This window comes from Pezoporus wallicus, unplaced genomic scaffold (genome assembly GCF_028554395.1).
Source record: "Pezoporus wallicus isolate ANWC-B61680 ecotype Strahan unplaced genomic scaffold, APGP_CSIRO_Pwel_v1 scaffold_2146, whole genome shotgun sequence".
In the NCBI taxonomy this organism is placed as follows: Eukaryota; Metazoa; Chordata; class Aves; order Psittaciformes; family Psittacidae; genus Pezoporus; species Pezoporus wallicus.
This window is the reverse complement of record NW_026639769.1, coordinates 3,911,633-4,055,811: the sequence shown is the minus strand read 5'-3', so window position 1 is coordinate 4,055,811 and position 144,179 is coordinate 3,911,633. Positions and strand designations below refer to the sequence as shown.

The following is a 144,179-nucleotide window of genomic DNA, read 5'->3' as shown; positions in this document are numbered from 1 at the left end:
AGCCAAACCTGTGCCTCAAGGGAGCCCATTCCTCCTGCCTTGCACACTCCAGCCGGCTGAGTAACCAACCCCACAGGAATCAGGCACCAGGACATTGGTGGAGCTGCCAGGCATGCACCAGGGCTCACCAGCACCGCAGTGTGCAGGGCCCCTCCCCAGCACCCAAAAGCTGCAGAGAGCACGTCCCCACCAGAGCAAAGAGTGAATACCAGAGGCATGAATCCTGTACTAACAGCTCTGGGTTTGCAGAGCTTAATTAAAATGATAAAACGGCTGCAAGGCTGGGCAGGCTCACTGGCACGAGGCTGGCGGCAGCAGCAGGGCAATTGGATCGGCTGGTTTCTTGCCACCAATGGGTGCAAGCCAGGGAAGGTCCGCTCGTGCCTGCTTCTCTGCTGTTCATACTGCTCCTGCTGTCTTGAGAAGGAGCTCATCTCCCAGGAACAGAGAGGGATTCACTCACTATTCAGGTCCCAGCCTTGCTCAGAGCTTGGCTGAACAGCTATGATGGGTTTAGCCCTGTGTCTGTAAATGTGTCCACTCAGGCACTCACATACCTATTTGGAGGACCCACTGTGGTCTACAGCAAGGGACACTGTTGCCATTTTCGTCTTCACCTTGGGGATGGCCAGCTTTTGATGTTGCAGGTTCAGGCTCTTCCTGTGGAGGGTAAAGCATTTGAGGGATTTGCCTTTCTGCCAACCCTCACCACTGCAGTGACTGGAGGGATTCAGCCCATCTGCCCTTGGTTTAGAAAAGCTTCAAGATCCCTTTGACCAAACCTAACTGCTGCCCACACAGAGGTTCTACCTTTAAACACTGTGTCTCCAGTCCCCCTGCAGAGACCCCTTCCCTGCCCATGGCCTCCACAGCCTGGAGCAGTTTGAAGGCTGTGAACTTTGATGACTCTCCTGAAGTTTGATGGCCCTCCTACAACCCAGCTTAAACTCACAGCTAGCTGCATCCACAAGTATTTGTGTCCACACAAATTATCCTCAAAACAGTCCCAAGGACAAGAAACACCTCACAGATCTGACTGTGCATCATCACCAGGCAAAGGTGCTCCTCTTCCACCTTTCCCACAAGAACTCCACTCCCTTTTTCCCATACACACTCATTTGTGGGTTTAGGAAATCAGGAGTAAATGCTATAGGAATGCATGTTCATACAGCTGGAATATCTCTGTGAGCCCTTAGTGCCTCATCTCTTTGCTGTCTGTCTTACAGGACTAAATGTTATTAAAATGCAGGGGGTTTGCAAAGAGCTTGAATTCTTACAGATTTTGTATCTGGATCCTTTGATGTCCTTAAAACTTGACTACCATTCCAACACCTAGCAAAATGTCACAGGAACCACAAAAGCCACAGACACACAGGTTTTTTTTTTTCTCCTGGAGCTTGTTGGCTCTTACAGTGCCCTCACATACTCTCACTGCTCTTCCTCCTCAGGGGCATAGCTGAGCTGTTTCAAGGACAAATATTCCAATTATAGATAAAGCAGACAGCTCTCAGAGGCAGGTGCTAACATTTAGCTTATAGCTCTGATTTTTCCAGTTCCCCTTTCGAGGTTTCCAGGCGGCAGATGTAATCCCCCCCACTTCCCTTTCTGTCCACAGGTCTCACAGTGCTCTGAGCACACATTGCTGTCGCCTCCTGGTAAAGCAGGAAACATCTGAATGACACCTCTGCAACACAAGAGCAGGAATGGAGACACAACAGGCATGTGGAACACCCAGAGTTCACACAATAGCATGAGCAGCCACCAGCTGAAGTAAGGGTAGGATAGCAAAATTGGTGGCTGGGGAGAACAGCCAAGGGACTTGCTCTTTGTCCCCTGCTTGGCTGTTAGAGGACATTGCTGTGTCACCAGCCTCCACTCTCCCACAGATGAGATGGAATACTGCAGATATATCACTCATACTTAAGGACAGCAATAGGAGCTACATCAAGCACTGCTGCAGTGAATGTCCCATCACATGCAGGTAAACTACCATTTCTCAGTGTCAGAAGAGGGAAAATAAATATTGTATCAAAGACAACCAACCTGTATTTTTGGAGCAGAGAACCCTGAGGATTAGTTCCTCTGTAATAACTGCTCTTAGTTAATAGGCACCAGATAAAAGCCCCTATCACTCAGTAATATTCTGTTCTGACATATTTTTCAGCAAACTTTTTCCATAGCCAGGAATAACAGAGCATCAGAACTGAGTGGACAAAATATCAGACAGGGAACAGGCCATCAGGAGAGCCAGTCCCAGTTTTAATGCTATGACCTCAGGCGAATCACTTACCTGCCCCACTGTTTATCCTTCCCATGCTTTGCCTGCCTTGTCTGTCCAGACTACAAGTGCTTTGGGACAGACACCATTCCTCAAAATGTGTTTGCAACAATTTCCCTTGGAGGGCACTGAAGAACAAAATAAGTGCTTAGTATACCATAAAAATATTTAGTAAATAACAGACAATTGTGAATCACTGTCCTGTAACTCCATGTCTGGTTCTTGGTAAGTATTTTTATACACAACTAAGGGATCTAAGTACCTACACCCATCTTCAAAAGGAGGAACCTAAGGGGCTTGACTAATGTGGAGTTAAAAATGCAACGGCTGAGGCAGACAGACGTCTTGTTCAGCCTCTGAAGCACAGGCGCCTCTTGGATGAGGAACATGAAGAGGACAGCTGGGTGCAGTCTCTGACTTCAGCTGTCCCAGTATGTAGGGGCAACCAGAACTCCCTGAGCTGCCATTATCTCAATCCCTTGCATTGCTTCATTTTTTGATACTAAGAATTTACTGACCTCTTGGCATTAAAGTGTATGTTTATTTTCTTGTGTTTGTTTTGCCTTTGTTCTTTACTGACCTCTGTGTAGGACCTTGTCATTATGGTCTTGTTTAATGATTTAAGAAGGTTTGCTAGAGAGCAGCTATGAATCAGCTTTGGTCTGCAGTACACCATAAAAGCACCCAGCTGTGGGGACAGCTTCATTTGTAATCACATTGTAAGGGATGTGTCCCATTTCCCCTTCTTTTCTTCACCTGTTGATCAACCTAATTCATTCAACTATTTGCTGCTTTCTCTTAATTTCTCTACTGGATCATCTGCCTCCACAGAACCACAGAGGAGGTCGACTTGGTACAATCACACCAGGTTTGGTTCTCCTGACTCATGCAGAGGACAGCTCATGTTGCCAAGGATGTGTCTCCTTACCTCCAAGCCCATCCACCCTTGCACTGCTTTGACTGCTGATCTGACTTCTTGATAGTCCAGTGAAAAATCTTGGGCAATCCTGGCAAATGCACATCACAAGAAGTTGGATGAGGCCTGAGTGTGTTGGAAAGACTGCATGCACAGATGATCTGTGAGCTTTTCATGCCTAAGAGCCATTTCCATACCTGATAATATTGGTGGGTCTCTAATTCATGCTTTTGGTCTCTCTTTTGTTGGCTATTTCAGCAGTGCAAGTAAAACTTCTGGCAAGTGAGATAGTGGGAGGTGTTATAAAGCAGTGAGTTTGGCTGGTCTTGGTGAACATGAAGATCTGGTGAGATAAATGTGGCAGCTGAATCAGCCAGATGTTTAACCAGGTTCAGGGGATCATTTGAAGAGGTGAGATGAGGAACCAGTATGTTCTTTCTTTCATCAAAGAGCTTTGAATATATCCCTATAAGGGAGCAATTTTAAGCATTTACCTGTGATAATTTTGTCTGACCAATTAAACCTACCACCAGCTTTTGTGCCCTCCCCTAAGGGCTGCATTGAAATGAGGATGTCAGTGCAACTGCACCTGGCAGGAGGAGAAAAATCACTTCTACTTCTTAGAAGTACATGGAAACATATGATACAGTGAAAAATCTGGGGATATTTAGAAGGGGGCTGAGGCCAGGAGAAAGCAAGAGTTTCCTAGATCAGACCCATTCTTTGTCCTCCAGGTATCTATGCTGTCAAAGCCATGACCCAGGCCAGTCTGTAAGGGTGAATTTAAAAGACGAAAGTACTGCCTGTTTCAGGCCATTGCTATGTTACTCATCACCGACACAATCTGATTGATGGGGCTCTGCTTCTCTGTGATCCCCCTGCAAAAACCCTTTGCAGATGAAACCAGAGCTGGGGGCCATCAGGTACATTTTATTGTGCCAAAAATGACAGGGCTGTTTGTCCTGGGTCCCAGTGAATTCCTTCTGCTGCTTCTCCTTAAAAGGCATCACCCACCTGGCTTGATTATGAACATGAACTAAGCAGCCTCACACTCACCCTTGCATAGCAACTGCTGGATAGTGACAGATTTTAAGGGAATTGGCGGTTATCTGATACATAGTTGAGCAGCCATGTTCAAGGCTATAATTGATCCTTGCTCTCTTTTCTTTGCCACAAGCCCACCTGCTAACTGCAGCTCTTTCCATCAGGTTGTTCTCTAAAAAAAAAGAGAAGGGATTAATCTCGCAGTGTAGTTCAAATTACACAGGAGTTATTTGACAGACTAATATCTGTGCACTCAGCTAAAGAACTGACCTGGGAGTAAAAAAATCAAGCAAGGCTGTTCTCTCAATGTTTAAAACCTAGAGACTAGGCTTAACTGGTGACACTGGTATGGTGACTGGTGTAACAGACGACTCAGAGGGCAGATTTGCATTTTTTATTTTCATTTTCAAGGGGTTTTGTCATGTTGTGACATGTGCTCTGGGGTAATGCTGCTTACCTTAAACTGCTCCCCTTGGGTGAATTTAACAGCTAACAATTTGTATGTTATTCCAGCTGTAGGCAGAATGTGTGGCAGTGGGCTTTTTATTTGAAAAATAGTCACATTGGTGCAAATAAATGAGACTGGAATAACTCGTGTTGTAGATTATTTGCAGCTTGGGAAGTACATAAGGTTGAAAAAAACCCTCATTTATGAGCAGGTTGATAGAGAGGTTAAGACCTGAAACAGAGTCATTGGCCACGTCCTGTAGCTATGTTTGGTAATGTTTCCTAAATCATTCTTTCTATGGAGATAAAATCACTGCTTTCTTTTCTCCCTTTTCTGGTTTTATGATCACAGAATACATTAACATATATTCATTTTTTTGCACTTTCATAGTTTTGCATGTTTATGAACTCCAATGAATTTAGCACAAAGGCATTTGGAGACAGAAAGACATTGATTTACCAGCTTAGAGATGAGGAAAAAGACCAGGGGGTAAATAGCAGGGAGGGAGAAAGTTGCAGGAGGCAACTGAGAATAACAAGGGAGCTGGGGAGGATCCAAGATGCTTCATCAAACTAGTGCCTGGATCTGCTGGTCACCAGCAACATGATCCTGAACTTTGGTGTCCCTGCCAAGGGAAACTCTTTGCAGGCGAAAGAAACATGAAAGCATGACCTGGGCATCATAATTACTGATTGACTGCCAGTTCTGGCAATCCTTGATGTCAGGGCAGCACAACAGGCTTTGTCTTAGCATCTCAGTTAATACTCAAAAAGGGCAACAAGGCTGGAATAGTGATGACCCAAGTACTATCACAAGGACAGTGCTTTTAGGAGAAAAAGTGCTTCCTTTTGACAACCTTAGCAACAAGTTCACTGATAAAAGACCTGTTTGTTGGACAGAAGCTTGTAAACATTAAAACCTGACCTCAGCTATGATTATACAGGACACTGGTGCACTTAATATCACTGCAGTTCACAAAGAGTACAGAAGTAAATTACACCTCAGTTTGCAGAAGGGGCTGTGCATTCATATGCCCCTATAAGCCAGGGACATACCAATTTTCCACTGGGGTAATTTCCAATTGAATAAATTACTGCAAAAGTGAGAAGAAAGGAGGTTGCCCGCATTCAGTGCAATTGCACACTAATGCTGGGGCTCAGCTGGGGATCTGGTATCTGCAAGGTGGCCTTATACAGAGCACCACTCCCAAGGACACTTCTCCAAATTCTGAGGATTATTGCAGGTCAGATCTGCTCAGGATAAAGCAGAAAGGTGTGTTCCCTGAAATCCTGGCTTGAGTACCCTTATCAAACCACCTAGAGTCCTCATCTGCTTGGACCCTGCGGCAGGATGCACCAAACACAAATGGGGTTTCACCCCCTTGCAATAGGTATATGCAAATGTCTGTGCAAAAGGGGCGGTGGAGCCAGGCCGTGGAAGGAACAAAGTGACTGGACAGGTTTTAGGTTAGTAGAGCATCCCCATGGCACCAACATGCACATGGTGTTAGTAGCATTTATTCATTAGCCATCTTTTGTGAATTATTTGGGTTTTTCCTGTCATTCCCTCATTCTTTCCCCTCACCCTCAACTTTATTAAGCCACTTATGCATGTATGGTGAGATAGAAATTGAATAAGATGTTGGGAAAAAGGAATTAAAAAATTGAGGAAGGAAAATCAGCTGGGAAATTACATTTGATTTCTTAATCAAGAAAAATAAGGAGAAATGAAGAGATAGCAGGTGATAGTGTGAGGCTGAAAAGGAAGTGAAGACAGAGGTACTTAAATATTACATGAAGTTATACAGATATGCTTTTCTTTGAAAAAAGACAATACTGGTTTTTTATTCAAGTTTTAGATAATGTTTTGATCATTTTAGTACTTGGTATGGCTTTATTATTTTTTATAGCCAACACGCCAGGCTGGCAGATAAAATGTGTTTCTGCTCCATTTGTTGCCTTCCCCTGTTGTCACTGCAGCAGCGCAGCCTGTGGCAGCGTATCTGCTGCATTACAGAACACATCCACTCCACGGTCTATGACAAATTAACTCATATCTGCTTAAAGGTTGCTCTTGCTTAAGACATTCTCTTACCTTTCATAAAGTATAAAGCTACATCCTGGAGAACTTTAGAGAAATGATGTTGATAATTTTACTAAATCTGATTTTTTTTTTTTTTTTTTGCTTAAAATATCCTTTCTGCCCTAAGTTTGGAATTCATGTGAAAAGTTTTGGATTTTCCTAAATACAGTGTATCTTAAAAAAAATCTATTTTTCTGACAAGTGGAGACTTTTTGGTTTACTTTTTCTCCCTTTTAAATTATAGCTTGTCTTTGGTTTATTCTTCCTTTTGTCCTTTTAAGTCTAGTACTCTGCAGTTATTGGAAAGTCACAGATGACAGGACTTGTCACCTTCTTTCTTCACTGTCTTAGAGTTAGATGTCTAGTGAAAGCTAAGCTAAGCCTTTTGCCCCTTCCTAGAGAGCGTGGGATAAACTGCCAGCTGGGTGTCTCTCTGCCCACTGTAAAATGAGCCCAGAAGCCCAGCTCGAGTAAGTAGCTAACTCTCAAATGGCTAAAATTGCGTCAGATGGTTTGCACCCAGAGTGACTAGCAGAGAAATGAGACACGGGGATTGATTGTGAGAAAGCTGAAAAGCTGAAAAGAAAATGCAGCCCCAGATACTATAAAATCTATGTGACATTGAGTGACAAGTGAAGAATAAAGAGACTTGCAATGAAGAGTAGAAAGGGAAAAATAAGGAAGAAAATTGTCATTTCAAACATTTTAATAGATCAATAGCAATATTTTAAATTACAATCTTTTTCAATACAAAGCTCAGGTTTTCTTATATGTCTGTCTTCATTATTTTGGGGTTCATTTCTATTTTTTTCCTATCTCTGACATATATTGCTAAATAATAATAAACCCCCTGTATCTAGCGGGATAGATTCTAGCAGCACAAACAGCTTCCTCTATCTTTCTCTGCTTCTCTTTACCAGCTTCAGCTGTTATCCTCTGCCTTCACACAAGCTATGTGCTGCTTTTCCTAGTTCCAGATGGCCAGAGAAGACAGCCAACATAGCGTAGGCACTACAGGACATCTCCGTCAGCCTATAGAAGACACAATCCATTTTTCCCCTTCTCGGATCATCTTGTACATGTGTTCTGGCCATGCAGAGCACAGTGACATGGTGTAGCTGGTACTAGCCCTTATACAAGGGATTATATGGATAATCCTGTCAAACTGCTTATACCTGCCATCTCCTATCTTTGCAGCATGGAGCATGGCCTCATGTGTTTTCATCTTCCCACAGCTTCTTGCTAGAGTATGCAAGTCATAATCTCCATTTCAATCATTCTGGCTGTTGACAGCATGACCCTACTGTTACTGCAGAAAGTTTAAGCTGAAAAAAATAGGTAAAAAATATTAGTGTTGGAGGGTCATCATGCAGGGCCAAAGGGGATCCAGTCCAAAATGCTATCAGGCGTGGACACGGTCGGTTTGTGTCACTTAGTGTCCCAGAAAAGTCCCCTGTCTTGTTTTAGTGTTATGCCTTTGGGCCAGCCCCAGGCTTCCCATTGGGAAGAAAAACCTTGTGGCAGTTTCTGCCCATGCATCTCTAGCCTAGGATATGATTTTTTTAAGCCTTCTAAGTGATGGAAAACTCAAGGGAGAACCACTGATCTTTGCATGATCTTGCATAACAGGCAGGTCTATGCTCTGCAACACACAACAAAATCAATAGTACTGCAGATAAGTACCTGTACCACTGGCACTCCATGGTCCCTCTGGGCCTTAGTTGCTTACCTTACTTCTTTTTTTCCAGTAGCTCCTTAGGAGTCCAGGAGTCCATTACTCTGTCATGTAAGTAAGCACACCTAATGGCACCCATCAAGCGAACAAACAGCCTTTCAAGAGCAACCTCCATTTTCCAAGGTAACTTTATGGGCTTTCCACTGTTTGACTGGTTCCCATTTCTTTGTTTTCCTAAGGTTGTAGTAGATTTTCAGGATGTTGCACAATTTGAAAGGGTCACTGGATCAAAGGTTCAACTTGCAGATGCATATCCAAGTCTGGAAGGCTAGGTAGAAAACAGTCTCCCAGGGCCAAGATGGACATGATTTCATTCTGTGCCAACAATAGTCTCCTATCAGCATTATGACTTGTCATCTTTCATAGTACAATGAAGTTGGAAGCTGAAAGAAAAATAGGGAACTTACTTAGAAATTTGGTTATAGCTATTACTAGAAGTTGTACAGCTGTGTCAAACGTGTCTTACTTCCAATGTTCTAATATAATTTGTAATTTTTCTTGAAAAAGCAAGAGAAAATAATACAAATTAGGTTTTATTTTCCATTGTTCATTTCTAGCAGTTCTAGTAGCATCTGCAGAAAACCTGCTACCCACACAGAGAACCATATTGGAAGTATATATAAAAATATTTCAAGCCAACCCACAGTTTGTATTAGCATTACGATACATCTTACAGATACTAAGATTCGGCACACTGGGATAGCCCTTCCATAAGCATATGCTGAGAAGCAGTGCTTGTTCATAACTGGCAGCCACAGGGCCCAAGAGAGTCTAAGGGTGGATAAAGATTAAGAAGCAGTGTCTGAGCTGGAGTCAGACAGCATAAAGAGACCAAGTTTCCTACTCTCTTACATTGTTTGCCATATCGTGCTTTATCCACATCTTCCTCCCTTTGAAATGGATATAAACCCAAATACCAATGGACCCCTGCAAAGGATCCTGAGCCATTTCTGCTGGCTTGGCAACTTCTTTTGATGTACCAGTGAGAGCAGCACGTGACTGATTTGATTTGGAGCTAGCACGCAGTGCTGCCATGACTCTTCGTTTTGCTAACTCTTTTCTTTTTCCAAAGTCAAATATGGAAAAGCTGTGACAGCAGCATGAGCAAAAGGATATTGGAAATAATCCTCTTCATTCAGCCTGCATGCAAGATTTAGTGGTGCAGTAGCATTGCAAGGATGATTTCCACGCATCTGATAATACTGTGACACCCTATAATAAAACATATACCTTCTGTTTCATTTTATCCATTTAAGCCCTTTGAGCAACCAGCAGTTGTTGAGTTCCCCACTGCTACTATTAATAGCCGGGGCAGACCATGTCTGCCTACTTAGATTTATTACATTTTAACTAATCTTGATTGAAGTCTTTGTATGTATAGGGCCCAGAGCAGTCACTCACCAGGGTTACACACAACATACACACACATGTGCGCACAGAGATTTTTTCCTGAAACCTCACACAAAAAAGGAGAAAAACATTTATGTGAAAAACCAGGGGTTCATTACCTTTTTCCTAATGAAACCTGGACAACTAAACACAAGGATTACCTCTTTGACCATCATGGATTAATTCTGGACAATTTCGCCCATGAGAAAATTCCACTGAAGTCTATGGGAAGATTTCCCTGAGTAGGGAAACTTGCGCAGCTCCACAAGTTTTGCCTTTACTGAGCAGCCATGATTCAAAAGAGATCACATGCAGAAAGATAGAAAAGAAAATCCTCCCTGATAGTCTACATATTTTGCTGGATATTTTTGATAATAGACTTTCTTATGTTGAGGGATTTGTCAGTGTCATGTGAAAATCTGCTTAGGGGAAAACTGTGATGCACTTTCTTAGCTGCAAGATAAGCTCTAACAAGCCACATGCACATGTTGCAGAGAATAATGCAAAGGGCAGTGCTCTCCCCATGGCTGAAAGAAGGGGTTTGGAGGCTACCATGTCCCTATTTCCTTCCTTCGTCCCCCAGGACTGCATGACTAAGCTGGGTGCCTGGCTGAGAAAGGACTTCTGAAGACACTCTGAACACTTTGCTTTAAATGCAACAATTCAGTCCCTGTAAGCCAAAATATTTTGTTTATTTTTCATGTTCCAGTTTATATTACTGCAATAAAAAGTCAAGTCATGCTCATTTCCTAAATGATATGTCAACTTCAAACATTTCTCTGAGAAATGTCCAAAACCTAAAAATAAAATGAAATGAAATTAAAAAGAAATAAAATAAATAAATAGCATAACTTCCCATTCTGGGAAGGAGCAATGCCATTCTTAAATTCAACCCACCATGAGAGTTTCCAGGAGCTGATTTTGCCAATGAATGAGCTGCAGACCAGCAATACTCCCTAACTGCAGGCAACCAGCTCTGAGCTATGTAAACTTGGGAGCTCCTGCTCCAGGAGAAAAGACCCTTTAATACTTTAATAGTATTATTTAACCCTTTAATACTGCTCAAGATTCATTTGCTTGAAGCTTATTTTCCATGGATGCCTCCTGCAACTGATGCTGTGGGCAGTGGCAGCTGCTGTGGCACAGCACTGCATGGGAACAGAGAAGCAGTGTCCAGGGCAATGGAGGTATCCTAGAGCCATCTCCTGTTCCCCAGAAAAGCGAAAATTCAGCCAAGCAGGACTTCTTGCTGCACACCTCCAAGGTTTTTAAAGGCAAGATTCCCATCTAGCAGCCCCATGAAGTGCCCAAGATCAGATGGGTCTCAGCCATCAGCCTGGGCTCCATGGGAAGCCAATCAAAGCCCTGGTCTCCGAAGTCCCCAGTGGATATTTAGCAGCTGCACTGGCCTTTCACTCTGCTGTCCTCAAAGGACAAGTTTCATAAGGTCAACAGGCATGAGCATTTCTATGCTTTCCACACATTGAAGGCATTAGCTCCTCCTCATCGCTCCTGGGTTAGCAAATGCTCCTGTTCCAAGAACAGGAGTTTTAAAAGATTTGTTTCAAAGGTCCTGCATCTGGGTATAGTGGTGGTCCGAAGCTCAGGCAGGGCAGTGGGTTTGCCCTAGCTCAGAACATGCAGGAGTCTGGGCAAGACACGGTGGGTATGGGCAGAGAAACTGCACAATGCAGGGAGGGTACAGCAGCAGTGCCAGATACGTCAGGCTCCTGGAGCAAGCACAACATGGGAAATGCTATGTCTTCAGCACAGGTGGAGCTTCCTGACCATATATAAATCTCCTCCACCATTTGTGCACAGCAGGTCCAAAGTATCCAGGGTGCAGTCAATGTATTCACCACATGCTGCATGCACAGCTTGCTTTAAGATGACCAAGGCCAGCCTCTAGAATTTGGGGATGCTGTCAGAGAGCTGAGAGTCCCTGTGTGAGAGTGCACTTGAACTGCAGAGCTCTTCTCACCTATTTCTGGAAACCCTGTGAAGGAACCTGGCTATTGCCAAAGATTCTTCATTTGGGGAGGAGCAGCAAGAGTCTGATAAGAAACTGCTTTCTTGCCAGCAAAAATCCCACAGGGAATGATAACTAGGGAGGGGCTTGAGTAGTCTGAGGTTTGGCAATGGGATATGTTTCAGCAGGGACATTTTCACCTATTAAAGCCCTCCTATTGTCTAGGCCCAGGACAGAGGTGTCAAATTGTTTCCTCTTGCTTCTTTCCTCTGTCAGAATGAGACCTGGGGCTTTCCACTGGAAATGTGTTTTGGGTGCTGACAGCAGCCCTGATCCTTCACTGCACGGCTGGGGAATAGAGAGTGATGGTGGAGACCCGAGTGGTGCTCACATGGTTGTGAGGACTAGGCTGGATGGATCCAAGATGACTTCTCATCCTGTGCTGGGTGGCAACTTCCACTTTGAACTACTGTTTTGGCCTGCAAGCTAAGAGATGGACATTCATGCTGGTCTGTGATGACAGGTAGAAAATTCTTTCTGTACCTGATTGTGAAATGTGCCTTTGCCTTCCATCAGAGGAACAGCGTTTCATGTACTGCTGGTGGCTGGTAGCGTTTGTGCTTGAGAACGAAGTAAACGGGCATCAGTGTTAGGTGTGGAAAGGTGATGTGGACACTGCTCCAACACTTACATGGACACTTTAAAGAGCCAGTGATTCAGCAATTTCTGTCAGGAATAGCACAGTGTAATTGGCTTATGAAAATGGCAAATACCATACATAGCTAAAGGGACCTCTGCAAACCCACTTGAAGCATAAAAGTGTCAGCTGCAAGGGATGTGCCTCTAATGTTCTTTTTGGCAAAAAGAGGACATCATCCATCCCCTATCTACTTTTGCCATAATCATAGAATCATAGAATAGTTAGGGTTGGAAAGGACCTTAAGATCATCTAGTTCCAACCCCCCTGCCATGGGCAGGAACACCTCCCACTAAACCATGTCACTCAAGGCTCTGTCCAGCCTGGACTTGAACACTGCCAGGGATGGAGCATTCACAACTTTCCTGGGCAACCCATTCCAGTGCCTCACCACCCTCACAGTAAAGAACTTCTTCCTTATATCCAATCTAAACTTCCCCTGTTTAAGTTTTAACCCATTACCCCTTGTCCTATCACTACAGTCTCTAATGAAGAGTCCCTCTCCAGCATCCCTATAGGCCCCCTTCAGATACTGGAAGGCTGCTATGAGGTCTCCACGCAGCCTTCTCTTCTCCAGGCTGAACAGCCCCAACTTTCTCAGCCTGTCTTCATACGGGAGGTGCTGCAGTCCCCTGATCATCCTCATGATCCTTCTCTGGACTTGTTCCAACAGTTCCATGTCCTTTTTATGTTGAGGACACCAGAACTGCACACAATACTCCAGGTGAGGTCTCACAAGAGCCAAGTAGAGGGGCAGGATCACCTCCTTCAACCTGCTGGTCACGCTCCTTTTGATGCAGCCCAGGATACAGTTGGCTTTCTGGGCTGCAAGCGCACACTGAAGCCGCCTCATGTTCATTTTCTCATCCACCAACACCCCCAAGTCCTTCTCCACAGGGCTGCTCTGAATCTCTTCTCTGCCCAACCTGTAGCTGTGCCTGGGATTGCTCCAACCCAGGTGTAGGACCTTGCACTTGGCATGGTTAAACTTCATGAGGTTGGCATCAGCCCATCTCACAAGTGTGTCAAGGTCCCTCTGGATGGCATTCCTTCCCTCCAGCGTATCAACCGAACCACACAGCTTGGTGTCATCGGCCAAATGCTGAGGGCGCACTCAATCCCACTGTCCATGTCAGCGACAAAGATGTTGAACAAGATGGGTCCCAGCACTGATCCCTGAGGGACACCACTCGTTACTGGTCTCCAGCCGGACATTGAGACATTGACCACAACTCTTTGTTTGCGGCCATCCAGCCAGTTCTTTATCCACTGAGTGGTCCATCCATCAAATTGATGTCTCTCCAGTTTAGAGACAAGGATGTCGTGTGGGACAGTGTTGAATGCTTTGCACAAGTCCAGGTAGATGACATCAAATGCTCTACCCCTGTCCATCAGTTCTGTAGCCCCATCATAGAAGGCCACCAAATTGGTCAGGTAGTAGTAGTGCAGATCAAGAAATCATCACCTTCAGGAAGCCTAAACACTTTTATGAGCAATTTCATAAAAAGTTGTTTCTCTGAGCCCACATCCAGCAGAAGCTGAAACAAGAGATACAACACAGTGATGAATCTGTCCATCACCAGCAATGTGTTTGGGAAATTTTGTGTCTTTTTCTGTCTCACACACCTATTGCAAAACTGTATCTTATCAGTTCTTCTAAACAGTGTCCAGATTTCCTTTATGAATCATTTTTAATTTAAAGCCATGACTTTATAACTGTTAATGACATAATTTAGAAGACATTTTTACAGTTACAAGCAGCTTGATATACGTATATATTCCACTGAAAAAATAATTGAGCAGCAGACCAAAGCATGGAGATTAAAATGTTGGTTTAGGACTATTGATGCACAACAGAGAAGGAAGAAAGTCTTTGTGGGAGAAAGAGAGAAAGCTCAGGACTTGCTTTGGAGCAAAGGCTTAAGGCCACATCTCTGGTCACTGATGGAGATCCCAGGCTGCGGAGTGGTCTTTGTTGTTTTCAGCCACCTGGGAAACCCTCTGTTTTTCCCTGGGTGTGGAATTCTCTGAAAAAGGCCTTCATGACTGCAATCCATTCTCCCAGGGGTTTGCACTGAAGGTGTGAGCCCATGGAGCAATGCTGGTGAGGTTAGCCACTGCCACTGCAGCCTTCCCCAGTTAAATGACCTCAGCATGCTTTTGTCCCACATTAGAGAGATGTGCACAGGAGAGCAGAAAGGGAAGGTAAGAATAGCTGTGAGGGAGGGTAGAGACTAATACCTAAAATCTGGCAGCACCGAGCTCTGGTGGGAAGTGGTAGGAACTGAGGTGCAGATGCAGGTACAGATGCAGGTATGGATCCTGCAGATGCCATTGAGCAAAGGCTGTCCCAGTCCTGGAGAAAGCACATCAAGACCTGGCAGAAGTGTTTGTTTGAACCATGCTGCTTTGATGCTGCTGTGGCCAAAGTACACTAAAAAAAAATACCCGTTTAAAAGAAAATAAAGGATTTAATAGAGCATATCAATTATGTAATAACAACACTTACAAACCCTCTGCTCGCTGCTGGCCTCCGATGCCTTGCTTAGTTACAAGACATTACGGAGTCCATTTTGCCTTCTAAAAAGAAGGAAGACCCTTGTAGAGAGCAAACTGGGAGCTTCTTCTTGGCAGAAGCCAATACAATATGAAGCAATACCCCAATTGAAAACCCTTCTGTGAGCCATCAATTGGGTAAAGAGGGTATCTCGTTTGGCTTCTTCTCCCGGGAACCATTTCAAAGGAAGTCTTCATAGTGAAGCCAGAGCAAGCTCCCAGCATTGGCCCACTCCTTTTAAACATCACCTCTTTCCCCAGGCTTTGCAGCAGCCTTGGGTGGGCTCAGCTGAGCCTGGCATGACAGGAATTTCTTAATAAAATGGTCTGCATGCCTCCCTTGAGCCTCCTTGTGCTCACAGTCCCCCCGCCCCAGGGAGGCAGGAGGACTTTGTGAGGCTGCCATGGTCCAGGCAGACTTGAAGCAGCCCTACAGGCATGATTGATGGGCACTCTGGTGGTGGGAGCACCGAAAATAATCCTAACACATGTTTCCCAGTAGCACCTGGCAGCCAACCAGAAGACAGCACTTACATTTCCTAAATACTGGAAAAATTACTGTCACCACAGATGCCTCACTAAATATAGCCCGGTGAGGTGGCAGCCTGTGAAAGGCTGGAAAGGGGCAGCTACCCAGGATGTATGTAGAGCTCTGGTCCCATCTGAGCACTGGCTGTCATCCCTGGGCTCTGAGATCAACAGTGCTGCTTGCTGCACAGGCTCTGAAGTCCCAGAGCTGATGGGGAAGTGTCTCTCATGGAGTAGGTGTTGATAAAATATTGGAAACAGAAAATACAGAGCTACCTGAGCAAAGTAGGCTCTTACTATCTATGGGCAGAAGATATGATTTGAGTGTTCTAGCTGTGACTCTCTGGGAGGGTGTTTGCTCCCTTTGAGGCCAGGTGCTTGGGACCATGGAGTGAGTGGTCCTTTGTGGTGGCTGTGATCTGCCCATGTAGAGGGACTCAGGCAAGCCCATTCAGGTGGCATCTAGCTAAGAGCTTGCACACCAGCTTGCACACCTGGAATTTCCTGGCTTCTGTGAGTGATTTGCCAAGCAAAGTGCTACCCAGTGGAACACAGCTGGAGCAGTGGAACACAGCTGGAGCAGTGGAACACAGCTTTTAATTTTTAAAGAAGATGGAGATTATCCTCCTCGGTGTGCCCTTCTCCCCTTTGCCCTTCAGGCCTCACTTCAAGAATTAGTTTACCAGCAGAGTCCAGTGGTTCCTTGGGTGACGGCACTGCAAAGCATCAGTCCTATGAGCTTCTCTGTATTGTGTTACAGGGCGAGTCAAGGGGTAGAGCTGCCAGTGTTTGCTTTAGCAGCTTGCTGGGCCACCATATCCCCCAGATATGTGGCTCTGACACTGATATGTGAGTTTCATTTTCCCAAGCTGTCTTTCATAGGAGGGGAGTAAAGTTAAAGAGACCTCCCAGGTCACTCTTGAAATCTGGCCTCTGGGACAAGCCCCTGACAAGGTGTTTCGTGGTTCTGAGACTCAGCTGTATCACCCTAAAAGCCAGAATGTTAAATGATGTGCTTATAAGACAGAAGGGTTTGTTTGAAGAGATTTCATTTGCTCTTTGACCTGCTATCACCCACCAGCATGAAGTGTGCAAGGTCAGTTCTGGGAATGGCTGCTCAGCTGCAGGCACATACCTGAAGAGCCATTTCATGAATCCTACCAGGGCAGACCCAAAGAGAAGAAATAGGAATTTTGAGTAAGTGGTGTTTTTCTTTGCCACTTACTCCCACCATGGAACTCATGAGCCATGGGGAGTGATAAGCAAGGTGATGGAGAAGAGCCTTCAAATCATGGAGCACAGAAAGCCCATGGTAAGGAGGAGTTATTAGCCAAGAGATGAAAGCCTGGGTGAGGCTGCAGAGGAGGTGGTCACTGTAACATGACCAATCCAACTGGCAGGAGGAATGGAGCAAAGAAAGCACCACGGCCCTGCTTCTATCTGATTGTGACTCGGGTCCATAGCATGCTTGTTCTCCTATTACTTGCACTTGATAAAGCTCACTATCATGGCATCCTTGCTAGAGATGTGCCAGCAGTGTGCTAACGTCAGCAGCAGTCATGCTTCATCCTGCTGTGTGGAAAGACACACAGATAAGGCAAAAAACATTCACCCATTAAAAAGTCTTTTTCTGTTTTTTCACTCTAGGAAATTACAGGAATGTGTCTTGGGGAAGTGACAGGAACAGCCTTGCTAAGCATCAAGCCAATCTCCTAACAAGCATTGCCCAAGAATAGTCCTCCTATCAGGTAGATAAGGGCTAAACAGCAGATTTCCAACCTAGATGCTGTAGTCCAGGTTGGCCTCCTTGATACAGTCAGTGGTTATTTGACTGTTGAATGAAGAAGGTTACACCAGTATTAGATGCAACTGCTGGAGTGTTTGCTGGTGTATCAATCTTTGGGTGCTTTTACAACGTCTGCTGTTAGATGTTTGGCATCTAATTCTGCCATAATTTTCACTCTGTGTTGGACCTCAGTTCAATTTTAACAATGCAGAAGAAGCGTTGAATTTGGGTTTTTTTGGGAGATTTGTTTTTCTGGATTTGGCCTTGCCCTTTGATTCCGAGCTCTGTGAAGCTGCAAGTAACCTTTTTCCCAGCTCTTATTCATGAGCAGAATAAAAAAAAGACTAATGAACATAATAGAATAAAATGCCCATCCTGCAACGTTACTGTAAACTCTGGGCTATGTCCTTTCTGTATGTTTGCATAGTGCCTGCTAGCACAAGTCCAGGGTTCCTGGAGACCTACGGTCAGACAGGTACTTAACAAAGGAAGGGAACTGCAGACTTTCATTTCAAATCCATCGCGTACCATGCTGGCAGAGGGCAAATCTGGAAACTGTTATCTGCAACTGCCATCTTCTAGATGTAACTTCGCATACGCAGTTCTAGCCACTTTTTGGAAACTCTTGATTGTGCCCTTTTTGAAATGATTCAGGCTTCAGCCCATCAAGAGGAACAATTAATTTCTGAACCAGGGAGTGCGGGGTTTCAGACTTGCAGGTGTTCCCTCTAATAGGAGCTGTCATAGGAACAGTTCCTACAGCAGACTAGGTAAACAAACGGATATAGAACATAGTCCTCCATAGGACAGCTGGCGAGAAAAGCTGTAAGGGCAGAAGTGTCATTTAAACAAAAATATCTAATTTAGGATCTCCTGTACAGAACACAAGCCCTTATGAGTTGCCAGTGTTTGAGTGTATGGTTATGTCTGACTCATTTTTATCTCCACCATTATCTGTACAACCCAGAATGGAGCATGTGAATTTTTTGGTGCAATTCTTTGCAAAAAATGGGCAAACCCAATCTCAATACAGAGAAGCTCAGCTGCACCAGCGCTGCATGCATTTCTTGGTTTCCTTTTTGGCTGGCGCTTCCCTCCAGCCTGGCTGTCTGTTTCGACAGAGCCCTGCTCTCATGTTTCAATTGTAAGTGCTTTGGGATAGCAGGCGTTTTCTTCATGTGAGGCACTTGTGCAGAGCCCAAGCTGCTGGCCTTAATGCTCTGAAATTATATGTAATGGTCCTCTATGGCACTGTGGAAAGATTTAGGAGTTTTCTGTATTCATAAACCTACAAAGCTCTGTCTGTAGGTATGTATGAACGAAAGTGTGCGCACAGACGCATGGACAAACTGCGTGGTGTGGCTTTTTGTGACCCTTGGATGATGGTGTGAGAGTACATGAGAGGTGTGTGTGTGGGGGGATGACCAGCAGGCATGGGGCTGGATGCAGGGTCTGATGAACCACATCATCCCAGCTGGAGGAAGGGACACATCCTGCCCACAGTGACGTATCTTGGCTATGTTGGGGCTTGGCTGTGTGTCCATCCCTGGAGCATGGTATGATGCTCCTGTGCAGGCTCTTGGGAGACTTGCAGTGTAAGGCATGGGGATGTGGTATATGGAGTCAGCAACTCCTGATCCAGAATGAAAAGTGAAGCACTCAGGTGAGCCATGAGTGATGAAATTCAATCCCCTTCCCAGCATGTTGTACAGACAATCACACCCTCAGGGCCTCCTCCTACCTTCCTGTTTGCATCTCTCCATTCTTCATCTCATCTCTTACCAGTGTCCACCTCGCAGAGCTGGTTCTGTTTCATAGCCCTGTTCATGGCATGTGGTCGAGTGATAAGGAGAGAAAGGGGTCCTTCAGCCCACCTTTCTGGTTCCTCCCCGCCTCCTGCACAGCTTTCGTCAAGGCAATGGGAGCAAAACCAAATGTGTCTGACTCCAGGAAAATCATCTGAGCTTGACTCTATGAGATTTCATTACATCAAGTCTCATAATCTTCAAGGAGATTTCCCAGGGTTCCCCCTCACTTCAGCATGCTTTATGATGCTCTGAGGTGGTTTTGGAAGAGCAATGCTCCATGGCTGAGAATAAGGGCTCCTGCTCTCCATGCTTCATCTGCCCTCCAGTGTGATATTGGCTCCAGAGAGGCATTAGAGGGCATAAAGTAAAATCATCTTAACAAGGGCTCCCTTACTTTTTATACTTATCTTTAGGAAGGCCCATTGTGTGTCTTCCATTCCATTCAGATATTAGCAGAATTAACAGGCACCTCAGGAGCCATATTCATACACTTTTCTAATTGTTCCCTTCCCAGTGCCTTTTCTTCCTGCCAGGAGATGATAACGCTCCTTGCTTAGAGCCAGATTCCTCCAGCTCCCTGACTAATTTTCCTACAAATTTTGCAGCAAAAGCAGTTGGCTGGTAAACCTGCTCAACACTTAAATTGTACCTAGAGGGAAATAAATCTCCCTAGCTCCAGGTACCTCCATCTAGCTGATTACCATCTAGCCTGCTGTTGTCTCTTTAGAGTCAATGGCTTCAAGTGGGATTTATCTCATGCTAAAATAGATGCCAAAATCAATTACATCCATCCTTCTCTAGAAGGTGTTACATGTCTGTGAAGGGAGCTCTAATAAGACAACAGTGTTGTAAATGTCTAAAATACTGTGAGATGAATCCTGCTTTTGTGCCACAAACATTTTTCTCCAGAAACTAAAGTTGGCTAAAAGAAGACCTTAAGGAACTATAAAAAATTCACAGCTGCACTGAAAAAGCCATCAAAAAGCCTTGACTTCTTTCTAATTGCTCCAGGTGAGTAGTTCCTACTGCCTCCTAATCCCAAGCATCCTCTTGAATTTCCCAATCCCAATGGCAGCCTCCAAGAAATTTATATGAAAATTCTGTCTCAGCTTTCTGGGTGTATGTGCACAATTTGTTATCTTGTCTGTAACGAAGTGTCCCTTTCTGTATCTGAACTGCACGTTTAGATACTTTCCAGCTCTGTAGCTGTGATTTTAGGGCAGGCTGATGAGCTGTGAGGATGCTTTGCACACCCATGTCCACACCCAGACAATCATGGGCAAAAAGAGCTCTAAGTTCTCCTAACAGCCTCCAGGTGGGGAGAAGAAAAAGTTTACCCTTGGTTGTGAATCCTGCATTTTCACAGTTCTCAGTGTCTGTAAAAGCTTGTGGAGTCTTTAATTTAGTGGGACTTTGGCACATGACAAAAGGCAGCCACCTAGTGAACTTCCCTCCTGAATAAGGAAACACGAAACACCAGGGCCCTTTGAAAAGAGCATTAGTGTTTATTTTAGGTTTTGGGGGAGAAGTTATGCTCTTGCCGTGTGGTTGTTCAATGAACTGGAGACTCTGAGTCTGCAGATACACACATGCACAGACACACAACTGGTTTGCAAACTATCAATTACAGCACTAAAAAAGAAAGTTTGATATCTGCTGAAACACCCCACTGAAAGGGGAAAAAAAAAAAAAGAAAATAATGCAAGCACAGAACTGGCAAGAGAACTGTCCAGAAGTAATAAGTGAAGAAGTGAAGTTTTTAAGCTAAGTTTGAGGACTAGCTGCAACTTGCCACACAGGAAAAAACAGAAGACAAAAGCACCATTATGCTTTCTTAAAAATGTAAGGGTACAGCACACACATTCCCTGACAAGGTCATTAAACATCAGTTCAGAGACCCACAGCGGCATATACCCGGGTACAGTGGGTGTTTACTCTTTGATTCAGCGAGGTGCTGATATGCATAGGGGTTGCTGTTGCCTGAAGATTGGTTTTGGCCTTGTGTGTATCATAGCCACTTGGTTTGGTTAGTGCACAGAAATGCAGCTAAACCCACCCCTTCAGATATCTAATTTGTTTGGAATGACAGGCATGTCTTGACTAAAAATGAATTCTGCCAGGTGATATAACTTGTTTGAATTTGCAGGAATTTGCCATTTGGAAAAAGGAGAAAAGAAAAACATTTAATTAAGGGACAGAGTTAAAGGAGCTAATTTGATCTTTCAATGCAAAAAAATAAATTACAGGTTAAAAATGAAGATTATGTGCTCTGGGTGAAGCATGCTCCCTCCTTTTAGGTATGCTTTGATGAGGCTTCTGCTGCTGCTAGGAAATGCAGTGCATGTTTCTTTCAAAGTAACAGCAGCACTGACTTGTTTGTTATCCTGCTTCTGTCCCCATGCAGATGACCTGGCCATGCCAAGGATTTATCCAGGGAGCTTCCCTCTGCCTTTCAGCTCTTTGTACTGTGCAGCATGTAACCCACAAGGAAAGGCAAAGCTGGCTGCTGTGACCACGGAGAACAAACCTGCCTCTCCAGGGCTTTCCACCCCATGCACTGCCCCAGCTCAGCCTGACCCCTTTCACTGGGAAGCAGAGCCCATACATGCCTTCCCCTTCCCTGGAGCTGGGCAACCCCTTTTATCCACACCAAAACTCCATGGCACAGTCATAGAAGCAGAAATGGTGTTGTGGGGAGCAAGAGTTGAGCTGGCATGATGCCACTGGGGCCTGAGCTGGCCCAGGCATGGCCATGAGACCACTGCCCACAGCTTTGCTGTGCTGTGGAGAGCCCCAGGGAAGCCCTGAAAGAGCATCTGGGTTTGCCACATCCCTAGAGCCACCTTGGCTCCTGCCCAGGTGCAAAAGGAGCCTTTCAGATAGGCTTGACCTCAAGCCCACAAAAACCCAGGCAAATTTCCTGTTGACTCTAGCACTGCAGATCTTTAATAGTACCAAGGACATGTCCCAGCAGGAATGGCTTTTGGGCTTCCTCCTCCAAGGTGATGTTCGGGACTCCATCACTCCCACTGCCTCCCCTGGGACACCCAGCCCAAGAGTGCAATATAAGAAAGCTTTGGCCCTATGTCAGAGTGGTTTGAATGCAGACGTATTCAGACCCACTCTTCCCCTGGCCATGAGCAGATGGTCTAGACCACTAATACCACATTTTCTGGAAGCAGGTTCTCAGATGGAGTCACTTCCTGACAGAGCCCTTTGTCTTTTATCGGGAGAAGCATAATCAGAAAAGAACTAATTATTTAGTGGGGGGGATTCTTCTTTTCTTTAAATCTTTTCTCATTTCTTATGACTGTCCTTCCAGTTTATTACTCATCTGTGGCTTTTTTACAAGTTGTCTTTCAGGTGAGGCACAGTGAAGTGGTGTTACATTCCATACATGTAGGGGCTTAGCTGCAGTTTCATTGTGTATTCAACCCTATAATTAAAACTCAGATAGAAGACTTTATGCCTTTAAAGCAAAGAAATTCTAGGTTTCTTGGCAAAACATTTGGCTGAGTACATAGAGAGCACCTTAAGTACTTAAATGGTCTCTACGTGAAGAAACCTGATGCCAGAAATTATGTACCTTAAAGGCAGGCTGTTGGGAAAAAGCAAACAAACCAACGCTAAAGCGCTTGATGTCTCAAGGTGCATTCTTCCTGTGTATTATTTTTTTCTTGGAAGATGCTCTGTGAGAGGGATTATAGTCTCAAAAAACAACTTGTTACTGGCACCCAATTGCTATTAATGTGAGCCACATAAGGCATGGGGAGTCAGCAGAAACCACCCGGCTGGTTTTCAATAAATTATGAGGGACTCGACCACTGCCTTGAAGCAAATCAATACAGAGCTGCTGTGGCATGCCAACAGCCAGGAAACTCAATGGGAAGAAGCCAGTGTCTTTCTTAGGCATTACCACGTGTAGCTGCTGTGCCTGACCACTTCTACGGGGAGGCTGGAGAGAGGCACAGCAGCTGTGGTCATGGGATGAGGCACACAGCTGGTCAGGTTTTCAGGCGAGTGTGGGGTGTTGGCATGGGAGGGCTTTAACCATGAGGAAAGCCCTGTGGGGAAGAGGAGCAGAATGCCTCCTCCAGCCTGTAGCTCTGCAGAGGACACCCAAAGGCTGTGGCCCTTCCTGGAAAAGGGCTGGGGCAGCCGCAGGCAGGAGGAGATGCTCAGCTCTTGCCAGTGGTGTTTTCCCATCTGGGTGTGCACCCATCATTTTTCCCTGCCTCTCCTCTGTGTACTGCCTCGCAGCCTTCACTGCATCCCTCAGGACCTGTTGATGTATGAAATGGACCCACAGCTGGAAGAAAGGCTTCAGAGATGGTGGTTGCCAGAGCAGCCCTGCAACCCACTGCTCCATGGAGAGCACAGACCAGGTGGTCTTCTATGTTTTGTCTCCTGCTGGAAGGCAGCACAGACCAGTGCAGACTTCGAAGCGGGAAACTGCACGTAGAGAGAACACAGTCATTAAAATCAGGATAAGCAGCACAGGTCACATCTCTCCATGCAAATAGTATCACCTGTCTTTTGCAAAAGGGTTGTGCTTGTGCTCAGATGCTGGTGTGGTGCAACATGGGCTAGCAGTGTTAATAGCCACCTCAGTGGTAATGAGAAGTAGAAAGAATATTAATGCTAACAGTAATGGTGTACAAACCAGGAAGCTCTTTTTCCAACAGTCCATCTCAAAATACTTCAAAAAAGGATCAATAGCATTTTTTAATAGTTGGAGAAACAGTGGCACAGAGCAATGACCTTGTCACTGTCATCCAGCTGGCTGGCAGCAGAGCCAGCAGCACAATTAAATTTACAAACCGTGCTCTTCTTAGCCTAAAACAAACTCAGCTTTGCCATTCTGAGTTTTCACAGCACCATTCTAAAATTTGGCAGAGAAAGGCACATGTATCCTCCACTCACCTCCCCTGTGTTGTGGCCTATCAAAACTTTAATGAAATCGCAGAACCAGAGCAATAAAGATTTCTATCAATGGGGGACCTCCCACTGCACAAGGAATGTATTTAGTTTGACCTTCAAAAGTAAGCAATTTGCCAAAAGTCAGCCCAAGCTTTTTAGGGGTATCTGTGCTTCTTTCAAGGAGCTAGTCTGCGTATCAGATGAGCCAGAATCTTTTGGGATATGAAAATTACAACAGCTTCTTCTTCTTCTTTTTTTTTTTTTTTTTTGTTGTTGTTATTAAGCATCAGAGTAAATAGGTATAAGCCCTACACAGAGCATCTTGTTGGGGCATACACTGTATATGCTCCAGGGCGCAAATATTTTACCCACCCTCCCCTTTGATTTTTTTTTAATGGAATATGCAAATCGTGCATGTTTCAGCTGGGATTGTCTCTCTTTGATCTGACTGTTCTCCAGCTTGGAATTTCTTACAGTGGGGAGAAACTGAACCGAGGCATGCAGCTAAAAGGAATTTCACCCTGCACTTTCTCCAAACCCATCCAGGGCCAGCAAACTCACCACAAAGACCTTGGATGATGGCAACGGGTTTGCAATAAAGTCTCTACAATGGAAGGGCCAGAGAGCACCGTCCCAGGCCATTGCAAAGGATGAGCAGAAAGGCTGGGGTGCCTCCCACCGTGTGGGGAGTCACCTTCATAGCGAGGGTTATGTGAAAGAAGGTCATTATTTCCTCTGAAATGCCTGTCCTCAGCATGAGATGGTGGAAGCATCGACAGCTGGGTCCCATGAGTGTGATGGGTGCACGCTCATGTGCAGCAGGATGGAGACCAGCAGTGGATCTCCTGCCCGAGCAAAGACCCAGCCAGCCAGATCTCTGGCAGCACCCTCCCTTAGCGTCATCAGTTCGCTGCCTCTGTCCAGCACCTCTTGGCCCCTCAGGGTCTTAAAAGTAATGCAGGGTGTAAACCGCGCGCGGGGAGGGCTTCCAGGCGCCCTGCTCAGCAGAGCAGGAGCCGCTTCACCCGCGGGCGAGTCACAGGAAAGTGATTTTTGAGCGCACAGCCGGGGGAAGGCTGCTGTGAGAGCCACCCGCGCGCGGCCGGGAGCCCGGGCAGGCGCCGCCGGAGAGGTCAGCTGAAACAACAAGCGGTGCCTAGGCGACGCTGCCAAAACAGCTCGCGCCGGGGCTTGAATTACCGCCTCTGTGCAAACACCCCGCGTGGCTGCCGTGACCACCTCCCTTTCTCTGATGAAGCAGATAGGGCTGAAAGGAAAACAGAACAGGGAGGAAGAGCAACATATGGCGATACGTGTGGGTTTGCTGGACGAACGTGCTCCTGCTCCCGCTGGAACCAGGGGAAGTTCTGCCTTCAGCTCCAGTGACGGCACAAGCAGAGCTCGGGGCGCTGGAGGAGGGTTTTGGCACACAGGGAAATGAACTGCTCGCCAGGGGCGTAGCCGTTGCTGGGAAGACCTGTATTCCAGGCTGCGCTGCAGCAAACTAAGCACAATCTGGAGTTTACATGTATTTAGGGAGAATGATTTGAGTGGCATGGAGAAAATTGTAGTAATACTGGGGAAAAGAGAGAGAGAGGGTGTCCTTTCTGAATTTGGGAAGTATTCCTGTTTATTTCTGCTTGCCTGTGGGGGAGAGGGAAGCATAATGAATCACCCCAGCCACATAAAGAGCAGAACTAAGATTTTACCTGAGCAAGAAAAAAGCTTTTTCAAGGCTCATAAACGCTTATTGATTTCTCCTTTTCTATTTGTGTGTCTCTGCATTTCCAAGAGCACAAGTGGAAAGAAAACTTCCCTGAAAAAAAAACAGAACTCTATTAGAAAGATGTCTGACCCTTGCCCCTTTGACAGCAATGAAGCCGCTTGCCTCCAGCGATGGATTTGGTCCATCCTCTGCTGACAAAAGCAAACCATCCCACTGTGCAGAGCCCCTGGCCCGCAGCAGTGCCCTCCTATGCTCTCACCTGCATACATTTGCCTTTTGGGCAAGCCCAGGACACTGCCAGGGGTCAGCTGGGGGGTAGCCAAGAGTTTGGCCTGCAGTGTCTTGGGGCTTATCAATGAACTGTTGTTCAGCTTGGGATTCCTGAGCTTCTTAGTCACGTCTTTGCAGGTAACTATAAATCACCTTCTGCAGAACCTGGGGTTTTGCAATACCTGGCCGTTTGCAATTTTGCCTCTTCTGCAAATAACAGGAGAGGCCATTTTTGTTCTGCTTGAGACAGGCTTTCAGGTTATGGGCCCTGGGTTCATGAAGAATTAGGTGGGCTGATTCTGCTTCCTTACAAAAGTCATTATATTTCATTAAATGTAGCTAGGAACACATTAAGTTCCTCTGCACTCTTCTTTTTCCAGATAAGGAATAGTTGGGCTGGAAAATTGGCAAAAGCATCCACAAAGCCATCTCTAAGCAGGCTTGGGAAAAGATTGTGAAGGGATCACAAACCTGGTCAAGTTTACATCTCTGGTCACTGGTGGTGGCCTTTCCCCACAGGTGAGCTCAGTGTTTCCTGGTTGAAACCCTCCTGCTGTTGCTGTGAGGGTGATCAGCTGGGCAGAGGCAGGTGATGTCTGGGGTCCTCCTTCTCTCACCCCATCAAATCCCATCGACCTCTATGGGTGATGGAGTCCCAGAGGACAAACCCTGTGCCCACACTCTTCCCCTGTATTTCATGCAATGCAGTTTCATGGTGCAGCAGTTTGGGATGTACATGCACAGCTAAATGTGGGTCTCAGGGTAGTCTCATCTGATGGCTTAGGAGTGCTGTGCTCATGGCAGGGCCCTGCATGGGGCAAGTTGCCCTGCCACCACTCCCAAATGTGTTTTGGAAGCAAGGGGATATGCTGCCTGAGGAGCCAAAGCTGAGCTGTTTTGCACCAGCTGAGGTATTTCCCAGCCTCAGGTAACAGCAATGCCACCCAGACCTGGGCCAGGCTTGTAGCCCGTACATCACTGTATAGGATTGCACCACTTCTGTGGGGTTTGGATCTGGGGCAGTTGATGCAATGGCAAAGTTGTCCCAGTCCCTCAGCCCTGGGCTAATTAGGACAGAAACAAGTGAATAGCAGACTTCAACATTTGCTGCCTCATTTTTCACACAGGCTTCTTCCCTTTCTAGGTAGTTGGTAAAATAATGGGAAAACCCTATGCTATTGCAGCAAACCATCAGCATGGCTGTCATGTCTCTGACTCAGGTCAGCTCTGCCCATAAACGCAGCTGCTGCATCAGCTGCTGAGTCTGCTCAGGGTTGGGTTTATTTCTTTTATTATTATGAGGATAGATTTGACTTTTCCACTTTCCAGGTTCATTCACCCTCTCATTGGTGTCTTTCCTTCTCTCTGAGCTCCTTAATAATGTATGACAAGGAGCACAGGCTGCTTGCTCTGCCACAGCAGCAATAATGCAGCGAGTACCCGCTCCGTGCAGGGTCAGGTTTCTGCCACTCGGGAATTCGACAGATGGAAACGCTGGGATTCTTTCCATGGCCCTCCTGCCTCCCAGGCCCCCAGGATAGCAGAAGATTATCGGGGCATATCCCAGCACAGTCGCCAGCATGGGAGAGGGAGAGCCTACGGTGAGGGGAGAGGGGAGGGAGGGGTTGTAGAAGTCATTATTTCAGTGAAACTGTTGAAGCTGAGGCCTTTCCCTCTGCCTAGGAAGGCAGTCCATTTGTAATTGCATGGCTAATAGAATCAGTTTGGCTTCTTAAAACTGATTTTGTTTTCACTGTCATGACCCAACTAATTAAAAAATTCATAAACAAGGTCCCTTTGCCTCCACCCCCAAACTGATGCTGGTGTTGCCTCTCCTCTGTTTTCTCTGCACTGAGTTCTCTGTTCTAAGGGAGTCTGAAGCAGGTGCCCAGACACTAGTGTCTGCCCAGACTCCCTCACACAGCAGGGATGAGGCCCTGCTTACAAGCCCGAGTGCTTCTGCATGAACATCACACCACCACTCCCAAGCCACTGCTGCTTCTAGACTCATCTGGAGATGCAGAGACTGGCCCATATTAACAGGCCCTTCTCCTGTATGTGCAGGGGACTTTGCTTTCAGATCAGTCACATTTGTACCAGATGCCGCATAGGTTCCATCCTGGTACAGCAGAGGTAGGAAGAGAATTTTGGATGCTGATCTGATGGGTAGAGGGATATATATTTTATTTCCATTACCTCTGTTATCTGAGAGCTAGGGTGTTCATGTGTCAGAAGACAGGACAGTAAAAACAGGGTTAGGAAGAGAAAAAATGCACATAAGGTCACTGAAAAGTGGGGCAACCAAGAAGGTGTTGTAGCCAAAGCTAAAAAGGAACAACAAAGAAAGACAGATCATTTGAACAAGTTTGTGTTCAGAAAACAAAGCACCAGTGGTGGTTTTCTGTGTTATATGACTCTGTATCTCCATTATACTGAGAATCATGAATGAGAGCAACAGGGTACACAAGCCAAGGATTTCAGGATTAAGTGTCAACCTGTGCTACTGTGTAGGTAGGTGAGGCCATCCTGAAAGATGGGCTGGAATCCACACTCAGCCTTCAGCCCTGAGGCTGCCCCCATTACCTCTTACATTCGTTGGCATTGTAGTGTGATTGGTTTTGACTTTGGTCCCAATCCTTTATATATGAGAAAAACTTGGGCTGCTTTGTCTGCAGGAGTCATGTTTCCTTCCAAAAAATAACCTCACCAACCTTCCAGATTTCATCCCAGATTCAACGTCTGCTTGTTTCAGCAAGAGCCGTCTGTACTGTAATGAAAATATTCATCTTAGAGTATGAAACATTGCAAAAGTCAAAGCTGGTTATATTTTGCAGTTATGGCAGAGCTGTATCACAAAAGTGTCATTGTTGTCAGAAATGATTGCTGGAATCTAAAAGCATTAGTGCAGCAGATATTGTGTAGGCTTTGGGACCATTCGACTGCCTCTAGAGTTGCTTCCAATGAAGGACTTGTCAAACAGGAGCCCGTTATTTAATGCCATGCAGTACTGGTATGTATCTGGTATGCTCAGTTATGAGAAAATAAGCACAGTAAGAGCCAGTTGCCATGTCTGGGTGCGCTGGGTAAATGGCCTTCGATGGGCCATTGCGCTCTTCCTTCTGAATTGGCAACCGTCATTTCATCTCCTAACACTGCCTCAAACCGCAACAATGGGACTTAGTCATATCCATAGTGTAAGGCCATTGATTTTTGTCTTGTCCGGAACACACATGGTGCTCTGACTGCTGTGGGAGCAGAGCATGTGGGAGTGGAAATCACGATGCTCTTTGGTGCTCTGGAGGGCTGGTACAGCCCCAGCTCTCTATGGCTGGCAAAGCAGTGAGGAGAAAAAAGGGTATGTGATGAGGTTCCACATCCCCAGCTCCTGCTTGGGCAGCAGGGAGGACACAGCAGAGGCCTTTCACTGCGGCCACTGATGGACAGCTGGAGGTCAGGAAAATCACTGCAGGGCATGGAAGCCTCCCCTTGGCTCTGGGGAGGAGAGGAAGGGTATAACGTGAAACACCAGGAAGGAGTATCATTTGACTTTATCCCTTCAAGAGGCCACTCTGTGGTCTCTGTCAATCCTGGATGACAAGATATGTAGATGGAAGCCAGCATTTGCTCTGTGTCTCATTTTGCCCACTCCAACCACGTATGGAGACTTAAAGTGCCTTGAGAACAGGGACAGAGACAACTCCCATACCAAAATATTTCACTGCTGGCTGACACAATCCAGGCAAGAGACAAGGGGACTTAAGACAGCTCACGAAAAAAATGCCATTAGGCTTGCCTTTAAACCTTGCCTTCAGGCTTTTGGACTTAAAAATAACACACACCGTTGGCCATTTATGTTTAGCTCACTCAGAGCTTTCTTTCCTGAAGGAATGTGAGGATTAGATGGTCTTCTCTGCTTTTGTGGTGACTCCTCCAGCACCCTGCAAAGTGATCATGTTCTCCTCTCCTAAAGTCTCAGCTGGATTGGCAGCAGCAGTGCAACAGCAGATGCATGAATGAGATTCCAGCATGCTGTGTCCCATCCAGGCGGGACAGAGGGTACCACTGTGCAGGACAGGCTGCACAGCAGACTGGAGCAGGACCTTCAAGCCAAGCAAAGACTCCAAGAAAAACATGGGTAGCATTCATCTCCATTTTACAGGCAATGAAACCTACTGATTGCAATGCCCTGATTTCTCAGGGTCAGATCCAGCTGCCTTGCTGAAATTGGTGACAGGCTGCCAGCAGAGCTCAGTGTAGTGAAGTTACTGCAAATGACAATAGGAAGTAGCTGCAGAGGTTTGTTAAGTAAGAAAGTGTTAGAAAGATAGGTACTTGGCAAGATGCTACAAAATCATAGGAGCAGAGAGGTGTAACAATGCTCTGCAGTCGGAGCTAGGACTGGAGCCATGATAGAGGATGCTGGGGAGCTCAAAAACCTCAGTCTGCTCTCAGAGCTGAGTCTAAGCTCTCTGCAGTACATCAAAGTAGGGTGTGGGCTAAAAGCTACGGGTCCAGTGCTGGCTCCACCCCAGTTCTTCCACAGGACAGACACCTGAATCTGAAAGACACAGCCCCCGTCCTGTCTAGGCAGCAGCTTGCTCTTTGATTAGTGGTGAATACACATGTGCAGTCCCAAGGCACAGTCCCTCAGCCTGACAAGACAGAGCAACTGAATGCAATCTCCTCCTGCCCCACAGACAAGAGGCTGCACAAAATGGGCAGCTTTTCTCTGGGTATCCTGGGCAGGAGGAAGCACGTTACACAAGGGGCAGAACAAGGTCTCATACTCCACTGCTGAGTACCTTGGCTGCTGCTAGCACCTCCTCATCTCTCTGATGTGCAGCTTGGGGCCTGGAGAGATGCATTAGCCAGGACATCTTAAAGAAAGGAAAGTACTCAGATGTAGCTCAGATGTCAAATGCCATAGTGGAAAAGCGTTGGGTGGTGAAATAAAGATTGGCAAACCCTCTTGTGATGGCTGGTTTAAGAGATCAGACAATTTACAGTTAGCCTTTGGGCTAACTGTAAGAATGTGGAGCATCTAAAGAGACATGGGGGCTGGTGAAACAGCAAAGTGGTGGCTGATCATTCACACCAATTTAGTAATGTTGGAAATAATTTGAAAGGAATCAGTGGTGGAAAATGGAGAGTCAAAAAAAAAAAAAAATTGTATTTCTTGGCCCATGTGACTGAAAAAAATTTCCTTGTGAAAAATTTGACTCTCCAGCCAAATGAGAATGTGTAATTGTAATTCATCGGGAGAAGGAACTGCTGGTTGTCATCATTAGGGATAATATATTAGTACTGAATGTTCTGATGAGGGCCCTATGTGGTCAAGTAAACATGCCTGCAAGGCTTAGCTATAGTGTCTTCCTTTTAGAGAGCACCAATTACATCTAGAGAGACCTATTGCACCTTTAATTATGATAAAGTATCATTGCTATTCTTCTGACACTAGGGTTGCCTATCTGCTGAGTAGTGATAGAGATCAAGAGACTTGGTAGGTGGTTCATTAGTAAAATAGAAATCACTACCACCATATGAGTGTATTACTAATGTGTTTTGTTTCTACACACCTCACCTCCTGGGTCTGAGCTGCCCAATGACACACACAACTTTCTTTTCTTCTGACCTCCCAGCCAATATGCAGTTCCCAAGAGGAAAAACACAGAGATGTTCTACCACAATGACTTTCATGATGAAAGGAGGTAGCTCGCCCAGCAGGTCTCCACAGGACTGTGTGCTCCATGGAGATACATGAAAAAGCTTATGTTCAAACACTGGACCTTGGGACTACTGCAGAGGTATTTATTAGAGCATTTTCTCTGCTTGTGAGAGGAAGAGATCATCTCTAACTTATGGGTCCTTTGCAGAAACTAGCTCAAAGAACAGCTCTGTATTTATGCAGATTAACCCTCAATGGAGGAAAAGAGAACTTCAGAGTAATTTTTATGGTCACCTTTCTGATTTTCAGCCACAAAGATTTATCCAGTGGTACCTATTAAAATGTTTCTTGAGAGCCGTTGGGGTGGCATTGTTGAGGCAGGCCAGGAAGAGCTCAGAGAAGCAAACTGGCTCTCTTGACGCAAATGAGCCCTCTAGGATAGCTGGAAAGCTCTTTTTTGTGGTCTCTGCTAAACACCGTGGTCTAACGGGCCATTTTTTGCTCCTTTGTACTGACTGTACGTGCTGAATGCACACCCTGGCATGATGCTCTTTGTCCAGAGTACATGTTGGGCACTAATGTTAAATGAGTGCAGATGCACTGAGCTTGCAAAACCAAGAGGGTCAGAAAACACTTTCAGCTGTACACTGTCACACAGGTGGAGGCCTTTCTTGGGCTGCATTTGCCCTAGTTTTCCACAGGCAAGGCCCTGATGACTTCACTGCCGTATAAACAGGATAAGGAGCACATGGTAAGTGTCTATACACTTACAGTAGGACTTGGATATGCGATAATGGTGCAATATATCTGTTTCTAAAATCATGTATGTTTCTAAAGTCACGTATGAGAAACAGGATAAGGAGCACATGGTAAGTGTCTATACACTTACAGTAGGACTTGGATATGCGATAATGGTGCAATATATCTGTTTCTAAAATCATGTATGTTTCTAAAGTCACGTATGAGACTGGTAAGGCACAGTCCTGAGTGTGTCTGGGCTTTCTGTTTTAGTCTGCTGCTGGGACAGCTGCTAAGCTATAAAGCATCACAAAGCCGTTAGCTCACTTTAAAGAAAAGTGATAATTCCTCAATGGCTCGAGAAATCAGGCAGGCAAAACTTTGTGGGTGAGGTCCCAGTTCAGCAATTTCCATAGGGGTCAGCACATAGTCTACCCTAATATACCAATACCAGCCTGCAATGATGTGCGTACCATTGAGTATGAGCATTTTCCCAGCTCGGTGCCCATGCGAATGAACAATCCCACAGGAAAACATCACTGAGAGTTCCTCAGCCTTGTTTATCCTGAGACAGCAGGGACTGCACTGGCAAGGCTTGATCCAGTCTGACAGCCAGGCTCTTCTCTTGCAACCAAGCCAACAAAGCCCAGACCACACGTGCAAAGCTGCAGATAACTTCTCCAGGCACATTTCTGCTGGACAAGGTGGTCAGGCCAAGGTGGTGGGTGGCTAGCTCAGGGCATACTGGACCACCACACTGGAGCAGCCATATCATCATGGTGGAGCTGGGAAGGAAGAACATTTCCATTTCTGTGAGCCTTAGCTCCCTTCTGGCATCCTATTGCAAATTGCAGCTATGCAAATAGAGAAGTTTCTCTGCACTCTTAGTTGCTATTTGTCATATTTTCAGCATTGGTTCACATCCTGTTCTCTTTTCATTGTACATTCCCCTTTCCCTGTCCCTTCCAAGTGATACAGTGAGGATGCTCTGCCCTTCCAGGACATTTCCTTGGGAAATTTCTCTGCCCCAAGTCCCTGAGCCAGCCCTCTGCATGGGATGAGGGTACATATTGATGTTTATTTGCCACAGGGCAGCAGGGCTTGCAGCTTTGGTTTGCTCCTGCTTGTCTGCACATTCCCGCCAGGGATAATAGTATTGTCTCAAGGAGTGACAGGCGTAGGTATGGAATCAGGAAACTTGTTAGGTCATGCTGTAATCCCAGCAGGAACTCTTTTATCTGCTCATATCACGCAGAGCTACAGTGCAGCTTCCCTAACACAGTGGTCCCCTTGAGACCAGCCAGTGTGAAAGCTGCCAGCATGGGACCAGAGACACCAGCACAGCAGCCCTACCCAGAAATGGCTCAGGTCATCTTCCCTGCACTGACAGCCACATTCAGCTTCCTCAGGGATCCCATATAAGCATGGAGGGAAGAGTGCAGGGGGAAACCTATGCATTTATCACAGCTTTCCCTCCGGCTGGGTGCTGCTCCGAGGTTGGGGCAGCCTCTCCTTTGCAAGCATGCTGCGTGCAGTTGCTAGGCTGCACCTAGCTATGTTGTAAATGACAGTGAAGGGGGTTTCGAATCCTCATCAGCCTGTACAGGGAGCATAAGGACCTCCAGGAAGAATGCCTTGGCACTCTTTAGAGAGCACACATCAGTCAGAAGGTGATTGTGCTGCCTTATTCCTGCTACAGCCAGCTTTCTTGTGTTCATGTTATCTGCTTATGTGTGAGCTTTGAGAAGGCTAAGCCAAAGTTTTGGGTAGCTTGAGGGTTCCAAAGCATTCAGCATGGTGTTTGTCACCCCTCCAAAACCTGGCTGGGGTTTCCAGTCAGATTTCTCATCAGAAGTGAAGGCAAGCACCAGGTTTGCTCTGCACTGCTGCCCTTCACACAGAAGGAGGCCTGTTTCAGGCAGCAGCAACAAGGAGCAGCCAATTAACCCTGGCTTTATTTGAAAGAATTGCTGTGCAAAACAGATGCACGCTGGGGTGGTTAATGCATGCCCCACTCTACAGCAGGTTGTCTCCGGGTGCTCCTTGGATGGCTGGGGTTCGATGATGGTTTCTCTGAACCTCTCCTCTGGAGGGGTTTCTTCCACACGGAGGAGCTGAGAGGGTGAAAAATCTCACCCTGAGAGAGGCCCTGTGCGTCTTTTGTGCCCACTCCACGCACGTGTGATGTGATGAGGCAAGAAAATGAAACAGGAGTGGGGATTTCTAATGGCATTCGAGCAGAAGGAGGGACTGGTTTTTAGAGACTCTGGGTTTAGTCTTGTTTCTGCACTGCCTGTTCAAAGAGTGTTGAAGCCTATTAAAAATCTGGTGAGCTTAGCAGATGTATTTCTGTGTTTTGTCTAAGACCTTGCTCACCGTGGGAATACTGTGATAGCAAAAAATACAGGAGTGAGCCAGCACTTGCAAGCCTTAGGAAGCTTTGTGTTGGGTACAAGTGTTGGCAAATTGACTGTGGGCTCTCAGTGTCGCAACACCAATTCTCTCTTCCTCACTTGCCCTTGGGGCTGCTGTGGCTGACAGCATCTTTACCGACCTCCCCCAGATCCAAGAACAAACAGGGCTTTTCCATCATTGAAGACTGCAGTGATTTAGTGCAGAATAATCTACCAAAACAGGGGGAAACTGGACAAGACAGGGTCAGAGTGTCCTGGGAAGAGGCTGAAAACCTTAATGGTGAGCAGGGCCATTGAAACAGTACATATACAAGGTGTAAGCTTTAGGTTCAGCAAAGATAGCTGCTGAGTTCAGTTTTTGCCTGCAGGACTGAACCTAGTGTAATTAAAATATTGCAGAGGACTGGGCAAAGTCTGTTGTGGAAAGAAAAACACCATTGCTTGTTTGCTTCTCCCAGTACACTGCAAGGAGCATAGCAACTAAGCAGCATCTCCTGGGTTTGTTCTGCATTGCTAGAATCTACAGCTCCTTCCTATATATTATTTTACAATAAATCACAGCAGATATTCCCCTGATGGAAACTCTCTGTTTGTTCTTGGATTTAGGGGGAGTGGCACACTGGGAGCTGGCTGGGGCAGGATTGAATGTGTTTGCACATTCCCTCCCCTTATAGGATTGAATCCCTGTCAGCTTGGTGATGGATGCACTGCTGAGTGTGTATATCTGATAACCAGAATCATTAACTAAATTGTTGGAGGGTCAGGGGTTGGAGGGACAAACACTGTTCTTGCTCCCTATTTTACAAGGTTCCTTTGTGATGTAGGGTACAAGCCAAGTGGCGTAGACAGGGAAAGCCACCACAGTGCTCTGTAATCATGGCCAAGTCGCAGGGCGGGATGTGGCGAGCAAGGGACAAGCTGTTTGTGCAGGGACTGGGAGAAAATTGCGGGGCTTGGGTCACTCAGCCACCGGATCTGCCATATCTTTGGAAGTGAATGCAGGATTTCCCCATGCTCACAGCTTCGTCTGAGACTGGTGTTTGCATTTCATCTCTGCAGAAGGAGAAAGGGCACGGTGGTTGCACTGGATTCCCTCACCCATCTTCCTTGCTGCCTTCCTAATCCTCCTCCTCCTTCAGGAAAGGTCATTTATGGGACACAGCCTCTCTCCCTGCTCCGTCGGGGCCTCTCTGCAATTCCTAGCTGTCACACACACGCCCAGCAACTTTTCTGGAAAATTGCCCTCCATTTACTTGTGTCTGACGCACGAACACATGCGGCTCCTGGGGAGGCAGTCACTTTCCCAGGCAGATGTCTCCAGTGTTAAAAAAACCATCAGCTGCAGGCTGGGATGCTCCTATTCGTCCTGGAGGGCAAACTGCAGGGGAAAGGAAGGGATGTGCCCATCCCTAGCTCTTTATGGAGAGTCTGTTGCTTAAGATACTGTTGAACCAGATTCAATGCACCACTGAGGCATCTAAGAGGGTATTTAGGGACTTAAATTTGCCTGTGGGCACCAATATACACTTTGTGAACAAATGGCTGCGATCCCTGAAGAGGTATCAGGCTGCTGAAAAAGTGGGAAGAAGCAATTGGCTCATGTTTGGTCCTACAAGGGAACAGGATGAAATGGCAGCACAAGGTTCAGATGGGAGCAAAACCCCCAGGATGAAATTCCTGAGCAGAGATGTGCACTGCTCAGCGGCTTTGTGAAATACATTGGGAAAAGTGTAGAGGGAAAATGTGTGGTATTAAGTACATCCACTTCAGTGACCAAAAAACATTTACTCATTACTTTAGTGTCACAAAAACGCATTTCTGATATAGCTTATTTAGATAGCTGTCTGCAAATATTCAGGCATAAAGGGAAGGGGAGAGAAGGAGAGGGAAGGAAAAGGAAGGGAAGGGGAGGAAGAAAAGAAACGGAAAAGAAAGGAGAAAGGGGAAACGGGAAAGAGGAAATGGAAAATGGGAAATGGAAAACAGGAATAGAGAAAGAAAGGAGAAAGGAAAAAGGAGAAAGGACAAAAGGAAAAAGGAAAGGGCCATTTCCTAAAAAACCTGAAGCTTTCTGTGGGAACAGAGCTTTCAACCAAAAGTGACTTTGCAAGAAGTTGCACCAGCACTTTCCTGCCAAGGTCAAGATATTCCCTCATCCTATTCCAAGAGCCTTTTTTCTTATTTTCTGTTCTATTTTTTTTAATAACTTTTCATTAATTTTTAATGCATGCTCTATTACAGACATTGGTGCAGCTCAGAAAAGACTGAGCCTGGAATGAGGAGCATTGATTGTATTGACAGAGAATGTTCTTCTAACATCTGAAGTCCCGCTCATACCTCTGGAAGATTTCAGACAATTCTTTTTTTTTTATTAAATTTTGGTTTGGAACCCATATTTCAAACTCAGATGAGTTTCAAAATCACTTAAATTCCACCCCCAAAGTTGATTCTCATCCTGTGCAGTTTTACTCATTTCCCGCGCAGACCTGCAAAATGTGTCATTGCCATCGCCACTACCAGGCGTAGGGATGAGGAGCTGCAGAGCTGGCAGAAAGCCACTTGTGGGCTGCGGGAAATGGGAAAGCCTGTGAGAAAAACCAAACATCAGTTACCTCCAAATGTGGATGTTCTTTAATCAAAACCTGGAGGTATGAAATCAGGACATGAGATCTTGCCCTGATTCAAATATGTCAATGTCCACTTGACTTAGCTTCAGAATGACTGCAAAAAAAAAAATTATTGGGGAACATCTGTGAGATGCATGGAAGGCAGAGGGGTGCAGTGACCTTGTTATCATCCCCTGATGGGGTGGTGCTGCAGGTAGCACAGTCAGAATCTTTTCTGGTTTTAGTCCAAATAATGCCCCATGCTTTTTCGGGGGGGGGATGAGGAAATGGCTGGAGACAGACCCCAGGGAATATCCAGCTTCATGACACACTGTGGTGGTGAGCAGAAAGAAATGCTGAAAAGCAGAATATTCAGAGGTGCTTTTCTTCAGCTGCTCTTCTCATGACTCCACTCCCAGAGGTGTCAATAGGGCATCAGGAAGCCAACCCCAGCATGGTGACACAGCTGCAAGGAAGGAGACTCTCTGCAAAGGGGATAACAGCTGTAAGACCAGTGCAGGCCCACAGCTGAGATCAGATTAGAGGGGACCCAAATTCCTGGGTGGTGGAGGACTTGCCAAATGGGTTCTCTCACCTGCACCACCAAAATTTGGTGGCTTCTGCGTACATGGCAGCTGCACACCACAATGTTTGTGGAAAGTGATGCGGCATGGCCACAGCCCATGCCAGGGGCTGGTCCCACACCAGCAGCACTGAGCTGGGCTGCTGGGCATGCTCTGTGGTCAGAGGCAGGCAGAGCATCCCTCCTTCATGGCTGACTCCAGATCCAAACACAAGACTGGACCTAAGGAGCAAGCCTGGGAGCATCTCTCTGTATGGCCAGAAGCCAAGCACGTATTCTCAGAAGGTCTCATTGACTCTCCATCAAGTACCTCGGCTTCTGTATACATGGGAGAAAGGCAGAAGAAAGAAGCTGCACTAAAAACTGACCTCATACAGTTAAGATTTTTGCACATTTTCCTCTCCTATGACATTCTCCCTCTCGGGTGAGATTTACACAAATAGCCCTTTGGCTGGCTTACTTGACAGGAGATTCACAGCTGGATGGTGTCCCAGTCCCATTGCAGATGTGTGGGCTCCAAACCCTCTGCACTTGACTCTCTCTTTGGGAAACCACCTTGAGGTCACTTGAGAAATTTAGCACCTCGAGGTTTCAAAATTGCAGCTGACTCAGAGGTGTGCAGAAGCTGCTGCCATGAACTTGGCTTATGAGATGACTGCACACATAATTTCCGACACTAGAGCTGATTAATGCCACCAAGGCCATTGCTGGGGCATTTGCTGAATCACTGCACACCTCTGCCTGAGATGAGTCTTTTTTATTATTGATTAGTCATAACGAAGACAGGTTTCTCATCTCTGTAAGCCATGGGCTGCTCTGCAGTATCCAATTAGCTTTGCAGAAGAAGGCTGCTGGGTCTCCTGTCCAGATTAAAAGCAACAAATATTCAATGTTTCTTCTTCTGAAGACTGAATGACTCACAGCAAGGTAGTAGAAAGGTGTGAGTACTCCTCTGAGGAGACTTCATATTTGAAAGGTTAAATTATTTGATAGCCAAACAAACCTCATGATGTGACCCCTTTTACTGACACTATTGTGTGGATCAGTGGATGAAATGATAAATTGCACATCTCTTGAGTCAGCTGTCTGTGGGCAAATGATTCTTACATTGTCATCTGAGACACAACACTGCACAGAGGGCAAGAAAACACCTACTTCCAACCAAGCTAATAATTTCCAGCAGGGAATTTGGTGATCATGTGTGAGGTCAGTGTGAATTCATTAGAATTATTGACAATGGACATGGGTTTTTCTTGGCAGGTTATGGGTGGGGAGATTTGCTGGTTTTTTTTTTTTGTTTTGTTCCTTGTTGCAATTTCAGGTGCATTCTGATGGGAAATGAAGGCTGTGGCATATGTTTCTGTCCCTTGATGAACCAAATAAAACCACACAGGATCTGCACTGAGAGAGGAATTTTTATAGCAGGACAACTCAGTGGGGATCAGTAATTGTGCCTAGAGGATAGAAGGGGGGGGGGAGGGGATGAACTTAGTTATTTGGTCCCATGTGGAAAAATTAAAAGAGATAAAAACAAACAAAACAAAAAAAATACCCAAACCAAACCAACAAGAACAACAATGGTGATGCACTTAGTTTTGTTTCTTAGGCAGTCCTGCGTGTTCATATGAAATCACACTGTGCCAAAACTGGCAAGCCACAATTGTGATGGTCTACTGATAAAATAAGTATTACTGTGGCTCAAGGGAGAATTTGGTTACAGCTAGCTGCAGGACTACATCATGTCATTGATCCAGGATGTTAACATGTCACTGTTCCATGAAGTGAGCAAATTCCAGCAGGAAACTATGAAGTGAATCTTAATGGGGTGTGTAGACTCCGGGGTATGTTTCTGTTCTGTGATGAACTAAACCTAGCTCAGGGAGGAGCTGCAGCTGGAAAGCAACAGAAAGAAAATTCCAGAAGTGTGGCCCATGGTACAGATAGAATGTGATCTTTACCTGGTTTCTCACTTCCAAATCTGGAGGTGACACCATGTATTACCAAGGCCTGGACCCAGACAGAGGTCTCAGGAGCCTTTCTACCTCTAATTTTTCAGTTCTAACCAGGTACTAGCTGGCCAGTGAGCAAGTGAGGTTTCCTCCCTGTCCCTGGTGCAAACCACGGATGCCCCTGACTCTTCTTCATCTGGGGCAAAGCCAAAGACACAGTGAGGCGAGTGCAGCCCTTGGGCTTTGCCTTGGGATGGAGGGAAGGAGGAAGATAACCACTCAGTCTTCACACCACAGGTCAAACACAGAAGGGTGCATGGGAGGCTTCCTTTGGGTGCTGAACTAAAAAACACATTGTGGAAAGGAAACCTCTTTCTCCAATGAGCATCTCTGGGAGTCAAGGTCCTACCTCCTGTACTTCTTTCCCCAGCCTTCTCTCAGAGCTTTGAGGCCTAAAAGCAGTGCCATAACCTGGCATGAGTAGCTCAGATTTTTAGACAATGACTCTTTTTTTCTTCCAGTGTTTGGGTGCTGGTTTTGTTCTGCTCCTTCTTTTTAAGGGGTTTTGAAAACCCCTATGACTTGAGTCTGCTCCTCTTTCAGTGTTTAAGACAATACCTTCCTCAAGCATGTGATGCACTCAAAACACCACTGAGTGCTCCCCACAGCACTATCATCAGTCCTGCCCTGGCTGGTCAGGGATCCCATCTGGGATGCCAGCCCTCATGTCCAGTGTGATAGCAGGCCCTGAGCTGTTTTTCTACCCCTATGTTGTGTACCTTTATCAAGTCATGACATCTCTGAATGCTACTTGGGTATTTTGTGAGGCCTCACATCAATAATGGGCTGTTTTCTGTCTTTTAAAATCTGTTGTTTGTTCTTTATTCACTTCCTTCTGCTGATTCAATATGCTGCAGAAATGAGCCTTTGCATGGTGGCTCCTCTGAGATACTGGAGAAGCTGTGCAATTGGGCAAGGTGCGGCCATGTCCTCCACCTCCCACAGAAACTGTCAGTTCTGGCCACATATCATGGATGTGCTCTCTCTGGATCTGCTGCCGAGTGGATCATCTCAGCCATAGGGATGTCTTCAGTTAAACTCATGCCAAAGCAGCTGGTTTGGTCACTGATCCTTTATAGAGCCTGAGGAAAAAAATGAAACATCCTCAGTTTTGGAAATTGTTTGTGGGAGACCAGGCTTACGATGCGGAATGCCATAGATATATGGAACATATGTATCATGGACATAAGAGGCACAGCAGCAATATGAGGACAGAAGGACAGGGCAGGTGGGCAGACCTTACAGGCAGTCTCTTAAGAAGCTGAGTGTCTCTTTAAATTTAGCAAAGAGGACTGGGAAATGGACTGATATATATCCTTTGAAGGGATGAAAATATTCATTGCTACTGGGATCTTCAACATTACCAAAGGCATAGGTGGTTTGAGTTAAGGACAAGCATATTTGAACCAGAAGCAAAGCACATGACTAAACAACAATGGTAACCAGTGAATGAGAAATGAGTCACTCCATCTCCCGGTGTCTTCAGAGCAATGTGGCTTTAGTAAAACAGGCTGCTGAGCTTGAGCGACTGAGCTCAGTGATCTGCATAAACACAGATTTAGCAATTCCTTATGGCCATAAAAGCAATGACCCTGCTGGTTCTCACCATATATTTGTGGGAAAGGGCTGAATTTGGTAAACTCAGACATAAATGTCATGTGATGTATTCATACTAACCAGTGCAGTACTCTCCTTGTAGGAGAGCAGCCCTGTCCCTGCATAGCAGCACTCACTTATCAATGGGTGGCAGCAGGTCCGGGATGGGGGGCACTCCCCAGGAGGGCAGCTGGAGGCCATCCACAGCTGTCCTAGGGTAGCGGTGGTTCTGGCATCCCAGACCAGCTTCTCTGCTCCCAAGGAAGCTCAGAGGCAGGGAGGAAGGGTTTTACACACATGGAAAGGCACCTTTAAGAGGTCCAAGATCAGCAGCATCCTGCAGCGGCTGGGCAGGAGCCTAGCACAGAGGGGTGTGCTGTTTCTGAAGGTGTCAGATAAACAGCATCCACATTGCTGTGAGCAGATCTGATGATGGTCTGCTTCATCCAACATTCATGTAAATGCAATTTTCTGAACACCCAGAGCCTCTTAAGCTTTACCAGCCAACTGAGCAAGCCCTAGCCCTCTGATCCCCACAGTAACAAAAAAATCCCCAAACCAACAAAAAAAAAATAAAACCAAAACCAAATGGGTTATAACACTACAACAAATATAAGCTTCATAGCTCCCCAAATCCAGTTTGGTTCCAGAGTGTTGCTCTTGCAAGACAGAGGACAATTTCCAGCTTACACACAGTTTCCCGTGCAGAAACCCCTGGCACCAGCCCTTCTCCACAGGGCACACACATGGGTAACAAGTAAGGCTACCACAATCCCAAAGCTGAGCTTGGGCACTAGTTTTTTGTAAGACTCATGGTATTGGCCAAGACCCTTATGAAAGGATCTCAAGCATGGGTGGTAATGGGGGGAGAGGTGTGAAACCCATCAGGGAGAGTAACCAGAGCAGCAGAATCGCTATGGCAATGGAGATAAGGGGCAGCCCTCACACCAGCTGATGAGTGACATGTTTTCTAGCCCTGTCAATGCCTTGAAGTGTTTTCCTTCTAGACTCAAACTAGAAGTAGCACAGCTTAAAACAATTAGTGTCCCCTTGGAGAAAAAAAAAAAGGCCAAAAAAAAAAAAAGCAGCATTTTTTTCTTCTATTTTTAAGTCTTACTTCACTACAATAGCTCCAATATTTCACTCCTGACTCAAAGGCAAAGTCCAAGGGAGCAGGATATGCTGTAGGGTATCTCCCCTGCCACACTATTCATGTTATTTTCAAGTTCCTCTCTCCCGGGTTGATCTTGGCAGCAGATCACAGCGCCAGCACAGCACAATGTAAACCGGAGCCATTGTTACTCCATCTCCCGCTCTTCATCGCTGCAGCAGCATTTCCCCACATGCCTCCCAACAAATTGTTGCCATGTCCCGTCCCACTTCCCCCTGCCTCCAAAATCCATTAGGCTGCTGCAGTTCAGTTATTCATCTAGCCTCCTCAGGCTGCTGAACCTCAGGTAACCCACCTTGCTTCTCGTGGGTGCATGTTAACCTGGCCCCAGCAGCTGCAGAAGCAGGATGCTCAACCAGCAAAGCCAGCCCCATCCCTGCAGAAATCCCTACAGCCATGCTCTGCCCATGCTTTGCCCATGCTCTGCCCATGCTCTGCCCATGCTCTGCACAGGCTGGTGGTGGATGGGACCCAAGATGGGCTGGGAGCAGTGGTAAAAACAAAATCTGTGGGAGTTCACCGCCAGCTTCAGTGAAACATGATCAAGTCTTCTGTCACTTGGCAACCTGCTTTATCAACATGAACTTCTATCTCTCCCTGCTGCTGTTTTTCCAAGGGCTATTCATGGTTCAAAGCTGTAGACAATACTATTCCTTTCTTCACTCACTGCCACCTACTTATCTCTGGCAGAGTGTGACTCTGGAGAGAAGCAATTCGAGAGAGGAAATACATGGGAGATGGAAATAGCATGGAAGATACAATGACTTGACTTTCTTCTTTCTATCTTACTCAAGATTATGTTTCGTGACTGCATCCCCAAAGTCATTTGAGTTCCAAAAATTATGAAAGGAACAAAAAAGATTTTTCATGCACATTGCAGAAAATACGGAATGATTCTGTTAACTTCCATGGTGTGGGATTGGGAAACAGGGGTCAGTACTTGGCCCTTGGCTAAAACATGAATCATAGAATCACAGAATCAACTAGGTTGGAAAAGACCTTTAAGGCCATCAAGTCCAACCCTAACCCCAGGCCTGCCAAGACCACCACTAAACCATGTCACTGAGGGCCTCTTCTACACGGTTTGTGAACACTTCCAGGGACTGTGATTCCACCACTGTCCTCGGCAGCCTGTTCCAATGCCTGAGCACCCTCTCTGTGAAGAAATTTTTCCTAATATCCAATCTAAACCTCCCCTGGCACAGCTTGAGGCTGTAACCTCTTGTCCTGTCACTTGTTACTTGGGACAAGAGATGGACCTCCACCTCACTACAACCTCCTTTCCAGCAGTTGTAGAGAGCGATAAGGTCCTCCCTGAGCCTTCTCTTCTCCAGACTAAACAGCCCCAGTTTCCTCAGCCATTCCTCATCAGACTTGTTCTCCAGACCCTTCACCAGCTTTGTGGCCCTTTTCTGGACTCACTCCAGCACCTCAATGTCTTTCTTGCAGCGAGGGCCCCAGAACTGAACACAGCATTTGAGGTATGGCCTCACCCACGCTGAGTACAGGGGGATGATCACTGCCCTGGCCCTGATGGCTACCCTATTTCTGATGCAGACCAGGATGCTGTTGGCCTTCTTGGCTGCCTGGGCACAAGCTGGCTCATGTTGAGCCCAGGGTCAATCAGCAACCCCAAGTTCTTTTTTGCCAAGCAGCTTTCAACCATTCTACCCCAAGCCTGTAGCACTGCATGGGGTTGTTGTAACCCAAATGCAAGACCCAGCACTTTACCTTGTTGAATAAAGATAAAGAAAAGCAAAAGAAAGATGAAAAGAAAAAGAAACTTGTCAGCAAATATTAGCAACAGGTTTTTAACAGGTGGAAGAATTATTGTATCTATCTAGGACAAAAAAAAAACCAAAACAAAACAGGCACTCCTAAATCACCAGCACTGATTTAAACATGAGCTTTTAAATACAGTGTGAACAGCAAATAAGTTCTAATTGAGGAAAGCTTGTAAACAAACAACAGCTTTCATCTGCAGCACCACATGCAATAGAGGCTTTTGCTGGGGGCTGGACTGCACTGCCTCAGCCTGGGCCTGGGAATGGAGACAGGAACGGGCTCTAAATCTCTGTAATGAATTTCAAGGCAGAAGTAGAAGCATCCTGGAGCAATAAGGAATGGCAAACCTGGAATCACACTTCTCGGGGTATGAATGAGCAAAGGGAGCAGTGTCAGGTCAGCAACAGGCACACAAGAAGATCCCAGGGCTGCTCTGTCTCACCCAGGTACTGCAGAGAACCAGAACAAGGTCTGGAGGCAACCTTGGAGCAGATGAGTCACTTTTTAAACCACCTTTGAGAGATGTAATTTTCTTGAAAAGAGTGCCTTTTCCAGCACCCATGTGGGCATCTGATGCATGCCATGTTCACTCTGCATCTCCTGCGCGGGGTGAAGACCTGCCTGAGCATCCAATGTCTATTGAGCACCATGAAGACGTATCTGAGGAGCAATCTGGGAAAGTGGGAGTAGCTGAAAGGAGGGAATATGGCTGGAAGCAAGCAAGCAAGCCTCTGAAAGATAGCTGGGGCCATAGTCAGGAAAGAAAGTTCTGCTGCAACAAATCATGCAAAGTTAATGCTCAGCCTGTGATGCAAGAGCAGGGGAGATACAGCATGTCAGGAAATGTCTAAGGAGCGTAGATACAATCAGGCTAAAAACACACAGAGCATGCCAAGGAAGTAACCTTGAATGTCTGCTGGTATTTTTCTCTGGAAAGCAACAACAGGATATTACAGAGGGACAGAAACACGGACATGGTTGCCAGTGCTTACCAAGATACATTAATTACCTGCCCTGGAAATGAGCATGAAAGAGAAGTGTTTATACCGGGTTCTAGACCAGGGCTCCTTTAAAGGCAGGTGCCAGCTCCACTGGCAGCAGTGTCCTGCTGAACTGTAGCAGTCAGCTGGAGGTTTTGACAGTGGGATGGCTGCATTCAGTATTGCAGCTCAGCATTTCCACTGGGTCTATGGGGGACAGGCCAAGAAAAACACTTCCCTTGCATGAGAGATGCACTGTAGTGCCCGAGCTACACACGCATCAGGTATCTGCTGCTAGGAAAAAATAGTGCACCCTAATTAATTTCTTTTCCCAGAAGTTTTAATGACTCTCTGCTCCAAGAAATGAGCAGTCACTCACATGAGCTGAACCAGAAACTGGCAAATCAAAGCCACCCTTGTTTTGAAAACACTTTGCCCACAAAACCCAGTTTAGCACCAAACCCCACAGCAGGAGAAACACAAACCCAAGCAGAATATAGCACCCACAGCTCCCAGCCCAAGTACCCAAATTTAGGCATGTAGCTAGAGCAGCTTAACCCTGAGGATTGCTGGGACCCATATAGACCACCAGAGTCAATGGAAGCAGCAGGTGCTTGGAAACACTGCAAATCAAAGCACTCATTTAGGGCACTAAATATAGAGCAAAATCCAAACACCCAGGCTGGAAAATGCCGGCCATGTAGTCCCTCTTCTGCGTTTCACTGCAGGTCCTCTGCACCCAGGCTGCAGCCACATGATGCCATAGAATGTGCTGGGCCTCAGCTCCCACCACTGCTGCTCATTAACAGGCTTTTATCCATGGTGACACAGTGCAAAGTAGGTTCTCTTCCTCATGTTTTTAGAGGATATTGCTGCACTTAAGATAACCTCACTGGTTTATCAGTATTGAAAGTGATGTCAGCGGGCTGTCAGAACACCTCCCTGCTGACCTGCCATGTCTTGGGGGCCGTGTGCAAGGGCTGTCCCTGTGCCACCAAGAGGGGACCCCTCAATAGGTTGTGCTTAGCATCCAGGCAACCCAGCAGCCCACTGGGTCCAGGGAGCCAAGGTAGTACCTCACACTTCACAGCATCTCTCTTCAAGGAGCCAAAAAACTGTTTGCTATAATTTATAATTTGCTATAATTTTGTCATTTTATTAAAAAAAAAAAAAAGGAAGAATAAGAAAAATAGAGAGGAGAACATGCTGATCCACATTTACCTTTTAACTTGCCCAAGTGTTCAACTCCAACAATGCCTTATTTTACCTCCTGTTGAGAAGCTGCTGCACTTCCCACTTCCATCTTCTTTGCAGAAGCAGAGATTAGAAAATACTGCGGCAGTTGAACCTTCAGTGCCAGGGGAATTTCAGTCCCATGGAAGACAGGCCAGGTCAGAATTGTCACCTTGGTTGAATCAAGGGCTGGCTTGCACATCTCCTGTGCAGGCTGACTTAGGGTTTCAGCACCAAACAGCCCTTTAGCACAGCTCTTTAAACCACCTTGTTAAGTAACGCATGCAGGATTTTGAAGTGTAGCCCAGTCATGTAAACATACATCAGTGAAGGGACCACAAAGAGGGAAGGACTAGATAAGCCACGTGGCAAGAGAAGAAATATACAAACTGTCCCTGTATTTCTAATCCATAGAGAGGTCAGTTCCTGGGTCTGAATCTAACAAGAGACCTCACTTGGAGTATTGTGCACAATTCTGGTGTCCTCAACATAAAAAGGACATGGAACTGTTGGAACAAGTCCAGAGGAGGGCCACGAGGATGATCAGGGGGCTGGAGCACGTCCCGTGTGAAGACAGACTGAGAAAGTTGGGGCTGTTCAGCCTGGAGAAGAGAAGGCTGCGTGGAGACCTCATAGCAGCCTTCCAGTATCTGAAGGGGGCCTATAGGGATGCTGGGGAGGGACTCTTCATTAGGGACTGTAGTGACAGGACAAGGGGTAACGGGCTAAAACTTAAACAGGAGAAGTTTAGACTGGATATAAAGAGGAAACTCTTTACTTTAAGGGTGGTGAGGTACTGGAACGGGTTGCCCAAGGAGTTGTGAGTGCTCCATCCCTGGCAGTGTTCAAGGCCAGGTTGGACAAAGCCTTGGGTGACATGGTTAAGTGTGAGGTGTCCCTGCCCATGACAGGAAGGTTGGAACTGGATGATCTTAAGGTCCTTTCCAACCCTAGCTATTCTATGATTCCATGATAAAAGGAGCGACATCCCCTTTCTTCACAACAGTTATCATATTCTATTTCAAACCAATGTAACACTTAGAACTTTATATGAAACTGCAGGTCCTAAATATACAAAATGGTAATTTTTAGCCGTGTCTGAGTGATGTCGCTGCTTTTTCCACCACTGGCAGGTACCAGGACCTGGAAAAGCCCTGCCAGGCTATTTCGTCTCTTCCTAAAACCATGAGCTATCTGCAGCAGCTCTTAGATGTGGGCAAGCTTTTATTAACAGGCAGCCCAGTGATGATGAGGAGCTGCTGCTCTCTGCCAGGTAACAGTGTGGAGGATCCATCCAGGCTGCTCTCCTGTCTGGAGCAACCATGTGTCTGCCCAGGGCTGGGCACAGGACAACAGCCATCCCACCAGCCACCCAACCCTTCTTCCTTCTCTCTTTTGTTTCTTCAACAGCAAACCAGGAGTGTTGGTGGTGCAGCATGAACATGGCCACTGCGGCCTCACTTTGGAGAGCACAGGGCTGTGAATACACCACTTTGAGAAAGACTGTGCCAGATGTGACTTGCTGCACAGCTCTTCAGCAGCACAGAAATTGAGGGATGAACCGATGTGATAACTACCTAACCTTCATCTCTGGATCCTGCTGATGTTCCCTGAAACACAGTCCTCTTTCACACTCACTGATGCCCATGTTCTTTTTAGCCTCCTCTCTGCTGAGGAGGCTGTAGCATTAGTTTTTCCAGTAGCCTTCTCTACACAAGTTCTGGCCATTGACATACCTGCATATACACTACCCCCACAATGAATAGGATTGCAGTGCTCAGGCCCAGCATGGACCTCCTCACCCCACCTCCTGGTGCTGCTCCTTACAGACACTCATGGGCACAGTAAGCTTCTCCAGGGACCCCAACACCCCAAACTGCTTTGCAACCTCTCTCTAATGAGAACCAGGCACATGAAAAGCCAAGGCATGAAACAACTGCCTTCATTTCCCCACCAGCCTTGAAACCAGAAGGGGCCAAGAAGTGACCAACCCACCAGGACTGTCAGGAAAGGATCTGAACCAAACGGAGAACAGTGCTGGTTTTTGTGGGGTGCCCATGCATCAGATACTGTTCAGTTTGGTCATCCTGACTCAAAAGTGGCAGAGAATAATTTGGAAGAGCAGGAAGACCGGCTAGAGATGTGGAACAGCATCTCTGCAAGTGGAGACATTAGAGACTGGGATTCTGAACCCTAGGATTTAGGAAGTAGAGGAGTGTCTGCACTGTAAATCCTAAATGTGGTGGAGGTGGTAGAGAGGGAATAACTGCTTGCTGTATTTAAAAACACTCTGCAAAGGAATAGGTTCACAACGGAAGCACTTTTCCACCCAATGAAGACCTAAAGCGCAAAAAGATTATATGATGCCCTGGAGAGGCATCAGGAAGCCCCTAAATCACTAATTTATAGAAACTGGATGGCTACAAGGACAGCTAATGCCACAATTTGCTGCTTTCTTGCAGTTTCTGTAAGAGTCTTCCGCTGGCCACTGCACGGCACAGGATACTAGGTAGATGGGCCTTTGATCTGCATCAGTACAATTGGTGGCTGAATCAACTCCCACCCACAGGTAGGGCTTTGTTCATTAACAGGCAAGGTTATGCCCAGAATCATGGGCCAAGCCTTCAAAGGGCCTTATGTAGGCTGCTGCCACAGCAGTTTCCAAACCTGCTCCACAGCTCCCTGCTCAACCTTCTTTCATATGTAGCCTATCACACAGCAAATCTGCCACAGGGAGAAGTCCTCTCTAAGCCAAGCCTCCTTCAGATGGGTGGGAGAAAAGATAGAATAGCAGCTGAGAAAGATCTACAAGTTAACAAGTCCCTCCCTACCAACCAGGGCTGAAGGGTTTGCATTTGGTTGTTTTTTTTTGACAGAACACTTGAAAGCAATATTCTAGCTTGAGAACACATAGACCAGAAGACAGTGTGACTAATCAGTTTTGCATCCTTACAGGATTGTCACACATCTGCAAAGTGATTCTTCTGCCTTATCCACCACTGAAAAAGAAGATTCTTTATATCTCTGCTGTTATGAAGAGTAATATGGATGGAGTCTCACAAGAGCAGAGAGGGAGAACCACCTCCCTGGACCTGCTGGCCAAGCTTCTTCTGATGCAGCCCAGCATAGAGTTGGCTTTCTGGGCTGCAAGCACGCACTACCAGGTCATGTTGAACTTCTTCTCAACCAACACCCTCAAGTCCTTCTCCCTCAGGTCCTGCCCAATCCAGGTGCAGGACCTTGCCCCTGGCCTTGCTGAACTTCATGAGGTTCACATGAGTCCTGCTCTTGAGCCTGTGGAGGTTTCACTGGATGGCAACCCTTCCCCTCCAGTGTGTTGACCACACCACACAGCTTGGTATCATCGGGAAACTTGCTGAGGGTGCACTCAATTCCACTGTCCATGTCGCCAACAAAGATGTTAAACAGTGTTGGTCCCAATACCAACCCCTGAGGTACACACCACTAGCCACTGGTCTCTATTTGAACACTGAGCCATTGACCACATCTCTGAGTGCAACCATCTAGCCAATTCCATATCCACAAAATGGTCCATCCAACACAGAAGTATAACACCTCCCAAACACAGTCTATTTTTTTCCATGATTTTTTTGCCCGTCTAGGAAAAGTTGAAGCAGCTTTATTGCCAGGGGAAGAAACTAAACTATCTCCTATGAGTTTCTAAACACCTGGTCATTTTTCACCCAAGCTAGTTGATTTATATACACCTTTCATAAAGATACTTCAAGGTACTCTGAGGCGTATGTGCTCCATCTGCACAGCTGTAGGAACAGGTTATAGGTATGAACTATGGGACTTGTTACTGGCAGCAAGAATCACAATTGCAGTGTTTAAGTCTTTGGGAAATTGCATACCTTGTGCAAATCATGCTGATTCTCTACAAATAACCTGGATTGTTAACTTTGAGGCAGGAGCATTGGGTCTCTGTCCAACGAATTGGTAAGACTGACTTACCAGTGCTCGTAAGTGCTATGAACACACACACTTCTCTGTACAATCTGTTTTTTTTTTTGTGATTCAGAAGTAGTACATACAGTATAAAAAGGAGATTAATATAAACCACCCAGATTTTAGTAGTTTTTGCAGGGGAAAAGTTGACCCAATGAACCATGAAACTTAGCTATGCATGCAGGGGAAACAGAAAAAACCAAAACATCCTATTTAAGAATATTACTTAGGACATTAATTTATAAACACTTGATCACAAGCAGATGTTTACAGTCAAGTGCTTGAAGAGAGAGGTTTTTGCTCTTAGTCCATGTCCCTATCATGCTGAAAGAAATCACTTGAATACAGAGCAAAAGCAAAAATTTCCACATATTTGTATTGAAACATTGTGTGCATGAGAATGGGTGCTTAAAAGGGATGAACGTGGGAAAGATTTAGTCATATTTTATTCCCAAGGCAACCTTTTGTTCCTTTACTATTTTATAAGTCACCATCTGTGATGAAATAAAGACAAGAGGCTAGTTAGGAACCGCTTTGCAGCACTGAACAGAGCAAGTCTGAGATTTACTTATTTTTTCCTAAAGCAAGAGTAAGATTCCAACCAAGAGTAACTCAAACACCTACTTTACTGCTGAGAACAGAGAAAAAGCAAAGCCAACCTCCAACCCTCCTCACTCACTAGCAGCCCCCAAAGGTTACAGCTAGACTGTCTAATAGAAGGTATGAGAACTGCCTAGGACGGTTCACAAGCTACTCAAGCTTTTCTTCATATTCACCATTCCTCTGTTGCATCCAAAGGACTATGACAACCATCAGCACTTCTGAACAGCGAGACGGAGATACAGTGCATGACCAAATTAAACCTAAATTCCTGTACAATTTAATTCCACAATACCAGAATCCTTTATTGTCCAAGCTACCTCACAACTGGCATTGCAACTAGTGTCCTCTGCAGCTTTCAAGTCAGTGACTAAAATGCCTTTCAACTCTTAGGCTGTTCTTGAAGAAGTATGGGGCAGCAGCAAGCTTGCTCATACAGCAAAATAACTTCCATCCAAGCACTGCTTGGCCTCAAAAGGACCAATTACATGGTCTGCTGGAGAACAAGCCAGACAACAGCAAATAGTCAAAAGAACTGAGCTCACCAAGGGTTTCAGGTTAGCATCAGATCCTGAAAAGAACATCACAGAAAACAAATTTACCCGGAACCACTCTTTACTTAGAAAAATCTCAAAGAGGAGCCCATTCACTAATTTTCCTCATCATGTAGATTTCAAAAGACATTATTCTGAAAGTAACATATTGCTTAGCACATGTGCACCAGCAAGAACTTGACACATACAAGTTCAACATTCTGTGTAAGAATAAGTAAAATAGAAACAAAACTACTGAATAAGGTGATAGGGAGCAAGTGGAGAAGATATGCAATTAATTTAGGAGCAGCACAGAAATAAAATCTGCATTTAAAAGATCCAGGTTAAATAGAGCAAATTGAAGTTTACTTTTTGTTCACCCTCCTCTTTTATTAATCTTATTTCATATAATTCATTTATCTCAGTCTACATAACTTGCCCTTGGTCATCATATGAAGGTGGCATAAAATAATTCTCCATTTTGGCGGGCAAGCAGCACTACCACATTGAACACTTGCTCATGCTGGCTCTGTGAATCCCCAGGGGATCACGTCCTGACACGTTATCAGCCACAGGGGAATGCTCTGACCCTTTGTTTGGAGCAGAGGCGGATGACCACTGTTGTGATGCCACTACTTTACACAGCATTTCAGTAATGGGCAAGAAGCCAAACTAGTACCTTCAGGAGCAGTGGACGAGCTCACCGCTGCATGACAGAACAGCAACAGCCTCATTTTCAATGTATATAAAACCCCCTACTATTTCTCCCTTTGCTTACAGCAGTTACACCCACTACATTGATTTGCATTCACGTAAAACATCCAACAAGAAGCATTCTCTCAGCTATTTTAAGTACATTTTGAGTATTGGAAGTTGCTCTCTGGAGCAGGGACACACACGTAACTGCAGCCTCTGAGAATAGCAAACCTTACAAAAAGACATTGTTCAAACCTGTCACTCTCCTGAGCAGTTATAGCATTGCTCCCACTATTTCTGAGGAGCTAACAGCAGTCACTAAGTCTTTTTTCAAGGCACCATGGGGTTGATTTTAGGAAGTCACCAATGAAAAAAAAAAGTTGGTTCTTTATCCCATCTTTAGATTCCTGCTCCCCATCAGCCATTTTTCAAGGACAGGAGACACATTTGAAAAGTGAAAATCAAAGATAACAATAGAATTTGATTTTCAAGATACAGACATGCCAATACTCCAAGAAAAATAACAAGGTAACTGTATGATGACCGGAATAAAAGCTCTGCTAAGGTCTAGAATTCTACTTTGGAGGTTGACAGCTATTACAGAAAATTCCACTTTCATATTCCACATTACCCTATGTAAGATTTTACCTTTTACTACAGAGAATATTCTATACAAAAGCTATTGAAGTCACCGTAAGAAACAGGCATAGACCTACTGAACTGAAACATGACAAATAAAAGGCTGGAATGGCTGCAGAATAGAATAGAAAGGTATTACTTTAAAACCCAACTGAATTTGTCAAGAATACCTCACATCCCTGCATGCCTGAACTGCTCTCTTATCACCCAAGGAAGTAAGGCGATAGTGCTCCCACAAGCCTCTATTCAGCAGCTTTCAAAAAAGGCACATCATACACACAGTCAGTACCTGTCAGCTAAAACCAGTCTTTGTGCTTTTTAAAGAGGCAGCGCAGGGAGACTCCTGGGTCAGGTACTGGAGATATCCCACATGGGTCTAGAGACATGGACAATACCACGTCCTGTGCAGTCAGTGCTGCAGCAGTGGGCAGAGGACAACACTGCTAAGCTGGCTGGGGAAGTATTGGCACTTGTGTGCAGGCTATAAGGTTACAGGAAGTACCCTGTATTAAATCAGGACTGTCACTCGTCCTTCATTTAGCCTCATCACATCAGAACTCCAAGCGCTTAGAAAGCAAACACAATCTGAAGTATCTTACACACAATGAGGGAATCATTTTATTAGATTATGGAAGACAGCAGCATTACAGTACAAAAAGTTACAAGAGTAGCAGAAAAAAAAAAGAAGTGGTTTTGGTTTAAATACTCAGGATTATACTGGGGAACATGAGAAGGATAGTACCCTTTTCTAAACTAACTCCTAACCAGGTTATCAAAATAAGTTCTGAATATTTAGCACAAGTAAAAAAGTTACAACAAACACCATTATAAAATGCTTTTAATAAATAGTTTCTTTTCTGAAAGTTTTTTTAAGAACATGTCAAAAAATGTACTAAAACAGAAGATCCTGCAAAGCAAATCCTGCGTTCCTGTATAAAATAACTGATTTCAAAACATTCATGTTTACATTGTTCATGGGCCAGAGTTTATACTCTCAAACATCCGCTTCTCACACTGGTAGGGTAACTAGGTGTACGTAGTGTTATGTTTCTTCAGTAAGTAAAATAAACTTATAGTTTGCCCAGTTAATAGCAATAATAAAAGCCTTTAAAAAAAAAATAAAGCCCCAAGAACAAACGCATAAGCCTTCCGTGACAAATACCCCTCTCTAATGTGGTACACTCCCATCCTCTGAGCTTGCCAGCCTTTTTTCTTTAGAGCAAAAGATGAATAAAGCACAACAGAAACAAGATTGAGGAAAATATTGTTCCCTTCATTAGGCCTGTATTTAAACGCAAAAAAAGTAATACCACATGTAATTAACATATTCACAAAGAAAAACAATGCCTCGCTATGTTGGTACTGTACAGTAGATGCACCTGTTAGTGTTCTTGAGATGGACTGAACGTGGGGATAAACAAACATTTCTGGATCTATTTACACACAAGTGGTTATGCTCCTAAATACAAATGACCAACAGATTCCTAACATTGATTGTATTAACATCATTTTCTAATCTGGACATAATACCAAAAAAAGTCTTATAAACTGCCATAAAGCCTCCTTTTTCTGCAACATAAATTAAAAGGAATGACATGTAAAAAAAAGACCAAAATATTTAAGTTATTAAATCAAATATACAGAGTGATTCATTTAATATGTACATATTTACAGAAAAAAAGCACTTTAACTATTAGAAAATAAACTGTGTCAGTTGGGGAACCTAGAGTTCTCACAATTTTACTATATTGATATGGCAGTCTTTGACAGTTGCTATAGAAAAAGTTTAATCTCAAGGCACTTGTCACATGCTTCAATACTGCAATTCTAAAGTAATTCAACAGAAATAAAAAGGCCACTTTTAATCCACAGTTGAAAGATCTCTATAATATTTTTTGTTCCTATTACAAAGTGTGTAAGGCAAATTTGGAAAAATCTTAGAGAAGCTACTAACGTAACAAGTGCAGTGAGCTGCCATTAATAGAGATTTAAAGTCAAGAAAGCAGTTTAAAGTTCACACAATTTCCTCAACCAGGAGGTTTTAAAGCCACCATTAAATTAGAGCAAGTAATAAAAAGAAATACATTCTGTAAACAGTGTACAGTCTTTTGTAATAAACTTTACACATATTGAAAATACAACCTCTCCTCTGCCACACAGCGAGTGTATTATAAGTAAACTTTACAAAAATAGCAACTATCAAAGATTACTCATTTTTTTCATCTGACAGTCATTGAATAATTTATACAAGGCTAAAGAAACAAAATAAATTTTATTTATTATTTTTATTTATTTTTTTTACGCAAAATAAAGAAACTATGAACATTTGACTCCAGATATTTTTAGTCCTTGATGCAAAGTGGAGATGTTAATTTTTCCCCTCCCCAGTAAGGGTAGGCACAGTCTGCCTACATTCCAAATACAGGTTAGTCTCTACTGCCTTCAAAGTTTGATGCATTCACATTTTTTACAGATCTGTTGTCCATTTTGCCTATTTGATGGGATTTCTTTACTGGACTGCTCTCTGATGTGTCAGGTGCCTTTGTGGGCAAAGGCTTTGCAAGTTTGTGAGAGAGGAATTTGTCCATTTCCTCATCTCTTTCCTCCTCTTCATCCTCCTCTTCCTCATACTCTACATACTCCTCTACTGCATCACAAGTTCTTTTTTGAGGAGATATGAAGTTTTTGCATTCATAACGAATGTCTTTGTTACTGTAAGATCTGTCTATAGGATTTCGTATGGGATTTAAAGGTGCCCACTGATTATTGGCACCCTCTTCTCTGGGAGGACGACTTCTTTCTCTCTCTTTTCTTCTCTTCCGAGTCCACCACACGCAGATGATTATACAAGTCAGCCATACAATGCTAAATACCGCACAAAGAATTGGAACTAAATAATCTAGAAGGCAAATGAAAGACACAAAAACATCAAAGACTTGAGTTAATAAAACTAGATATATAGCACTGGGCATCTCCAAAAGAAGTATCCATACATAACTACAGGTTATCACTAGAAAGATTTTTAGGAGGAAGATGCCATTACAAGCACAACAATAACTGTTTGAACACACTACTCCATCTAGAGATGTGCTTTACCAACTTACACCAAGGCAGAGTTTTTCCTGCTTAATGATGTTACACTGGAGATTTTTCCCCTCCAACAGACAAACTGGTTGTATGAGCAGCACCTCTTTGACAAGCATCTATGCTAACCAGCCAAGAAAAACCTCAGTAACATTCTTAAGAAAAAAAATGAGCCTATCCTTGTAGGAGGTAGGCTAAAGAGAGTACTATGCCTCTAAATTGCTCTAGAAGAGCTAGCACTTGCAAGAAATATATCCTGCATATCAGAAAGAAGAGTCCTTTGCCATCAAGTCCACAGACATTTATGTATCAGCTATCTCAAAAAAATTTCAGGTTAGAGCTATGTAACCAAATCAGTCATGCACTTTTTAGGGTATTCTTGTTTTACTTCAGAGTAAGACACCATCAGATTTTCACTAGAGATAAGAGTCTTCACTGCTCAATGAATAAACAAAATAAGTTGAGGCAATTGCTTTTCTCCACATTCCAGTTACAAAACCCCACTAGTGCTCTCCCAGCCACACGGACCCAGGTTATTTTTTTTAGAAAACCATTCCTGTATGCATAAAGATTCCAGATTCAGAATATTTTTTTCCTTAAAGCTAGAGGAAATCAATTATGTCTAAATGATCACCCCCATCTAGATACTTGTGCATCCCACAGAAATGAGATTCTCAACACAGACATAGGGCTTTATGCCACATTTTATAACAGGTTTCCACCTACCTCACCCAATTAAGGGCTAACAGGAAAACAAACCAAGTCAGGGAATACTAGTCCAGGTTACAGTTTATTTCATAAAATCTCCTATTGAAGGACTAGGGGCCAGTAGTCAGTACTGAGCATCTACGTTAAAGTGAGGAGTCTGGAAACCATTCTCTACCCCTAGCTACAAGATGTTGAAGTCTATCCACTTCCTTGGGAGAATCTTTGAATCTTATTGAGGTGGGAGACAAAGTAATCCCCATCCCTTCTGGCCTAGCATTTAACACAGAATCAAAAGAAAGCAGCTGAGGTATGTCAGAGACTCAGCTTGAATCTTCATGTCTACACAATTTCTGTTCAAGGAAAGAACAAAGCTGGTACACTCCTTCAGGAGATCTGAAGAACTATCACTATGGCAAAGGCCTTAACAAATTAAAGGCATTCCCTAGAAGGGAAACAGAAGGGAAGCAGAACCTGGCAATTTACTAATTGTTTGGACTATGGGTGGAAGACCTTCCAGCAGATTATGTTTGGGAAGGAGTTGGGAGGGCCTCCCACCATTGTAAGACTTCCACTCTGGGGCTTAGTTGAACTTGAGCCTATTAGAGATCTTCCAACAAGAGCATCTCCCACCTCACCTAGGCAGAGGAACACAAGCATACAAAATCTTCAATTGCTTATTCTGGCATCGCTCTTGGAGAGGCAGTATTCAGAGATAAAGATCTCTCCAATCACACCATATCCTCATTAAGAGAAATGACCATTACTTTTTAAACCAGCTGTGTACTAGTGAGAAGCACATGTTGAAAGAGAACAAAGTTTTACATTATCATGATTAACTATTGGAAGATATTACACATCTTTAACTCTTTTTAAGGCAAAAAATACGTAAGTGCTTCAGAAGAGAGTTGGTATCACACTATGTGTCCTTGCTCTCACCATATTTTTATTACTTCAGAGTCTCAGCTCCTACAGCACAGCAGCCTCAAGTGATGAGGTTGGGTTAAGGTTAACGCAGGAGAACTGGAAAGGATTTGAACAGTCCATTAAAAGAACTTCTGATCTTGTGAAAGATATGCTTAGACTGGAGAATAGGGTTGGGAGTCAGGGCCAAAACAGTGGCAAGGGTAGGTGGGAATACTATGTAAGAGACGAGGTTAAGTTTAAACTTGCGCATAGGCACAGAACCTTGATTTTAAAGCCACTCACTTCAATTAGTAATAGCAATTAATTAAACAAACAACCCAACCTATCATTTTCCCCAACATGTAAAGATAAGACTGACAGTAAGGGAATAGAAAATGCTCACACAGAGGATGCATGCATTGGGAATCTTACCTGATGATGAATTCCCAACAACAATGGTCTCTACTTTAACTTCAGTTACCGCCAACATAACAGTGCTGTTTTGCCGCTTAGTGATCGCATTTACTATTATATTAGCAGCATTCTGTATGAGACTATTATCTTCTTCATCTCGATGCGGGACAAAAGACTAAAAGGGAGAGAAGAGGAAAACCAGGAAGTTATTGTGATCGCCTAACTGTGGAAATCTACTTCTTAAATCTAGCTACATCTTAATTGAATTCACTAGGCTGAATTTACAGTAGTTACAAATAGTACCCTCAGAAAGTTTACTGTAGCAATAGCATGGCTGTCTCTATCCAGACTGCAGAGGCAGCATCAAGACCTGGTGGATAACATGCCTACTTGATAATCTAGCATACCTCAAATAAACGGCAGCTGCCTTCCATGTTACTTACACTGCTGAGCTAAACTTAGTCATAGTATGGACTACTTCAAGACATGTGGATTATCTAGATAGAAGCTTGGACTAGTACCAGTCTGCTGTATTTATACCATACACTTTGCTTTTTGCATCATGGCTCAGCACATTATTTACAGTACTCAGAGGCAGACAATTCAGCTTTTGCCTGGATAAAACATTTTATAAAAATTAACTCACTCTTGGAAATTAAGCAATTCACAAGCACTGAGAGACTGGGTTCACCTGCTTCTAAAGCAAGTCTTTATCTCAATAGGGCAACGGTTACTTTCATCTACTCAAATTATACCTCCTTCCACTTCCTACTTATGTATTTCATACAATCACAGAATGGTTTGCATTGGAAAGGACCATCTAGTTAAGATCATCTAGTTCCAACGCCCCCTGCCATGAACAGCTCCAGCAACCATACTGCATATGTACAGCAGAAACTTCTTCATAAGATTCAATCCAGCCACCTGCAACTGTACCTCCTTACTGAGAAGGTCAGTAGCCCAGGATTTCAAGATAGGCAGCTGTTCACTAATTTCAGCTGAATTAGACTTCAGAATAATTTATCAGGAGGTTGTGGTAGCTTTCTGTCATTAATGAAACCTGCAGTTTTAACTATCTACTATTACAGGAAATAGCCAGATCACAAAATTGCTTTGCAGTCAGACTAAGCCACAGATTGCAGCAACTGCACTGAAGTGAAACAAGCTTAAACCACCTCTTCCCCAGCTCAAACTAATAAGAAAAAATAATTCTATGTATATTAATACAAGTCTCATACTTACAATAGCAACTTCCACTGCATTCTCTGTGGAGTACGACAGATCACATAATATTATCAGAGTTCTGTCCCTAGAAACACTCCTAGTAGCTGGTAAATACCGGATTTCAGAACAGATATTTTCAGTTGTAGTACCCTGTTAGAAGCAAAGGAGATTGTATGACTATTTTAACTAAAAAATAGTACAGAAAATTAAGCATCTTCAGGGTTTTTGCAGTTACTGAGACCTGATGAAGGCAGCAAAGAGGGCAGCAAGAAAGGGCTTTAAAATGAAGGGTGAGAAACTGATCTTACACGACTACCACAGTATAGTGTGAGCCCCTCTTGAAATGTGAGAAAGTAGTTATTTCAGATTTAAAGAAAATAAAATATTCAGCACAAACCCTTATTCTGCCTCACCCTTTTAGACAAAGCACAATTAATAGCAACAGAAGAGTCTAACAATAAATTTAGCAAGTTTATGATGGCAAAAATCATATTAGAAACATTAATCTTCCAAGCTTTGACAGGGAACATATCCCTACATATCTTGTCACAATTTTGCCCTCACCTGGGGGACTTTGTTTCCATTAAAAATTAAAGTAATTCTAGCACAGTCATTGTCCAAGTATCCAGAATTAGGCAGACACTTGATATTGGCAGGCAGAGGTTCAGAGGCACTGCATTCTCCCCAGTCCGTGCATGGTGGCTGAAAACATTTCATATACTTCTCCCGGCATTCTTGACCCATGGGACACTGGTTATTTGAATTATCCCAGTGTCTATGTAACAGGCAAGGCTTTTTCCCACACCAAACCTAGAAATTAAAAAGAACAAAGTACTTTTGCAGTTAATTGCATTTATGCATCAAATCAAAATAAGCCATTCTCATAAAATGGTCATGATCTACTACTGACTGCAAAAGAAAAAAATTAATTCTATTTCAATACTGCTGCAGTCCTAGTAGGAGATGGAGTTGCTCTTGCACAAAGATACATTCTATGGACAAAAGAGTAAAAACTGTAAGAATTACCCAAAACATCACTGACTGGCCATATCTCCTTGGAGGCTTACGGATTTGTCCCCCATAACAGAGTTATACAGAAGTTCAAGCATTTATTTTAAACTAGTCACCTAAGCTTCTATAATCTAGAAAGAGACACACCTCTCCAAAAGAATTAATTTCTCTTCAATATTTATACTGCAATCCATGCCACAGAACACTGAAGATATTAAGAGCTGATGCACATTGGTGATAAGCACTATCATTGCAACCACTCTCCCAAAAGAAAACAGTATGCTGATACCAAGTCACTGAGGTGTAGCAAGCTTCCAAACCACTCTATTTCATGATGTAGCCTTGAAGATTCTATACAGTAAATTCTATACAGCTATTAGTTTGGGTACTTACAGATTTCTTAAAGCAAAATTGTCAGCAAGAAATCATGTTTATTCCATGAAAGAACTGAACACCACATATGGGCGATTTGCCCATATTTACCACACAAAAATTTCTGAGATTCTAGTTACCTTCATGTACTGTTATCTTCTGAAGATATCTCAAACTTGAAATCACAACACCACAAAGGGTCTAAAATAGTGTTTCTAAATGACTAACTGCAAGAGTTATAACTTTACCTACAGTGCCCACCTAGCTAAACAAAGTAAGATTAAGGCTGGATAGAATAATAATAGGACCCAGAGGTTTTTAAACTGGTGCTTCCAGTGAAATGTGGGAGACTGTCGTGTGAGACAGGGTTTCAAGTGCTATTTCTGCTCATCTGAAGCCACCCACTTAGCCTTACAACTTGTCTTACTGATTTTGTCTCTCTGCATCTGCGATATAAAGCTGCACAGGTACCACAAATCCACTGAGGAAGCCTATCTCAGGAGAGCTGAAAGGCTTAGAGCACACATTAACACGTTCAATCTGCATTTAGGCTAGTCTGATTTTTCCTAAGTCACAACCACCAGGATACAGTTTATAATAAATACACTAAAGAATAAATACACAAAAGTTGCCATTTGTCAATTCATAAACCTTCTGAAGCATAATACAAAAAGGCAACTATTACCTGCTGAAACAACTTTTCTGCCTACATGTTCTTTATCTTGGAACTAATGTTTCACAAGATTAGGAGCTCTAAAACTGTGTTTGCAAAGATTTAGCAGAGTCATTCGTTATCCTTTCAAAGATCACTATTCCATTCGAGTTCATACTTCCTTTTCTGCAAAAGTGCCTTTCTGCTTTTAGACAGCTTGTTCTAGCAGGTAGAGAGTAGGACAGTAGCTTATGATTAGAGACAATCCCACAAGTATTTTTTACAGGAAGTCATTAGATTTTTTTTTAAAGGCAGTTTGGGACACACCAATGAACTTGCACATGAAGAACACTAAGCTTGTTTCAGCCAGAAGGATTTAAAAAAATTGGTCAAAACACCTACCTTGGTGCAGTCAATACGGCCATCCAAACAGTGGCAGTTGTTGCATTCTTGATCCCACCTGCTGCCATGGGGAAATGTCATTCCCTTAAGCCAGCATGGCTTTCCAATTCCAATCACTAGGAAAAAAAAAAATCCAAAAGGGAACAGACACTCATTCAGACACTTCACCACTATGAGTTACTGAAGCTTTACAAATTTAAATAAAATAAAAATACTAGCTACTGTTTCTTCCACATCAGACTACTGTATGTAAACTCTGCACTGGCTATATTGTACCCTACTGGGTTTGGGGTTAAAGATTGATAGTAGATATAGGAATACCTTCTTGGCACCTAGGACCAATTCTTCCAGGAGGACAAGTGCATCGGTATCCATTTATTTCATCTATACAAGTGGCACCATATCCACAAGGCGAAGACTGGCATTCATCAATATCTAGACAGAAAGTAGGTAAAACTCAATGGAAAGGGCATAGAACATTGTAATTAAACATTTACCAAGATATAATCTGGTAAATACCTGCTTTCTTAATAAGCAAAAGGCAGTTAAGCTTCAGAATTAATCGCCTAATTGGATAGCTCTACCATTTCAGCAGTAACCCAACAGATTTCTCATAACTGCACCCTAAGTGAGGTTCTGGTGATCAAAGCAGCAGTCATATGCTGACTCATGTCACAGCAGAGGTATTGGACAGTTGAAGGTGCCAATGTCTTCTCCACATTCAGCTACAGAAATTAAGTCCCACATCTTGTTCTGGCACCAATCTCAAGACATTTAGGCTTCTTAGAAAAGCGCATGCTTTCAGGAAGTTATCACAATGCAAGAACTGAACAATGAATTGGCTCAAAAATGCTCAAAAGAAGCGACTCTTATACTGTTCACCATAAGGAAGAAGTAATAGTTGAGTTTGTAACAGACATCTGATGTTACTTTTTCTTAATAACCATGAAATAGCGAGTAGATTAATACATACAGTTAGCACAAGCCTAAAACAAACAAACAATATGCAAAGATTCAGAGATTTGGGCATAGCAATCTATTGAAAGAGGCAAGGAAGCAGAGTTCATTCAAATGCACAGTAATGTGTTGTTATCCTGAGGAAGTGACCAATAGTAATTTATGCAACAGTTTACCAACAAAGGCAACAGAAACCAACCTGTCAAGTTGTGAGCCACGGACACCAACTACTTCATTTTCAACCACAACCATTCCCTTGCAAAGCATCTTTTGAAAGGTTTCCTTCTATTGTAAATGAAGGCCCATCTAGTCCCTCAAAAACTGTTTAAACACCAGTTCTTGACCGATGCACAGTATCAGTTCATCTTCTGTGTTTAAAGGACTGGACTTAGAAAGCGAACATGATAAATGTAGTGCAATTGTCACCCATGTCAGCAATACAAAATACCAAATGGTTGTGGAAGGGCATTTGGTTCTATTCTAGCCTCCTTCAGAAGTGTAACAGATTTTATAGCTTTGACGGACCTTCACCACACCCTGCTCCATTATTCATATGCCAGCAGAACACTCCTGATGTTTTTGTTTTCATTTGAGGTGTCTCAGTGTATTTCAGTTTCTGATGTTAAACAGGACACCTGGCCATATTCTTCTTCAACTTCTTTAATAAGTGGCTTATCAAGAAGAATACTTAAAACTTAATTAAGCTTCTATGAAGTCAGTACCCCAGAACATTTAGAATTGTCAAACAAAATCCAGCAAAATCCAAGCTTTTTAAGCAACTCATTTCAGTTCCATTTAGTGACATGAAGAAAGGAAAATAACCTGCCATTATTCACAAGTATTACTACCTGGCTGACTGGCAGGTGGGTTCTGCTTCAGTATTTAGAATTTAGCCAACTTAATGCAAAAAGGGTCACAGGGTGTTCTTTCCGATTTGTACATCAGAATAGTACAGCCTTTGAGGTCTTTACCCATACAGGTACTTACTAATTCTGCAGTCAGGGCCAGCAAACCCAGGTGCACATTCACATCGAAACCAATTCACACCATCAACACAGATGCCTCCATTGTAACTGTAAAAGTAACAAACCTATTATTACACAAAGCATTCACAGAGTAGATTCAGTCATCTAAAGATGAGCAAAAATGACAGTTCTCATGTGGTGTGTTTAAATGCAAATTTCTGTTGTCCCTCTTCGTGTACTTTCTCACCATTCAAGAACACAGAATTAAAAAGTCCTTGCTAATTCAGAATATAAGTCTACTTAATAAGCCTTCTACATTGTTTCATTGGTCTCTAATTAAAGCTTTGTTAATTAAACCTTCTGGTGCTGTTCAGGGGGATGGTCTATTCCCATCAATAAAGAAAGCATAATATTAGATAAACAATATGCCTTAGTCACCTGTTAGAACAGCAACATCCTATAAAAGTGCATGCATGGCGAGGGGAAGTGTATTAACAGAACTCAAGGAGATAAAACCTCACTGTAAAGTGAATACGGAGAAAGCCTAAGCTTATGCAAGGCTGGTTTTCTTTAAAATATGAAGTACAGGTTACTGCATCAAAATGGATGATAGAGAAAGATAAGGTAGCTGGTTCTCTTCATCCACATTTTTCCCCTACAACTGTAATAACAACTTCTGAAATACTCCCATTGCATACTCCAGAAAATTTTGGTTTTAACATATTTATACATAAGATTTGATCTAGCAGGACATTTTTATATTATCTAAAATCATTTAAACTAACAGGTTTTAATTTATTATTTTTTATTCTAAAACCAAGATGCAGGTGCTTGAGATGTTCACAGGTCTCATTCATTTCATATCACAGTAATTTACTCTGGCACAAAGACAGCACTAAATACTTTTTCCTTTTCACACGAATCAAGTAGGATTGTTTTGTAGTCTTTTTTTTCTGCCAAGGAATAGATAAGGCATGGCAAAAAAATATGTTTTAAGACTTTTACACAGGTTGGCTTCAATTATTTTTGGACAGAGTTCTCATCTGGAATGGGAATCCGTATTACAGTGCTCACTTTTATTTTCACAGTAGGTACAGAACTGAAGTTTGCATACTTACCATGGATGGGGGTTGCAGTCATTGGTATCTATAAAAAAATAATACAAGCTAATATAACTGGTGGCATATTTGTTGTCTAACATATTATATTATAGCTCAGGGAAGCAAAGAAGACCAATATAGAAATAAACATTTTCTTCCACACTTGCCAAGAAAGTTCAGTTAGACCTAACAGACCTTAACATTTATGAATAGACTGACAAATGCCTGACTTCACAACTTCAGTGTATTTTGATATATCAACAGCACAATCTTGATAGGCAGCATGATGGCAACATAACAAATAGAAAAAGGTACTGGTTGTATTGGTAGTGGGTAATTCAACCAGGCTCTAAAAGCTTTCTAAAGAACTACTACTGCTTTGGCACTTTATACATAATGTACGTGGAACTAGCCAGATTTCTTAAACAAATCTTTCCCATCATAAACTGCTCCAAATTCATTGCTAGCATTTATACTTAGCACTCGTCAGCTTTAAAACAGATAACTAGGGCATACGTCAATACAACAGTAATTTCACAATAGATTTAGAGCAAAAACAGAGCTCAAATTTAGACTTCCCCACTCCTGCTTTATGTTACACAATGAGAAAAAAAAACAAACAAAACCACAGCCCCCAAAAAAACAAAAAAATTCCCCAACAGTAATAGAAGTTGCAAGCTTTACTCCACCTAACCAGCTAATTGGATTAGTATGTCAAAGTAATTAATTTCTAAATTCAGAAAATGATGGAATATACACTACTGCCTGCCTTCCTACACAGTTTTCATTATTAAAATTAGTATTTCTATAAGGACTTGTTTTTTTCACGCTGCATATTTCCAAAAATTTGTATTTCTGTAGAAAGGCTGAAAGTTTTATTTTGGCACAGACTAGGTACAAAAAAAAATCATGACAAGTTGTTCATTCATTACGTGAGCATCATCATCTTTACCTACCTCCCACCCTGAATGATTCAGATATTTTGGCATGTGAACACTATAAACTTGCTTTGTTTCAGTTAACAGCTCTGTGCCAGACACTCCTAATAGCACAGGGGAATTCAGGGGAAGAAAGGAGAAAACCCTTACTCTGTGTGCATGTACGTCCTTCCCATCCTTCTTTACAGATGCAAGAAAAGGAATCTCCACTGCCAACACATGTTCCACCATTCATACAAGGGTTTGGAATACAGCTGCTGTTTTTAGCTTTGAAAGGAGAAAAAAAAATCTCTATTTAGCACAGAAAATAAATGGTATTTATCACCTAGATATGTTAATATCACAGCCCTGAACAGCATTTAAGTCAACAGTACAAGACTTACAAGATGATTCAAAGACTCCATAAATTCTTACATCACAACTCTCACCTCCACCATCATTTCAATTCAATTAATTGAACCATGAAGTTTCATAAAAGATATTATCTAATTTTTCCCCATCTGTCTAAACATTCCTCAAATACTGCTACATTCTTACTTTAGCAGTGAGTTAAAGTTCAGATTTTGATTGAATGTTGCAATTGTATCTAAAAATCTCTTTAGTATCCCTATTAAGTTACCTTCATACAACTTGTTGGTCCTGATGGAAGTTTCATATTCAGAAAAATGTATCATGGAGACTACATTCAAAGCCCCAAAAGATCAAGAGTAGCTCCCTAGAGCAAGCAGTAACCCTGGAAGTCCACAAGAACCACTTTATTTCCTTTCTCCCAAGTCTGCCTGCACATAAGCTTCTCAGTCACAAACTTATACACATTATGAACCTTCAAGCAAAGCAGGAGACTAAGTTCCTAAGAAAACTTTTACACATGGTATCTAAAGACTAACAGAAGACAAGACACAGGTGTTCCAAATCTGCTTAGAAGATAGTAAAAGACTCTGTAAACAGCCTGAAGAGAACAGTTTCCTGAAAATCAGTACCACCTCAGGTGAGTGGAAGAAATTACTCTAAACCTCAGTCACCAGCCAACTGGAACAGCTAGAACAACAATGTGCCTATTTACAAAACAGGCATTATTTAAACACTTCTCTACTTCTGCCTTTACCTGTAGAAAATTTTAAAAGCTTACCAGTGTTGCAGGTGCTTCCTATCCATTCTGGAGGACATGAACAGCGGAATGTATCTCCATCATCATAGCATGTTCCACCATTGCTACAAGTATTGGCATCACACTGGTAGTCACCTATACATCACAACAAAGCGGTTTCAATTTCCATTAGTGTTGCTGAATTTTAAGACCAGGTACATGTTAATCGCAAAATTACTTTTCATATTTAAATGCAACAGAACTAGAAATGCAGAGTTCCACTTGCTGTATCACATCTAAGGCGTCTCTTGTAACACTTTCACTATATGAAGGAATAGATTTCTTAAATGTTCCATTTTGTTGCTGGGAAACTGAAAAAGGTAATGAAAATATGCCTATTATTTCAATGCAATTGTTTTATTTTAAATTTCAGGAACTCTTGTCTCATGAGAAGAAAGAAAACAAATCTTTGGCTAAACTAAATATCAAAGTAAAGAACACTTACGTGAATGGCAAGTTTTGCCTTTCCAGTCATTCTTACACTCACAATAGAAGTCGTTTACTAAATCAATGCATCGGCCACCGTTGTGACACGGGTTAGGAGAACAGTCATTGAAATCTATAAAAAGAGTTATTCAAATTAAATGATCCAGCCTAGCCAAGGCCATGAGAAAAATATAAAAATACTCATTTATAAAGACAATACATTGTATACTGTTTAGGAAGAACATTCCTAATTGTTAATGGGGTTATCTTTACATAAGCAAGGAAAAAAACCTCTGATTTAATACACAACAACATGAATTATGAGAGATTCTTTGACAGCTTAGGAGAAAAAGTATTATTCACTGCAGCTTCTTAGTAGAGCACCAGTGCAGATTTATTTTTCCAAAGGGCCATATTCTGCACTTCAGAGAAAACTTTCTAATAGGGACCACAATGTCCTGGAAAAGGAGCCCCAACCCAGGACATCCACATGAGGCAATTAAGTCTCCCTGTCCTGCTTTATTTCTAACACACACCGAGAAAATGCTGTTAGATAGCTTAACCATCTATATACACATATATATGTGTATACATATTAAACATATGCATGCATTAAAACACATACATGGATTTTAGAGAAAGTTCTCCTTACTTGAGACAAACATTTTAATAGGTAGAACATTTTTTCCAAGCCAAACTTCATCTACACCACACAAAAAGCTCTTTTGACAGTGACACCTGCCAAAAGCTTCTCAGTCTTCATTTCATATCTTATCAGTACATGTCCTGTAATACATCTCAGCAAGTCCTTGTAGTCATGTTTTAGAAGCAGCTTCATTCAGAGTAGAAAAAATAACAACTGCAGTTTCCTCAGAGGTAACCATGAACTGGCCTAGTACACTTCTCTGTCAGCTGAGGCCCAATATGTCTCAAGCCAGGGCAGCAAGAGTAAACACCTGCTTCCACAGAAGCCAGACTACAAAACACTGACTGATGATATAGAGTAAAAAAATCAGGCTTCAGTTATTATTTTCTTAATAAAGAAATAGGTATGAAGATTATAAATTCCTTCAATAAGGTGAGAGCACATTATAGCTTGAACTGGTTTAAAGCAAAAAAACTTTAAGTTTGGAAACTACTATGTATGAGTAGTTTGGGTAAGGGACAAACTTTTATGTACAGGAAGTACTAAAAAGTGTATATCCTTAAAGCAATAAAGGCAGTATGAGTTGACCCCTAACAGGGTATATTCACTTTTGCTTCTGAGGAAAAAAAAAAAAGCAATTCTCTCCTCCTGAGGTCTCTTGTACTATAACCAAGAATCAGGTTACATTCCTCTTAAAGGACTTTTAGAGCTGCTACCCCAGAGTCTTCTGAAAACACTGGGTAGTCTGTAATTGCAGAACAGAGAAACCATCTCATTATTATTACTCATGTGCCAACCATCACTAACTTACAGCAAAACTGTTAATATTTGACCCTGTTATGTTTAGCAGTACTCACTCGTGTCACACAACTCTCCTTCCCAGCCACTTGAGCAGAAACACCTAAATGAATCAACTTCATCGATGCACGTCCCACCATTCTTGCAAGGTTTTCCAAGACAATCGTTGATATCTATGACAAAATCAACAATTATGGCTCATAGCCTGTCTTCACCTACCTACAGGAGTTATACACACTTGTGTCTCTAGGAAAAGGAGCAAAGTTATACTCCATTTGTACCTCCATTACAACAACTCAAACATCTGTTTTCAAGCCTGGTAAGGTATCTAGACTTATTTTCTTTCACATATCAAGTTGAACCAAAAGCATTAAGTTTACCTGGGAAAAGTATCCAGGTGTTCAAAAAAATACCTGAACAGCACTACACATGCTCCTAAGCTGTGCTGTTAATGTGTCTGTCCCTTCTGCATCACTCCCATATTGGAAAAAACCATGGCTTCTCTTAAGACTGTACATAAAGGTAATGGGCACAGACACATTTGCATTCAAGTTGGACTAAAACCAGTTTTCCTTCACAGAGGAAGTATATACCACTACAGAGACGAGACATCTGTTACCAGGAAAAAAAAAAAAAGCAGATTTCAAGCAGTACAACTGAAACAATGCTCTACACAAATTTTTTAAAGCCTTGATGTTTCAAGCTTGTAAAGCTTCGTAACAAAAAAAGAGTTTTAAAGCAACAAAGTAATCTAAAAGAAATTCTTACTTACTTTCATGACAGTATATTCCAGTAAAGCCTCTTTCACAGGCACAAGTAAAATTCCCTCCTGGCTGACTAATACACCGTCCATGAGGCCCACAAACATTAGATGAGATGAAACGGATTCCTTCTTGGGTAGCATTAGTGAAGACTTCTATTGTACAGCTGTCTATTACTAAGAATGAGAAGTACATCAGACTATTAATCTGTATCACTATTCAGTCTTTACTTTTTAAAATGTCAACCAAAAATTAGAACTAATCACAATTTAAAAGCTATGTTCAAGTTTAAGTTACCGCTACCTCTTTAAAACTTAGGATGGCTACAAGCATTTCTTCTGGCTGCCTCACTTCCACAAAGTCCAACTGAGTACAATAAAAATGTTTCTGCATTAAGCATTTCTGGAAAACAGCAGGTACCTTTACAAGAATTGTTCTTGCAGTGGTCCTTGAGATGAGAACAATTCTTTCCATCATAGTCATCAGGGCAGGCACAGTAATAATCTCCTCCCAGATCATAGCATTTAGCCCCATTCTGGCAAGGGTTAGGTTCACAGAAATCAATATCCATCTGTAAGAGAGGCCACAGTTAGCACCAGCTGCTTCTTTTCCCAGGAGCAAGCAGCATTATCTGTGCACCAAAGATGCAGATGAAGCTAATGTACAAGGAACCTCAAGTTTTAAGGTTTATGAATCATATATGTTACATTCCATCCTGCAGCTGAGAAATTTCAGGCTACTTTAGTCAATCCTAATATAGATCATTTCTGACACTCCTAAGACAACATTCCTTTGCAGGAGGCTGAATAAGCACATTTGCAATAACTTAGCAAAGAACAAGCCATGAAAAGACATCTTACTGTGATGATTCTGGATCATTACAAGTCACTTCTCCGTCCTTCACACCTACATACTAAGTGCTATAATGCAAGTTAAATAGAAATGCACTTGTCAACTTTGGGTCTACAACACACTTAAAATACAGAGAACTCAAAAATCCTACCAAACAATAAACCCTGTTCTCCACAGCAACTTCTCTTTCCACCTCAAGTAATACATAGAATTTATTATAGAACCACATAGCTTGGAAGGGACCTCTAGAGGTCAACTACTTCCAACCTCCTGCTCAAAGCAGCTCTAGTTAGACCAAGCTGCTCAGGGGCCTTATTCTTGCAAATACTATCATCATACCAATTTACACACAGAAATACTAGGTATGTTTTGAATACTTCTTACCATCTGATTCAAAAAGTAAAATTCAAACCTAGCTTTCATCACCCTTAAAACAGACAAATAGCAAAACAATCCTGCTTCTCTACATCTTAGACTGACATACAAGATCACTGACTGGTGACGCCCTAAACTGGCCTCAAAATCCACAAAGCGGCCCCAAAAGGGATATAGTTACATCACAGTATCTTTCCTCCAAGTTGTTATTCTTAAGGATTGCCTTTTCCCCTCAAGTAATTTTTTCCTACTTCACATCTGTCATGATAATTTTATGTCTGTAGGGTTGAGAAAGCTAAGTCCAGTGGTGGATTTGCTCACTACTTTTAGTAGTTCTTAGCTAAATACATTAAATATCCAAAGCTAATTAAAGCAGAAGGAACACAAATAGTCTTTTTAACTGAGAGCAGCATGTACAATTCCAGCTGCAATAGAAAGATTCTTACATGGCTATTTTATGTTTTCATGTGGACATTCAAAGCAAGCTACACAAAATAGCTAAGGTCTGAGAAAGATTCTCAGATCTCCTCTATCAGATGTCTCCATTTGTTTCCTTCCATTACAGTAAATTTCCCCTTTGCAATGCAAAGTAGCTGGTACTTTAGCATCTGGAATCAATGGTAGACATTTCCTGCAACACACAAGGCAAGCACAAGGCAAGCAGCCAACTCCCCCCTATTATTCAAACAGATTTGCTAAAACTTTAATTACATGGTATGGTATGAATCAGCCAAGAGTAGAGCACTCAAGCTATGATCTTTATGTAATGGTACATGAGCTTTTAGGTACTGTACCAGTTTTATTACACTGGTCAGTATCTGCAACCCTTTTTAATTTTGAATAAAAGGAGGGCATTGTTCCTTTAATAATACAAATATAGAATAAAATTACTTCATCATTTAAGAGAGGTCATTCCAATGTCCTCCATGAAAAACTCTGGAAGAAATCCAACAAAACTCCAACCCAGTGTCTCCACTTGATGTCTGTCTTGCAAGCCATAATACTTAGAAGAATTTTGCTATCAGTGAAAGCCAGAAAGTACACATTTTGGGCAATATAACTTTGCATTGAAAAGTCTAATGTTCTCCCTAGGAAGAACTAGAATTATCTCTAGCACTTTAGTATTTCATATCTTATTTAAGCACTAGAACTACATGTTTCTCAAAATGATCTCAAAAAGAAAGATCTGAGAGCTGATACTTGCATATCTGTCTGCTTTTAATTATGTGGATGCTCTTACCAACAGCAGTAGGATTACTTGGAAGGTAATTCAATTATACACTTCAGAGTTATTAGGATGAAGACCTAAAGCATTCTAGTGGAGCAGAAAACCACAGGTCCTGAAAACTGCAAAGGTAAAAGTTTCAAGCTTAAGCAATACTTGCAGTCTTAAACATTTAGGAGTGCCAACATGTATACGCAACAACTTGCACTTTGTCAGGCTGCAAAATCAAGTGTTACAGCTACTATGACAGCACTGCACAACAAATTTACTAATTCAGAGTATCAAGTAACAGCTACATTAGTTAGTAATGCCTTAGCCTTGGGTTACTCCCATTTAAACCTGCTGATATGTTTCTCTAAAGAATTCAATCCATGAGAAGTATCGCAGTAATTTCACCACTGCCCTCACCTCACAGAAGACTCCTGAAAAACCCTGTGAACACAGGCAACTGAATCCATCCACCAGGTCTTTGCAACGGCCTCCATTTTGGCATGGATTGCTTTCACACTCATTGGTTTCCATCTCACAGTTTTTTCCTGTGAAACCACGAGGGCATAAGCAATGGTAACCATTCACTTCATCCTTCACAGAGGGGGGAGAAAAAAGAAAATGTAGAAAGATTTGTTTATTGATAAAACCTGCACACAGGAAGTCAAGTTATTTCTATATTCTGGATTTGTGAACAGCAAGAGCACCACAAAATTATTTTCTGAAATGGTGCAAGAGTCTGCAAATCACAGAATAGTTAGGGTTGGAAAGGACCTTAAGATCATCCAGTTCCAACCTCCCTGCCATGGGCAGGGACACCTCCCACTAAACCATGTCACTCAAGGCTCTGTCTAACCTGGCCTTGAACACCACCAGGGATGGAGCATTCACGACTTCCTTGGGCAACCCATTCCAGTGCCTCACCACCCTTACAGTAAAGAACTTCTTCCTTATATCCAATCTAAACTTCCCCTGTTTAAGTTAACCCGTTACCCCTTGTCCTATCACTACAGTCTCTAATGAAGAGTCCCTCTCCAGCATCCCTATAGGCCCCCTTCAGATACTGGAAGGCTGCTATGAGGTCTCCACCTTCTCTTCTCTTCTCTATGAGGTCTCAGCCTTCTCTTTTCCAGGCTGAACAGCCCCAACTTTCTCAGCCTATCTTCATACAGAAGGTGCTCCAGTCCCCTGATCATCCTCATGGCCCTCCTCTGGGCTTGTTCCAACAGTTCCAATCTAAACTTCCCCTGTTTTTACCTGTTACCGCATGTCCTATCACTATAGTCCGTAAAGAAGAGTCCCTCCCCAGCATCCTTACAGGCCCCTCAGATACTGGAAGGCTGCTAGAGCACTATACTTTTATATTAAGCCTTATTTAACCAACCTGCAGTTCCAAACTATAGATTTCATAACTAGAACAAGATTAATTTTCAACATGGCATGAAATAAACAAAAGTTACCTTACAAGTCCCTCCATGTTGACATTGTCCATGACAGTCATTAATATCTATGGATAAAACATGCAAGGCATTAGAATTCACACTGGAACACTAAGCTGTAAAGTACATCTCTAGCATAAAAATGGGGAACAAATGATTTTCAGGAAGGATTTTTTTTGTTGTTTCAAAGGAAAGCAAGGATACTTGATGTCTTAGATTTCTTATTTAAAAAAAATAATACAAAGATACATTTTCCATATGACATTTCTATTACACTAACAGAAATCTAATTAAGTGCTATCAGCTAATTTCATATCTAGCATTTTAACTAAAAAGTATTTTAAATTGAATCAGTATATGACACCTTTCAGAATCAAGGGTGAGTAGGGAGATATTAATATTAATAGTTATGTGTGTGCATATTTAAATTCATACCAAATGCACTTCCAAATAAATTTTCAAACAGTATTTTTAATTTACATTGCTGGAAGTTAAAAAAAAAACAAAACCCTGCCAACAGGTATTTTTCTCTTGTATAAGTATGTGTGCTATGTTCATCATAATACCCTTTTGTAAATAATTAGGCACCCTATGGTCAACATATATACTAAAAAAATACTAACTGATATGACAATTTACTCCTGTCCATCCTGGAATGCAGTCACAGTAATATCCACCAATGAGATTTTTGCAAGAATAAGCATTAACACAGGGTTTCCCTTCACACTCATTAGCATCTGTGAAAGAAGATAAAGAAGAGAATAAAGAACAAACCCAGAAACAGATTACCACAGCACCAAGCAAAGTTCCCATGCAGTCCAAGCATCAGAAGCTCATATTATACATAGGTAGGGCAATAAAACCATTTACATACCAGAGAGTTTTAATGCATACTTGTCTGTAGTAGCACATGCATGTTGTTTTACTTTTCCTTTGGCCAAACCTCAAAAAGGTATTATGTTAGTCAGGGCAAATCCCTTCCTTGCCTCCATAAGCTTATAGTCACTGTTTTGCCACCATGAAGCAGGAGCTACCATCACCAATGTAGTATTTTGAAACAGGAAAGTTATCAGGCATTCTAGAAAAATTATTGTAAGTAAGCTTAAGTTGGGGCTTAAACAGTTACAGGTTCACTTGAAACTTCTGGCTTTTCAATCTACTAATGCAGAGCTACAATACTAGTAGCAAAGCACATCTTCCATTTTTTTTTTCAGTGAAAAAAGTCAGAAATGCTTCCAGAGTTATTAATTATTTAGTAATAATTATTTAGGAATTATCTTCAGTTGTCTTCAAAACTTTAGAAGGCAATTACTTACCAAGCTGACATGTTGCTCCAATCCACTGTTGTGGACATATACACTCAAATGCATTAACACCATCAATACAGGTCCCTCCTTGAGCACAAGGGTTAGATGCACATTCATCAATATCTGGAAAGTCAAAGTGTGCCTTCCATTACATGGTTTAAAACTCGGCTTAACCTGCTTGTTTCTTATTGTGTGGAGGTTTTTGTTTGGGTTTTAAGTTATTTTGAGATTAAGGGGAAGAATGCACAAACTTAGGAAAAGACTAACATTCCTAACCTAAATTTTACTTGGGCTTTTTTCATATCTTTGAGTTTGAAAAATTCAAAGTTCCTTTTTCCCTTATCTGCAAGCAGCAAGAAGATTCAGTTAATCTGCCAGTGATGAACACGCTCATTGACAGTCATGTTACTAGATCATGACACAGTAGCCAGTATTTAGGGGTTTTTTTAGCATAGTTGCTGTTGAAAAATGGATAAAACCCCTGTGCTCCAAATCACAGGCAAAATGCAAACAAATAACCACAATACATTTCTACTATTTCCCCATCTTCCGAATCAGGCACTTATATATTTGAGTAATCTACTCTTCTATTACTTTCAGAAGGGGAGAACTTTCACATCTACACAAGATGATCTTTAAGGTCCCTTCCAACCCAAACCATCCTATGATTCTCTATTTCTTAAAATAAATCCATTCTGGATTTTGCTTTAACTAAAGAGTCGGAAATTGTCCTACATACTTTGGCAACAGGGCATTTCTTTGGCTATGGTCCAGCTGTGCTTTTGATAACCTGTAGACCTCAACTCCATCAAATGGATACTGCGGGCTGCACAGTAGTACCTTTAATCTTTTCAGAGTACCCCAAACCATAGCCATTAGAAAACTAAGGTAAAAGACTACCATCAAATCCATTACCAAGAGAGCACGATATTATCAATTAAGCTGTATCAGCCCTTCCAACCAAACGGGTCAGTCATCAGAAGACGCATACCCACCAATAGCACATGTTGGTCCACTCCACCCCGATGGGCAGTGACACTTGAAGCCTGATGAAATTTCATGACAAATTCCACCATTAGCGCAGGGATTAGATACACAAGCATGCTCCGCTGGAAAGAGAGGAAAATAAATTCTTCCTAATTGCTCTTCCAGTAACAGTTAAGGAGAACTTACAGTTATAAACTGTGTTCTGATTAAAAATGACCAAGAGCACGAGCAGTAGAGAGGTGCCCGTACAGAAGCTTGGAGCCTCCCTCTCCTACCTACAGAGAGCAAGATTCCTAGTAGGAGACCAAAGCACGATTTTACTGAAGGTGCATATCATCCTTCCTATCTGTTGACTAGAAAGCTTAAAGACAGGCCACTACCTCAATATCCCAGGAACTAGAGAAGTTCCCCATTAACCTACTGCTTCCAGCTGTGCACTTCCAGCTCCAGAGTCCTCCAGCACTTTGCTCTCCCACCCCCAGCTCTGTGAGACAAAACAGACATGCCAAGTGCAGAGGTCTGAACGGTAGTAGCAGTTCAAAGTGTCAAAGGTCTGTTTAGCTTCATTCTAATACTGTTCCTTGGAAACAACAAAGAACAGAGCTTGCAATTATAGGCAGCACTGCTTGTTGTCACCCCATGTAGGGCTGTAACACTTGCAGAAACTGCACTAAGCAACCAGGTTGAGCAGGACAAGTTGCATGCTGTCACTTTTGATATTTTCTCACTCAGAAGGTAAGGAAGCTTTGGGAAACAAGAAAACAATCCCTTACTAGGAGAGTACTTACTAGGTAATGCTTTCTAATTGTTGCTATCACTTTTCATTTCCCTTCTTGGAAACCAAGCTGGCTTTTGAGAAGAAAACAGCTCCTCTACTCTAAAAAAACAAATGAAACCCAAAACAAAACAAAAAACCAAAAAAACCTCAAACAAAAAAAAACAAAACCAAACACATGGGTAGCAATGATCATAAAATACCATCTGGCCAACTACGATGTAGCCATGCCTGAAACAGTTTCAGATTTCTGAAGATACACACAATACCCAAAACTTACCAATTTCACAGTTCTTTCCAGAGTAGCCATCTGGGCAAGCACAGCGATACTCGTCCGGTTCAGTATTCATACAGGTTCCACCATTCAGGCAGGGATGATGATTCCCACAGTAATTTAGATCTGGACAGAGAAAAGTGCCAATCAATCAACAGGGAACACAAATCTCACCATTTTAATTCCCAGTCAAACAGATGCCTTTCTGGCTCGAACATCATTCACCCACATCATCCCCATATTCCATGAGCTAGCCTGTCACCTGTGGACTAGACACAGAACAGGGAAGGATAAGCAAGGGCCAACTACATGAGTTGAAGAGTCAGGACAATTCTAAGCCTTTTGTCTTAAACTTCTTACACTTACAATGTTTAAGCATCATCTGCCATAAAAGAATTAGGCACAGAAATACTCAGCTGCACACTAGCAGAAAAAAATGGTTAATGAGTTATCAGTTAATCATGCAACTTTACTTATTTTTCCTGTAATGTTAAGTACCTTTGTTACAGAGCAGGCCACCCCAGTTGGTTTCACAGTTACACTGCCATGGTTCATTACAGCTCCCATGAGCACAGCCTGGGTAGCGGACACACTCATCACAGAACTGTCCTTGCCAACCATAATGGCACCTAAGATGTAAGTTCACATGTTAAAAGTTAGCAACATGATGCTTAATTATCAGCATTACATGTATTTGGAACACTACACTTACCGTTCTCAAGAACAAGGTCAACCACTCAATGTGCAATAGATAACAAAACTTTATTTCTCCTGTTTAGAAGGAACATACTAGTCCTGTTGAACACCCTTATTGGAACTCATTTTGCTCAACCGCACTACATACCATGGCAACAAGCAACAGCAAGTACTATGCGGTATGAGAACTGTACATATTCTTGTACAACAAGTCCCATCTTCATATAATCATCTCATAGTAGGACAAGAATTGTGATTGATATGAAGAAGTTGAAATAACTTTTCAAAAGAAGACCGCTGGCTCACTGCATTAAGCATTAGTTTTTTAACGTCTGTGAAGATTTCAAGATGTTAGCTACCTTCCTCTAGAGTGCTAGTTTTGAAAGACCAGGGTAGCCAGAAACACAGCCATCTTGTCAATTTACTCAGGATGTAGTTTGTCAAGAGAATCTTTTTTACAGATTTATTCTTATACCCTCAGCATTCTCTAGTGACATGGTAAAAAATAAAGTGCTTTTTAGAGAAAGGAGGAGAACAGAAACAAAATCCATCAATAAGTCATTTGTTTTAAACAGTTGAAATTTTGATACAAGATTTTTTCAGGGATCAGCATCTTTGTGTTACCTGTAAGATAATTCTGGTAATAAAGTACCTGCTTATGCTACAGGAAAGGCGATAAAGTCTGAACACGGGGGGGGGGGGGGGCGAAAAATAAAATGGACAGATGCTTTTTTTCCTTAATGTACATTTCATACACATTTTAATAAAAAAAAGAGACAGTAAGCTTGCTGTACTGGGCCAACAAAAACCTCTTATGCCTGTTGTTTAAATAGTATTTCTTACAAACAACATAAGAGCCATAGTAGCAACAAAGAGATGCATAAAAACCACACTGAATGGGAACCAGGCACATGCATGCCAGTAGAGCCTAAACGCCTAGGGGGAAAAAAGCCTTAGAAGGTAAACTACTTCTTTTCGGTTTAACACCATTACTCTATTATCAACATGCTTTAAAAACCATAAAAGAACAGAAAATAATTTCTTAACTCTTTGGGGTGTAGTAAGAGAAGACAAGGAAAAGTATAAACAAGGAATCTTGGTTCCCTGAGAATCAATACACTTCCACCCTTTCAGCAAGTTGCATCAATCCCTGAAGCAATAGAGCAGGTTATGGTGGCAGCATATTATTTAAATTTCTACTATTTGCATAGACAGAAGGAGTCTAACATGCAGATCTTTGCAAGGCAATCTTTATTTTCATATACATAAAGCTCTAGAACTCCTTTGAGTTCTTAGTCCCAGTATCTGTTCTTCAAAACCTCACAGTTGTGGGATCTCTAAGACAAGCCTCAGCTGCATACCTAGTCCAGAGGCCTCCGATCGCTCATCTAAGCAAAGCTGTCAGAAGCCTGGAGAATATCCGTATTTCAGAAGCAGCTTTCTTTTGCTGTATTAGCAGTAAGAGGAAACAGATACTGCTCCTGCTAAATTTGATCTCTTCCTCCTCAAGGACAGAAAAATCTTTTCGGGGCTGGTAATAAACAATAAAAAAAAAACACTTTAACTCACTTTACTGGCCCCAACCCAAATCTCCATCCATGCCAAACCTGGCAGTACTGCCAGTGATTCACCACAATATCCTAGCCAGGGCCAACTCCCCACCCACATATAACAAGCATTTTCAAGGGCTGAAAGACTGCATCACAAAACAAATAATCACAATAACTTGGTTTGTTTTCCATACCCAATGGACAACAAGTTTCTTTAACTCTTAATCACTGCAGTGGTGATTAAGAGTGCAAAGAAAAATACAGCCACCTTCCTAGAACTTGAAGGCATCTTAAGCACCTACTTGAGTTTGTAGGTATGCTTGACTGAATTAAAATTAGTTTAGCAGAAAAGCTTTGCTGCTTTTTCATGACATTCAACACAAAGTTTATTGTTGAAGTTACCAATATGCCTGAGGGAAATAATTTCTAGAGGCTAAAAGCAGTCCAAAAGGAACACAGTGTTTACAAGTCAAAAGGTTACTATGTGGTAAGCTGATCAGCCTTCAGTTTACAAGGAAGAGTAAATTAGGATTTCCTCTTGAACAGGAAGTCTGGTTGCATCCTACATTAGCAGGTGCTAGAGCAGCTTTAATTCCACTTCCTTCTAAAAAAGATAATGTTTACACAGATCTCAACTCACCCCTATAGCAAGATGTGATCAATAAAGTTCAATAAATTCAGAGATGGGCACAGTCATTTATGAGAGAGCTATCACGACACAAGGATGAGAAAAGGTCAATGATCCACTATGAGAAACCCAAAGGGCACAGAGACAAAAGCAACATCAAGAAAACCAAACTAGAATTTCTTTTCAAGTAACAACCACTTATGTAAAAGCCAAAAGGGAACAGCTAGTGCAATAAACAGCGGGCTAATATTACTTCTTCCCTGCCTCCCTACCCTCAGTTGAGAATAATTTGTTGGAAGTTTCTGCAATCCTAAATTTTTCACATCTAAGTTAGAAAGCCAAATGTACAGAATTCATAAGGATTCCCATTGTTCAATGGACAAAGAAAATTTATTGGAATCAAGATTCTACTTCCTTTGTCCTTCCCCTCTACTGACTTCATCAGCATTAACTTGTCTTTACAACCAAACACACACAAAACAAAATCAGAGATGGCTTAATCTTAGCCCTTGCTGGGTTATTAGCAGTACAAAAGAGGCTACCATAAATAGATTGTTACAGTTTAGCTACTTCCTGATGGAAGGCTGAAGCACAGGCATCTGCTCTCAGTCCAAAGCATCCCTTCAGGTCAGGATTAACACAGAGAGGGTGCAATAGGAACAGAAGAACAATTGCTAGTTATCTTGAAACCAAGAACTTGCCAAGAAGATCCTGGTAATTCTACAGGCACACTTCACAGCCTCCATTTTCCTTAGGTGAGACACTAATGGCAACAGAAAATCAGAATTTACGTACAAGACTGGAAAAAGGGGAGGTGGTAGGAGTTAACCTTAGAAAAGCTTCTAGATAATATTTCAGTATTGAGATCAGAGAAACTGCAACTGTGCTGGAAAAATACTGTATGTAAACAGACTCACCATTTGCAAGAATAAGACCCTGAGTAATCTGGTCTCACTGGACCAGAGGTGGGACAAGATGATCCTGGAGGTTCTTTCCAAACTCCAGGATTTAATGGGAAATCCTACAATAGTACTTACACAAGTGATATGGAAAGGAGAAGAAACATACCCAGATCCTGATGGTTTGTAAACCATGATCCCTCAAGCATTTCACGTGATCAACTCCTCCTTATCCAGAAGGAAGATGTCTGTTACATAGCAAAAAGTTAGAGTGTTCTCAATGGTCAACCAACCTGTATGTTTCATACTATCTATCTTCACAAATGGTTTATTCTCCCCATTCAATCCCTTCTGGTTATTTAAAAGTCCAAAACTTTCTGTGCAGAGAGATTAGATAAGTAACTTCATACTCCAGGTCTCATCCAATCACTAATCTACTCTGGTTAACCTTACAAAAAGGCTCATAATACACTAGAACGAGAAGATACCTAAACAAACTGTCGTATGCCTTGCTGCAGAGCTTTGTCAGCACTTAATGCACAAACACACATAAGGAAAGGAAGGAAATGGAAAAAAAACCAAAAAAAAACCAAAACCAAAACCCAACCCAACAACTATTTCTGAAGTCTAGGTCAGAGTAAGGGACCTAAAAATAAATTAAAATAAAAAAATCCCAGAGAGGATGTAAGCAGTGTAATATAAGCCTTTAATTACCAAAGGTTCTACATACTGGTACACTGCACATCGTACAAACGCCAAAGCAAAGGTCCTCATGACATATTTATACATAATTTTTTAGGCAGGCTTTTTAGAGGGAGCTTCTCCCACTCATATTTCAAGTGGAAACTGTGGCCAAAACACTCAACACAGGAAAAATGAAGCAAAACAGTGACATTAAGAGCAGAAGCAAAATGCATCATTAAGGGGTGGGGGAGAAATAACCCTCTTACATGGAAAACCACTACATTTTCTAATGACGTGAACAGGATGGTGTTGCATAGGCCAGAACAATAGCTTTATATTAGTTATTTACTTAAAATAACTATAAAAAAGTCTGTTTAATCTTTTAAGAGATTGTTGCATAGCAGGCAGCAATATGGCCTAGCTGTTAGATCTTACAATTCTTAGCATCTGGATTCAGTGTTATAGCTAGTATGGTACTCATTCACTAAGACATCACAGAGGCGCTTGCACCACTTTTCTACCTTTGAAACAGGCATGATAATTTTTTGACTAGGGAAGGAAAAGATGCTCATTAATGAACTGCAATAATTTAGTTACCTGAAAGCCTGCCATTTTTATTTCTCACCACCACCATTCTTGTTAGCTCAAAATACAAAAAACCTTTCCCTACAAACTTTTTTCTCCTCTAATAAAGGAAGCTATAAGAAAGGTAACATTCTCATTCCAATACTTTAGAGTTTTGTGAAGGAGTTGATAGAGAGATGGTTCAAAATTGTTCAGCCGGAATATAGGAGGAAACGTTCAGTTAACTTGCAGTAAGTGGCTCTAAGGGTATGCCTACATTTGCATTGGTTCACACTAGAAGCATACTTTTTAAGTGAACTGCCTTATAATTCCTGTTGTTGTGTTGGTTCACATCACAGAGCTGTTCTGGAACAAAAGAATTAGATGCCTTTTAGGTTAAACTAAGGTAATGTAAGACAATGTATGCCAGAAGCACACCTAATGTGTTCCAGCTGCAAACAGGCATTCAGTCCACAAGAACAGACTAAAGCTACTTTAAAATTAAGAAAAAAAGTGAAGTGTTTTTAGTATGGCCATTGGCTTCTCAACACTGCTTTGATCTACTGTTCTAATTTGTCTGCACTGCCTACTATTGTCAACACAAGTTAAAGCATTACATGTTTTTACTTCCTGTATGCTCACACACTCTTCTGGAAGAGGCATACACCTTTAGGGTATATTCTGTGCCTTCTTACCCACTAACCCTCCAAGGAAGGGAGTGCATCCAAGGAAGCGTGCCTCAGTTCCTTGACCAATAAAGAAACAAAACATGGGATGCTTTGTCTAACTTAGTATGTCTATTTGCAAAATACTTGCCAACAATCCCAGAAGGCTTAAGACTAGGATATAAAAAATGGTAATAAAAGGATACTGGTTATGATAACAAGAAGGAGAACTTACATGATGTGACACATAGCAACTGAAATAATTTTACAAGTTCTTTGAAACTTAAAGCTGTGATACAGCATCTTGCAAAGAGAAGAGAAGATGTCCAGGTACTAGTATGAAGGGCATTCCTGTACGGCCAGACAATAGACCTGTGCTCCTTAGGGATCAAAGCTAGTCCAGGATTGCAGAAATTTAAATGGTCAGATGCCACAGCAACTAGCACACTACTCAAATCTTCCTAGTTTATTGTTTAGAGCAGTTTATGAGATTTCTCATAATCCCATTCTGCAACAGTTGGGGAAGGAAGCCATATTGTTCAGAACTGGCTGATATCTAGCTGGTATGAAGTTCTTCATCTCTTGCTTTCTCTCAGTTTTAAAAGCAGACATTGTATTTCCTTCCTTTATCAATCTCTAAACACTTCTGTTAGTCTTGTACAATCTTTCAAAAGCATCAGATCTCCTTGTACCCAAGAGTAAGTTTACAAGTATTCAGTTTTTTGTTGTTGTTAGTTTAGGCAGAGTTTCCCATGTCATGAAGACAGAAATAAAACAGTGATATTGGTAGGCCTCCTACTGAAAAGGACAGAAAGACTATGCAGGTCTATAATGTTTAACAAAGGATATCTAGAACAACCCCAACAGTCCAGGCAGTTGTAGCTCACAGAATCACAGATTAGGGTTGGAAGGGACCTTAAAGATCATTCAGTTCCAACCACCCTGCCATGGGCAGCGACAACTTCCATTAGACCAGGTTGCTCCAGCCTGGCCTTGAACGTTTCCAGGGATGAGGCAGTCACAACTTTTCTGGGCAACCTGTGCCAGTGCCTCACCATCCTCACAGTAAAGAACTTCTTCCTAGTGTCTGATCTAGATCCACCCTTTTTCAGTTTAAAACTGTTCCCCTTTGTCCTACCACATGTTTGCAACTCAAGCTTTTGTTCCTGCATCTTCATAAAGTAAGTACTGATTTATAGCTGAGGTTCTGGCCCTCGTAGTGACAGATTAAGGGAGCAAAACCCCTTAGGAGAGGCCTACGTCATCTGCAGGCACTGCTGGACACAAGAAATCAGCCTCGCAAGCAGGGCTGAAGTGGAATACAGGACTACAAAAGGCATAGAACTAGACAGGAAGCTTGAAAAACCTGTTTCAACAGGACAAACCTAAGATGTGATAAAATAAAAAAAAACAAAAACAAGAAGATCACCAATCTTGTAAATATCAAAATTTTGTCACATAGCTCAAAAGTAGTTCTAGAGTAAGAGTTCAAAAGCACAAATTCATTTACTTCAAACGTTTTTTAAAAATGTATGCTTGCACAATTTCACATTAGAGTACCATGAATGACTGCATTTCTAGTTCATTTCAGCTACTCTACACATTCTAAAGAAATGTTTTTACTACAGTTGTGTGAAGACTTGCATTTTCCAGGACATAACATGGGTCCTACTGCAGCTCCAGAAGCTGAACGCAAGCTGAGTAGTATTAGGGATTTGACTCCTTTTTTTTTTCTAATTTTTGCTTTGGAAGAGGAATTTAACCATTCAAGGGCAACAAGAAAAGTAGAAAGGCTTCTGAAAATACCATCATCCTGGCAGGAATATGACAATGTAGGCCAGATATGAGGCATATGTGGACTTCTGCCAAACCCATACCATTCTGGATCACAAGGAAGAGAAAGATTAAGTCTTTAAGCCTACTGACGTTCATGCATGGTACCAAACATGCTCAAGTCAGCAGTTTTAATTGAGGAAGGAGACTGCTACTTGTGGTTTCTCTATATTCAACTCTGATAATTTCTTAAGGTGATTGAGCCTAAGCCAGGTATAAGCCATTAGATCAAACTTCAATCTTCTCTAGACAGTTTAATGCAATTTAACAAAGTACTTCAGATGATGCAATAACATACAATAAGCACCAATAACATACAATAAGCACCAATTATCATGGCTTGGCAATGTTGTTTCTTTGACAATCCTTCCACTACTTTGGGCTGGTGAATTCAAACAACACCATTTGGTCTGCCATTGTAGGTTAAAAAAAGATTACACTTGTCTAGATGTAGATTAAGGTTGGTTGGGTTTCACATTAAAAAACAACAAAACAAAACAAACCACCCCCCCCCCAAAAAAAAAACCTAAAAAAAAAAACCAACCCCAAGCAACTATTTAAAGAGTATAGAAATTTCCAGTCTTTGCAAGATTCAGCCACCTTGCTTTTGCTTTCCTCAAGGATGTATTTCTGCTCATTAATCAGTAAGTTTTTACTTTTGCTGAACCGCCTCCATAATTACACAAACCTATCACCCAGACCCAGCCACACCACAAAATCATTACCTACATCAGGTCATCCCCAACTTATTTTCCATTTCTTTGATGAAAGCTCAACAAAAGGAAGGGCAAACTTTACAATACCATAACTTCCTCAAAACAATAGTTACATGAACTTGCCTAACAGATGCTGTACAGTTATAGCTAATGGCATATTCTTTATTAACAGTCTGCAGTCATTTAGCTATTTTTAAGATTGTTTTGGTACAACATTTAATCCAAGAGTTCCAAATTACACTGGAACATCAAAGTATGGAGGGTAGATCTTTCCTATTAGTTAGGCTGAAGCCTCAGAGCCATTGCTCAAGTTACCTGCATGCTCATGCAAGTTGAAGATTGAAACCACTTTCCAACTTTTCTATTTATAAATGCCACTGCAGATTTTGGCAATCAAGTAGCTATTGGCACCAGCAGATTTCCATACATCACACACACATGTTTTTCTCACATTTTCATTTTCTTTCTGAATTAAAAAAAAGACATTGTTTTCACCTGTTAAATGACAGTGGCAACTGTCCAAAAACCAGGATGAAGGAATCTAGATTATAATTCAATAGCACCAAACATAGCAGTTTGTTTTAAGTAACAGCTTCCTTTGTACTGCTGAAGATAAAGGTCACGTCTGTAAGCCTTGCTTATTTTTAGTTCAGCATCATTTTTCTACAGAAAGTATTATCCATTTGTGTTAAAAGCACATTACTAATTTACCCTCATAACTATTGCAGAATACCGGTTAAAGATATCTGTGTGAACAAGCTCAAACTACCAAATCACATTTAAAGAGGAAGCTAAGAACTTTCTGCAATACTGCAAACAGAGTAGCCATAGAAAGGCTACTCATTTCCTTCAACCTGTTGACCACAGATCTATCACTGAAGCAGATGGGCAGTAAGAAACAATGCCAATAGCATACAAGCCATCCGAAATATTGTTCCCTCTTCCTTCCAAGGTATCTTCTTTCAGATGAGAGAATCCATCCAACAAAATAGCAAGATTTCTGCTCAGACTCCAATAGACTCGATGGAGGGGATTTTTTTTTGTGAGCTTAATTTAACAGGGCAGGTTAGAAGGGGGCACTTGGACTTAAAACACTAGATACTTCTAGTATCAAGTGACATGCTGTAGGGATAGCCTTTGCCCATGAGACTACCTATTAACAGATACCTTAAAGCACCACAGTGATCCAGCCATCTTTAAATGTTTTGTATTTCCTTTTTTAAACCTTCTTCTTCCTCTCCAGCTTCTGTTTTCCCAGATACAGCTGGTATCAGAGAAATGAAAGCCAAGAAGGAAACTGCATCACCACCTCTCACCTCCCTTGTGTTGCCCCTCCCCACCAAGGGTACTCATGTGTGTTTGCATAAATGTTGCTTTTCCACCTTTATTCAAAGGCTCCCTGCATTCGAAAAGCAAATATTCCTAGGTTCCTAGGATACTCCTTTGATACCTACTGAACTCTAGAAACCTTTACATGAACCAAAATGTACCAGAATAGGTTCTCAAGTAGAAAAATGTGTTCCTGGAAGGCTCAAGAGAAAGAATACTTGTTACTCAGACAGAAATGATACTGGCACAACTCTCAACCACAATTTCTACTTGTAACCTAAAACAAAATAATCACCAACAGCAGTAGGAACACACAGTACTTTAAATCACACGCAAAATATTTAATGATATGAAAATATCACAAATAACATGAAATAGAAATATTCTCTCTCACAGAAAGGAAGCTGTGATTTAAATATCTGCCATGAAAAAAAAATCTTTTAAGGGAGATTTTATAGCTCTGCAGAAGTGAAGCTGCACATGCACTTAAGTGCTGAACTTCACATACTGGAATTTACAGTTTTCAGTCAGATTTGAGAGCTGCTACACACCACATCTACAAGTCAGCAGCATCTGATGAAAGTTTCAGGGCAGTAAGAAACATCTCTGAAGTGCACTGACTTAAGACTTTGTTATCTGGTATACCTCACTGCCAGAAACTTCAGGCTTTCCAGCAGGATGAGACTTGTTTGTACGTCACCTACCACGACTCAAAACTGGCAGTTCAACCCCAGCATAGCTCTAAGCCCAGCAAAGCTAAGTGATCTGCATCTTATTTCTACCACTTCTGTGATGACTGGCATAGTTCCTAGGAGGAGGAGAAGGCAGAATTGCCTTAAACTATCATGGCTTGCCACAAATGATATTTGTTAGCTCTCAGGGGTTCTTGCAGCCAGTTCTGTTTCACATTGTTCCAAGCAAACAGATTCAACAAAACTTAAGAAGGAGCCACTTCACAAATCTACTCATACAACTCTGACCACCATAAAATTGAGAACTTACACAGGATCCCCCAACTTCCAAGCAGACCTCTCCCTTGTCTTCAACAGCCAGTGTAAAAATAACACTCACTTCCCCTTGTCCTACTACACTGGATGCCTGAACTTTTACAAGGAAACAACCAACTCTTGCTACCGCAGTCTTCACCAAAAAGTTAAGGGAACATTTCAGATACTGTTCTCTTGTATTTAGGGACCAAAACCATTTACCTGGGTTAGAAAGTTTAGTTTGGGGTTGCTAATGTGTATCTATTAGTACTAAAAAAAAAAACCGAACAAACCAACCCTTTTTTTCTTGGAAAAGTTAAGTTCACTATATTTTGGTGAAAAAAACCACATATATTGAGTGTTCTAGGAGTGTGAGCATTTCTTAGTCATGACAATCCAAAGAAGAAGTTCCCTGTTTTATTTGAGGGGTACAATTAGTACATAGAGATCAGAGCTCCTAAGGATTTTCAAAAGAGGGGGGAAGGAAAAATATTACTGTCATTTGATAAAGGTATAGTTTTGGATTACATGAAGCAAATCTGTTCAGTCTTATATGTAAAAAATAGGATTGAAAAACAGTACAAAGTATATGCAGTTCTTACATGAAATTTATTTCAGATCAATTTCCATTGATGCTCTCACATAGATTTTTTTCCATTTTAAGCAGACTTTTAAAAAATTAGCAACATACATGGAAAATGCTAGAAAGATCAGCACTCAAAAAGATACTCAAGCACGTAGACTTACTTGCATTCCCCAGGTGTACTGCAACCCCCATGGAGCAAATTACATCCTTGTTTACATACAGCTGTAAACAGAAACAGATTTAGGCATCAGTTTGAGCAGTTAGGTACCCATTTGTACAGCAGCAATATGGAACTGTTCAGCTAGAGCTTCTGTCATTTATCCTGTTTGTTGTTCATGCAAAGCAGACTGTCTTTTGCCACATTCAAATAGCTTTTGTTTACAGCTAGCTATTTCACAAAACAATCCCACAGCAGCTCTTTATGAAAGAAATAACTTAGGATAACTCTTTGAAAAACTTGCTAATGAATAGGTTTGCAGCAAGACTGTCAGCACTGAAACATTCAAATACAGTTATTTTTTAAACCCGGTATTATTCTAGAAATCCCAAGCTTCCATGCTTCCAAGCACACATGACCTTGCATAAGCCTTAAAAATGGTCTCCCCTGTCATTAACAGGCTTTTTACTGAAAAGAAGCAGAACAGAAAACCAAAAGTCTCTCAGAAGACTATGTCAAGTAATGTTAGCATAATTACTGAGACTGAAGGCAAAACGCAGAGAGATTTGATTGAGTGGTACATTATAAAAGGGGTGACTACACTTAATTTCTGTTCACATTAAGAACTATCAAAAAGCTTTCAGCTTTGCATACATTACACTAAAACTTTTTCATTTGCAAAAATAGTGCTACAAGGGAATTTTCACAGGATGAATGTCTATAGTACTACTGATATAACTGTTAAATAAAATCTTACATTAACAGACGGCAATACATCATTTTGCTTTAAAGTAACATCAACTCTGAATAAAGTTGATTAGTTAAAAAGACGTTTCATTACTTGGAATACTAGATTTACTATGTATCCCTCATAGCACAGGCCACAAGTAATACTGTATCCTGTGCTGGGCTCCACTCTTCGCAGAGGATTTTTTTTCAGAGGTTCGCATTCAAAGGACAAAGTCCATATGTATTAAAATTAGTATGCTACAGCACCAACACCACAGAAATATCTACACTTTATACCTATTATATATACACACTAAAGCTAACCTAATCTGAAATAAAGCTAGCAATACTACCTTGTTTACATTCTTCTCCCATCCAACCTTCCATGCAGGCTTTGTTTCCATTTTGATCACACGTGTAGTGACCAACAAAGTCATCTCGAGGGCCACAGAATTTATTGCACAGAGCACTGTAGTAATTTTCATCACACTTCACTCTTATTTGTACTTCAAAATGGGCAACAGGACCATTAAACTGTAGTGTCTTCCATCGATCTTCTGGGTTGATCATGCCAGCATGTGCCACTCGTTCTATTAGCAAGTCCTCACCTTTTTGAAAATGGTAAATTCAAGAGGTTATAAGTTTGATAGCACACAAGAGCATATATATTCAAATCAAAATCATTCAAACCATTAAGAGAAAATCTAGTAAAGAAAACATGAAGATGATAAAGATCTACTGTATAACTGAATTTTCCTTTGCCTTGCAAAGTTCATTACAGGAAGGCCAATTTAAAAAAGTGTCCCAAAGGAAATATTAAAAAACCCTGGAACATAAGCCATAGGAAATAGCTTATTTTTCAAGGCAGCCAAACATACCACACCCACACGCTGACAACTAGCAGCTTTATCTTGATTTGAAGCTCTTTTTGCCTCCTTTTTTTTCCTTATAAAATTGCAAAATCTGCACAACTTTGTAACTGAGACATTAAAGTTCTCTGGTGCAAGTTTAATTTTAAAAATAAAGCAAAACATATCTGCTGCAAAACTACTATGCAATAGTAAATGCTCTGGTAGACCTGTATTATATACATAAATTAGCTTGTTTCCATGTAATCATTCTCTCTAAAGGCAAAACATCTTTAATAAGCATTTCATGGAACACTGCGTAGCTAGTATTTGTCATTTTGACAAGAAATATACAGGCGAACCCAGGATTGCCAAGGGGCTGTTCTCAACTCTGCATCCTGCTTACCCTTATCCCCAGTGGAACTACTCATAATTGTGATCAGTGTCTCAATACAGTCTTATAAGCAGCCTGTCTTGCCCTCATAGAAAGCAGTGGCACTGCTACTGCCAAGTTCCATTAACCGAGACCAAATGTGTTATCACATAAGACAAGAAGATTCTAGGACATAAGATTATGGAACTGCCACAGTATTTTAATATTTATAGATATCTACTTTGTATTTTTATTCATTTTACTCAGTACAGAAGCACAGACACTTCAGTACTAGGAGATGAGATGCCATTATAGTCAGCTGAATTAAATTATACAACAAAATTACACAATTGCTTCAGCAAATGTTAAAAATAAGCAAAGCACAGTAAGGATTAAGGGTAGACAGTGAGTAACCCCAGGGACAGAAGTCCTCAAAAGCTTTCACTACTCAAATCTGGTAACATCCTACTGCATGAGTTTTTCTAGGTGACTGCAAGCTGCAGCTAGAACTCCAAACACTATTTCAGGACAAGAAAAAGATATGAAAGCTCCACTGGTATACATGAATTTCATACCCATTTATGAAATAGCTGTAGTATTTCCAGCTTGGAGTTTCAGCATCCACTTTCTTTAATTAAGAGATTCTTTAAAATGCATGGTAAAAGAACCACCAAACCCTTGAACACTAATGGTAGTGAGATGAAGTATAAACTCCAGATTATTAATAATATAAAACATGCCAAGCTCTTAGTAAGCAGTATCAATTTCAGTATATAGATTTGACCTTCTTACTTTCCACTATTCATTAACCTAATTTGTTTAGAAAGTAAGTCAAAGGAGTGACTGTTTCTCACCTAGAAAGTTATTGATGGCATAGGGGTATCCTGTGCATCTGTTACCAAAGCTGCACTTCCCCCTCAGACTGTGAAAGGATGAGCTAGAATTTTCAGTCACTCCAACGTTAAAGAAAAAGAAAAGGTACAGAAGTAGCAGACTCTAGAATGTATTCTGTTAATGTCTTTTTCTCAAGTTTGCTTCTACTGTAAGAAAAAAAAAAAAACAAACCAAACAACCAACTTTCTCTTAAAATTACTGAGTACTGAACTTTAAAAAAGCTGGTTTAATTAAGCATTGACAGTTTCTCCAAATATTTAGACTCAAAGCATATCTCTGCTTTAATACTAAAGTGCTATTGCCATGTATAGGCTACAACTCATGCTTGTCTGGGCTAGTCTTCATAAAACATTTTATGGCTAGACATGACACACTGAAGTCTATCCTTGTTCTTTAATTCTTATACAAGAAGACCTCTGTCATCAAGCAGCACATGGTCAGTAGCAACATGGACAAGAAACGTGCAAACTAGGAAAGGCTGCCTGCATTTTATTTTTGACTGAACCAGATATCTGTTATACCACCAGTCACCATTAAAAGCTTTGTGATTAGATTCAGCATCCTTTTATAATCTTATTCTTCTCTAATGACTATTGATCTGAAAAACTATAAAGAAAAAATGCTGAATCATGAGTGGTCAAGAAATTTGAACAAATAGAAAATGCACATTATTAGAGCTGTTTTCCAGCTATAAGCAACACAGGCTAATGAAAAATGGCTGCAACAGCCACTGCTATAAAAGTGTTTCCTCAAAGTGCATCAGATGGACTGAATAACAGGCCTGAGATTATAAACCACTCCTTTGTAATAAAAATCTTATCAAGCATCTTCAGACTAAATTCAGAGTCAGTTAAACAACTGGAACAAGCATTACAGTTACTGCAAATATACCTATGCAGAACAGTCCTCTTGATACCTGGCGGTCAAGAACAGGGAAAATAACCCAACAGTGCCTTTTTTTTTTTTAAGCACTCAAAGTTTATCTTCACAAACTCTGAAAAAGATTTTGAATCTTAAGAGCTTTTCCTCTATCTTACACAAGTAAAGATAGGGCTTAACAACCTAAATAAGCAAGCCAAATAATTTACCCTGAACTACAAAAGGCATCAGGAAATCAGCTCCAAGCCATCTCATTTCTAATACTAAATTCTTAAGTACTAGAATGAAAATTCTGGTTTACTTTCAATTTAAGACTGATCCCAAAGAGAAGCTGCATCTTCCAAAGAGATCAGTAATTGCAGGGAAGAACATGTTTGTCAAGGTTCCTCCCCCACCATGCCAACGTGTTTCTGAAGATATCCACTCTCCCACATTTAACTGTTTTGATGAAGCAAGTTTTCTCCCTGCATCTGGCTTTCCATTAAAATTCATCTTAGGAACTCCCATTACTTTTAGGTCTCAGTAAAGACAATGAGCTACATAACTGAATTTGTCTGGTTACTGGCACACACTACTCAAAGCTCCCCTCCACGCATCTCAGAAGCAATAAGGCCTATTTTCCTTAATCACTAAAAAAGTTTTCTACAAGCCTTTCTAGAAAAGCAGACTGCTTTTGCACAGGTATTTGCACAAGTCTCATACAGGCTAAGACAAAGGAGGAAGGAAACCACTGCATCCCTGAGGTAGACAATCTAATGGAAGATCACTTTATACATGAAGATGCCAGCTTGCTTCATAATGGCAGTACCAGGTTATGCATTGCTAAGACCTCTGCTAGGGTCCAGAAGTTTACCTAGTCAAATGATTTACCTAGAAAGTAGCATGAACTGCTGTGACAGATGGCACAACAGGCCCTTTACAGTGACTTTGTATTTAAGACAGTTTCCTCTTCCTGTCCCACATTCCCCCAGAGCAAACAAGTGGTAACATTATACTGCCACAAGCTTACTTCCAAGTCAGTGCTGCAGCACAGAGGAGGAAAAGCACAGGAGTAGTTCAAGAACTGGGGTTTGTAAGTCTCTTGGTTTGTAGTTTGAGGTAAGTACTGGGGAAACATTGCCCTGACAGACTGGTTCTTGAGATGGTACTTCACAGATCTCTGAGCAACCCTGCCTTGCTTTTAATGAGCACAAGGAAGAAACACAGGATGCTAGGACAGAGAGGGAGGGAAGAATGGCAACTGTTCTAAAAGCTTCAAGCTGTTCACTGGAAACTCCTCTTTCCAGATTTGGGGATTTTTGTGTTTGCTTGTTACTTTGTTTGGGTATTCAGGGTAGGTTTTGGTTTGGTTCGGCTTTGTTTTGGTTTGGGGTTTTCTTAAATACCCACTTGAAAGTCCAAGCTGGAACACAGGACCTGCATGTAAGTTTCAGCCTTACTCCTCCCCACTAAAGGAAAGCAAAACCTGACTTTGGAACTAACTAATCACGTTATAAACAGACTCTGGCAGTTTACTTTGATTAATCTTACAGTAGCAACAGAAGACACAGGTAACCTGATCCGAAGATCAGCACAGTGTTCAGGATATGATAGGGAGTTCAGATTTCCACAGATACTCTCTTCACCCCTCCAGGATACAGATATTGCTGTCTTTTTCCTGGAGAAGTTGTCATATTCCCTTTCCTGTGCTTTTACACATGAATTTTTACTGATCTGTGCCTGTCTGACAGTTCAGTAATCCTTGCAGAAATACACAGGAAGTGTCTTTGCATCTTGACAGATTCACAAGGCAAAACCTACTGGTTTTGACCTGCCAAGACTGCAGAAGAAGGAAAAAAAAAAAACCTTTCAGCATTAAGGAAATCCAACATACAAGTCTAAACTGCAGCGTGGCAAAGCAACAGGTCTCTATCATGGAATCAGTACACAGACTACAGAAGCATTTAACAGAGACAAGTGTTTAGCTAGCGTTCTGTCAAATTGCAGGCTTACCAGCCTTCTAGGTTTCAGATGCAATACAATTTAACAGCTCCTCTCTGGTAGCCTATATTATAGGGAAATTCACCTTCCACTAGCAATTTCTCATGCGAGCTAAACTGTGTAACATGACACTTGTATAGACTCCTGTAGTTCATGGAAACTGGTAAATTAAGAAGATGGCCCACTGGGCCTCCAGAAGATGCTGTATATACTGTGGGCCGGAAGTTCAGGAAAAAAAGGGTCACCAATGCAAGTCAACAGATTTGTCAGTGCACGTTAAAAACCTAAAAACTACAGAAAAACTTAACACAAGCCTAAAGCAACTGTCCCCTTATCAAGTGTATTTAAATAGAAACCTGGGTTCTATATCTACAGGCTTGCAAGAGGATTCTGCAGGTCAAAAGACATAAATATAGCAACTTACAAGACCATTATTTATTAAGCAGCTTATTAAAAACCAAAATTCACCACTTAAATGGATACAGGATAGGCTCCTCATGTTCACTCCTTTCTACACCACTTCATGAGCTGATCTGCCATCTAGAACTAAGGCATGAATATTCCAACATTTTCTGTACTATCTACCCCTGGGTAAATTGTTCTCAAAATGGAAACTATTTAAAGGAATTAGTTTCATGTAGCACTTTGTGAACAAAACATTCAAGAGGACTCCTCCAATCTGCTGCTACATAGGATATCTAAACTTACTAAAAATTCAGGCTGACTCTGCTTAGTACTCAAGATCTCATTTTGAATACCATGTCCAGATTTGGGAAGTGCTATTCAAGGTAGCAGTGAACCAACTAACAGCAGCAACATGAACTACCAGAGATCTAACAAAAACATACCTATTATAAAAGGTTGAACCAGCTGTTAAGACAAAAGCTTAATTTTAAGAGAAGGAGGGCTCAGGAAAAAACTACAAACTCATCATGAGGTTGTCTATCATTGGAGATAGAGTATGTTAGAAGAATCTCTTAAGTTAGGAAAGTTTGCCAGGAAAATGCAAGCAGGGCTGATCCCAATCTTCAAGGAAAAGGGCCTCGAAACTCTAACATCACCTTACTATCAGTTGAGCTTCACCAATTTTTTATGCTTGATACATCTTGGTAAGAATGGCCAGGAATGAAGCAGCAGAGAATGGAACCTATTAGAAACTGATCATGATATGGGACATAAATCTTTGCTATCTTAATGTCCAAACACTTATCTTCCTCTATATTGATCCCAGCCAAGATCAAATAGTTCATCATTAACCACAATGAAAACCTGAAATTCACTTAAAACTTGTAGCCAAAAATCCTTATTTGAAGCAGGTTTGTAAACCAGTCCTAAGGAGTAGGCTCAAGCTGGAGTCCTACTTTTGTAACAATATGGCAACCAGCACCTTTCACATGATTTTTGAAGTATTTAGGCAATAATCTTGCTTTTCCTTCAGATCAGTAGCCCTGCTCTGATACCGGGATTACATTTTCAGACTATAAATGCAAGGTAACTTTCAGTACCTGGGGAGAAACAGGAATTATCCCATTACTTTCATCACAAACATCAAGCATGGTTTATCAGAAGCAAGAATGCTTATTTGTTTACCTGATCATGAAAAGTATTGCACAACATGGTTACAGGTAAACTGAGAAAGACTTTAAAATGCAGCTCTGCAGCACAATTTTCCTTAAAAAGAAAAAAAAGGCCTACCATGATTTTTAAACATTTTTCTTTTAAAGCTAATTATTAAAGTATTACAATATTGACTTACTATTCTCCATTCTTTTTCCTATCATCAGTAATTTTTCACTGTTCCTAACCCAATATTCACTGCTTCGATTTATAGATGCCCTTCACTTAGATAGCAGGCGTACATTCAGACAAATTGCAGCAGCACACCACTTCTCCCCTCTCCAATCTGTGTACCTACAGCACAAAGTGAAAACCCCAAGTTTTATATAAATACTCACCAGCTTTTGTATCGTTGTCCCAATCCCATGCTTCTATTATTAACGTGAATGATCTCTGAAAAGAAACAAGACACCAGTTAGACAGTAATAAAAAACTGTTATACACCAGACAAACAATGATTTGGAATAAGCAGATACTGCTGCTACAAGAAAGCCAGCTGAAAGCTGTTAACGTTTTCACTTCTCTGCTGCCATGTGAAAGCCCTTGAAGGCATCTTCTCAAAAGCATGGAATGTAACAGCATTAAAAACCATGGGGCAAAGGATGCTAACAGCAAAACAAAAACATCCCCACACACTCCAAGGACTGAATTATTATTCTCCTCCCACTCATCCTCAGCTTTGCTCAGCCACAGAAATAATTTTCATAAGTAGCCCTAAGGTTTGAATGAAGTGAGGGGTTCTTAACACTGGGAAACTAGTAGGATACTTAAGACTTAGCAACAAAGATCAAAAAAAAACAGGGAATAAAATCAGAGCCATCCTTTAGAAAGCACACAAAAGATCAGTCTACATAACTGATCGATTTGCTGCTTTCTAGAAAAATATGAAGAAGAAACACACAAAAGACCACTCTGCATCTATAAAGAATTTAGACTTCTGATGAAAGGGTTCATGTGAAAAATTGACCTCCAAAAGACAGGAGAAATGTAACTGTTAAAGGAAGCACACCCAGTAGTATACTTTTCCCTGAGGAAAGAAAAACATTTCAGACAACTTAAAAAATTATTTGTAAAAAAAAATTGTCTTTATTTCACACTAAAGCAAGGCTTCAGGCATCTTAGTTTTACAAAGAAATATGCAAGATAGATACTGACATCCAAATACTAAATTTTTCCGAAGTTACTACATGCACACATGTAATGTTTACCTGGTTTGCATTTCCTTGTTGTCCAAGTTAACAATGGGATTCTCACATACATTTAAAACCAAGCAAAATGCCTCTAACAACAGAGAAAGTTACTGCACCACTATCCCAAAACCCTCATATACACATCTCTGCACTCAGAGGAAAGCCACACCAAAACCTGAAACTGAGTACTGCAGAGCCAAGCATTAATGTGTACAGAATCCACAGGCTGATAATCTACAAATTCACATGGAAAGAGCACCTTGTTAGGAGGAGGATTATGTAAGAATTCAGTTATCTTTTCTAGGGTGCTTAGGATTATTTAATTCTTACATCAGAAGATGTATATTTTTTACTTTGAGATAGCTCATCAGCGCTTTGTATGCCCCTCACCTCCCCACCAAGGAGGGTTGATCATAACACTGAAATGTTCCCATTTTAGAACAGCAGCAGCAAGAATAAAGATCAGTGCAGCACCCTAAGCAGAAAGGCTCTTTGCCCAAGGTCTTTCGTGACTACAGCAAGGGATCAGTCTATTCAGAAATGTTACTTAACCGAGTGTGTATTTTCCTACGGCTTAGTTATAGAAACATATAAACCACAAACTATGCCTTTTAAAAAGACTCTCTTCTGTACTTTCAGCTTCAAACAAATATTAGGGAAGGTGTTTTTCCATCACTGAAACAGATAGAAAGTTTAGTGGCAAGCATTTAGATTATGCTGAAGGAAGGAGGGCAAAAAGGAAGCTCAGCAGTTGCAACACTGGACAGAGGCATACTTGAGCTTGAACTGCCTTTGGAAAAGGACAACTGATAGACGAGCTGAGAAAGTAAAGGCCTCTGCTTGTGAGGTATGACAACACAGCACAACCCACAGCTCCACACATTTCTGGAAAACAAATGTTAATGGAGCATTTCAGTATCTTCACCCTCCAACTCCCTGCTCTACCTTGTCCCCCAAAACTCACATTTAGGGAAGGATAGGTAGGGTCCTACTATACTCTGAAAACACTACCTGCACCCCTCTCCCTAAACTGCTACCTGAAAAATAGATGTAGAGTGAATAGTATTAGAAAATAATATGCAACATTGCTCTAATTTTATTTTCTGGCAAGTGCAAGTCTCCTTATTTGGCAAGGAAATTGTTAGCCTAGGCAGAACTCTGCAAATCAGCACATGATCTAAAGCTTTGTTATCCACCTCTCCTGCCTTTAACAACTGATCTTCTAACATATCCCTCAGTTTTCCTGTGTTACACTGATTCATATTTGAAGTACAAAATGGTGCTCAAGTGCTTCCAGATGTCCACTTACTCATCTTATGTAAGGGCTGGTCTTTTCTACTGCAAATTGGCTGTTTCATCTGACTGCCCACATAGGCTAAGGCAGAAAAAAAAAATCTAAGCTGGACTTGCTGTCTTAGGAAACAGTTAACTATGCCTTCCCGTCATTCCACTTGAGAACAGATTTGTATCTTTGCCTAGGATGCTAGGGAATTTTTGTGGGTAAAGAGAGTTCCACGCAATACACTGTTCCAGCATGCTCATGGTGGAAGGTATAAATAGGCATTCTGCTAGTTTTAGGACACTTGAAGTAAGGAGTCCCATAGCCCCGGTGGCAAATCCAACCACCTAAGCTGCCACACACTCTGCAGTTGAAAGTATTCCTCTACTACTCTATAGTTCCACGATGTGGAACAACTGAATTTCTGGCCAAATAACTGGCCCCTGACGCCCACACTGCCTCCTGGTGGCAGGCAGGGCAGGGACACAGCTCTGCAAGCCCCATGTTGCACAGGCCTGGTCTCAAGCTTTTGCCATCCTCCCACTAGCGACCATTAAAAACTGTAAGCCCAGCTATAAAAAGCTTGAAGAATGTACATAACAAAGACAATCTTTTTGCTTACTGCTATCCCACAGCCTCAGTTTCCTCATGTCTACTTATGGGTAAGAGGCTAGCACTTGCCAATTTACATATGAGTAATGGAGTGCAGCAGCATTTCAGGAAGGCTTCCAGTTATACTTGCAGGATATTAGAGATGTTACTCAAATGGTAGTAAACGGTATTGATGGACAAATGCATATTTCCTGGAAGATCCATTTCAGCTGGGACAGTTCTCAGTTGTGCAACTTCCTGCTTTCTCCTACAGTTACACAGTCACCCTTCAAAACTCCCTTAAAAGAAACAGTAAAAACAATAGTGAGAGAAACTGATTTTTGTGGTTATTCTGCCTCTAGAGAAGACAGTTAAGGTTACCAACCCAACTTGATTATCTCTTCCTCACCTCCAGCTAGTCAATAACTTTAAAGAAGAATTCCTCTCTGTGGTAGCACATTGGATCATCATGTTACAATTACTGCGCCTCAAAACAGGAAACTGATTCTTAACCTCCCGATTCAAACACCACCATCACCACTCCCCCCTCAGAAGTATCAAGTCTCACACTAACCTTCTGCACTTCAAAGCAGCTAAAAATTCATGAAGAAGCATCCATGTTGCTGAACACATTCATGGTACGCTGCACTGACAGCTTTCCAGTGAGTGCTCAACTATCAGAAACATGCTTGACTACCAAAAACATTTATTAGTTGAAATTATAATATGCATACACTCACCCATACTGTCACCTTGTCCAATAAAACCAAAGAGCTATAGGCTGAAAAACACTAACAAATATGAATTCTGAAGAATATTTTGAGCTTACATAATGGACACTCATTTATAAAAAGCTCTACCGTTGCCTTGTATTAGCCATTATTTGTATGGAATTCTAATACAGACTACCCAGCACACCCTCTGCTAGCATCAGCTGCAAGTAATTCTCCTACAGTACAGATACTTACACCAGACAACATCTTCCTTCAACTGTACTTACAATAAACAATGACAGAACTCACATGAATTTAGCTTTTGTCCAGAATATAAGGTCTGTCCATACTGCAAAATTTTTAAACCCATCACATCATCCAGTGGTGTATTAGCTCTTTGATGTGTCTTTAATAAGAACAGGTTAGCTTAAAAACTATATTAAAAACTATTATGTGTCTAGATTCCTGCATAAAGCTAACAGAAAATGCTACAGTTTTCTACCAAGTATCCTAAGAATGCCCCAAATTCATGAGCCTTTTATGAATAATGCACATACACAACTACACTCACTTCTTTTCTAACTTGCACAGAACTTGCTACAGGGTGATATGACTAGCACCTCACAACAGCAGGACATGCACATTCCAGTCTACTCTCATATATCAAAAAAGCTTTGTGAAGTAGCACCTAGTAACAAACAAAATATTTAGAAAATATTTGAAAAGTGACCATGTCACAGACTGGAGTGGGAGTGGATAAGGTAAGGGTGAGCATACAGCACTGAAAATACATTTGATCCTAGCCACCAAAGTCAGTAGATTTGTCTTCCAGAAAGAATTAAACATGACAACATTTGTGCTTATCAAATAAAAAAAAAACAAACCAGAGGACGTTAAGGCTACCAGTCAGAAGAGCATCAGCACACTTCTGCAGAAGAGTACAGCTTTATGAAAGAACCATTTGGCAGGAGTTAAATAAATAGATATGCCAAGGAGTTTGGAAAGATACAAATTAAGCATGTTTGTCCTGGTTATGCTGCTTCTGTTGTTTTGGTTTTTTTTTGTCGTGTCCCCCCCCCCCCTTGGTGTTGACAAAAGCAACTTCAAAGCATTATTCCACTGTTTACACTAAACAAAACACTCCCATGCTATCCCAGCGACCTCCTTTCTGGGGAGGGGGGAAACAAGACCTGCAATAGTGGTTTGGCATTGTCTTTTCGTGAACTATTACCTTGGTATTTGCAAAGCAGCATTTAAAAGGTGGGATTTTATTTTTTGCCAACCGGCCATGTCAGATTTTTTTATCCCAGAAAAAATGATCAATCTGCAGACAGCCCTTTCCAGTCCAGTATAGAATTTAAATTCTCCAAGTCTGAAAAATGCAAAAAAGGGAAGCTTGAATTTTCTGCATTGATAACATGCTATTGTGTATTAAAATACTTTTATTCTAACAGACAAAGAATTATCAGTTTTGTCTGAATAAAAGGACTGATGAGAGTTCCTACAAAGAAAAACCTCAAATCAGGAATCAGCTATGAAATAAAAAGTGTGGCTCCTAAACAAATCCAGAGCTCACCTTCTCTCCCTGTTCCACAGTCACAGAGTAAACACAGGGTTTCATCAAAAGTCAATATAATTTCCTTTCAAACCTCAATCAAGGATAGGCAACATGTGGTTTTGAACATTCCTTCTGTAAAATCAGGTCCAAAACCAGCAGTGTATCACTATTCTTATTACTAGTCTAGTTTTTTTGTGACTTCTGGAATAAGTAATCAACAATATTCCTTGCAACCAACTCCATTAAGTCAACTCTCATACTTGGTTTCCTTGTGAAGCAAGCACAGGTCTGGGGGCTTCCCCCCTACCTTTTTTCAGCACTTCTCCCCCTCCCCCAGGCAGTCTGCTTCCCATGGAAAAAGCTGACTTCAAGGCAAGCATATTCCACTTCCTTCCCCAGGAGCACTGCAGCAAGTTCTTACAACTTCCTCATGACTAACTCAGAGGTCCAAAGGGAGTACAGAAGAAATGAAGACAGATTCTAAGAAGGTCCAGGACTCATCATCAACACAAAGATGTTTTAATAGCAGACAGATGGAACAAGCCTGCAGGTCAGTCTTTTAGAAGCAGATGTTATAAAACCATAATGGAGACTTCTACTGAAGGAATAAATGTTCCCCATTGAGGGGAAGTGGAGGAGAGAGGGCTGTTTTTTGAAACCTGTGGGCCACATTCACGTGCAAGAATTTGTCTGCTGAACTCAAGAGGCCATTTCACCACACCAAATTATAAAGATGCCTATCCTCCAAACTTTCATTTTTCATTTGAGAAGTAAGCACCACCGGCATAGCAAGTCCTAAACAAAAGCCTTCCCTTTAGAAAACATGGCTAAACAGCCCCATTTTGTTAGGAGTGCTGTGGAAGGCCAGGGCAGAGTACTGCAAACAGCAGCAGCAGAAAGCAGTTGAGCAAGTTGAAGTTTTCTATTTGAGAGTAATTACTGCAGTTATACTCCTCTTGGCCCTGTCACAAAAGCAAGACGATGTTTACAAACTTTGGAGCCCTACTGTTGTGTGAGGGTGACTCCTCATAAATTAGCTCCACCTGATAATCTTTAGGAAGCCTGCAAAACCAGGAGGAGAGGGGGCTACTTTTTGCCAAGGTTAACAGCCAACAAGCTGGTATCTCCACCTACACGAATTTGAACACTTCATTCCCCTCCTCCCCCAAAGTAAGTTAAGTCAAAACTGGAGGGGTGTGTATGTGTGCACACATATGGGGCGGCAGGGGGAAACCTAGATGTCTAGACTATTAAGACTCATTTCATTGCAAAAGGAGCACAAATAAAAACAACAGGTGAATAAGTCAAAATTAACAGCCAGGTAGATACTCACCTTCAGTTAAAGAAAATTACCCAGCAACTAGGTAGAAGAGTCCTACCATCAACCAGCTGCATGCATCTAAAAGATGAAACAACTTCAAGGAGGAACTCAAAGGGGTATGTCAACATCAAATTGGCAGTGCCTACTGCTTTGTGAAACAGGACTATAGCATGCTTCTTTTCAAGGTGATCAAGCTACTAGATCATGACATACCTATACCTTAACAGACTATGCATCTGTAGAAAGATCTTCAAGTGAAGGCTTGAAGATATTCTGATCCTTGTGCAATGGCAGACTGCAACAGGAGTTTCCCAATATGAGGGGGTCTTGACATACCGCAGGACAGCAAACATTTTACCTGCAGCGCTCTAAAAATCATCTGAAGACACATAGTAGCTTTAGGTAACGCCTGTAGAAACAATGACCCATTTTCAGGTAGATCACAGAAGGCCAAAATGCCATGACTGACTAGAGCTCCTCAAGGAAGCACATCAATACAGCCACCTCAGACCACACACAAAGCAAAGGGAAAACTCTCTGGAGATCCATCTACGGAAGAAGCTAAACCACGGGAAGAAAGATTCCACAAGCTTCTCATATCCTAGCACCCTAGACAAAAACCCAAAGCAAATCTCAGCCAATTCAACCTTGTGACAAGTCTTAGAAACAGAGTATTTGTTCCCAGTACCTAAGTACTGGCCCTGACCTTTTGCAGCACCTTCTGTCAGACAGCTGCGGCAGGCAGAGCAGCAGTATCCCTGAGTAAATGGGAAGCACACAGCTCACTAAGTTTCCACAGTGCCAGAAGCAAGTCAGTAGCTTCTTTCTTAGAAGGTCTGCAGGAAATATGACCAGGCAGTAGTCATGCCTGGAGTTCATCTGAAGAAAAGCTGTTCTGCTAGCTACTCTCAGGTCACAGGACACAACAGGTTCTTGAAGAGCCCATCCCCATTCTAAAGCAGGGCCTTTCACCATTACACACATAGCAGCAGTGCTAGTCCTATGAAATAGAAGCAATTCCTGCCTCTGCTTTTTATAGCTATCTGCTATTCATCTCCACCCTACTCCATTCCCCCATCCCCAACCCCAGCATATACTCATTTCTGCTGCACTCAAGGAGATTAAGTTCCAGCTCTGAAGTCCAAACTATCAACTGTGGTCACTTCAATTTGAGCGAACAGCATAGGATTGACTTCCAAACCATTTATTTTCCTTACACTTTCAGAACGACAACAACAACCACCACCAATGAAAACTTAGCTACTCAGGTACACAGGCTCCAGTCATAACTTGACTTTGCTATGATTTTCCAGCAAGAAAGAAGAAAAACACTATGTTTAATACCAATCCATGCTATCAGCTACCACATTTACCAGTTTTGTTGAAACACTTCTATATTACTGCAAATGTCTTCCATTTCTGCCATCTCTAGGGACCTCCTGTGTCACAGGTCTCAACAAAAGTATTGGTTTCTAAAACTAATCAACATATCAACAATGACACAGATGATTTTTTTCCCCCCACTGAATGAGCAAGCATAATGCTTATTAAACAAGTAAACAATATAATCTTAGCTGAATGATCAGGAACTACAATTTTATTCTAGTGACTAGCAAAGTGGCATTCTAGGAAGCCTTTAAACTAGTTCTTCGAATAACATATACAGTTTCATCTTACCATGGAAAGAGAGAAATAATTGGCATCTTTTAAAGAATTCTATGTACCAGCTGTCAGAAGAGCAGTACAATATTTCAAATCTTGCGATTTGAACTTCTGACTTTGCTGAAAGTAAAATGATTTTCAGAGAGCCCCACAGAACCCTGCGTTAATACCTGTGACTTTGTTCTTCTGTGCAAATTTGTACTGATGAGCAAAGCTTCAAAAAAATATATCTTGTGACCTGTCAATTCCATAAACAGATACTCCTTCAACCCACGAAAGCCAAAAGCTCAACACAAGTTCTTTGATCAGATCCCAGTATGAGATCTGCTTCCCACACTCATCCATGCCTTGACTACTTAATATTCAGAAGTGATTTGGAAAGTACACCCTGGCTAGAACAGGAGACTAGAGAATCAAGGAAGACTACATTCAGTGTTATGCCACTGTATGATTCTGTAGCTGAAGATGGAGTGAAGCAGTGTGGCTCTCCTCCCTCTCCCAAGAGAGGGTATGAGTAACATTGCCCAAGAGGGGAGATGTTAGAAATCAAAGGTCAAAAGAAAAGCAACAAGAACGAACAAAGAATCAAATCACCTCCTTGGAAGGAATGAAAAAGTTGGTCAAAAGTCCTCAGCCTGAAAGACAGACAGCAGAAGTATGTGATAGAGGCCCACAATGCTACAAAAGGCTATAGGGATGGTTAGAAATAGATCACGTCTTCTTGTTCCTGACACGAACTGAAGGGCATCAAACTAAACCAACAGGCGCCATGGTCAGAAGAACAGAAATAAGAGAAGACAGCAGTTCATACAAAGCTTGGCAGAGTGTTACACAGGTGACCTAAGGCTGAAGTGGTTTTAGTAGCTTTTTGGATCCAATGGCAGACTGAGACAAAAATACTTCGGAGAAACCAAAACTAGCTCATGAAATTCCCAGGTTGAAACAAAGCTTGGGAGAAGAGAAATTTTCCATATTCTTGCCCTTAACCTTCCATGAACATTATTTTCCCTGAAGTCTGCTTTCAGCATGGGTGCTGTTCTGAAGCGATTATTCCACTTTTTCTGACATTAGAACAAGGGCAGTAAAAAACTCAAACCAGCAAGTTACACTGTGGAATCTTGCATGCCTGCCTGAGACATTATTATCTATTCCAGGGTAATAAAAATTATGACCAAGGAACTTTACAGGAAAAAGGGAAGCCAGGAGAAACAGAACAGAGTTCTAAGCTAGATTTATAATTATGGACTTAGAACTCCTCTTTGGATTTTTCAATTATGACTTCTGTCACAGATTTCAATCAAGGTTCTCCTTTCTGCAATACTGATGTCACATAAAATTGCAAAAAAAAAATCAAACCATGTATGCGATAGATGCATAGCAAGCCAAGTACCTGTTGCAGTAGATGCAACAAATGCTATTCAAAAAAAGACAAGCTGAGCTAGAGCTATTAACAGGGAGATCTTAGTATTTGGAATAAAGGGATAGAGGACTATAGGCTTCTGAAAGTTCCCCTAAGGAAAAGGTAATCCAGACTGTCTTTTAAGAGTGATTAAGTCAGGTGACACAAAGCAGAACATACTGTTATCCAAGCCAAGACAAGAGGAATGCACAAATACAGCAAGCATTTATCATTTAATAACTAGTTGAAGATTGCTAAGTGCCAAGTGAAACACTAAGCTTACCGATTTTATAGCATTTTTTCAACACTACAATCTGTCAGTACATTTGTGATAAAAACCGGTATTCATCTTGCGGGAAATAAAACTGAGCTTTACAAAGAAAGGCAACTGAAATAACTAGGCAATTCGTCTCCAAATTTCAGCTATCTTCTTTACAGTACTCAAAACCTACTGTAAACCTTTCTATTTAGCATGGATAAAGGCTGGTGCTAGCCCTAGTTACTCTTTCTCCACTGAGAAAGTGATTCTGCACTATGTTGCTGAGCCAAGTATCACAGTTCCAGACAGACACTAGCTGTAGAGCAAGCAAGAAGTAGCTCCTGCATTAAAAGCTGGACCTCTTAGTCACTCAGGAGCCAGCCTGTCTAAAAAAGAAAAAACCCTAAAATCAAACAACAAACTAACAGCTTTCAAAAAACCACTTATGTTCTCCAGTGGGAATTAGGGAAAGAATAGAATAGAAAGGGTGAAGATCAGGTTAGTATGAGGGGCAAAAAAGCTGTGAAGTCAAAAGCATCTGTGACAATCTGTAAATACCAGCTAACAAGAACTTTGAAGCTGGAAAGGAATATAAAGTGACAAAAGTCACAGATTTACTGCAGAATTATCCCCAACTTGACCGAACTACCTCAAATGCAACACTGCTATCTATCAAACCTGCCTTCAAATGTTGTAAAGAATCCTTGTCTTTACTCAAGATACCAGACAAACTACAGGAAGATCCAGTCTCTTCAGAGCAAGCCATATTAACAGCCTAGATTTCTAAAAAATGCTCCTAAATACACTGCACAGATACCTAAAGTACTCTCAATAAGGTATACCCACATGGCCCCTTGGCATCTGCTGCAATAGCTATGTACCTGCCAGTGCTATAGGCTCAGTCGAGGCTTCAGACAACACAGATTCAGGATTTGAGTTGAGATCAGAATCCTCAGTGACCGCAGGAAATCAAATTTTGAACCAAAATGAGTAAGGACTGGGAAGCAGGAATAAAGACACCACAAGCCTTCTAGAGTCATAGCTACTGAAGTAAACCTATTTTAGGTAAACTTCTTTGATTTGAACTTTTGCACACTGTCCAGTAGGAGAAAAAATGCCTTTTGTTCAGTACCTACAGAAGACCTTCTCCTTCAGGTCATTAGAAAAGACTTGCAGAAACTCAGTACCACTCAGTAAGTCGGTAAAGCTGTTTTTCTTCTACATAAAGGAAATCCATTCCTCCACACACATTCTAATCTGCAAAGAGCACAGCAGATTTTACTTCCCTCTTGGAGGAGATTCTTGTATCTGTTGGACAAAGGCCTAGTGTCCCCCCCCAAAAAGCTTTAGGCATGTGGAAAACGGGCCTCAAAAAGGACAGCTTCTCCCACTTGCCAGCTCTTCTACATCTGCCTGAGCGCTGAAACGCTCTGTTCATCATGACCACTGTGGAAGAATAACTAACACTACTGAGAAGGGCGATATGTACACAAAGTAAAAGCTACCTGGAAAGAGACTTAAACCACTCTGCTCATCACTTAGCTTTGTTTCAAACAGCTGATCAGAGTGATGAGCACAGAACATGAAAAACTAATACAACCAGCAAATACCAGTGCTCAGAAGCAGCATTAGTTACCCTTCCTAGTGCCACAGCTCCTCTCTGCTAGTCAATTTACCTAGCACATCTATATACTTGAAATTTTTAAGCAACCTGATTAGAAGCTAACTGATCTTTAAATATCCTTTAATATAGGTGTTATTGTGTCTGTTCTCAAAAGCAAACTAGGATATAAAATAGCATCAGCAAGCTTTCCTTCTATACTTTAGAAGAAATTACATAGTAGAAAAGCCAGCCAATTACCAAAACTAAACTATTTTAAATATAACAGCTACTAAAGCAATAGAATTTGGTATGGTATACTACAACCATAGCATGCAAAGAAGAGATGTCTTACCCATTTACCTGAATAAATGCCACACACAGTTTGTGCTGTACCTGTCTCTCAAACATAAGAGCCTAGAGCAATCTCCCCAGGTTTTGTTTCTCTTTTGGCAGTTCTAAAGCAGAAACAGTAGGAAGGAAAATTAATCACACCTGCACCAGTATCAACCCTGCAAACCTGATAGAATCTTAATAGCAGCCTATCGTCCCATCCTATTCAGGAAGAACACAAGGTGTTGATTTTTAATTTAAATTAGAAATTGAGATGAAATTGGAAGCTATACACAAAAGAACAGCAATTCCAGCAGATGTTCCTCTGCTAATATCCAATTTTAGTGGACAAAAAAAAAACAAAAAACCCCACTGGTTTAGATAGAGGGTCACAGGATAAGCTTCAATAGTCATTTTGCCTGATCATTACACAGAAGAAAATAAACAAGCTATTTACATCTTAAGATACTTTCATGATTTCACAACTATTAAGATAGTCCGCTCCACTGCTGGAGTTTCCAGAAATCCACTTAGTTAATCCAAAGAACAGAAGAAAGTATTGATGAAATTAGAGAAGAGAAAAAAGCTTTTTAGAACAATATGTGTACACCAGACAGTTTTATTAGATTTAAGCAGAAGCTTTCAGCCTGGCTACCACCTTTGAACTGTTTCAGACAAACCTGATATTAACCAAGCATTCACATCCTACTATTTTCCTAAGACTTGGAAGAAATCCAAGATAAATTAAGCCCGTTATACATATACTTTCTTGCTGCATTAATGAAAGTGTAGCTAGTCTCTTTTGAAGTATATGTAACAACCATGAAGACCCATTAAGAGTTAGTGCAAGACTTGTTTTATGCTAATATTTAGAATTCAAAGATGAACTGGTAATTAATACTGTTCTTCCCCTCCCCTACACACTCCATGTGTCACGGATATTAGTGTCCTCTGGGCACTTCAAGCGAGGCATCATTATAATTTCAACTTGAAGTCAAGAGGGAATTTAACTAACTATGTAATAACATACTTTAATTATTGTTCTAAACCCAGAACACCTGCATGCACTCTTTTGTATTGGAAATATGCATATTAAAAAGGTAGGCAAATACAAAAAAAAAAAAGATCCCCAAGTTCTACGTATGCAAAGTTTCTGGGAACAGAGTACTGTTTTAATCTTAACCCTTTTAAATAATGTTAGATGTGATAGTACTGCAATCTTCCCTTTTCTTTTTGAAAAAGCAAATGCCCTCAAAACCAATTCAAGCTAATGAGCTTAGAAGTCTTGCCCAGGGAAGAGGAGAGGCCTGTACTCAACCTTTATTCCTAAGGGAACACAGATTAAGGCACTGTTTTTCTAAATCCTCTTCAAATCTCCCATCAGTCCTAGCCAACTGAATCAACTCTAGAGCTAGCTAGCAGCATCAGTCCCACCTGACAGAGGACAGGTGAGGCAAAGACTTTGCTGTCCCACAGCGATAGCAACAGCTGACTGATTAAACACCCATATAGCTCCAAACAAGATGCAATCTTTTTCTCCAAGGGCATTAGCTCTGAGCACAGGTATCATAGGTGTTTTCACTGTAAAAGAACACAAATGTCTAGGTTTTACTGCTACACGAGTTGCACAACAGTTTCAGTCAATCTGAATTTCACATTTTCAAAAGAGACTTTTCAAACAGTTTGCAGATTTCCTCACAGCTAGTAACAAGTGTCATTAGTCCAGAGAAAGGATATAATGCACTAAGGCTGTCCTTCACTTGGTCTCCCAAATGAACACCAGCCCAGTTCTGAATTTCTGCACATGCTAAAGAGACTGGCAGAGAAACAAAGAAAGAAAACACCTTATTTCATCTTCACAGACACCTGCTCATCTTCCCTTACACCCTCCCTCAGCAATTTGGACCAGGACACTGCAGATGAAACCAAAGCTGTATGTGTGTCTTACTGTTCTCCATGAATTTACAGGAATAAGTTGAGCAGAAAAAAAAGTCACCACTGTAAAACACAGTGTAGTTCTTTAATGTAGACCAACACACAAAAGGAACTTAAAGGATTAAACAGGGATTCTGCACACAAATATGAGCACTTAAATATATGCTGTAGCTCCAGAGTTTAGGCATGAAAATTCTAAATTCATATGTATGCTCTCAAAACAAATACTTGTATCGTATTCGAACAGCAGGACTCAATCTCCTGAAAATACCTCATGGCTGCAGTAATCCTCTATCCCATGTCTGCAGCACCAACCACTATGTTGTATTTAACTACTATTAAAAGCAAACTACTTACACCAGCAAATAAACACAGCATACAACAGCCTATGTAGACTACAATTACATGGTATCCATTTGAATATATGCCAACCAAGGCTTGAAATCAATCACCATAACGGCCTCAGAATTTTAATATCAAATCATGTCTTTCAGATTAACAAACCGGAGGGGATCTGACATAGCTTTGTATTGCTACAAATCAGACAAAACTCACAGACTGGCATGCCTTCAGAAGGAAAGGTTTGTAACAAGTACAGCAGAGTACACGTAACACCCTCTGAAAGCAGGCGCTTGCCCTGTAAATTTACTCTAAGCAAGTGAATAAGAGTGCTTCTCTATTTTTTCCCTTCTCCTCCCATCGACATGGATATGGAACCTATGAAAGGGATATTATCTCAGCAAATCTTCAAGTTAATTTCATCCTTGACCCCTAGTTACTCCTCTGGTGGGAGCCAATCCTACAGCTTTCCTCATAAGGAAGAGCATTAATGGAAAAAAGAATAAAGCCATATAAAATAAGCCAACATTAAAATAACCTGGAGATTAATTTTGCTAGTCCAAAACTGGGCTCATAACTGAGGAATGTTCTAGCAAATACTATTCAGTTTCTTTAGTATTTCATTTGCCACCAACTCTCACTGCTCTGTCTTCTCCAGATTCCTTGGCTAGCTGAAGTTTCACAGACTACCAGATCTTGAAAATCCATCCTAAAGGCTTAGGGACAAACAAAGTATCACTAATAGCAAGCTGCCACAAGTCAAGACTCTCTTTTCCTGCCAGCTAAAGCTTATTTCATTTACCTTACATTTGTGGTGATCTGGGAGTAGATATGAACAGATTGACAAGAGCTGTTAATACGCAACAGTTTGTTCTTCTATGCAAGCCCTGCGACAATTACATTCTGACAGTCTGCAGTTTAAGTCCAGGTCATGCAGAGTTATCAAAAAGGGATCTGAAATCTGGAAATCAACCTCTCAAGAATTGCTATCGGTTGGGTTTGAGAAACCACTTTCCCTCTAACTCTTAAACAGCAAGAAGAGATATGAAGTGTCTACAAACTGTAAACCACACAATCCCAAAGCTAACACAGCTTAACAGCAAACATCACAAGGCACTGAAGGGGCACTAAATATTTGACAGGCAGCATCTTAAGTATGTATGCAAGTCTAAGTGTTTCAGTTTCTCTACTTCCTTCCCTTTCTCACTTTCTGATAGAAGAAAGTACTGGTCTGTGTGTATGAATCACTGAAACAATACTTTGTTCTACGAAGTTTTCCAACAGCCAAACACAACACTAAAGCATTTTGTGCCTATTTATAAACATATGGTTTAAACAGTTTATAACCAACACAGGAGGTGCTATCAGTTCACTATAGTGTACAAAACCTAGTCACTGGTGCAGGGCAGCAGATGGCTATATCTGTTCTTAGTAGTCCAAGTAAACATGGTCTGACTTCTAGACTTTGCTGATTACATGCAGCCAGTTATAGTAAAAGCTCCATGTGAGATAACAAAAATCATGTTATTGTAACATAAGAGACTTGGAACTATCAAAAGCACTCAAAAAATTGTACATGGTGTAAGAGAACTACCATTAAAATCTATTAAGCAGCAGCATAAGTTATCAGACCAGTGCTATTAAAATTGTCCTCAATCAACAGGAAGAACAGCGAGTGGTACCAAGAACTGCACACCCTAAAAAACCTTCTACTTCAGTTTTGATTGGAGTAGATCAATAATTAAGCTATTGATGTTATTCCTCAACTTACTGCTTAAAGCAAATTTCGGTCAAGCCTTCCAAGTAGGAACTAGCTCCCTAATTAGAATTTCAGTTCTCCAGCTGGAACCTGGAGCTTTAATATTAAAAAGGCAGACAGTGTTTTAAGGTAGACATTTCAACTTGACAGTGCTATAAACAGAAATATATTTACTGGGGGGGAGGGGTAAGGAAGACTTAAAGAATTTGATGGTTTAGGTTCACTGCCAGCACATGCAATATTTCACCACAAGCTGCACGTACAGAACTGCTTCAGAAGGAGTAAGGAAAGTTAGCTCTACCTCAAACTAGCATTTTTCTACCACCTGTTGGATACTGCATCAATATTAACATCACTTGCTCACTGAAAGTCCAGAAAGGTAACATTTACCCAATTCAAATGTTAGATACTTAAAGTTACTTAACCTGGTACATTCAGAGAACTAGGAAGCAGCAGAGAGACTAGATACCTAATGGGCTATCTGGAAATAGAGCCATTGGAAGAAAAATTTAAGTGTAATAATAAGCAAATCATTACATACTGAACAAAACCCATGAGAACACGCCCTGCTGGAAATGAGAAATGTATATTCAGGACTTTCAAGCCTCAAGCAAGACGTAAACAGACTGCAGTTTATATACTGATATTCCAGTCTTATCTCAAATTTTAAAAAAGGAAAAAAAACAACTTCAGAGAATGAGCACCTGTGCATCTGTCCAAGGGGCATATAATCAGTTACTCAAGGACTATTAGGCTGTATCTTAGCAACCTTTGCAAGCTCTAATCGAGTAAGACTAAGATTGCCATTTAGCCTTGAAATGCCTTGCACCTTCCATCTACAATAGCATACTGTTACCTAGGCTGTCATTTCAATCACAGATAAAAATCCATGCTTACTATGTATTTCAGCTGAGAGTTCCTCTTAGCACTTGCTATCAGATGATCTCCATGTCAAATATGCTTTTTACACTTTATTATCTGAAGCAGCAATTAATAAAATAAACCTTTAATTTTCATGCTTTTTATACAAAATAAAGGCTAACTACAACTACAAAATAAACAGCCTTGAGAATAAAGTTTAATAAATGAGCATAAGCTGTAGCTCAACTCTTAAACAAGATCTTCAAATATCATTACAAGAAAAATGCTTAATATCAAAGCAGCAGTAGACACATTCAGGTAAATAGCAAGCATTTATCTTGGAGCTAGATGGTACTTAAATCTTAGGTGATGCTGAAATCCACTTACGATGTTCTTCGCATTGGTTTTCTAAAATCAAGTATCCGAGCTTTGGCCATCAGACCAGAAAAAAAAAAAAGCCAAAAGCATTGAGCAATTGAAAAATAAACTCATTGGTTCAGCCCTAGTCTACCATCACTGCTCACTTATAACATCAATGGACTACCAGTGGACAGTCTCCACTTAAGACAGCAGTCTTAAAGATTAAATTTTATATTTTTCCTAATACAGAAAACAAAGGGACCAAAAGTCTCTGGTTAAATCAGGGATGGCCACTTCTCCTTGACTCAACATCATCTACACAAGAGCTACCACACAGCTCTCTGCAGCTCCCACCCTCCCAGTCTCCCTGGGTATATACAGCAGGGGAAGACCACAGCTCTGAGAGGGTCCCACCACCCCACGGGTTGCAGAAGTTCAGCAAGTGCCCATCATGGCCTAGCACAGATGGTCTTAAACATCTCTACTGGCTCACTCTCCAACCCTGGGGGCAGTGATCAGGCTACATGCCTGCCTCTTGCTCACACAACAGCTGAACGTGCAGCTCAAAACTCACCAGCTGGTTATGGCACAGTACTGTCAGCAGCCACCTCTGGCCAAAGACTGACTAGTTTTAGACACCCAGCAGCCAGAAGCCAGAGCAGGTTTCTAGCAAAAGGCCCATCAAAAGTAGATCAGAGAGCTGAAGAGGAAGAGAATGGTGGAGTTACTGCCAAAAAAAATGATAGTGACTATCCTTTGGGTAAGCATCTGGCTAAGCTTTAAGGAGTCAGAAACAATGCAGGTATACCCTTATCCCTCATTCCTTTAAGTAGCCTCTCTTTCTCCAAAGTGAACTCCCAAGCTTGGTCCAGATCAGAGGTTTCCTAGCAGCTAGAACTGGAGAGGTAAATTGGCTCACTAGCAAGAAAGTTACCCCCTTTTTTAGTCTTTTCAGTAGGCTGAGCAGCTCTGAACTAGAGCAAGCAAGGCAAACAGGACCCACACGGAGTTGACAAAACACTGGTCTTGTTTTCAGAACAGGAGGGAGAGAAGCTTTCAGGCACACAGTAATTTAAAGCTTCTGCAGATGACTAAGTATACAGTGTGATCACAGCTGCTTTACAGACTTAACAGTAGTTTCTAAAGGATGTTCACAGAACATATTTCAGAGCCAGCATTTGCACAAAGTAACACCTACGGGGAAAAAAAAGAGAAGATAGACTGCACAAAAAGGATGAATTCCAGTCATTTCACATACAGGTAATGACTTGATGGCATTTCTCAAAACAGGGGGCAGACAGCCATGGGCCCACATGGACAACACAAAAGTAATTTTAAAAGTTAAAAAAATATCATTTACCTTGCACATCTGTCTCAAATACAATCCTCCCTACACAAGACAGACTTTATAACAACTGACTAACAAGCAGGTTAGAAACGCACTACAGCATTTTTTGCCTTTTTTTTTTTTACATCCAGAAAACTTATTTCATATCATTTATTGTTTGACAAAAGCTTAATTTTCTGCAGTTTTTTGCGCTGACAAACAGCGAACTCTAGTAGTAACTCAAAGTGAACTGTACTCATGCAAGGAATACAAGCATTAGCATCAAACACAGAAGGCACCTTTTACACCACAAAGCTTCTCAACATCTGCAGCAACAGATTTCCTTGAACTTCAGAGGATCACTCAAAGCCTACAATACAGTGGGAAGAGAGCACAATTAGGGCAAACATCACAAGCCTGATATAAACACAACCTATTATGGTTTTACTCCAACCACCTATGTTAAACGTGACTGTTTAAGATTAAAGCTTTAAGTAGTCATGTCTTTAGCAGACCTCTCATATACAGAACTTTTTTTTTAATATAAAACAGTGTTTGAAACATCTTCAAACAACCCAAAACCAGTGTTACAAAGCCTCCATCCTACTGCAGTGAATTGAACATGCTCTGTTTCTACCTCACCCTCTTCTGCAGCTCACATCCTCTAGTGTAAGAGTAATCCTGACTAATACCTATTCCATTTTCAGTCAAAGATTTAATGCCCACACCAGCTGCATGGCTAAGAGTGTAGCATTTCACAGATAGGCTGGCTGGAGTACTTTCTGGAATAAATATTAGAAAGTTGACAAGAGGTGTATCAGCATACCACTCCCAGTGTCTGGGAGGTAACGTAGCTTGTCTGTGAGTTCTGAGTTCAGCCTCAGTGTTTCCAATAAATAAGCAAGTGTTTATTTAAGGAAACTTTCAAGGAGTATAAATAGAAGTGTTCTTTACTATCTGACCATCTCCATGACATTCAAAAAAACCCCAGAACTTTAAGGTATAAAAGCTTAAATAGCTAGCAGAATACTGCCCTCTGAGGTGTATTAATTTCAAAGACATTAGAAATTCTAGATTTAGTGACATCCACATACAAAAGATTAGGAGTGCAAAGAACATTTCTGATTAAAATTAGAAGATAGATTTTCTATAGTTACATGAAACATAAGCCTTTAGGCTGCCTATTTTGGGCAAGCTGCAAAGAGTTGCTGGCACACACAGCATGCCAATAATAAATCCCTTTTTCAAAGTGTGGTTCTGAAGTGCTCACCATTAAGGCCTTGATTCTTTTTTAGAGGTGACACCTGCAGCTGCTACTGAAATCAACTAGAGTTGTCACTACCCAGCATCACTGAAGTCAGCCCCTAAAACATCACCCAATTACCTTACTTTAAGGCAACACAACAAAACCTGAAAGCCACTCTTTGCATCTGTGTCACTTGACACTAAAGAGATACCACTTTTAAAATAAACCAGTCCCCCAACCTCAACCTTTCATTTATGTTTGCCTTAAAAACTTTTTTGGTCACAGTACTGAGCAGGTAAAAGCATGCAATTGTCTTATCTACAGCCCCAAGACTGAAGAAGCATGAATCCATGTTTTCTAATCCACAATGTATCTGTCCCTGAAAGCAACAGGCAGGGGAATGTTTTACAAGCTCAAGAACCACAGGTGCTTTGGCATGGCAGGTCCACAGAGCCCAAGTCCATGGACAAGCCCATCAGGCAGCCAGCAAGCAGCAAGTTCAGGGAAGAACAAACAACAAAAAAATGTTGAAGTATTAAAAAGGAAGCTTTGTGCCATCAGCAGAGGCTTCCACCTGGGGGAAAAAAGTTAGGCTGCTGACAAGTCAGACACTAAACTTTTTTGTAGCTGCTAGCCATATATTGATGAACTACATTCTTCCCCATCCTGACCTCCTCTTCTAACAGGTGTGATGCATGCACACTAACCTATCGCTGTACCAGGTGAATTCTGGTTGAAGGTCTTGCTCTCACTTATTCCCTGCCCTCAGGTCCTGCTTGGGACTGTGCACTTGCACACACTTTATTCTTTAACAGGAAGTTTCAATGAGGCAAATAACTATTTAGAGGTAAAGCTTGCTGTGTTTAACTTGAGAATGCTTCACTTGTGAAATCCTGATCTTCTTCATAATATACCTACTGCTCCTTAGGTACAGCTGTATACAAGTGCCTTTTTCAGTGCTAAATGGCCAAACTTTAACCTGGCTAATTTAAGTGTATCTGCTATGACTGGCTGTCATTCAAGCTGACAGGATTCATGTTTACTCTGTCAGGGAGCACACAGTAACCTATTTCAGGATATTTTCATGACAAACCCTCAAGATGCTGATCAGAGTAGTGGATGGCTATTAAGACAAGGTAGATCAACTGTGTATCTAACCAGCCAGACAAAAATAGAGAAGAGCATTTCCTGGCTATCTAGTTCCCTACCAGCACCACAGATCCCAGATGACACACTCCAAGACTAGATGCCTTCCAGGGCCTGACCACCTTTGCTTTTCAAATTAGCAGAACTGAGCTTGATACAGAATCTTATACTGAAGCAGACATCTGAAAGTGACAAGCAAAACACTGTATTCATTAAGTAATAAAAGCTATAAGGTCAAGTATTCCTGCTCAGGTTTTAGCAGAGGAGGGGCTGCTTTCTAAGAAATTCAACATTTACTGCTGCAGTCAAGTTATCCTCTCAACAGCTTTACACATATTTGATGTCTCACACTCCTGTGTATGTTTTAGATCAAGACTGAACCCTTCCAGGCATCTGGATGGGATATGTAGACTGCATGTAGATGAAACTCACACAGAACCTGGGTATTACATTTATATACTTTCACATTTTTATCCACCCAAAAGTTAACAGTACTTCAGAAGCTTAGAGAAAGGTGCTACAATCACATCTGGAGTAGGAAAAACGTAAGATCAGTGATTACAAAAATAATAAATTAGTGCCCACATTCTAGTGGGGAAAGCACCCTTTACCCAAGCAAGTTGCAAGGGCTGCCTGAACCTCTACTACCCCTTCTTCAGAGAAGTCCTAGCTAAGTACCAAGGAAAAAGAAGTGAAACTGCTTCTTTCTGCTACTTAATGGCCAAGGCCCTGAATTTGGAACTTAACCTGTAGAGCTCAGTGCACACTGAGCCCCACATGGACACTGCCCTGTCACACTGGAGTATCAGAAAAAGAGGGGCTGAAGGGATACAGTGATGCATACCATAACACACGATTTCAACATCCACAACTTGTCAGAACAATTCCTCTATATGACTAATTAGCTGAAGTAATAGATGCCATACCAATATTTATGGTGCTGGAAAAGCTGTGAATTCCCCGAGGGAAGGAACAGGGTGGAGGGAAAAACCACACACACACACAACTCCATTTCATGGCATCTAGCAAAGGAGTATGAAAAATGGTTCCTCATAACCCATCCCGCAAAATGTCTATAACTTTAAAACATCATCTTCAGAAGCAACCGTCAATTAAATCCACACCTAAACCTTTGCCAATAACCTAACTGTAATTAATATTGCTGTGCAAGGTACTTCTGAAGCTTCAGTCCCTGAGCAAACAGCACCATTAGAAAGAAAATGCTGAAGACTAACAAGCCTGAACTGTGTGAGTGATCAGAATCCTTCAGAGCTACTTGAATTCTTTTGTCTTCCTTTGTTTTAGAGTTCCACATATATTTTAATTGCATCATTTATTTGTTAACAGCCTCAAACAAGCATTAAGCTTAAAGTTTTACAGCAGGAGGCAAAAAAATATGAGGTAGGTGGGTGAAGAAGACAGCTGTATTGTTCTAGCTGTTCCTCAGCCTCTCCCACTGCCAGATTTCTGTGGATGATCTATCCCAAGGTAGCAATTTTAAGAACTTTTTGGCAATATCCCAATCTTCTCTTGCAAATCAGAGATCAGATTAATGATATTAAAAAGAGAGACAGGAAATAGGAATAAACTGGATAACTGACACTGTATCAAGAAGCAGAAGTCACTAAGCTCTGGTACTATAGCTTTACAGAAGCAACTTCTCCAAATTTTAGAGAAATTTACCGTATGAAATAAAAATGAAAAAGAAATCAGTATAACAAAACCAAGGCAAAGACTCCACCTTTCAAGATACCACTTTCCTTACAGCTACTGCTAGCTCAGGACACTGCAATATCAAACAGATAAAGAAAGCCTCCCTCAAGCAATTTATACATTTGCCTCCACACATGAGGGAGTTATCATTCAAATGCTGTTTAATAAGAAGTCTGCATACACCAATGCTGGCTTCCATTAGGGTTGGATTCCTCAGTCTTAAAAATCCAATATAGAACTACTGAAATAAGTCCTTTGCTCACTGCTGGTACCAAGGCAAATGTGTTTCACAAGTGAAGAGCATAATTTCTGATGCTATTTAGTCTTGTTCCTTCCCAGCATATTCAATAAAGGAACATTAATTTCATTACAGCTGCACTGCGAAGAAAAAAAAGCATTATATGGAAAGATTATGCCCATATTGTTGTTGTTTCTTTGCAAACGTGAGTAGAGAGAATATTATTTGAGAACAATTTTGAGATTACCCCAGGGAATTGAAACTCAACTGAGGAACTCAATCTACTTTAAAAACCCCTTGTGTTAAACTAGCATTACAATTGAGCATTACTCTCCTTGCAGAGTCTGTATGGCTTATCGACAGTCGTGATAAAGATGCCACATCCCCCAGGATGCAGAGTTCAACGTGTAACCACAACATAAAGGAGAATATCTTTCCATAGGCACATCTGCAGACTGCAGTACAGGGACTGTTTTTAAAAGTACAACTACTCCACAGCTTATTTTTAGAATCAAGGGTGGGCAGGGAGAGTATTCAGTAAACCTTCCAAAAATCAGCCAGCCACCCACTGAACTGCAGTGGCACTGTTTAAATAACTTACAGCCTGACCTGTAATAGCTACACACACAAAAAAAATCTAAAACCAAACAGTGGAAAGACTGACCAAATACCAAGTCCTTTAAAACACTGGAGGCAACAATACAAGAAACAGCAGCAGATGAGGCACTGTATGCTAGAGACACTGTGGCAATTCACCTGCAAGAGGTAGGTCAAACAGGCCTTTCTTCGGACTGGATGAGCATAGAACAACAATATCCGGCAGCTGCAAGGTAAGAATGTGCTTATTCCAACAGAGAAAAGCCAAAGGAGGTTGGGCTTCGGGACCTGCATTGTACGGGTTATCAAACTCTCCTTCAGTTTCAAGTAGCAATAACAGAACTGGCAAAATAAAAGTGCGAGTTAAGTTACCTTTACTTCCTCATGTAGATAACATATAAAGTTTGAGGTGCTAATGGTACAAAAAACTCCTACTGAAGAGTTTACGATTTCATCAAGCCTGCATTAAATGGTCAATAAAGATGAGAAAGAACCTTAATTTTCCCTTTGATCTTGCAACTTGCAAGTGGAGTTCTAAATACCATAGTTTTACGGTATTGACTATACCCATTAACAGAAACCTAAGTTCAAGAGACCACAAGACAAAACAAAGGCAACCAGAACACCCCAACTTGGCAACCAGAACACAAGCGGCTCTGTGCAGAGAAATTTATTGGTTGTATTATTTAACTGTCTAACTCCAGCAAAACCCTTTATTGCAAATAGCAATCAGTTCTTAACTTGAGGAGCATGAGCATCAGGTTGGAGGGTCCCTGGCAGCACAGAAGGTTAAGCAATGTATGTGGACTGGTTTCCTTTAGCACAAAATGCAAGCGAGCAGCAGCAATTTTCTAAGTAGCAAAGATCCCAAACGTTACATGTCTCGAGAAGAAGGCAAGGGCTATTTCACACTGGTCACCAGGTACCAAATGCGACCCGCAGGTACCGGGGCTTCCGATACTCATCTCCCTCCGGAGCTGCACCATCCCCATTCCTCGGCACCTCCCAACTTGCCAGCTTCCACCCCGTGGCCCACTTGGAAGGGCGGCGCGCAGCAGCTGTGAACCTCGCTGCAGGGCCCTACCCGCCTGCAGCCAGGCAGAAAGTCCGGCCCTTCCTCCGGCACTGCCCCTCTCCGCACCCCGCGTCCCCGAAAGGCAGGAGGAAGCGCTCCGTCCTCCAAGGGCCGGGACAAGCCTTGGCCCGCAGCCCCTGCGGGTGTGCGCCCTCGAGCATACGGCGCACGGGAGATAGGGCTAAGCAGCAGACACCCCCTGTACCCCGGGGGCCGGGAGCTGCAGAGAGAGATGGGACAGCAGCACAGCCGCAGCGCCCGCCGCCACGGAGCCGAGGCATGGAGCGCGAGAGGAGCGGAGCGGGGCCCGGCCGCCCGGAGGGGGCAGCGCTGCGCAGGCCAGGGGGGAAGGCTGGGGGGGGGGGGGGTCGCTGCGCGGGGCACGCGCCGGGCCCCCGCCCTCTCCGCCCCCAGCGCCAACGGCCCAGCCCCGCCCGCGCCCCAGGAGGAGCGGCAGCTCGCGCCCTTCGCGAGCCGCGGCACGCGCCCCGCGGCCCCACCTGCGCCGCCCGCCAGCGCCCCCTACCGGGGACCGCGCCGAGCGCCGCGGCCGCGCCTCTGCTCCCGGGACGGTTCCCGGCGGCGTTCTCCTCGGAAAACGTTCATTTTCCGCGATTTCTGGCGCACGAGCCGCACCTGCTGCCCGCGAGGGAGCCCGTCATGCGGCCAGCCCGCAGCCGCTCCCCAGCGCCCCCGGGCCGTCTCCAGAAAACCCCCGCCGCCGCGGCCCCTGCGCTCCTCGGCGGGGCGAGGGCTGCGCATCCTCCATACCGCCGGCCGTGCCCTGCAGCCCCGGGAAGCGGCCGGCCCCGCTCAAGGCAGCGCACCCGGTCTTCTAACGGGAGAGCGGGCAGCGCCTAGGAACCCACACCAGGTAGGGGGGCGGTTATACGGGACACTAAATAGGGTCGGTAACAAGAGCACGATCATCAACAACCTACCGGCCACGCAAACTGAAAGGGAATAACAATCCTGCCCGTCTCGGGGGTTCTGCCTTGATAGGAGTACTTGTTGTTGTTCAAATAGAAAATATTTCCACCGAGAACGGGGGTAGATCCGAATCCGTAGTTGCAGGGTCCGACCGGTGTGATCTTGGCCTGATACTCCTTGAGACAGACTTTCACGTAAGTGTCGCACTCGTCCCGGGCGCAGTCCAGGTTCTGGGGGCTTCTCATGCCATCGCAGCATTCCCCATTGAACAACTCGCCGTTTACATTCCGCACCGAGTTAAGCTGCAGCTCGAAATAGCCCGTGCACCGGGACACCTAAAAATAAAAATCAAAGGGAAAAGAGCCTCGTTACTACCGCGGCCGGGGCGGGCAGCGCCGGGAGCGCGGGGCTGCGGCGAGGCTGCGGCCCCCGCAACTTTCGCCGGCTGGAGATTTAACCCCGCTGCGGCAGCACATCTTTATAAAACAAAAATATCACGCATGCATAGAACATGCGCAAGGTGGAAAGGGAGCGGAGATAACCGAGCCGGCTGCGGACAGGAGCGGAGCCCCCCGCGCTCCCTTACCTGCACACAGGAGCCGAGGAGCAGCGCCAGGCCGAGCGCAGCGGCGCAGGGGGCCCGGTTCCGCTGGCCGGCGCCCCGCATGCCTGCTGCTCCGCGCAGCCGCCTCAGAGGAGCCCGCCGGCCACGGACCGGCAGCCGCTCGCGGCATGGGCGGCGGGGAAGCCGCCCGCAGCGCGCCGGGGGGCGCAAGGCATGGGCTGCCGGCGGGGCCGCCCGGAGCGCTCCGCCGCCGCTCCCCTCCCGCGGGTTCCTCTCGCTCTCTGTGCGCCTCAGCTCCGCAGACACCCAACAAGTAGGTGCCAGAGTGACAGCTTCATTACCCATTCGCCGCTGCTGCCGCTGCCTTCATATTAATGAGGGGGACGGCCCGGCCCCGCGACCGGCGGGTGGGGCCAGCGCCGCTCCCGCCGCGGCTCTTAAAGGGCGGCGCATGGAAACGGCACCCCCTATCCTGCCACACTCCGCTGGTAGTGGGGAGTCTGTCACCCCTAGGCGGGAGGAGGGAATGGGGGAACGCCCGCTGGGCGTGGACGAGCACAAGTGGGGTGCGCGCACCCCCATGTAGGTGGTGTGCGGGGTGGTGTGAACGCGCCACCGCCGCGGAGGAGCTCGCAGAATGCGTGCACCCACAGTGTTAGAGTAGCACCCCTGGGGTATGCGCACCCGTGGCTTCGGAGTAGCCCCTGGCCGAGGTGGAGCACGCGGTATGTGCACCCACTGATGGAGCTGTGCAGGGTGTATGCACTCACAAGCTTAGAAGAGCACATGTAGTGCAAACACATCAGCCAAAAAGCGCTTGGGGTAGGAGTGCCCCAGCATCGTTCATGTACCTACAGCTGTGTAGCAGTGCACAGGCTGGGATCACCCACAGCTGTGAAGGAGTAGGATGCACTCCCAGTCATAGAAGATTGTGATGGTTGGGAGTGCCGGCAGCCATGTAGGAGCACGGTACGTGCAAACGTAGCTGTGGAAGAGAATGGCATGGGATCATTCGTTGCAGTGGAAGAGCATGCATGGTGCATGCCCCCGCAGCTGTGGAAGAGTGTGTGGGGTGGGTGCACCCGTAGCTGTGGAGGAACACAGGGAGCGGGAGCACCCACAGCACCACAGAGGAGTGTGGGGTGCATGCACCCACAGCTGTGGAGGAACACATGGTGCACGAACACATGGCTGTGGAGGAGTATATGGGGTGCATGTACCCACGCTCATATAGAAGCACAAAGGGTGCGTGAACCCACAACCATGTAGTTCACCCAGGATTGCTTATAGAGTGCTCTTGGTGACATGTGCAGCACAGAGAGCAGATGGCCAAGTAGTGGGATCATGTCCTCCTCCAGTGGTGGCTCAAGCAAGTATGAGAGTAACAGAGCAGAGATTTCTCCTTTAGTTTAAGCACCGTGTGATTTTGATCCCTGATGACAACTATGAAAGCTATACATACAGATATGCTATGGATACGCTATCAAATCCCAGATCCGCATTTAGGACCTAAGTTTGCCTCATGTTTCTTTCCCTGCCCCCTCCCCATTTAACTGTTTAGTGCTGATTACCCACCAAAGTGGACAATTGGGGAACAAACAGCTCAGAAATCAAAGGGCTGTCATGTTCCCCTGTGCAGAAAACCTTTCACAGAGCCTCCCCCTGCCTTTTCAGCGCCCCGGCTGCCTCCCGTCTCTCCAGCAGCCAGCCGGCACGCTGCTCCTTCGCTATTCATGGCCAGCGTGCAGCTGCAGCTACTCTCCTAGCTGACACAGCAGCAGCTGCTATATGTGTGCCAGCTGGCTAGCCGCTCTCCAAAATCCTCTTGTCCGCCCCGCTCCCTTTGCTTTCCTTCTTCCCACCTACAGACCTGCTTCTCCTTCCCCACCCTCGTCTTCCCACTTGCCACATTCTGCTCCAGTTTACTAACTCCCCACTGTCCTGATCCTACCCCTGTGCTGTTCTGATTCACCTTACTTTCTCTCTGGGAAGCATCTCCTATTTTCCTCTCATCCCTCCTGAGCTCAGACAGGAGCTCTCTGAAGTGGAGCAGTGAATATTGCCTTTAATTATTTTATGTGTCCTGTCTTTGTGCTTCCTAACATAACTTCATTCAAGCTTTTTTTTTTTTTTTTTTTTTGTTAAGATAATCTCTGGTATAACCACCTTTAGAAGGTGGCAAAGGGAAAAGAGGGAGAGCTGAGGGAGGGCTGTTACCTTGGTTTGAGGTGCTATTTGAAAGTTGCTATGTTTTGCTAATCAGAAACTCTGCTGGGCCCATCTTCTTGCCCAGCTGCATGGCTTGCTGGCTTCCAAATGGGCAGGCAAATGCTCTTTAGTTTTAAATTACTTTTTCTGGTGGTGAAGAGAAGGAGCTTCTTAGACAAGCTTTCTGTCTGATTATTTTGCAGTGGATAGCAGCCAAAATATTCTGCAAGACAGGTATTTTGTTTGCATGTAGCATCGTAAACAAACAAAACCTCATAATCTACCTTCAGCATTATGCGGTCAATATCCCTGTGGTGTATATATTTTTATCACCAAGCTAAGCAAATGTAATACCAAAGAAAGATGATCCAGTAGTTACAGCATATGCTCAGTCTCTACAAAGCCGAGCTCGGTTACCTGCTGTATCACAGAATTTCTTTGTTACCTTGAGCACACTCCATCTTGGTTTTGTGCTTTGGTTTCACCTTGGTAAATATTCTACAGTATTCAAAAACTCTGGTGCCATTTTAAGACACCTTTTCTTTCTGTAACCTGACTTCACAGGAGCAGAGAGGGGAGGTGAACCAGGCATTTTCTCTGCTCAGGAAAGTACTCATTTTATTCCTCTTGGTGCTGCAGCCCCATTTTCAGCCTGAACTCCTTAGTTCTCTCACTGTGGTTATTATTTCTTAAGTGTCATGGACTTTCATTCTATTCTCCTCTAGGTATGGAAAGTTGTTTCATTTGCACAGATAGAGATGGTTTTCAGGAAACGCAGGAAAAGTGTTTCTTAACTTATGAACTCTGAGCTTTTTATAAAAGCCTGCTGGCTAGATCTGAAGCTGAATGCTGAGCGAGGCTAAAAGGAGCCATCCCTCTCAGCTTGGACAGCCTCGATCAGACTGCCTCTGCAGGACCACCCCCAAGCATGGTCCCTGACCTCCCATTTAGGGCTGCCTACCACCAACCTTTTAAGGGAGATGAACTTAGGTAGGATGAAAAGCAAAAGGTCCTGCACAGCCCTTGGCATGTTGCCTTGGTAACTTCCAACAGGCCATCCTGTGTGTCCAGGAGAGCAGTGGCAGGATTTTTCCCCCTGCTCTCCAGCGTTTCCCAGGCTCTGGACCCCTGCTGCAGGACAGCTCGCAGGACCGGGCTTCCCCGCGCTGAGCAAGCACGCAGAAGGCGGCTGGCTCCATAACTCATTCCCAATCAGCTGTGCTCTCCAAGGTCTGCTTGAGGTCTTGGCTGCCAAGTGTAACGTGTCTCCTCTTTCACCCACACCTGCAGCCCAGCCTGCTGTCATACAACCCGCCGCCTTTCCTGCCTGTCCTGCAGCTGGCTGCTCCCCACACCGGCAGCTGTCCTTTCTCCATTGGGTGAGCCCAGGACTCTTCCTGCCATTCTCTGGGTTCATCCTCCCCTCACCTTCCTCAGAAAAGGGTCCATGCTTATTTGCATTGAGTCACAGGGCCATCCATGCAGACCCGTGCAGGTGGGTACCTGCCTGCCGCTCAGGAGAGATTGATATTAAATTCCCTATGCCAACCACAAGCTGTGAGGTGCTATTCTCTCATTCTCCACCAAAATAAAGGTTGTCAAGATCTAGATTAAAACTCCATAAATATCCTCCTATTGCTGCTCTCTCCCATCCTCCAGCTGCTGCTCCTTCTTTCTCCAGCAATCCCCGCTTATGGTAGTAAGTGGGAATCAGGGCTGTGCATGAAAGAGTGGTGGAAATAGGGCTGAGAAAATTCATGTTTAACTTTAGCCAGGGTTTGAGCTTGCAGTCAGCAGTTACTCATCCTGCACAAGGGATGTGACCGAAGAACATCAGTCCCTCGGGCAGGGAAGGGATGTGCTCACCGCTAGTCTCAGGCGGGGGGGGGGGGGGGGGTGCCGGCATGCCACGCCTCCTCATTCCCAGCCCTCCGGGACAGGATTTTGGTTTTGTGCTCTAGCTGTGTGCTTATGCTAGAGTTTATGCCTGTGTGCAAATCCTTTGCAAGTATGCCCATTAAATCATTTGCATAAAATATCCCCAGAGAATCATAGCAGCTAGGAAAGAGCAAGGTTTAACCATTTGCCTTAGAGATGGCAGAGGTATGGGAATGTCATTTGTCAGTATGTGTATGGATATGGGATATACAAAATTTACCCAGGCCAGAATATGTTTGCTTGGTAAGGTGAAAGGCAAGAAGATCCTTTTGGATGTTGTCCATCTGAAAACTGGCAGGGTAGGAGTTAACTCTCCCTTTCTGGCCAGAAAGGCTACAGCTGCCTGTCCTTAAAGCAAGGCATTGCAGGACAGAACCAGCTGTGAAGAATTAATTTCTCTCTTTCCTCCTCCATGAGAAGCTTGTGGGCTGGGACTAAGAATGGAGAAGACTGCTCAGGAAGAGAGCAACCAGAAGAGAAAGATTTTTGTTTCTCTTTTCTTTGTGGAGTTTGGCTGGAGCAAGGTATTTTGAGCTTTGCTGTAGACTTGGCAGGGTTAGAGACCTGTCTTCTCCCTTGATTGAAGAGTCCTGTTGGATTTGTATGGCTCATGTAATGTTTTCAGTGAGTGTGTACATGCACGTGTGTGCTCTTCATGGAAGCAAAGCAGACTTGAACTGCAAAGGTGGTGTTTTAAAATATCTTCCAGTATAAGATCTGTGAGCCATTTCTCTTAAGATTGAGCTGCTAGTACAGCCCAAATAGAAGATCAAGTGGAGAAGGCATAAGGTAATGCTGATATTTGTTTTCTTTCCCAACTACTACTAGGAAAGTAAAGTTATGCTTGGTGGAAGTTGTGCCAGGAAAGGAGATGAGATCTTGGCACCACCCTTTTCTATTTCAGTGGTTGCCCAGCTCTGAGCTGGCACTGGTCTCTGTGGGCTCCAGAGCAGAAAGAAAGTGGTTTCCTATCGTTTCAACTTTGTTGCCTGGCATGCTTTCTGCTTCTGGGGCCTGGTGGTCTGCCAGCAGAAGCATATGCTGAGTCTGGCCCAGTAAGTCAGTTTGTACAGGCCAGCAGTATTAATAAAATGAAGGAGGTGTACTGAATGCATTCTTTGAAAGTTCCTCCTACTGATCACCTCCAATGTTTCAAAGCCCTGCCTAAAACGTTAACACTTGGGGTGAGGGTGGATGTGTTAACTGGTCAGTTGGTAGTGGTAAATTATAAAAGCAGCTCACCTGATCTGACTCCTGAGACTAAATCCACTCCCTTAATGTGAAGTTCTTGCTCTCATAGCAGCTTACCTTCTTTGTGGATGTGCAGAAGATGACCCATCTGAGAAGCTTTCTCAAAACTGACTGAATAATGCTGTATCCACTATTCGCAACCAACCTTTGCTCTTCAGGTTCATTGCAGTCAGCCTCAAAAAAACCCCTCTACCTATGGCTTTCTTGGTGTTTGAATCACAGAAAATAAGGTTGAGGGCTATCCTAAGATTATCCCATTACACAAAGAAAGACAGACCGTGCCTGCTTCTTGCGTAACAGATGGGTGTCCGTCCCTTTCCTAAAAACATCCCCAGATAGGAATTTCTTTGCTGTGATAACCTGTTTTAGTGATTAGCCATCAGATAACGTATGTTACTGCATTGCTGCCATTATGTGTCTCTTCTCCAGTCTTCTGACACCTTGTTGGCTCTCTGTGGGGTCCCAGACAGCAGCTAACAGGAGTGAGATTGCTTTAACAAGCAGTCTAAGCACATAATATTTAACACAGGAAATATTCTTCAGTTATTCTTTTTTCTTTCTGGACAGATCTTTCTTGCCATCCATGGCACAAACTGTGTTAACCATTTGGGTGTGAGTGGTCTTTTGACTGGAAGCTCGAGTTAAAAGGCAAATACTTTTACTGTCTTCACATCGTGAATTACCAGTTTTCCTTCCCTGTTGGGTAGTTCTTCCACAGCCTTCATGTCAATGACAACATATTTTATGTTTTCTTGAAGTACCACCTGTTGGTTGTATTTCTTTTTGCATCTTGACTTTTCTTGTTTGGTCCCTACATCTTCAGCCTGTGCATTTACATTCACATGCAAGTGAATTTGGTTTACATTTTCTTAACATGCTATTTCTTGTGTTAGAAGTCAATGAAGTGGTCATGATTTAAGCAAATTTTCCCTTACAACCATTACTTTCCCTTCTCTGGGATTGTTTGAATTGATGTCCTTACCATTGTTTCTTTAAGGTGCCGCAATCTTTCCTGAGTTTTGTTTTCTCTGAGACTTGTTTCTCATGATTAACAGTTCTATGAGGTTTTTGAAATATGGTTTCTGGAAGTCTATTGTATTTATTTTGCTGTTCTCCTTCTTTCCTTTCCTGTGACTTGTGAACCCTGTTGTTTCATGGTCATTCTCACCCAAGCTGCATTCCTCTTGCATGTTATAAGCAGCTCCTTCTTTTTGCTTAGAGTCAAATTAGCTCTCATTTCGATTTTGTATCAAGGTTTTAATCTCTTATTTATTTGTTATGCATTATTTCATCAAGTTACCCTCTTCAGCATCACTCCAATGATTTTCTTACAAGTAAGGTATTTCCCCTAGTTTATAATGGCTCTGCCCAAGTACTTGATGCTTGTATTTACCTGTTCAATTTTGAAAACAGTCCTTGAGGATGCTGGTTGCATTAATACAGCAGGTCAGGGCTCAGAGATGCTCTTCCTGTCTTCTGAATACCAGCTCTGACCACCAGTTCTTTTACTTGGAATATCCAGGTTCAAGCACGTAAAAACTTTCCTGGTGATACCACCTGCACAGCCATGCATTCACTTCCAGGAAAGTTATAAGTTGAGTTATAAGTAGCTGATGCCACTCATCACCAAAATAGCTTGTGCTTTATTCATGGAAGGAATTTTCCTTTCCTCCTTTTATACATGAACTGGTCTGACCAATGCTAACAAAGCTCAGTTTGGATATGCTGTTTCTAACCAACTGCCAACATGCCAGATCGCTAATTCCCATGGGAAATTCATAGGGAAATTATCCAAGATGCAGTTAGAAGTTATTCTAATTGAAACCTAATCTAGATTCAGACTAAGACACTGACATCTTGGATAATCTGCTGTCAGAGGAGGGAGGCCTGACATCCCCCTCATGTATCTGGATCACTTGGCAGAGCAGGAGCTGTTGTTGACCAGGAGGTACTGTGGTCCTGCTGAGAGAAGGAAGCAGAATTCAGGAAAATGTAGTAAAGTATCCACATCTGTGGAAGAGACATATTTGATGAGCAGGGAGGAAAGCAGGTATCTGTCTATACGATTAATTGTTAAGGGGTAATGTGTTGAGGTATCAAACATATGTACATAGGTATAATGGTACATTTCTCTTCATACAAAGACATTTCTTTTACCACTTTAGCCATGTGGTTGGCCTTGACCAGCTCACAGCTTGTTAAACTTAAATGTGAGTAAGGTGGAGAGTATGGAAGATGACAGAAAATATGGTGTTTCAGCTATAATTCAATCTTCTTTATTTGAAAGCATACTTACTACTTGCCATCAGTGGAGTAGGGTTCACACATTCCTCACTGATGTTAGGCTCTTGCACAGCAGCATCCTCAGCTGATACTATCCACATTTATGGTCACCTAGAAAAACTACCCAACACTGGAGGGGAAGGACGTGCTTTTAATTAGGATTCTCTGTCACATAAGGACCACTCTAACACAACGTGCTTAGAAGCAAAGCAGTCAGACCTAAGGAAATGCAGTACATGGCACTGCTGAACACCACACTGGTGATGTCCTAGTGTGAGCCTCATGCTAGTCCAGCCTAAGTAGCGGAGATGTGTAAGAGAAGCTCTTCCAGCAGAAAGCTCTGGTGATGCACTTACACAGTGACACAGATCTTAAAAAAAAAAGAAAAAAAAAAAAGACCAATAGCTACAACATTGCTAGAGATCTGATTTTTTTTTTCTATATATTTACATTAATTTGAATTGCTGCTTAATTCATAATTTGATCTAATGTGCATGTTCCTGCAAGCTCTCTTCCCTCACTGGCGCCTCCAGCACCTTATATTTTGATAAATAAATTCAGATCTCTTTCAAAAAAATTATCTCTGAACTTCCATATAGCTGAGGTTGTCAGAGGAGTGATCATCCACATCATAGCTCTTCAACTAAAATACTTGTGCCGCTGTCTTCATTAACACTCAGATCTCGGTCAGGCTTTGACTTTTCTTTCAGCCAGTGCCTTCCAGCATTTTCTGTAAGAAGGCAATGTGCAGGAGCAGACCTCTAGCTTGCAGAAGACAGCTCAATTAATTTGAGATAAGTGGCTGAGAGGTAGGACCATGCCATCCATTGTTCTGGATCACAGTCACATTCACAATTCATCTGTTTATGCCCTGATTAAACATTCAAATAAAATTTTTATCACTCCTAGTTAAAAGCAGACATAAATGAGAGCTTCCTCTTCTGAACAAGAGACCTTGCTCTGAAACAGAATTCCTTCTTCCTAGAGCCAAGCAAAATAACCAAGAGGGGCAACAGATGATTCATCTACCAGTACTCTCCATCAAAACCTGTAGCTAAAACAAGATTACTAAGAAGAGTGCTATTGAAGGAGGAAACTGCTGCTGTAATTTTGTTAAGGAACATGAGATTATTTAAAAGCGTTTTAAAAAGTGTGTTTGTTCCGGGAGAGGAGGAGTGAGGGAGGATTTTAGAGAAAGACTAATAATCTCTCTTCTCCCTTTCTTGCCTATAAAGATTCATGCTGCTTTCTTTGCCCTAGCCAGCAAGGATAGTGATTTCAGGAGCTATTGTGAGTCATTACTCCAGCCCTAATGAATAGGATACAGCCTGCACCTGAGCTTTGCAGAGGCTGAAAGCATGGGGGGGGGAAGCTTGTGGGGCATAGAAGATTTGGTGCATTATACAGCACATAACTGCAGGTTAAGATTTTTTTCAGTCTGCATTTTTGTTTCTGGCCATGATGATCCTAGCATGCTCACACAGTCTCACATTGTTCAGTATTGCTCTATAAACTCTCAAAGCCATGAACAAGCAAGCCTCAGAGTGTGTACCTCACTTCTCACTGGTAGCCAATTTTGCACTTGCTTAGCACATGAAGCAGTGACAAAGCGTGAAACAGGCTGACACTGCTTTCAGCGGGCTTTGCTGAATCTTATTTATGGCTATATTCAAGCACATATGTGTTAGTGCAGTGACTCCTTAGGAAGTGGTGCAGGCACCCATGGATCAGAATCCCAGAGCTGGGGTGAGCCGGGATTTGGGTGAGTCTGCTGGCAAAGATCTAGTGCTGGCTGCAGACCTTAGCTGGCGTCTGCTTCTGGAGTTTGTCTGTCTCCAGTGTACCGGGTCTCCACTGAGCCAGGCCAGTACATCTGTCCCTGGGATCTAGGGCATAGCCTTCACCTGGAGATCCCATTCTGCTTCTGAAAGTGGCTTCCTCACACCCAACTGGATGTATTGTAGGTATTATTGAGAGAGAAAGGATTTGTGCCCTGCAGGTGCAGATCACTGGCCAGAATTTACACGTAGCTGCTCCAAATGTGATTCTGTGTAGAAAAGCTAAGGGAATGAAGAGATCCATTAAACCAAATACTTCAGTCATACAAAAAGCATTTTGTGTACAGTGTCAACTCACAGTCAGAGCTGTGCATTTTGATCAGGTTTTCAAGGTCAGATGGAAAGTTGATGGTGATCTGGTCTGACCTCAAGTGGTTTTCAGGCTTTCACTCCATTTGCTGTTACTAAATGAGAGGCTCTGCAGCAGGGCTCCCCATGCTCAGTTCAGGAAGGGCCACTAACCACGCAGGATTTGGCCTTGGGCCTGCCTGAGAAAACATGGCTGAGAAAAAGCTTCAGGACCCAGCACAGGCTGTGTCTGTTTCTCTTTCCAGACAAAGGAAAAGAGCTCTGGAATGGAGCTGATGTTGGTTCCTTAACTGTGTGCTGAAGTTTCACTGTTGTCATACATAAATGGTATGTTTTAAATTCAGAGTTCCACTGAGCAGAATGTTGGAAAACTTTGGTTTTGTAATGTGGAGGCATGGGAGATTTGTGGGAACTGTGGAAGTTGTGGACTTCAAAAAAGGGAATATTTCAAGAAGGCGCTTGGAAGTTGAGAGTGGTTCCAGTGACGAACAATTTTGAGTAAAAATACTGAATTCATGCTGAAAAAAATGTTCAGAATGTGGCTTGTTTTCTGTAGCTTATAATTTCTAAATATTTAAGAAAATAGAAGACAGGTAATGGAAATGGTGCTTTGATTAAAAATAGGATCAGAGGTTCTACTAAACAGATGTAGAAATTCCAATTTATTGTACCCTGGGATCCCTCCCTTCAAACAGGCTCACCTTAGTGCAGTCCTGGAAAGCCAAAAATGAGTTTGCATTTTAAAATGTACATCTAGAATTTGGTAGCTGCCTCAAACTGTGTGTCCAAAGCATGTCGCGCACAAGACATGATGTATGTATGCAAGGAAACGGGGAATCAAACCTGTTGTTACTTTAATGCGCAAACTGAGTCCCACACGGAGTGAGATTCCCCCCCTCCCCCCCAGCTCCTGTGTCAGACCCACCATAGGGCTGGTGCAGCCTCCCCTTGCTGCTGTGCCTTATGAAATCGCTCTCCACAGGCCAGCGGCATGCCCGGGGCCTCCGAAACCCTGGATCTGTATAGCATGGACCAAAACACACGGAGCTGGCTGCGCGCCCACACGCAGGGGTTTGTGGGTGCATTGTGTCCTTGCATACATTTCCAGGCAAAACGTATTACACCTAGCTTTGGATGCCAAACTTGTCCAATTATGAGAGAACAGTAATTCACCAAGGAGTAAGTATTCCTTCAATTTCCTTTGCTTGGAAATGATACTGAGAATCTGTTCTGAATGGAGGCAGATGAAAAATGCTACATGTTAATGCATATTCTGGTTAGCTGTCTTTGTTAAATTAGAATGAATGCTGCTCATTTCCCATCTGGTCCTGTTTGACATTACTTCCAGAATACATTCACAGCTCTTATTTGTACAGTACAAATGGCTGGCTGTAGTACCAACTTTACCTTTTATAGGCTGCTAAAATGTTGGTGCCAGATCGCAGAATAACATTCTACTTCTAGGAAGCATCTGTGGACATTACTTGCTCCAACAGCTTTCTTGTTTTCCTCCTCTTAATTTCTTTAAATGTAACCATATATGTGAAGTGAGTTTGTTGTCAAACCAAGTGAAAGTTGACGGTTTGACAGCCCTGGAGCCTGCAATCTTCCTCACAAGGATGCAGCAGTCAGATCAAGCAAGGTGCTATCAGCCTGCTCATCTCTTCTCTACAGGCTTCCCCGAGGGCTGAAAGAGCAGATACTTCTCCATCTGCAGCTGCTTGGTGTGTCTTTGTTAGCTACTGTGTTGAGGGGTTTTGTGCTCTGGCACACTCAGGGTTGCCCTGAAAATACCAATGAAACGGAAACTAAACAGCTCTCAGCCAGCACTGAATCTGGTGCTGCTGACCTGAGCTGGTTTTCTGATTATTCCTAAATCTTCCCATCTGCAAGTGTTTGTTTCTGGCAGTTTCGTTAGCAGAGTTCCTGCTCCAGCAACCTCCACCCACCTCCACCCCTCCCCTCCGGTGCGTTTCAGACCTACCTCAGTAAATAGAGTGTTGTGATCCGAAACGCACACGTCTGTCTTCTTGGAGGGACCAAGAGCTGCAGCACCGCACTGGGAATTCTCACCATAGCAACTACCTGCATTGACAGAATTTGGTGCTCGTTAAATAGGCTGTTTGTTTACCTCTCAGGCTGTGAGAGTAATGGTGAAACACTGTGAGCTGCACAATGCTGGGCTGCCACTGGTATCTTCATGTGTAAAACAAGTAATTACTGTGTTCTGCAAATGAAACAGAGAAAGCCTGCGTGGGGTAGGAGTGTTGAAGATGTAGGGTGATATGGTAATATTATTGGAAGATCATCAAGCATGCTTGTCACATGCTGCTAGGTAGTCTTGATGGATCCAGCAGAAAATGAATCCTGCTTGTCACATGTGTTGGACAGAGGGTCTAAGTGACCGTGTTCACAGAGGTTAAACACTTAGCAAGCAGCAAATGCACGGGTTAAAAAAACCCACACAAATTATTGGTACCCCAGTGGTAAAGAAGGGATCTTGCGGATAGAAGCTCAGCGCTCAGCCTCTCAGGGATCAAAGGTGTGCAGGTGCTATTTAAGATGTATGCTGATGTCCAAAATGCAGAATCCCATAACAGTGCAAAAGTTATTTCCACAAAACACCTCCTGTCGTCTGTGCAACTGTTTCAGTTCTAGCAGTGCAGCATTTGCCAGCCTCTGTGCAACCCCATGCTTCCAGTGAGCCATAACTTGGTGCAGGGCTGTTGTAAGCTACTTTCAGCAAAGGATATAGATGATAAACATAGGAGGAAGCAGCCATGGTCAAACTTCTGCCCACCCCAGAGCTGCCCAACCTCATTGGCAGTGCCTGTCAGTGTGACAGGCTTTCAAGACCCACACAAGGATGCTGCTGGGCATCCACCACTGCTTGGGCAGGAGCAAGTCAATGCTCGGTCTCTGCACAAGCTCTCCTAGCTGTGGTGTCCCATGGGTGCTGCACACTGAGTGCAAACTGCCCATGCATACACCCTGGCAGCAAAGCCTCAGGGCAGCCCTGTAAAATCAGCTAACGAGTCCCCAGCACAGCCAAATCCCCAGAGAAGGGACAGGTGCAGGCATGGCCAGAGCACAAACTGGGAGCACTGAGCATCAAACATGCTGTAGCACACAGCTGCAGTTTCTGTCCACCACCCAGATATGTTGCTCACTGTCCCAGATGTTCTCTACAAACCTGTGGTCTGGGTAGGAATTCCTACTTGCCCCTGTTTACCTGCTGCCTGAACACCACTGGCATGTTGTTGGCAGTCAGGGGCCCAATCCAGGCAGCGGGCACAGTGTGGTGCTGTCAGATGCTGAAAAAAGAAAGAGAAGCCAAACTGTGTAACCCCCATCTGCATCCCCATAAAATGGGCTGGAGGTGCTGCTGAGGCCCCTGTCCTAGACAGGTGGGGGAATAGAGGTGAGCTGGAGTCGCTTTCCTAATTAGAGCATTTCTGTGAGAGGGACGGGTCCAAGCCCTGTCCCTTCACCTTTTAGGGGAGCACAATAGATACCCAGTCACAGATGGGATGATCAGGACTTCATGCAGACAGGTGCTTGCAGGAAGGGAGGGCAAAGAGGAGGAATACCTCTGTGACAAAGGTGAGCCTGGAAGCCAGCTTCCATAGCTCTGCTGACTGCAAAAAGCAAGGGCTCTACAGGCTTTTATTTACACTTTCCCTCTGGCCTTACCTTGAACTAACCTCTCTGCCTTCCTTAGGCAGTAATTAATTTTTTCCAGATCTTTGCTAATAGCCCTCTGCCCTGTACAGATGCTAACCCTTCTTTCCACTTAAGTAATCAGCAAAATTAAGCTTGATTAATTGTGCTCATGTATCCCTAGACTGGGACTGCTGCTTCTCTTTCAAACCCAAAGATGGGCTTTTAGATGAGAAAACCTGCCTGTTTTTTTCTGACCATGTGAGCTTGTTGATGAGGGACATTATATCTCCATACAAGCCTGGCCTTGCTTAATGGCAGGAAGAGGAAAGCCCTGCAATCTTGTCCCTCCTACCCCAACTCTTTCAGCCCCTGTTTAATTTTAAATGCAGAGTGCATTCCTTAGGGGTGCCCTGAGCATGAGGCTGATGAGTTGTTTCCACTCCTCACCTCCTGGCTAACAAAAACCTCAGTTATTTTTGTTTCAGCACCAGTGGGAAGAGGGATGGAGAATGCTGCCGTACCCCAGCCAGGTGTGGGTGCTTTCCTGGGGGACTTCTAACGGGTTTGGCTCCTCACATGAACTGATGGAACTGCAGCAATGATTTCAGCTACCAGGGTCTTGGGAAGTTTTTTGTAAGCTGGGCCACCATAGCTTTGCTGCCACCACCAAGGGTGAAGCCCTGAGCAGAGCTGATCTTGCCCAGACCTTGTGTACATTGGGGTTCATTTGGACATCACAGCCCCTCATGACTTCAGAATCCTCTGTTCTTGGTGCTTGACTTTAGATGACAAAGATTTCGTTTTCCAAGGCGCTGCAGCTCTTGCTGCACAGCAGGGCAGAGCACTGCAGAAGCATCAGTGTAGAGCCTCTTGTTTAGTTAGAGAACGTAGATAGCAGCAGCATACCTGCAGGGCAGAGGTTATTGCTCTCCCTTTGAAAGGACTTCAGTGAAGGTATGGGGATTAAGCAAATGCTAATGATGAGCATGTGCATGGGCAATCAGATTAGGAGAGCTGCAGGCCCTTACATGTGGGGACAAGCAGGACTGTGGGGCAGCTATAGGCCAGGGGGCTCTTGGTTTGGCTGCTTCTGCCTCTCAGAGAGGTGCTGCTATGCTTTGGTTGGTTGGTCCTGGCAGATTGGTATGTTGCTCTTGTTACACCCTTCCCACTTATTATGACCAGGCACATGTCACATTTCAAAGTATTTTCCTACTGACTGTCATACGAGTGGGAGTATGACCCAAAACACAGCCTTGAGTATTTCAGGGTGATCCTATGAAAGACCTTCAACAGTTAAAATTTCTTCATTCAGACATTTGGTGGGGCTTGAAGTTACAGAGATGTTGAAAGATCGTTTCCTGCCATTCAGTTCTGCAAGGAGAGAGGTGATGGCATGTGTCAGGCTGTGATGGGGTGGTTATTCCCCACTCACCTGGAGGACCTTTCAGTCAGCCTTGTGTGAGGATTCCTCAGCACAGGATAAAATCATTGTTCCTTGGAAATTTACCATGAATTCTCATGGAGAAAAGGACACTTAGAAAGTGTATCTTTTCTCAAGAAGTAAGCAATGTGCAAAATTAATTACTTTAAGCAGAAAAAAAAAATATTTGTATGTGGATTTTGAACATGAACTAGCTAGGTAAGAGGGTGGGGTTTGGTTTTTTTTTCATAGATTATTTCTGCTTTCCTAATTCCATGTTTTCTGATGAACTGCAGTTCCCTAATTCCACTTCAAAACATTAAGGAGAGCAACTGGAAGCAGTGTGGAGTTGAACACCAGAAGAAAACATCTCGGTTCATACAGGGGTACCAACCTGAGTCTTTTGCTGCTCTCAAACTAACCCTGAATATCAGCAGTCACTTCTGGTTACTGCTTTGGAATAACACCAGTGGCTTTCCGGGGGACCTGTTCGAAGTAGGGCCTGCTCTGCATCTCTACCTGTAGCATTCCCTTGTGGGGAGGGGAGGACTCAAGTTGGTGCACACTGACCTTGTTGTATCCTTCCTACCCTGGCTGCAGTGCTGGGCAGCAAGTGAGGGGGAGGTCAGGACCTGAGCCTCTCTTCCCCCAAACCCTGAGCTATGGGACTGCCTGCACATCCCCATGCTCACTTTAAATATGCCCTTTCCCATTGTGAAGCTGCACAACCATGATTTGAGGCTGTATTGAAACTGGGCTTCAGGGACAGCTGAGCCCAAACCAGACCTGAAGCCCCAGATTTATCCGATTGCTACAAATCAGACAGTAAGTCCCTTTGTTTCCCATTTCTGACTCGTCCTCTTTTACTGCCTCACGTTTCCAGAAATGAATGAGTCCAACTGCCAGTTCGGAGAATTATTTTTGTGGCAGAGTGTGCCTGATGGAAGAGACACCCATTGCTCTCCATTTCCATTAGCAGCCTGTCAATAGAAATTAAATTACATGAATAAGGCACTATCAGTGCCAACATCACTGCAGGAAAACATTAATTAATCCTCATTTACATTAGTCAGTGCTACCATCAAATAGACTCTTCTGTTGCTACAAAAGACATTTCCACAAATGATTGTTGCTGTCTGATAAACAGATTTACAGAACCTCACTGACTCACTTGTTGGGCACTTGCCATCGCATTCGGGGTCTGAACGAAGCACATGCTTTGTGGGATCCTATTCAAAGCCCAGGTTGAATGTTGGGCCTCTCTCTGAATCCCATTCAAACCAACCCAGACACTGAAAAGGTGGAGCTAAGAGCTGTAAGGAAAATAAATCCCCAATTAACTTACAGCAGTCAAAGCAAATTTAGTTTTCTAAGGAGTTTGTGATGTTCTCATCATCATTGTATCTAAACTTCACTAAGGGTCTAATGATTTTTCAGAGCTGATATACAATTGGAGGAAAACAGTGGGGACTGAGCCTTCCCTTCTGGCTCAAGAAGGGAGGATTAAGAGCTAAACTCTTTCCCAAATGAATGTTTAAGTAAGATATGTCCCATATAAATCACAGGATGTCTTTACTTGGTGATTTTTTAGACCTGCTGAAATCCGGATTTGCAAACAGGCCATCTTCATTGCAGACGAAATGAAGCCACTTCATCCAAGCACTGCTGCTGTTTGAAGGGCTTCAAGCCCAGCTCTCCCAGGGTCTCAGTCCCCGGCTGCCTACTTTCCTTCTGGGGAAAAGAAAGCAAGGAGCCGTGCTGGTGCATCAGGAGAGCTGTCTTTTGAGTCCAGCTTTTGGGAGATAATGAAAACACAGTACATGGCCAGATCCACAGCTGGCGCTCACCCAGTGCAGTAGAAGTGACAACAGTGTCACTGTAAAGAGTGACCTCAGAGGCTTCCCTTGTGCTCCCACACTCTCACTATCCTATCCATCCACTGATCTGGCACAACTGACTTCAGAATCAAGCAACCTGGACATCAATCTGTAGTGTAAGCAATGCAGCCCTGCTGCCTGCAAGCAACTCCTGGTCAGAAAGCAGTTTGGAGAGGCCAGGTGCCTGCTTTGGGATTGTAAGCCATGTTTCTGGACCTGGATACTGGGTGCAGCAACATTTACACTATTTTGAATTCCTTCCATGGGTATGGAGGGAGCATTGTGACCTGACAGGCATGTTGTTGCTCCAGGAGCTGTGCAGGTATCGGCTCAGGCTGAGCAGCACAGCAGGCAGAGCTGGGTGTTTCTGCCTGTGGTGGAAGCCAGAAATGAACCCAGAAGTTCTGGTGGCAAAAAACCAGTGGGGTGAAGAGAGAGGGATGAGGGAAAAACAAAGAAAAAGCCATATGACAATCATGACACTGACTTTTTAAATGTGTTGCATTGAATGTCTGGCTATGCTGGCCACTGAGGTGACTGCATGTACCAGTGTCACAAGTATTTTATTCTCCTACTTTGCTGCAGGAGACAAATTGGTCTAATGGGAGGTGGGAATGGGTAGAAATGGAAATTGTGATCACCAGCAGCTTTAGCCAAGAGATAAGAAATGCCATTAGCAGTTCTCCTCCATGGCAGACTGCTGGGTCATGGACACTGCCCCTTCTCCCTGAGTGCTCAGGGGAGTCCAGCCACTACCACTGCTGGGGAGCTGTTTGGAGGCGCAGAGCTGCAAATCTCTGCTGGAGACTTGTGTGTTTGTTCTCAAAGTCTTTCTTTTACCCACGTGAAACAGTAGTATTGGTATGGGCCTGTACATTGAAAAATAGTATTCTGAGCCAGTAATGTATGATACAGAAATAACAGAAAAATCAGCCTAAAATCTCTGGATTTTGGTAGGTTTTGAAATTCTATTCAATGCTTTATCTCTATAGTGTCTGGCACAAACTGCTGGTTACTGTAATAAGTCTCTAAATCTACTGTAAGTGCCCTTCTACTTCTTTCCTTCCTTTCCCAAGGCATGTGTTCAGCTGCCAAATGACTATATGGGGATGTGTTAAGCAATAAACAGCAGAGTCCAGATAAAAAAGTTTAGCTGGGATAAAGATAAGGCAGTATCCACACAATCAGTGCATGCATGGGCAAAACTGAGCAGGAAACGTGGGATGCACTTCACAAACACTGCATACGAAAGCAAATTATACCACATAATCCTTTTGACATTTAGAGGGAGGAAGTGGAGATGTAAACAGCATCTATTTATTGGTCCTGCCCCATCACAAACTGTCCTGGGAGTGTGGGGATGGGCAGTGCTTTCCACCCTGGTTAGAAGATGCAGCAATGGAGCTTTGAAGCAGTGCTGTGCTGGTGCATGTAGTGGCTGCTTTTTGCAGTGCCCAGCCTGGTCCTATTGGGCATAGGTATGCTGATCATAGACCTCCTGCTCCAGCTCTGTCTACACCTATTGATATATAGGGATGGAGCATTTCAGTACATGACCCTCCGCAGCTAATGCCTGAAATGGTCTCCACAGGAGATAATGGTGAGCAGCCCTCAACGAAAGCATGAGTTAAATCTGATTCACAACGATCGTTTGAAATGTGTTACCCAGTCATCTGCTACCTTGTACTGCATGCCAACATTAATATAATGAACCGCTGATCGTTCACTTAATAGCTACACTGTGGCTGAAAAGCTGGGGACTCCTACATAATGTAAATTTGCCTAGATTTCATACGCCTACTGGTGACCTCCAATACCTTTTAAATAGAATGGGTTTATTCTGGCTTTTCAGTGAGGTAAATGAAGCATGAGGTAGGTCCCTAATGTTATGTTAAACTGCATTGAATTACCAATGTCAGAAAATCTCAACTTAGGTAAAATAGCATATTTTTAAATGCTTATCTCTAGCTTTCCTTGCATGAGATGCCTTTTTTCCTCCCACTTTTCTGCTTCAAAGTCAAGGGTGAGGATGCAAGGGCTGAAACTCCACAGGATTCTCATCAGGCAGGACAAGAGTAATCAGATAAAAAATATGTGGCACTATGAAAGACTGACAGTGGTGAAAGTAAGGAAAAAATGGATAGTCTTACACCAGGGGTTTAAAAAGCAGTGATTTAAAGAAGTTAACTGCAGTGAGTGCTAAGAAATCAAAGCCAAAAACCACCTTCAAATTGCTCATGACCTTAGAAAATGCCTATTTAAATGAAAACGGTTTCCCTAATTCAACTCAGAGACTGGTTTCAGTCAAGACCCTGTGCCATCTGGTCAAGGCTTTATTCACCACACAGCTGAGACATCTCCCACATGGCCAATATTCCTATGGCATGGTGAACCGCCTGGTGCCCACATCCCTTGTGCTCCAGGCTTTCTCCCACAGGCTGGGGATGGGCAGCCAAGCAGAGTGCAAGGGGCAAACCCATGCAATGGCAGTCACAGAGGTGATTTCCTTCTCTTTTGCTCTTGGACTCCAGGCAAATCCAGCTGGCTGGAGACTCAGTTGATTGTAACACAAGTTGTGAGACTCCTTCCCTCCATGCGGCATGCAACCTCCCTTCATCCTCTCAATCTTGGTGTTCCAGGAAGGGCTGGGGGCTCCAGTGGGAGCACACAGGCCTCTAGAGGGGCTTTTTCATTGTCTGCTGAAGAAAGCAGGTGGTGAGTTAGAAGAGGGAGAAGAAATGGTCTAAGTAGGGTGTTTGAACACCAGGCTGGAGAAACTGTCTTCGCCTGCACCTCCCATCCTGCAAGTTTCACAAATTGTTCACATGCAATTTTTTAGTGTATTCCTCATTTTCTATGTGTGCTGTATGAGACATCCACTTACTTTACTGCGACATATTGCCACCATGCTTTGTAGCACCTAAGAGCCTTCCCCGTGGAGAGCCAGGGTGAAGTCCCTGGACATCAACAATTTTTTGCTCTTTTGTCTCTCCTGTCCCTTCATGGGTCTGCTGAGCATGCATGTATGTATGCAGTGGAGAAGGGAGGAGAGGGGAGATGTAGGAGATACCCATTGACTTGGCTGTGCTTCAGTAGGCATGTAAGGGCGCAAGCACTGGATTAACACCTGACTTCAGATTTCCAGATGTCTGAGTGCTCACAGCCAGTGCAAACTCTTTATGTTCAAAACACAAAGTCTGCTTAATGCTATAAAACACAGAACATTCAGAAAAATCTCAAGCTGAGCACTCCTAGTAATTGGAAAAGTGACAATTTTGACCTTAATTTCCTGGTTTCCCATTTTTTCCAGCTTTCAGAAAGAGGCAATGCCACTAGCTCTCTCGGGGAATCAAGCTGGTGGCCTCCTCAGTGCTAGCAAACTGCTCAGCTACTGCAAAGAGCAACTGTTAGCAATGGGGCAAGAAAATTGAGGTGATTATGTAGTTGAAGACATCCTTAATCCAGCTGGTTTACCTGTGCAGTACTTGGTTTTCCAGTTCCATTTGTAGTTTCAAAGATATTAACAGTTCCTTATCAGTCCATGAGAAATAAGAAGGAAGAAAAAGGTCATTCAGAGATTGCAGTTTCATGGCTTGGTTCTGGGATGGTTGTTCATTGACTCAGAGTAACTTGAAAGATTTTCTACTTTTAATGTGAGTTACATCTCCAATGAGACACAGCAACATGGTGGCATGAAAAGCTGCTGTAGAAAGGAGATAGAGAATTGCCGGAGTGGTGAGATAGTGAGTACGTTTGGCTACACACACTCCTTATTTGTGTTGCTCTAATCCTTTGAGGCCTAGCTGTGGTTCAGCACCCCATTTTGTAAAGTTCTTGTTGGTTCTCCTCCTTGGTTGTACATTTGCTTTGAGATAACAGGTAATTGCATGGGAAATAGAAGTTGGGCAAGAGACCAGGACTCTTGCTCTCAAAGGCTACCCAGAAGAAGTGAGGCATATCTCTGGATAAGTACATGCCAGGAAGCCCATCAGGATCATGTTTAATCAGTCAACAGTGATGACCCCCCTAAAAATTGCCATTTGCCTTAGATAAGACATATCTCTCTGATAACCTCAGTATTTGCCTTATTCAAGATATGTCCCGTAACAAGTACAATGAACTAGATGCTATTTGTTTAAGTGAAATTATTTATGCAGGGAAGGCCAGTGCTGTGATTCTCATACTCACAGGCACTCTGGGGTAGCTGATGGTCACAGCAATGTCCTGTTTCAAAGGAGCCATTTCCTGCAGGGTGGTCCCCTGCTCATCGGGCAGTGAGCACAGCACCTCTTGGCCCTATCCAAGCACTACCCCCAGGAAGCTCACCCAGATCAGATGTCTGCCACAGCCCAGCTTGCTATGGAGAGACTGAGCAAAGCTTCCAATACATTTTTATTCAGTGTTTTCAATGTCTTCTTTCAGTTTTGAGCTAAGGTCTTACCTGGTTTTCAGGTGCTTTGATGGCTGTGGCCAGGAGAAGGTGGTGGGCAGGGAAGGGCAGTGGGTGAGGATGTGACTGGGACCATTGTCTGGGGGAGGTGGAGGTTGACTTACATGGCTGGGAAGAACAAGGTTATGTCCCCAGCCTGCATCTTACTTGGTAAAGCAAGAGGTTAAATGTAGAAGATGTTTCTATACAAGCCAAGAAATGGAGAAAATGCTATGGAAGGGAAAAGGAAGAGGAAATATACTGAAAGGAAGGCAAGCTGTCACCCGCAAGAGGATTTCTGCAAAGAAGCAGCAAAGATTTTAACTTTTTCACTGTAGTTTATAAATATATATATGCATGATGTGTGTGTGTCTATGTCAAATCCCCAAGCCCAAGCATGGTATGCTGACCACTCAATTGAACCTGTGAAGAACATTATACAGACCTACAGACCCAGGAATGACAAGGATTTTACAATGGGCATATACACACAGAGGACCCTGAAGCCTAATAAGGAAACTCTTTACCATTTGTTTAAAGACTACATAATTTATGTTTTTCATCATCTCACAGAGGAGAGAAGGCTGTTTACTTTGATTTGTTGATGCAGCAATTTTAAACATACTGTATGGTATGCGGAGTCTATCTGGAGACAAACACACCTTACTGATTGTGGTGTAACCAACCCAAAATCCACAGCACACACTGAAAAAAAACTGTGTGTAAAGGGTAGAGAGTGTACCATTCTCGCTCAAGTTATCCACCAGCACCCTTTATGTAATGTTTGTGATCGATGACTCTTCACAGAAAGAATTACAGGAATAATTAAAAAAAAAAGGTTGAAAATGACAGATTTGAGGTGTGCTTTAGGGTCAGAAGGAGGGAGAGGTATGCACAGGGTCACCACAGGCTGCACAGCTCCCAGAAGCCATGGGTCATGGTTCAAGCTCTTGGGGGCAGGTAGCTGTGAAACCAGAACAACAGTGGGGCAACTCCATGGAAAATCTGCAGTGATAAATTGTTTGTTCTTAATATAAGCAGGTTCATAAACCAATCTGATCCCTGAAGCTTGATAGAGACCAGATACCAGAAAGCACGTTTTCAGCTACAGAGCTGGCAAAAATCATACCTGGGATCCTGACCCAGGTATAGTGTTACATCATGCTTCAAACAGGTTTGATTACTTGCGATGTCCTAGCTAGATTACCTAGCACTGTCACGTACAGTGAGGCTCTCAGTGGTAAAACAAGCT

The 144,179-nt window shown here is 42.8% G+C and overlaps 1 protein-coding gene across 2 annotated transcripts; it reads right to left on the bottom strand.

Moving 5' to 3' along the window:
- Positions 1 to 53,955: 53,955 nt before the first annotated feature.
- On the bottom strand, positions 53,956 to 122,053 carry JAG2 (jagged canonical Notch ligand 2). 2 transcript variants are annotated; one of them, XM_057416209.1, is made up of 26 exons: positions 121,730 to 122,053; positions 121,155 to 121,478; positions 96,051 to 96,105; positions 89,475 to 89,729; positions 88,397 to 88,457; positions 77,598 to 77,728; positions 77,106 to 77,225; positions 76,059 to 76,172; positions 75,073 to 75,186; positions 74,380 to 74,493; positions 73,778 to 73,824; positions 72,738 to 72,911; positions 70,298 to 70,448; positions 69,889 to 70,053; positions 69,176 to 69,289; positions 67,692 to 67,805; positions 67,229 to 67,342; positions 66,250 to 66,366; positions 65,180 to 65,207; positions 64,084 to 64,169; positions 62,461 to 62,574; positions 62,140 to 62,255; positions 60,267 to 60,512; positions 59,721 to 59,852; positions 58,497 to 58,653; positions 53,956 to 56,268 (listed from the first exon to the last, which is right to left on the bottom strand). In XM_057416209.1, the coding sequence occupies exons 1-26, from the start codon at positions 122,051 to 122,053 to the stop codon at positions 55,796 to 55,798; spliced, it is 3,960 nt and encodes a 1,319-aa protein (XP_057272192.1). In that variant the 3' UTR covers positions 53,956 to 55,795. The 2 variants fall into 2 exon arrangements, with proteins under 2 accessions (XP_057272192.1, XP_057272193.1); XM_057416210.1 differs by lacking the exon at positions 74,380 to 74,493 and having other exon boundaries at positions 121,730 to 121,843.
- Positions 122,054 to 144,179: the final 22,126 nt, after the last annotated feature.

Coding starts and splice junctions, on each gene's coding strand:
- JAG2 (XM_057416209.1), bottom strand. CDS start 122,053: ATGGGTAATGAAGCTGTCACTCTGGCACCTACTTGTTGGGTGTCTGCG. Junction 121,479..121,729: donor TCCTCGGCTCCTGTGTGCAG/GTAAGGGAGCGC, acceptor TTTTATTTTTAG/GTGTCCCGGTGCACGGGCTA. Junction 74,494..75,072: donor TGGAGCAACATGTCAGCTTG/GTAAGTAATTGC, acceptor CTTCTTTCACAG/ATGCTAATGAGTGTGAAGGG.